A 142,162-nucleotide genomic window follows, 5' to 3' on the forward strand; every position below is an offset into this window, starting at 1 on the left:
CTGCGAGCCATTCCTTGGCTCAGCGATGGCCGGGCAGGCCGGGGGAGCTCCTCGCTGGCTGTTGCGCTGGCCAGCCTTATCCATATTTCAGCGCTTGGGGAGGGCAGGTTATTTCCCGGCTACTTGGCATGGTTGCAAAATTTAGAGGAAAAGCTAAAACAAACAGACTGTGGAGTGTCACATTTTGTTAGTGCTATGTGGAGAAGGGTTGTCAAACCCGCAAACAAGATGTGGGAGAAGTCTGGAATCGACACAAACACTGATGTCTGTCTCCGCTGAAAGCGCTCTGCTGTGAGCGGACGCTGAAGCAGGGGCTGGGACACCTTCGCTTGCTGCCAAACTTAGTGTTGAAGTCTGGAGCACTAACCAAAGCTGATGGAAGTGTATTTATTTAAATTGCCAGGATAAATTAACTTTTAAAGCCACAGTGAAAAAGTCTTAAAAGTCTGTGCCATGAATCAGGGGTATGAATATTCAGGCACATACACTCATTGAATTAGTTTGTTGCAAACATATTTGGAGGCAGCTGTTCATTTAATAATCAGGGATAATCACAGAAATAGACGACCGGTTACTCCATCTAAATTGCATGGTTAAAATTATAATTTTATAACTCTGTCTCAGCAATTAGATTTAATAGCTGTGAAAATCCAGTAAAACCCAGTTGAGGGAAAGCTGTTATTCTTTTAATGCAGAAAAGCCAAGGTCAGACTGGGGCTGCCCCTACGTATAACCAGCAGCAGTGTCTCCAGTGTCTGGGCTGTTTCCGACACCGCCTGAAGTGCAGAGGTGAGACATCTGGGCCAAACAGCCCGATTCTAAAACTGGTCCAGGCAAGGGTTAATTTCCCTGGCATTTCCTGTCTTCATTACAATATTTGTCCCAAGAACAGATTAATTCCTCTCATCCTTTCTGCCTTTCCAGCCTTTTGTCACGGGAATGCATTTCACAGAACTGTAATGTTTGATACTTGCTCTGAGTTATAGCTGTGCCGTACGCTGTAAAAGTTTGACTCTCTCAGTATTGTACATTTTGCTTCTACCCCTGCAGGCTATAAACAACCCAAATTACCTCTTTCTTTAGCTTCCAAGAGGACTAATCCCCTGTCTAGTGCTTTATCAGTCAGTTGAGAAAGAGTGAGACCAGCCTGCCAATCCAAACAGAATATATTGAAAAAATCGTATTACCACAATGCAGAACCTTGCCGTAATTCACCGAACAGCTCAGCCGGTAAAAGCCTGACGCCGCGGCCGCCTCCGTTACTGTAATGAGACCAGCAGCAGATGCACCATCCATCCGCCCATCCATCCTTCATGCACCGTCAGCCTCTCCTAAGGCACTGCACGGAGCAGGGAGGGGCTGTGGATGGCACAGGCGGTTGCAGACTGCCGGCTAGGACCCTTCTTAACATCATAAACCCCGGTTCAATGATGGGCGCTGTGCTGCTGGCGGGCACTCGTGGTCCCTCTGGCCAGCCGGGGTCGAGCCCGCAGTGCGCTGCTGGAGCGGGTGGTGGGGCCGTGCTGGGGATGCGCCGTCCGTGGGGCGGGGAGCTCCCGGCGCTGCTTCCCACTTGTCAGTCCGTCCTGGTCAGGTCTCGCTGGGTGGGTCTGGGGGCTTCTCCTGCATTTCCTCCTTGATGCCTTCTAGCACTCCTTCAGCTCGCAGGTGTCCTGTTTCTGAATGGCATCACGCCATGTTGCCTGCTCAACAGCCCCCTCACTTTTACTCAGGCTGTTTTTACCATCCCTGCCCAGATGACCTGATCACCCTCAGCCCCTCGCTGAGCAGGGGAGGCTGACGGGAGCAGTGCTGTGGGGCCTGGCCTGCTTTTCCCTAAATCGCCACCCCAGCATCCCTGCCAGCCCAGCTGGGGTGCAGTGCTGCTGGGGACGGGCAGGATGCGGCCTCTGCCTGGGGAGGGTGGTCTCCTTGGAAAGGGAATTCATCAGAGCCTCTGCGGGAAGAGCCGTGCTGGCCCGTAATGATGCCCTCCAGCCCGCGGCAGGCGGCTCACCGGCTCAGCTGAAACTCCTCTCCTCTCAAGCACCGAGGCCAGTGCAGGTTGCTCCAAGGTTTAACGTTTTATCAGAAAATGAGAGGTTAGAGCATGTTCCAGAGGAGAAAGAAATTTATTGTTGCCCTGGCCCTGCAGCAAAGCAAAACTCAAATAACCCAGGTACGGGGAGGATTATAAATCCTCCAATGGCAATCACACTGCTAAAAGGATGGTGACAGCCGCAGCAAAGTTTGGCCAGTTAATATTTCTCATATCTGAGTGAGAAAAATAGCAATATTTAAAATTATACCTCTGCTGAATTATGCAAGGGAAAAAAAATAAAGCTGTAAGCCCTTCTCGACGCTCGGCCACAGGAGGTGCAGGTTTGCAGAGGGCTCGGGGGGGTCCCGGGGGTCTCCTCCACATCGCCCTCCTCTGCCACGGGACCCCTTTGCTGCCTGCAGGCAGTCCTGGCAGGTGAAGCCTTTCTGCCCCGCCGACCCTGGTGAGGTTTCCTACCTTGCGCTGGGTGAAGCTGACTCAGCCTGGTCTGATCGTTTTGTGAACGGAAGAGCGAGACGAGGAGAGAGAAACGGGGAAGGAGTGAGTGCTCCAGCAGACACCAGGCAGGCGGTTAAAGCACTCGAGGGGTGCGAGAAGGTGGTGTCACACCGGTGTGACCGGAGCAGCGAATGATTGGATCAGCAACCGCCTGGAGTCTTCATTGCTGCCTGGATCGCCGTCCGCGTGAGCCTGCACCACCACAGCCGGCTCACCGCAGGGACAGATGCGAGGAGAGGTGTGTTTCGGTCCCGCTGTGGCTGGCACCTCTGCAGTGGCATGGAGAGGGTTGTCATCATCCTAAGCGCTCTTTTTTCCATTTGAAGACTTAATTACGAGAAACTTTAACTTTTTCATTTTTATTTCCAGGCAGTTGTTGTTTTGAAGTTATACTTGTCCACAGATTAAAGGTCCTTGGCTGATGGTCCTGGGAACGGCAGGGAACACATAGCGAAGAAGCATTTCAGCTTGATAGACCCTATAAATTTCTAGCCTATGTTTTTGTTTTATGCTCCAGGTGAAGGGAGCAGAAGTCATCAATCCTCCCTCCTGGCTGACCCTGAACTGCTCATGCTGCAGGCAGGCCAGGCAGCATCTCTCTGGGACACCCCTGATGGGGCTGAAGGTCAGTGAAGATCCTGGGCCATTTTGGACTGACAGGTTTGCCTTTAAAAAACGGTTTTCTGCAGGCAGAAAATGCAAGCCACCGAGGGCATGCCAGGAGGGGATATGTGGATCTTTCTGGTCTGATGTCTGAAATAACTCGCCGTTAGCCTTAGAAATGCTCTGGCGCAGGTGTCGGCGTGGGCTCCCCCCACGCGGCTGCCTGTTCTCCCCGCAGCTGTGCGATTCATGAGCTTTCACATCTCTGTCATTAGCCCGTTAATCCAACACCTTGCTCCAGCCTCGCACCATGGTGAGAATTTATGGTTCTTACAGACCAATTTCATTATCCCAGGGGGAAAATCAGCATCTTGTTATGGATAAAATGACAATAAATGAAATGACCATTAATTTACGATCTTGCCACACAGTGGCACTCAAACAGATTCCCATTAATGGCTTGTTATTTTCACCTCCCATGCAGGGCTAATAACTGGGAAAAATGGGAAAAAATGCACCTGAGCCCAGGAAAGGCGCTGGCTGCCGGGGTGTGCGGTACCCCTGGCCCTGTGTGTGGCAGCAGGGCAGCCCCCAGCCCTGCTCCACGGCCGGTGGGAGCTGGGCAGAGGCTGGATGCTCGTCCCACCGGCCTCAGTGGGAAAGCGGCAGCCAGCCCCTGCTTTGGGGCCTGGGGACCCACTGGCTTTCTGGAGGAAGAGACATCTCAGCTGTCCCTCCCCATGGAATTTTTAATTCAGAGCCTTCGTTTGCAAAGGCGAAGCAAAAAGCGAGGCTGGGCTGGCCGCATCCTCCCAGGGACAAAGAGACCAGGGGCACATTCGTACCGGGGCGTGCTGGGCAGCAGGGAACCTTGTCCCACTCTCTGCTCCTTCCCTTCACACTGCAGACAGTCCCAGGGGGTTATCATCTGCTAACGAGTATCTCCGTCAGGCAGAAATTTGATTTTTGATGCATGTTAATCCCACTCATGGCAAATGAATTTGTGGACGATTGCAGACTTAGGTGGGATCCCTGCCTGGCTGGAGGGTGCAGCAGCAGGGTCCCCATGGTCCCCCGGGAGCCCAGCCCTGCCCGTTGGCACCGGGCAGCGGGAGGGGAGCCAGAGCTGCCCCGCAGCAGGCGCAGCACTGGGGAGCTGCGCTAGCGGCGATCGCTCGGCCAGGAATGGAGGCTGCCATACAGAAAGGGGAGGAAACGCTGCCAGCTGGGAGATTGTCCAGGGAGTGGTGTGAAAAGCTGATTTTTCTGTTTGCTTGCAGCTCCAAAAGCCCAGAAACATTGGCTTGACATTAAACAACTCCTCAAAAACTTCAGCAAAGCAAAAAGCACTGCAAAACACAAAACAAAGGCTAACCTTTCTATGTGGTCAAAGTACTTAATTTGGTACCTAGTTTCCTTACTGAATTTGTACTTTTAAAGACCATTAAGTGGCATCAGATGGAAAATCCCCAAAACTTCTGCTTAAAATACTGTCCTTTTTAAAGCCACATAAATTGGCAAAAACGAACTCCATCTGTGAGAAGTTTCAGTGTCATCAAATTTGTTTCTTTGCCACAAAATGTTTCATTTGAAGAACTTCTCCTGGCTGCTTTCTCATGCCTGTGTGGATCCAGGTACCTGGAACTTGCTGGCCACAGCACCGTCCCAAGCCCGGGCGCGATGCTGGAAGAGCCGCACGCCTCCCACCAGGCAGCACGAGCACCTCCTCGCGTGCTGCCTGCGCCCCCTCCAAACTCTTCTGCAACTCCCCCCCCCGGCTGCCGAGAGAGGGGGAGCGGAGGCTGGGAGGGTGCATTGCCAGGGACGGGAGACCCCTGCGCCCGAGCAGAGCGCTGTGCCCGGGGCCGAGGGCAGCCGGCAGCGGGGCTCTGTACTGCCACGCTCTGAACAGCCAAATCCACTGCCTCTGCTCTGGGTAAATCACGTTTAATGTGCGTTTTGCTAAACACATTTTTTGCATGACAAGTAAACATGCTAGGAATTGGTCTTCATAAACACATTTTTGCAGTAATATAACAGTATAAATAAATGCTCTGGCATATCTCCCAGTGTCACTTTTATTTACATTTTAAGTGACCTGTTATTACTGACCCCTCTGCCATAAACACCTAATTGAGAGGAGGCCACTGAGCAAGCAGGGCTGATGTGAAAGTGCATTATGCTAAATAATTCATAACGAGCACTGTGGTTGTTGCCGTGATATATGTAAATAGGGGATCCTTATTTTTTAACTTACAGTCTGTATTGGTTTATGAATTTTAAAAGGAGAAAGTCTTCATTCTCTAGTGCAGAACTGAAGCGGGTTTCTCGTTCCCTGAAGTCCCATCCCCAGTAGTCAACTTCACAGGATTGACTGTGAGATGGAAAAAATATGCTCACGGATCTCTTTCTGCATTAGCACATTTTAAATCTATTTATTCCTGTGTTTTACCTGTGGCTTGGTGACAGTCCCTGTGGGTGCCACCTGCAGATCCAGAGGATGGAAACTGGCACCCGGGAGTGGGAGCGCAGCATCTGCATGTCGGGGCATCAGCAGAGCATCCTTCCCTGGCATCTGGCTGCAGAGACCTCGGCCCTAAGAACCTGAGCTCGAGTTCCTCTACAGCTTGGTGAAGATGCCTCTCCTGCAGGGAGGGAGTCGTAAGTGAGCCAGTTTGCAGTCTGGGCAAAAGCCATGCGAGATTCCCAGGCTCTTCCTCTGCAGCCCTGGCGTTGAAGCACTTTGCACTTGTCAGGCAGCGCAGAGCACCGTGATCCCTGGGGAGCACGCCTGTGCTTGTGTGGCACTGAGACTCACGCACTTGTGACAGCTCACATGAGAAAAGTATTTCCCCTTTATTCCACCTTTTAATTCAACATCATGTTTTCTCTTCCTTTGTTATGAGAGTGGGATAAGAGGAGCTCCCAGACTGTCTCTTCAAGACCATTTATTATTTATTCATTCTGTTTCTACCTTGTTTTTCTGTCTCTCCTTATTTGAGAATTTTTCCAGTCCCTGATATTATTCTTGTCCCTCTCTAGTTCTCATCTATTCCTACAATACCCTCCAGAGACAGGGTAATCACTCCAAGAAAATTGACTTACGTTCAATGGCAAAAAGCTTCATTAAAACCCAGTTAAGGTTCCCAAAGGTACCTTCTGTTCCTCAGAAATATTCAGCAAAACTCATACTTCCAACAACACGAACTGAGGCGCTTCGGTACCACCCAGGCAAGGCTGCAATAGTGAGTGGGCTCCTCTGCCCTCTTGCACCGGTGGGCCCTTGAAGGTAAGCTCTGCACTCGCGCGCTGCTCGGGGAACCACCCTCTGTAACGCACATGGTGGTAACTTTGCTTCCCCAGAATTTAGGGTGCTGCCTACAAGCCTGGCAACTTCTCTCCGGGGCACCTTCTGGGAGTCCTCTGGACCCTTCCCCTGACTTCCAGACCATCTGACGGGGCTTTTAGCAATCCTGCCTGCTGGCCAGAAAGGCTTTGCAGGCTTGGGCACGGTGCTGCTGGGATGCACCTTGCAGTCCTCCATGCGGGACTCACCCTGCCCTGCCCATGCTCGTGTCGTGGTGGGGCGCAGAGGTCCCCACGGGGCGTACTGCCGTCAACCCCGACCACCCCCAGGAGCCGGGGCAGTTTCTTCAGACCTTTGCAGGGGTGTGAGTGGCAGTCAGGCCTCCCTCCACTGTTCAGGGCTTTGCGTTTGCGGTGCCCGTGTGCACCCCGTGCCCGCGGCCGGTGTGGTTGCCCCTGAGGTGCTGCTCTGCTCCTGCTTGCCTAAATGGGTGTCATTGACACGTTTTGTAAATCACTGCTCATCCTCCTTGCCCTTTCCAGCTCATTAACATGTTTGTTAACAAACAGGACCAACTGCGGAGCCTCGACACCGCTGCTGCTAACACATAGTGACAGAGAAATGGATGCTGCTGCCTTCTGCCACCGCCGGTCTGTGGCCTTCCCCGAAGCCTTGGGGCAGGGCAGGGCAGGGCGGGGCGGGGCGGGGCGGGGCAGGGTGGGGCGGGGCAGGGCAGAGCAGGGCAGGGCAGGACTGCCTTCTGCTGGCACCGCTGGCTACTTCCCCAGCTCCAGCTAACCAAGCTGGCAGCATCAGTGGGGTAAGCAATGCTGGTGCATTCGGTGTGGGGAAGCAGTGGTGTGGAGCAACTTGTCCACAGCGGTGCAAGATGTCAGTGGTACCAGCGGGCTCAGAGAGCACGTCTCTGGTGCCTGGCTTTGTGCTTCAACTGTTCAGGCCTGCCTCGTGTCCAGCAAAACCCCTCCAGACTTTCAGGACAGTGCTGTGTGAGGCTGGTGAGGAGGGAGCGAAGGCAGCTCAGGGCTGGGGTTGGGTAGCTCCTGCGTGTCCGTGCACACACGGTCTGTCTCAGGGGGCAATACAGAGCTGCTGTGGGGGGGAAAGGAAGGAGGAACTGGGAAAGGGAATTTCCCCTCTGCTTTACCTGTTCTTAACGGCACCTAAAAGTTTTCCTGGGGTTCAAGTAACACTCAGTCAGGTCTCTGTGCAGGGCTCCCTGCAAGCATGGCAAAGAAATTGTGATGATGATCAGGGCGTGCATCATTTAGATACAGCAAAAGTCTTAAAAATGTCATTAACAGTGTGATCCAAGTGTCCAGCCTGGCCTCTCCAGTTTCTGCTTGGCTTTTTGGAGGCTGCTGGGGGGTGGACAGCAGGCAGAGCAGAGGTGCAGCACTGAAGGAGTCGGGGGCTGCACCATGGGGGGCTGCAGCTGCTGCCCATCAGGTCCCAGGGGAGCAGCTGATGGGCTGCACAGGCGGCTGCTGGGCTCTGCTCATAAAAAGGGGAGCGTGTCCTCCCAGCTGGTGCTGCTGATGGGCTGTTCCCTGCTTGCTCTGGTGGCCAGCGACACTGGGGACTCACTTGCCAGGTAGGGTGCTGTCTGTGTGGGCTCCTGCCAGGCTGTTCCCGGCACAGGATGAAGGGGTCCCACTTGCTGGGGAGGCTCAGTGGGAGCAGTGACCTGCAAGGGCCTCAGGCTGCTCCTGGTGTCACAGGGATGTGCAGCTCGCTTCCTTTGCTCCAAAACAAAGCTAGTAGTGCTTTAAATGGTGTGGGCTCTGCAAGCGGTGCTTCCCAAACCCTGACCTGAAGATACCTTAGGAAGAATAAATTGTGCTTGTGTAGTATTGCCCAAGAAGGGCGAGGCTGGAAAACTTGCCTTAAAATTACATAGAAAGTCAGTCTCTTTCCTCCTGCAGCAGAGGAGTAATTACCACTTTGTAAAGCTTTTAATTTTTTTAACATTTCATATAAATACTGCTGCTCAAGAGTTCAGAGGCAGGGATTTTAAATCTAATCCACATTTAACAAGGCTATTAAAGAAAATGTTTAAGCTGCCAGACTTTAACTGATTACAATATTTAATAAATCTTACCCCAAAAAAGATGTCTTGGAAAAAAAAGAAAAAAAGCAGCAAGGAGCCAAGATCACATGGCTTTTATATATGCACTACTGAGAATGCTTTAATGGGAAATGGAAACCCAAAAGATGCAATAATCCTGCCAAAAAGGCCCAAATGTATTATAGAAATGTTTAAAGCTCCATTTGAGTTTTTCTAATTAACTTGATAATGACACCAGCATTCTCTATCAGTCTCCTGGAAGATCAGATGCTTCTCGATGGTTAGAACAGCCTTAAGAATAGCAGAAAAAGCAAGGGTTTCTTCCCTTTCCCCAGGAGGCCAGGGCATTGCTTTTGAAGGGATCCTGGGGCTGTGCGTGGCTGTAGCGTGCTTGGATCAGGCTGGAAATGCGCGCGCCAGAGAGGGGCTGGCCCCCGATATCTGCAGGCCCCCCGAGTGCAGGACGTGCCTCGCCTGCCCCGTGCCCACCGGCAGCTGGATCTGCTGCTGGCACTCAGAAAAGGCAATGGGAAAAAGCTGCTTCTTCCCAGGGGCTCTGGGCAGGAGCCAGCAGCCCTGGGTGCTGTTCCCTGGCTCCCTGAGAGGCTGCAGTGTGCCAAGAGCTCTGCTGACGTGGGTGTGCGACCACCCTCCCCTCATGCGCAGAAGTGCCTGCTGACACCCGCAGCGGGACTGGGCCGAGGAGCAGCTGGGGCTCTGCGCTCGCTCTGCGGGCGGGGGGCACTCGGAGGGGCTCTTTCTTGGCTCTTCGGTCCCCTGGGTGGTGAGAGGGGTGTCAGGTTGCTGGCACAGAGGTGCCAGTGGAGAGCATCCCGCTGTGAAGCAGTGCGTTGCCCAGCCAAACGTGCCCTTAGAGCTTTCTGACAGCACTCCTGAGCCTGGTCCCTGGGTGCTCAGGCATCCTTGCACAGGGCTCCAGCTCCATTCTTCCTCTTGCTCTGCAACACACCCACTTGGAGATTTTTTGTTAGTTTTAAAAGACGTGAGTCTCTTAAATCCTCTGGAAGAAGGTGGGCAAATGAGGGTGGCAGATTGGGCTCCTGGCAGATGCTCAGCCTGCGTTTGGATGGGTGTCTGCCTGCAGTGCCTGTTTCTGCAGGCACAACGGGAGGAAGAGCCATGTATGGAGCCAGAGGGATGCTGGTGTGAACTGGGAGCAAGGGCAGCTGAGCTTTGGGATCAGCCTCTACTGGAGCCATCTGGGACCGAGTGCATGGTGAGTGCAATGTCTGCAACATCACCTGTGGCTCCTGGTGCAAGCCCCAGGGGATCTCTAAAAGGAGCAGGACTCTACCAGCAGCCCCATGCAAGCTGGAGCTTCTTGTCCCTTTTCTGCAGGTCCTGTCCTCTTCTCACAGACAGCGCAGCGTTCCTCCGGGCAGGCATAGACTTTGACAGAGCATCCATACCTGGATGGGCTGGCGGGGACAATCCCAGCATGCGAATGGGGGCAAGGGGAACCGGGTATCTGCAGGGAGGTGTCAGCCCCATCATGTTCTTCAAACACAAAGGCAGGCAAACAGGCCCTGGTGTTGGGTGCAGGGGGTGACCTTTGTTGGAGCCCTCACTGTAGTGAGCAAGCTTCTTGTCTCAGTGCTGAGGCTTCTGTGACAAGGGGGAAAGGCATCCCAGTGAATTAACAGAGATCCACATTTTGATACTGCATTTCTTGTTGGCTGAGTCAGAGAAATGTCCCTGAGCTGCGGCGTGTATTCTGTAGGAGATATTAACTGTAAGAAATCTGAGGTCAAGGTAGAGTCATATAATTTCATGGCTGAAGACTCTGGGCTGCAGCGGAAACCATGCTGATAAGGTGTTCGGTGTTGGAGGGGAAATGTCACCGAAGGAGGGCTGAATGCATTTGGGGCAGAGGCTCAGCCCCAAAAACGCGGGTGCATGTCCTGAGCTCTGGGAGTGGTAGGAGCTGGGACTGGTGGGGCCGGACCTGCTGCTGCTTCAAGGATCCCATCTGGAGAAATGCTCTGGGGGGCTCACAGCTCTCCATGTCCTGGCTGGCCCATGTGGGGTGCCTGCCTCTCCTGACACCAGCACCTGGGGAGTTCTGCTCTTCCTGCCAGCCTGGGCAGGAGATGACGGTGCTGAAGCAGTACCGAATCTCCAAATGTCCCCCAGAATGGACCCAAGATCGTGAGCTGACTTGCAGGGCTGCTGCTGCAATTTGCTTCTCTTTGCTAATCTGGTCCAGTCTTTGCTGTTCAATAGCAGGTGTCGTCTTGAGCCTTTCAACTGTGTTCTGTGGCTCTTGTTCCCTCTCCACAACTTTCATACCTCATCATAGCATGGGAGGGGAACAGATGTGATATTCCTGCTGTGTCTCCCCAAAGCTTCATGAAGAAGTCCTCTTCCCTGCTCCTAACTGGCACCTCTGTTTGCACATCAGCCCACTTGGCCACCACTGCATGCTGGGCCCTTACGCTGTATTGCTCGTCAGCACATCCTGAGTCCTTAGCAAGGTCAGTGCTGTACAGGAGGCAGCTCCTCCGGCTGTCCCCAGCTCCCAGTGCCCAGGTCCCATGCGGCAGGGCTGCCCAGTGTGTCCATGTCGGTGACATGGCTGAGCAGTGTCCGACCCGCGCTCATCCCCAAGAGGCAACTCCTTGATGGGGATTCCTCATTGACAGACGCTTCAGTTGCTGCTTAATCCGTTTAGCACAGGCTCTGTTGTGGAGCGTGGTATTTCCCTCAGAATGGCATGTGATATGGTGCCAAACACCTCACAGAAACCTGTTACATCAGTGTAATTGCCTTAATCAGCCCAACTTGTAATCTCATCAAAGGAGGAGGTGGGGATTGTTTGACAAGGCCTATTTCCCATTGCTCCATGCCAGCTGCACTTTTCCCTACCTGTAAAATCTTTATGGGTCCCTCCATGAGCGGTCCTGTTGTTTTTTCCTTGAGGCTGCAGTCACTCCCCAGCGGAGTCTCTGCAGTTCCCCTGTGGGTAGCTCTTCTCTTCAGCCTTTCTAAATATCAAGCTCCTCATTTGTTCCCTATAGTTTTCCAGAGCACTGCAATTCCCCCAGGTCTAAGCCTGAATAGGAACGAACAATGGGCTGGATGCTTTTTCCTTCTACCCCTTCCCAGGTTTTATGAATGTGAATTTTTCAGGCATGGGACACAGAATTGTTACAGTCACTGTTGTTGTGATGTCCTCAGCTAGTCACTGATTGAGAGCACTTACCTGTGTGTGACAAATGGGCACAAGGGTTCTGAGTGCAGAACAAAAGTACCTGCTGAGTATGTGTGGAAAAGGTACATACAAATTGGCATCTCTGCTATCCCCCTAGAAATAGGATCTGCTGTTGCTGGGATTGATTTTGTCACCAAAAGTCTGTAACCTCCTTTCTTAACCGTGTCAGAGTATGCTCTGCTGTCCTGTAACTTTTGTCTGCTTCCGAGAGCTCCTGACTGTGCCTAGACAGCTACTGCCTTCCTCCCATCTGTGCAGGCACCTGTATTTCCAGTTTTTTCCTCTGCTTCTCTGGGAGACAGCAGAAGCGTTTTAACCAAAGTTGTTGTTTTCTGCCTCTCCAGTCACACACCAGCTGCTTGAGCGCAGCCGGATCAGGGCTGCGGAGGGTGAAGGGATGCATGTGGGGCATTGGGACCAGATGTCTTCACCGCACTGGCTGTGGTGGCAGCAGCACATCGCTTGCGTACTTCAGCTATTTACATAACGTGCTTGCAGAACGTGATGGATAAGCCTGTAATGGATGTGGGGCATGCCCGGTGTGTGGTCACAGCACAAGTCTTTAGTGACAAGTGTTCAGGCACATTCTTGTACTGTACAAATTGTCTAATGCTTGAAGCTGTCAGACACAAATTCATTAGCCAGGTATATCTTGAAGATATAATCTCCAGGACCCAGCAGTGCTGCCTGCAGTCCCTCTGACAGCGGTGACACTGGCTCCTTGGGACTCTGCTGCCTGCCGTGCCATCGCTCTGTACCCGCTCGCCCGCCTCAGGGCTCCTGTGCAGCAGCAGCCTCCCCAGGCTGGTGCTGTTGCCTCGTGATAGGGTTTTATTTCTCTACTTTCTCCTCCAGCCCAGCGAAATTTGATTTGCTCTGCCGCATCTCTCAGCAGTGTTAATCTGCATTATTAAAACTGAGATTTACCACTACTTAAAGTTTTAATTCAGAAGCTTTTTCTAGGGCTATAGATCCGTTTCCTTGCTATGTTTCAGCACTTCAATCCTACAGCACAGTGTGCCTGGCTTAGGGCTGTTGTAGGAAGACTTTGCAGTGCTGTGCACCCGCTCCTGGGCCGTGGGGCAGGTTTGGTCCTAATCAGACTCTCCTTGCCTGGCATCTTGTTCCTCAAAGAGCAGCTTTGTGTGCACTGCACAGGCTGGCTTGGCTTCACGTCAGGAAGGGTCTGCTGGCCAGGCAGCATGCAGGTGCTGGGTGTTTCTAATGTGGCTCGGGAGGCACCTTTGCAGCACCTCTGCAGCCATTTGACAAGTGCCCCCAAGGAGAGCTCAGGAAAATGGACCTGGGTCTGCAGCATGTGTTGCTGTAGGCTTTGGGTGAGATGCACAGGCAGTGCAGGGTTAGTGCTGAAAGCAGCAGAGAAAAAGACTGCTATTTATGAGCATCTGCTGTCTCTGGTCTGGGCAATGTAAAGCAGCTCTGACAGCACGTGGCTGACTTGACAACCATTGAGGTATTCGCCTAATGCAGCAATTCCACAGCTTCAGTGGAACTGATAAAATGTGCCTCAACAGATGCCCTGAATCATCGCAGCATGATGCCTAACTCCCGTGGAGACCGGGAGCGTGGGTGCACCCCTTACAATAATTGTATTTCTGAAGCGTGTCCCTCCTGCCATGCTGCATGGGGCATAGCGGAGACCGTTTCGAAAGTAAAATCCGTCGAGGAGCGTGCTGCACGCACCGCACTCAGCCAAACCCCGGGGGAGTGGGGCACAGGGGGACCGGGGCCGCCCGTGTTCCTGGAGCAGGACTGTGTGGCGGCAGGGTGACGGGAGGAGGGCAGGAGCCAAGGGGAGCATGGCTCCTGTGTGCAGGGGGGTCCCTGCCCGGCACCCCTTCCTCAGACCACCTGCCGGAGCTGAATGGGTCGGTGCTCCCAGGGAGCAAACGGGCGCTGTGGTGGCATGGGGGAGGACAACGCCCCTGCAACAGGATCTCCTGTGTTGGCTGCTGCGTCCCATCAAGCAGAGAAAAGCCCTGTTAACCGTTTCTCCTGGACGAGAAATAAGCCTTTTTAGAGATCTAGAAAATGCTGTCATTTTGTAAAGAGTGGATGGTGAAGCTGCTGTGTACTGTCTCTCCCTATGCTGGTACCAATGCCCTGGAAGCAGCAAGTCATGGCATGAAAGGGCTTTTTTGCTGGAGGTCAGCACATGAGTTGGGAGATGAATGGACTGTGTTCCTTTCCTGGGGATACGTGAGATCTGCTGCTGATGGTTCTCCTGTCACTGCTGAAGGTTAATCATTCAGCAGAAGCACCTTGCTGCTCTGAGACAAAGATTTGACTTGCGCTGAAAAACAATAAAAGACCAACGGAGGCAAAGAAAAAATGCTAGCAATTTTGCATTTAAATAAAAAAAATAAATCAGTTTTTAACTGAGTTCTGATACCTGTCTGTGGAAAATGGTTGTGGAAGCTGTGTTTCCTTGTTCTGAATTTTGCCTTGAATAAAATCAGGCAAATATTGCAGGAAGTTTAAAAACAACCAACCTTTTCTAAAAAGCAGAGTATCTTTAAACCACACTGTCCCCTCCAGTGCTGCTGCCTATGCAGGGGTGGCTGGGACACGTGGCTACTGTGGCCGGCGGGAGCTCTGCTCCCCGTGCAGGGAGCCGACGGCTGGATGGGAGTCCTGGTCCCTCTGCTACCACACATCTGCACCCGGGGAGACTGGCTGTGTCTCGAGCTCTGTGTCCAGATGAGCGCCGTGGGGCTGGCTTCTCTGCGGGGCTGAGCACCCCCAGGGGTTTCCCTGAGCCGTGGGGGGAGCGGGTGCTCCCCTCGCTGTGACGTGGTCTGCAGGCTCTCCAGCCCACCGGGCCTGGCCGTGAGCTGTTGCCTCCTAGACCTCCTCTGTGGCATTCCCCACCTCAGCATTACCTCCCGGGGGTTTCAAACTGCATTTGCATGTGTTAAAGAGGCTTCAGGTATGGTACAGCGATAGATATTTTGAAAAACAAGATGCCGATGCAAGTGTTGAGCTTTATTGGCTCGTTCACTTATTAGCAGACGTGGCTCCCTTCCTGCTGTTTGCGCTCGGAATGGATTTTTATTGCTTAATTCTCTGTAAGTGAAGTGCTAGCAAATTGTAAAATCCTATTGCTTAACATGTAGCATTAAGTATTGAAGTAGCTAAAGAATCAATTACACGTTTGGTCACTGATTAGCTTGACTTTTTATGGAATTTAACGTCAAGTCTCATTATAATTCTGCTCTTTAATTCGGGAAATAAAGCACGTGTGGGGGGATAATGGCTGTGAGTGGCTCTGTTTCAGCTCTCCTGCTGGTGGGGTGCTCAGCACCGAGCTGCCGGCAGGACCTGCAGAGCCAGCGGCGGGGAGGTGACGGCCAAACGTCGCTGCCTCTGGAGCCTGCTCCCCACCTTCCCATCAGGACAGGGCCAGCCCGGGGGCTCTTTCGGGGTGCCCCAGTCCTGCAGGAGACATGCCTGAGCCTGAGAGTCTGGCTCTTGGTTTCTCTGCCCTCGTTTTCTTGCCTGTGAAGGGACCAGAGGCTGGCTGCACGGCAGGACAGGGGTTGCACAGTGAACCTGATGCACCTTCATGCGTGTCCTTCCTGCTCGCTCGCCTTGTGCTTGCCTGCAGGCTGGTGAGAGGCAGAGCTGCCAGGTTGGCACCTTCCTCGGTGAGGGACCTTGTGACCTGCTCCCCAAGCACAGGGTGCATCCCATCTTGCAACCCGGGGAACACCCCACGTTGGGGGCTTTGCAATCAGACTTTGATTATTCCATTACTACCAAAGCCTGGGTGCAAAGTAACTTACATTTGGCATCTGAAATACTGATGAACCCTCTAAGCCTCCTGCCTTGGAGGAAATGGGGTAGGAAACGGCTGCAAGTGGTTTGCAGGAGCCTTTCAGCAAAGGGCTGAGCCGGAGCTGTGCGGCAGAAGGCTCGAGCTTCAGTCGGATCACTGGAGTCCATCAAGGACCTGAAAAACCTCTGTCTGGCTTCTGGTAAAATATCAATGTAATGACTCTGGGCAAGTGAAATATGAGGAGGTACCTGAGCCCAAGTTAAAAATCCTAGCAGAAACATTTAAATCAATTGTAATCAGTCTGGTCTCTCCTGGAAAACCTCCAAGGAAGGAGGTGTGGGGAAAGCTGTGCTTTTCTCTGGGGGACGGGGTATCGGTGCAGTGCCCCAGCAGACCTGACAGGGATGAGCCGCGCAGGGGTGCGGGGGCAGCCTGCATTTCCCTCCCTGCATCTCCGGGTGCTGCCTGCGAAGGTGAGGAGGGAGGGCTTGAGCTGAGCTGCTTCCCCTCTCCTGCTCCTGCTTCTCCTCTCCAACTCGTGGCAGTGCTTGTCCTGCACATGGCTCCCGTGTCAGTGCCAGTCTGTGTAAAACCCCTCTGGGAAAAGGGCTGTGGACTGTAGCAGGGCAAAGAGGCTCAGCACCATCCTGGGGCTCCTCCTGCCCCGTGCGGGCTGGGGTCCATGGGGCTGCGCCCCCTCCCTCCCCTGCCCCGGTGCTGTGGGCTCAGATCGCCCGCAGCCTCCTGGCTCCCCTTGCCAGTTGCTGCCTTTGCTGATGGACAAGTGCAATTGGATTTCCAAATTACACCAGCTCGGATTAGATTCAATATCCCTTTTCTCGAGCCAGACAACCCTTTAATTCTTTTTCTTTCGATTGCATGGGGACCCTTCCGTGCATCTCAGACCCTTCGGCAGGAAATCTTTGCTGCGCGGAGGCTGCCACGTGCTGCCACTGCAATAAACTGGAGACACAGAGCTCCAGCACAAATAGCAGGAGACCAGCAAGTTTTCCCTTCCAGCACTGAGATTTCTGGAGGCTCCTTCTTGTCTGGCTGAGCTTATCCCCCTTCCAGGAGAAGCTCTGCTAGCATACTAATTTATAGCATACTTGAGCAGTCCCCCTACATCCTGAGCGAGGATGCTTTGGGAAATTAAAGTTTGTAGGAAATGCATCAAAAATCTGATGTCCTCGAGCAAGACATCTGTTTTTCCAGCCACCAAAAGGGAGGCTATAACTAACCGCAGCTACCTGGGGGTCAGCAGAGAGAGGAGGGAGGGACAAGTGCACTGCCTGGGCTGGGGGTGAAGGGGGACACGGTGCTTGCATCTCTGTGAGGGGGAGGTTTGGTCAGTGCCCGTGGTCTGTTGGCACTGGGAGCTCGGTGCCTGCCCAGGAGCCATGTTACACTGTGCCTGTGCTGGGCTGGGCACGTTCCTGGTGCTGGTAAATAATAAATAACGATAATGATTATGAAAGCACTGTGCATGTGCCCCTCGGGCTCTGCAAAAAAACTTTTACATCAAAATCCAACTGGAACATTTTCCCCCTTGTCTAATTCACAAAATATGCCCATAAAAACAATAATTTATCTGTACAAGGGCAATTCCCTAGGTATTTAAACAAAGATTGATAGCTGCTGATTGTATCCCATCCTAGCAGAGAGTGAGACCCAGTGGAATTCTTTGGGACTTTGTGCAAATGCAGAAGCGTTTGGGGGTCGCATATACAAAAATCATTAAATGACATGACAGTTGCTACTTGGGATTAAACCCTGGGGTAGGTCTGGTCCCACCCCCAGCCGTATCTCCTAACTTGCTCATGACATGCCCAGGCTCTGGGCCTGGCTCAGCTCCTGATTTTCAGGAAAGGAGCTGAGAGCAAATGCTTCTCCCTGTCTCCAGGGCTGACTTTCATATCATGGCTTTTCAATGTACTTAAATCTGCGCGGTGTTTAAAATTCAGCTATGTTTGTCAGAATTCAATTACCCCTGAAGATTACACAAAGATTATCAAAGTTGTAAACAGCCGAATATGCTCAGAGATCAATGAAGCGCAACAAAGACCATATTTAACAGGAGAAATAAAAGTAAGAGCACGCTAGCGAACTCTGACAGTGGAGCGTAATGTCGCATCATCGCGCTGAAGGTTGGAAAGTAATTGAAATCTATGTTATAGCACAATGTATCCCTGCACAGATTTGCAGTCATGGAACACAATTTCAGCTCTAATACCTGAGCAATTCATTTGGTTTAAGCAGACCCAGGCTCTGAGGTGTTCTTATTGAGCATCGGTGCAGAGCACCCACAGAGGTGGCACGGCGGCAGCGATGCTGTTGCCCACGCGCGTCCCCTCTGCTGTGCACCCTCTCCTGGCAGCCTGCCAGCAGCAGAAACCCTTCACCAGAGGAAATTCAGGGTTTTGGGGGACATGATGGTTATCCTTAATACAAGAGAAGCATCTTGCCATGTTTATGTGGGTTTTTTTGGTAGGAGGGTATTTTCAGCTCTGCAGCCATGCCCGCGGGGCATTGCTGGGGCAGGTGGTGGGGACAGAGGCATGCCGGCTGCCTTCGCAGTGTGCGGGCACGGCTGATCCCTGTGCCAACAGAGCTGTCCTGCTCCGGGGCAGTGCCCTGTCCTAGGACGGTGCCCTGTCCTGGCAGAGGAGCTGCTGCCTGAAGAGCTTGAGGTGGCTGAGGAGCAGCAGGAGGGACTAAGGATGCCGGGTCCCAACGCCCAGCGCACTGTCCCAGTGCACGACTGTCCTCCCCGCACAGAAGGCCTCCGTTTGCGGCGGGGCAGTGGGCTGTGCCCGGTGGGACATCACGCCCCCTGGGACTCCTTCCCTGCGAGCACCCTTCCCGGCCATCCCGGCTGCCTCCAGTGCCCTGGCAGAGATCTCTGGCCAGCCGCACCTCCATCATGTTTTGTGGCTTGCCATTGTCATTCTGGAGGCAACGCAGTCAGCTGGTTTTTCTTCTCTGTAATATATTGCCACTATAATACCAAGTCTAGCAGAACAATGAACTCTGGAGGGTGGAGATACCTTCCTCCTGTTTTGCAAACTAAACATAATTTTTCTTTCTGCTCAGATTTGTGGCTGATGCAGGGGGAAGCGTGGGGCGGGGAGGGGGAATGACGCTGGGCAGGGGCCGGTGCTCCATCCCTGCGTCCTGCCCTGGGGACTGAGCACTCCTGCTCTTTGTCCCTGCGGGTCCCCAGCAGCATTGAGATTCAGAGGGGGATGCCTCCTTTTGTCAAACACCGCGGGGTTTCAGAAGAAACCCTTCAACCCAGATTAATTACTGTTATCTGTACCCACTGGGGCCCAGTCCACCTGCCTGTCTGCTGCAGCCAGAATACGCTGAAATTCTCATTCCCTTTCTGCTTTTCTTTCTCTCTTTTTTTTTCTTTTCCTATTTACTTCTGCTTTAATCTGCATATTATCATCAGTGCAAAGACCTCTGAAATAACATCTGACAAATGATGCCTATTAAAAAAAACCTCTGCACTGTCCTCTTTCACCGCCTTCCAATTTGGACTAGCACTATAACTATGCATCAATAGACAAGCAATATTATGTTAAGAACATGATAAAATACCAGCAGCTTCATAATGGCAGCAGCCAAATGGTAATTTCTGCTTCAGAAATTGGTCATTTATTTTGCTGGTCTGTTCTTACGTTCAAATTAGATGAAGTTTAATATACTGTAAAATTGAATGTATTCTATCCTTTTCAACAAATATGGCATGTATGAAATGATTTATGGTTCTTACAAACCTTAAAATGTTAAATAATCTCCTTTTTCCTGTGCCTTAAGTCAGTGATGCCAAATAGTTTAAGTACAGAGAAGCAAAACTTTATTAGCTCCCATCCTGATCATCACTTTATTTTGCTGCATTTACAGAGGCAGGAACAGTATTTAACATATTAGACTGAGTTCTAGAAGCAGCCATATTAATTGGTACATTAATTTTACCCTATTAACTGTAATTGGTAGGAAAGCGATTCTTCCCCGGTGAATGTTGTAATTTGTGTTTTAAATTTTTAATGAAGTCATGATGGCACTGCAGATGCCTAAATGAGGGTGCTCCTCTCGGCTTGAACCTCTGGCCACCGCTGGGCTCCACTCGGCTGGTGCATCACAGGGCTGCCCCGTGGCATCTGGGAGCACCAGCCCGCGGCTTCATCTCTGCCCAGCCGCCTCCCCGGCCTCCAGCTCTGTCCCCTTGCCCACGGTACCCCTCGGCATAACCCTCGCAGGGATCTCGTACCAGCTCCGTCTTGTCTGAATCCAAATGTGCCTCCCTCTGTGCTTCCCCTATGAGGAGTCATAGCGACGAGTGTGACGAGCTGGATGGGCATGAAGATGCTACAGGGCTGTGTCCCTTGACCTGCTGCTCGTGGGTCTTTCTGAGGTGTGCACCGGTGGGATGTCGAGGCCGCTAAGGCTCCAGCCCTGACCGAAGGCAGGCACGCCAGCTGCTCCTTGCACATACGCAGCCTTTGCTCTGGCCCCTGTTGTCACCCTTGTGCAGGATCCATCCCAGCATCATAACTCTGCACGCTCTGGGTTGCTCCAAGGGCTGCCAGAGCTTCTTGCAATACCTTCCAGCTTTGCACACACAAGCGTGCCACGCAGCAGAGCAGGCAATGAGATCCTCCTGTAGTGATTTGGATGCAGCAGCCCTTGGAGAAATCCCTGCATTCCCCTGAGGTGGGAAGCTTGTCTGAGTCTGAGCTGAATCTGATCTACAAGTTGCTTCCAGTGCCAACAAGGATATCAGCTCCTTGATGGCATAAGGAGAAGGGAGACAACCGCACCCTGGCTGACATCACCCTTCACAAGCGCTGTCCCTGGGCTCCCTGCTAGCCTGCAGGCAAAACTGGCTTGCACGGTCCGGTGTCTCTGATGCATCTTGGAGCCAGCAGCACGAGGTCCCTCCTTCCCTGTGGAGCCCAAACAATCAGGGCTCTGACCCTCCCAGCTAGTGAGCGAGCTGCTCTGCTCGGGAGGTGCAGAGCAAGGATTAGCATTCTGGATGGGTTCGCTAAAAATTACTGACAATGTGCAAATCCCACCTTGATTTGAAAATAGGCATTTATACCTGTTAAAGTTCTTGAGTGTCTCATGGCAGCCAAAGCTTGCAGCACTGGTTTGTGTATATTCAGCTTCCTACAAGGCTGGTGACAGCAGCTCCTTTAAAGCACAGGGAGGTTGGTTTGATGGAGGCTGCCCTCCCCTGCAGGGGATCTGCTTGGCTACGGGTCAGGAAACAATCCCCCTTCCCCAGCCTGATAGCGCATTAAACCCTCTCCTAAGGTCTGGCCCCAGATCCCAGGGAAATCGCCGGGGCGACTGCCCTGGCTGTGGGGTGGGGTGATGGATGATGCAGAATCAGGCAAGGAGCAGAATGAGGGTGACTCCCTCCTGGCTTGCAGTTATTTAAAAACAACTTGTCTCCTTGCCCTTAGCCCTTTCTCTGTTTCCTGATCAGCAGCTTGTCCCTGAGGATAAGCCTCAGAGCAGCACAATCTCCTGCAGTCCCCTGGAGCTGCAGCCCTGTACACCAGGATAATAGAGAAGCCTTTTATTCTGTTTATTTGCTCTATATAATTTTTCCTGCTCTTGCTGACCCTTCTGGGAAGTGTTCCACCCTTCAATCTCTCTGCTGGGTGCCAGAATTGTTGAGCATAGGCTATATTTGCATTTCGTATCCTAGTTAAACCAACATCATCAAGGTCAGAACACACTGTTGAATTGGAATAGGCTACAAGACAGCATCCCCCTTCATGGCACAGGGGCAGCACAGAAACCAGACCTCCATGCCCGGGGAATGCCCGTCCTTGCCCCAGCCCACTCCCAGCACAGAGGCAGGGGGCTTCTGCCCCGGGCACTGCCCGCCCGGGCCCTGCAGCTAGAAGGGTCCAGGCAGGGGCTGCTTCGCTTTGCATCCTCAGGCTCCGCTCGCAGGCAGGCGCTTGGCAGGGGCAGGGGCTCGGCTCTGGGGTCTGCTGCCCTGGCTCAGGGGTCTAAGGGCAGAGCCCTTCGGTCAGCCCCTCCTCTGGACACGGTGCAGGGGGAATGTGGGGGTTTTAAGGAGGCACCGAGGGACAGACTGCCTGGCTCTCCCCTGTGCAAGGCTGGATGTTCCAGCACCGTTCCCTCTCTCCAGGGCACTCGGTGGCACGGTTGGACGTCACTCCCGGCCAGCTCCGAGCTCCGTTCGAGGCAGCACGCACACCTCACTCCCTCCTCTCCGTCCTGCTGCTGTGCCTCCCCTGTTCCCAGTTCCCATCAGCCGCTCCAGCCAGGGAGGTTTCTCCACTTGGGCTGCCCTCACTCGGACAAACCCATCCTGCAAACCCTCAGCACAGCACAGCCATGGCCACAGGTGACAGTCCCCACAGAGGAGGCACAGGGCCCACGTTTAAACAGTTCTGTAAAAGCGTATGAGGAGAAATAGGCAGAATGAGAGAGAAAATTCAAGAAACATAAGAAGTGACCCTCCTGTTCCCCAAAGGCAGCTGGAATTTATGCCCCATTTCAGAGCATAACCTCAATGCAGAGATGCTAATGTGCATCTCCACGTGTGCATGTGTGTTCATACAAACAGGCTTTAAAAGACAGCAGCTGCCTAGAGCACAGAGCTACACTATAATGATTTTTACATCTGTGCATGCAGTCTGGCTTTCTTTTCATTAAGGAACATTTCTTACGGAAAAGTAGCTGGATTTCTGATGTGAAAGAACAATTCTGCTCAAGACTGAGAGCTGTTTAGAATAAACGCCAGACACTGTGTGATGGAGACATTGCATGGAGACTTAATGCTGGTCACATCTCTCTTCTCTGCCAGTAAGTCAAGGATGTGTCTTTGCTATTGTATTTGGTGACTCATCTTTCAAATAATCATCTCTGGAAGAATTTCATGCCAAGATGAAAAAAATGCCTGGATCCCAGAAGTGTGTGTGTGTCTTTACGTGAGCACAGCCTAGGAGGGAGCTGAGGGGCAGCTCTGCTCATCCTCCCCCACGGGGCCGGGATGGAGGGGGCACAGGCTGGCATGGTCCGCTTGCCGGGGCAGCACCTGCTTTGGGCATGGGATGGGGAGGGAATGAATGCAAATTCTGCCAGGAGGTAGTGCTGCCTCATGCAGGTCCCACTTACTGAGAGTTGGCTGGAGAACAGGGTCAGGCAGGCACCCCCAGGCCACCAGCAAGCCCACGGCGTGGAGCACCAGTGACTTTCTACCACGCCAGCGCGTACACACCTGCCTTGGGGCTGGAGCCGCAACCGCACAAGCATCCTGCCAGCACCTGGAGGTTTCCTTCATCCTCCAGCGAAATATGCAGATTAGCTGAGTAAGTGAAGTGCTGTATGCTAATTAATTCAACAGACTCACTGTTCCATAACATCAAACCTACACAAGGAGGATGTGCTGGAATTAGCTTCCCCTGAAAAACATTTCCTCGACGCTTAACAAAAAGTTACACAAACTTATTAAACACTTAACAAGGAGGTGATACCGGAGAAGCTGTAGGTGCTGCGTGGGCTAAATCCAAGCAGCTGTGCCCACAGAGAGCACAGGATTCCCCAGTGGCACCGGGAAGACTCCAGCATCAGGTGTGTGCCTGGTGATGCTGAAACGTGCCAATGGCATTTTATTTGTAACCCGTAAGAAACCCATAGTGTAAATGGACCAGAAACCAGCATAACCGGGCTCCACGGGCTGCGGGCACCACCTCCATCCGCTCCGTATCTCATCGGGGCAGCAGCCACATGCACAGCACCTTCAGCATGCTTACAGCGGTGGCAGAGCTGCTCTTCTCCAGGAAGCTTTAAAAGCGAGTCCGCAACCTGCTTCTGTTAAAGTACCCACCAGGGATGAAGTACACTCACATCTAAACTGAAACCCAGCCCCAAATCATGTCTCTTGGGGCTGCTCTGTCATTTAGTGGGGATAAAGCAGGCCTTAATGTGAGAGAGGAGGTAATATTGAGACTCTTTGTTAATAGTGGGAGCACACTCAAATGCAGCAGTGTGCAAGCACCATCCCGGGGCACCGCTTCTCTCTGCCGCCTTCCAGCTGTGCAGCTCCTTCTCCTGCTCCTTCTCTGCTGGGATACGGGCTGACACCTCCAGTGCACACAGGTCTGTCTGGACCCAGACTGTCCAGTGCTTGCCAAGGTAATCCAAAGGGAACTGCAAATATCACCCGAGAGCACTATCAAAATGACTGACGGGGCTGTGGGTGCTCTCCAGAACACAGACAGTAAAGCCCCACAGTAGGAGCATTTGCTGTCGCCTGGGCACAGCTGGGAAGGGTGGATGGAAGAGACTGCTTCAAAAGCGGGGAGAAAAAGGCTTTAGCAGAAATGATTTGACAGCTGCAATCAGGCCAGGAACTGAAGGAGCTAAGGAAAGAAAGACACAGTTGTATAGAGGAGGAACGATAGCAGGCAGTGCACAGCTCCTAAGATATCCTCTGCACGAACACACACATTTAAATCTCCAGAAGCCCTACACTCCTGCAGAGATCATGAGGCCAGCATGAGCAGAGGGCTGTGAGTCTATTATTTGGCCTGGCTCTTTGCTTATGTATTCAAAATGCACAAAACCTTTCCCACCTGAAAAGGGGAATTCCACCTGATTGAGGCCAATGGTGCAACTCTGCACAGAGGGGCACTGGAAAGCTGTGGTTCCCAAACTGGCTATGCAGCACATAAGGTGCATGGGCACACAGGAACGTCCTAAAAATGCCTGTGTTATTGCAAGGCACAGGCTTTAATGGGAGAAGGCTGTGTCTCTATGTATAATGCCCTCCAAGAAGATGCAGTTCAGCTGGTTCACTCCATGCCACGCGAGGAAGAGTCTCCTCTGCTGCAGGGTTCACGTCAACACCATGTCTGTCTCTTCTCCAGCACTGTGTGCTGCGCGCACCCTCAGGAATGCCTGACCTGTGCGTGTTACAACCATAACTCCAGCTCATATTGCTGTGTAACTCTTGTTTTCTGTGTTTAAAATAATAAAGTGGATGCTGCAATTTTTGACAGGACCAAAGGCTGACTTTCCGGTTTGAGAGCTCTGCTGCTGCAAACAGAGCAAGACAGATGGACAAGCCAGTGGCATATGCTACTCCCTCTCTGAGTTGCATGAAAAGACATTTTCCCTAATAGAACGGGAATAAAATTCACAGTTCTCAGGGTGTTAGAGTATTTCTAATGTATGTCTCTGGGAACACAGGCTTGGGTTTTGGTTTTTTTTGTTTCCTTTCTGAGAGTAATTCTCATATTGTAAATCTAACAAATGTGCTTTGCCACATAAGTTGTAATACCTGGAAGGAAAACACCAGACTTACTTACGATTTTATTATTAAATCTTGCTAGAATAAAATGTTAGTTAAACTATTTTTCTATCTTACCTTGTAGAGATGGCCCCCGACCAAATGGATGAGCGGAGTATTTGCTGTTGTGTATGCACTCCAGCGCAGGAGCTGTAGCTGTCCAGAAACTGCAAAGCCCCTCTCAGCAGGACCTCCTCTTCTGTGAACTCTGACAGATTGTGTGAACTGGAAAGTGGCCAAACTGCAGCCTGGGTAAAGAGAGCCTTTTTTGCATAGGCACTAATGAAATGTCTTTGTAGACTGGTATCACGCTAGGCAGAGGCTGTTGTGGTGCCAGTGTGTGTGATTAAGAAATTGCCGCAGTTGGCTCAGGAGATGCAGCAGGCTTTTAAGATAAAGCAAACTTCTGCTAGACAAACAGGTCAGCCCACAAAGGGCAGCCAAAATTATCGGTGCTTGGGCAAAACACTGTAAATTGCTCGACCTCCTTCAAGGAGATCATCTGTTGAGGGTGGCTCATCTTCACCTGCCAGGCCTTGTAGTTGCGTTACTCCAGCAGCACCCACTGCCCGCAAGTGCTTTCGAAGACATGGGACAGTGTGGAGCAGATGGTCATAGTGCTGAGAAATTAGATGAAATTAGCAGGAATTAACTGTGATGAGACGCTTCTTCCCAGGTAAACTGGGAACACTGAGGAAACGGAGCACTCCTCCGTCCTCTACCATGGTGCTGGGCCAGGGGAGAGATTTTCTACGCAGGCACATCATCCAGCCCTCCAGCTCGGAGCCAGGCTGGTCTGACCCCTGTCCTGGGTTTCATGCCCCAGCTCACAGCATGCTTAGCAGGGGCAGCTGAGGCAGGGTGCAGCGGGGTGGGATGGGCTGCCCTGGGCTGGGCTGTGCCCTGGTGTTGGGGGCCGAGTGCATGGAAGATGCTGACCCCCCCCTTTCCCTCCCTGCTCTGCACTGGAGGCTGTGTCCTGCTCCTCCTCAGAGAAGGACGTATCGGGGTGCCATCTAGTGCCAGCCCTGCCCAGCCGTGCTGGACGCTGGGGACACCGGCACTGCTGCCCCAGGACATGGCGAGGGCAGAGCACCCACCTGTGCGGGACCCAGGAGCCCTACAGCTGCAGTAGTGAGCTCTCACGGAGGAGATGAGAATCCTTTCGCCACCTCCCATAGCGTGACCGGGATGTGCTGCATGGTCATGGACCACGCTCCCTTCCCTTCGTCATCGAGGAGGAAAATGATGGCAGTCTGTCCTGGGTACAGAAGGCAATGGCTGCTTTGTCTCATGGTCATACACAGGCTCTCACCGCCATGTGGGATCTCTAGCCAGGGTTATCCCTGGCCCGTGTGCCCGGCCCTGTCCAGGGCCCAAGACCCCTCCGCTCCGCTGCAGACAGAGGGGACCGAGCAGTGCCCTGCTCCCGGCAGGAACGAGGTGCCGTAGGAAACCCAGGGTGACTGTGCCCTCAGCGTCCCAGACACACACTGGCCTTGGGGCGTAGCAGAAGGGGAGCGGGCGAGAGTGCCCACGTGCAGCAGAGCCCCTGCTCATTGGGTCCACACACATGGCATAGTTCCTGCTGGGAACAGCCTGTGTCCTCCAGAGCCACAAGCATCACTTCCACAAGCAGGAGATTCCCATAAGAGAGGAAACACAGCTGGGTTCTGCCCAGTGAAACTAAAAGCCGCAGGTCACAGACACAGTGAAAACCTTAAAAATACTGCTCAGCAGGGAATTGTCACATGAATGGAAAGATTCCCTGAAAAAAGCTGAATTTGTCAGAGGACTTGCTCTCAGCTGCTTACTCAGCTCAGACAAAATCCTTCAAGAGGGGAGTGCGGTCACCCTCTGCGACCTGTGGATTCCTCACTTCTTTCACTAACTGCAACTTATTCTGTGAGTCGCTTTCGAAAATAAAGGCAAAAATCATCCATTAGCTTTCCCTTGTTAAACTGGAGCTGAATCCCAGCTGAGTCCAGCTGCTCGGCCAGGCTGGGTGCTGTGCAGGGTCCCTGGGGAGAGGGAAGGATGTCGGTCCCTGGGGAGGGACACTGGAGCACTGGCTGGCCTGCCAGGGGCTGGGCTGGTGGTGGCCGTGGCAGCCGCAGGGAGCACGGCTTTGCCAGCACCTGACAGGGCAATGCAAGCTGCCCTGGCAGTACTGCCCGCTGTGCTTACGGCTTTGCAACCCCTTGTCTCCTCCTGGGAAGTGTCTCCCTCCACCACTGCTGTGCTTCGTTTTGCCTCTGCTTAACGAGGAGCTGCAAGCCTGGCAGCTCTGTTGTATCTGCTGCTCAGGCGCCCAGCCAGAGCACCAGCCCGCTCGCTGTACGCTGGCCCCACAGACTGTCAAGACAAGCTTTGAAGGATGCTTACACTATTAATGGGGTATATTTATAACTGTTTACCTCTGTCAGTTGGGTGGAAAATTGCCAGATGTGTCGTTTGCCTTCATTACACAGACATCGCTCGTGTTATCTGGATCAGTGCTTTTAAGCGGTGTGTCACTACCAGGGAAAAGCTCATTTCTTCTGCGTGGTGGTGATGTTTGTGGGATCTGCCTTAGAGAGCATGGAGAGCAACACCCTGGAGGCAAGTCTGTGTATGGGACAGATCTCTGTCCTCCACTCCTCTGGATATTAGTCTCGTGGAAGGAAAAGGGAGTAGCAGAGCTGAGAGCCTCTAACTGGGGGTCCAGACCAGCCCAGGCTGCCTGGGTTGGGCACTGCAGCCTTGAAAAGCAGTACCCTGCCCCTCAGGCCAGCTCGCCATGGAGAGCTGCGGGCTGGCTCCATGCCGCGGGGCCCGGTTGGCTCTGGGCACAGTCAGGCATGGGGAGAATGGGTCGAGTGGCCAGCACAGAGCGGGGCTGGTGCAGCTGGGGTTGGCTGGCTGGAAGCTGCTGCCCCTTCCCAGGGCAGTGATGTGCTCCGCTGCCATGGTGCCAGCGCCTCCAGGGCAGGGATCACCCTGGGTCTGTGTCCTGTGCTCAAACACAGATTAGAGTGCCCGCCGCTACTTAAGGTTACAGGATTAATTACCCTTCTTGACAGCTATAAGGTCTAAGTGGGCGCGCTACCTCAATAGAGAAGCTTCGGTAACTGTTTCCTGGAATTGCTACCACGTACCCACCCACTGCAGTTTTGGAGGCGTCAGGAAACCCACTGGACGGGGCTGTTCGCCAGCTGTGAGCAGTGCTCAGGAGCGGGAGGGGGCTCCCAGCTGGGCAGGGGCGTCCTGGAGAGCACAGATGCCCCATGTGAGGAGAGGCAACTCAGAGTCATGCAGCTACTCCTTCCAACACAGAACAAGGGAGAAAGATAAGAATGGTTTAAATAGAAAGAAATTGTCTCCAAATAAAATGTTTTTCCTCATTTCCCATGATACAGTGAAATTTCTTCACGGACAGATAGTCAGAGTAGAGTCCATTACACTCCACGCTTTTTGCCTTGAAACATAAATAGCTGCATATCATAAGTGTTTGTTATGAGGAAATGTGAATGCTAGAAAAAGTTAGACATTAAATCATTATTTCATGCAGAAACATACTGCTGAAGGGAGAGGATTACTTACTATATTAATTTTGTCCTTCAGCTACCCGTACATCTCTCTGCACGTAATGACTTTAGTCACAAAATGTGTTGTTGAAACAATCCCAGTTCCTCGCAATTCTGATTTCCTCGGAAACCGTGCATGCAGTGCACCCTCCCTCCTGGCCCCACGCCCAGGTGCCACACAGCGGGCAGCAGGGGCGGGGGGCAGCCCACCTCCCAGGCAGCCCACCTCCCAGGGAGCCCCCCCTGGGACAAAGCGCAGGAGGGATCCGCAGGAGGGCCCTCCATCCCGCCTCTGAGGACAGGGCGAGGGGAGGGGATGCAGCAGCTGCGGACCCCTTCTTCCCTGCACAGCCGCTGGGGGATGGGGGATACCACTTCCATCCAGGGGCTCCTCGTCCGTGCTGAGGCGATGCACACCCTAACCGTGAGCCAACACACCAGTCTTCCTCTGCCAACACAGGAGTCAAGCACAGGCTGCACAGCTTGTCCTGCAGCGTGGTGAGTTAGCAGCAGATAAATGTCGTCTTCACAGTGGCTGAGGTCTCCTAGCTGTGCACAGTCCCCACTGCCCCTGCTGCCCAGGCTCCCAGCCGGGCACGAGGCAAAGCCCCAGCCACGGTCCTCTGAGGGTACTGGATCCCACAGAGCTCCTTTGCTGGGGTGTCTGGCAGAGCCTCTCTGACAAGGGTGAGACCTGTCCTCCCCCACCCAGAGCAGCTGTGGGGCCAGGCAGTGGTGGCATGGGGAGCTGTCTGCATTGTTCTGCAAAGCCCCAACATCCTTCTCCTCTGCCACTCTAGAGCATCACCAGGTTAGAGGAGAAATTCCTGTTAATCTGTAGATAAATCCTTCCACGGAGAAACCTGATCTGGCAGCCTCTATCCTTGCACGGGGTGCATATGGGCAAGTGCTCATATCTATTGGGCTATTAGACCTCACATTACACCTAAAAATTTCCAAAATATCCCTGTTGGTGGGATAAAGTAATAGTGAAGTGATCTTCAAATTATTTCTTCTGATTTCAAATCTTGTACCTGAAATTGGAAGAGCTTCTTAAAAGTCATCAAGAATTTTCTAATCAGATTTTTTTTCCCAGCAAGTGACTCATAGAGGGATAGTTTCTGAGGGCAGCAAAACCAAAAAACCCCAAGCAAAAGGCACCACGAAAGCTGGGGAGGTGAGAGCATCAGTTCGTTTTGACGTTTCTGCCTGGAACGACTGGTATGTCGCAGCCTGTTGGCACAGGGGCAAAAGCCACCGCACTGCACCGTGCGGGGGTCACAGGTACCCAGTGCCATGCCAGGGAGGCAGCAGCAGAGGGCAGGGGGCTGGAAAAAGGAGTTTATTCCTGCTGACGAAGCTATAACAGGTTATGGCGGGTTTGCAACCTGGCCAGCTAAATAATCCCCATGTTGCTCTCCTCCCAAGCTCAGGTGTCAGAGAAAAACTCTTTGTTCCAGTACGTGAAAGCTGATGGCTGGAGCTCTTGTCTGATGCTCTGGTTTCCTGTATTTGCTGATGTAGGTGCAGAAAGCTCAGTGTTACACACAGGATAGGGAAAAGCAGGAAGCAACAGGGTCTTATATCACCATCTAGTATGTCATCCTTATTCAAAGGGCTCTGTTTGAAATCTGGCATCGGCATATAGACAACATGTTGCATCTTTGCTGGTACCTCTTCAATCTGGTTTGCAAGACATCCTAGAGGATGTGACCTTGGAAGGCAGGTGGAATATCGAACCTGCATAATAAGAGCATCTCCGCATCAGTGGCAGCCTATTTGGTACAGGGCAGTTAATAAATAATGAGGATGTCAAAGATAACAGCAGGAAAGTGGGAGCGGGTAACAGCTTTGCAGCCAGCTTTCTGACAGCCGCCTGGCAACGTCCAATTAAGAGGTGCGCGCCGCCGTTCAGCCCAGCGCGGAGCACGTCCGGCGCCAGGATGGGAGTGTTGTGATGCCAGCACCAGGGCAGCCTGCAGAACTGGGCTTGCAGCACATGCTCTCAGAGGCAGAGGGAGCAGGCAAACGTTTTGCAGAGTTGCACAGGTCTTCTAGGGAGCAAATCCCTGGAGGAAGCAAAAGGCGCCTGGCTATGGCACTGGAGAGGCAAAACAGCAGTGGAGCAATGCTCACAGGCCCAACATGAAGGGGTGTGCAAAGAGCAGTGAAGCCCTGCAGAGAGCAGGGGAAGGAGACATTGCAAGAGACAGTTGGATCAGCTAAATGCAGGACTTGCTTTCTCGGGGCTTGCAAGAGAGGAGCACATCAGCCCTGACCCTGTGCCAAGGTGCAGGCGCTGCCAGGAGAGCTCCTCGGGCTTACAGTCCCTGGTCACACAGGTATTTGTTTCAAGGGTTGCATTATACCATGCCACAGTTCAAATACTAAGAATCTGATTACGTTTGAGGTGTAATTGATCTTCTGATGATTTTTTTTAAACATCTGATAAGAGGGGCCTGCTTTCCAAACAGCAAAATCTACACCAAAATGATTTTGATTTGAATAATAAGTATTCCATCCTTGTTTGGTAAATATACCCAGTGTTAATGGTGCTTAATGGTGCCTGTAATTGGTGTCTAAAGTTATTTAAAAGTAAATTTACTAGAAAATAATTAGCAATTTTATAGTTCACTACTTCCTAATTTTGTTGATAAAAGTTTTTCACTGGTTTTTATCAGATGACACAATAGGGCCGTGCTGTGAAATAGCTTTCTTCAAACTAGCAGGAAATTGTGCACACAGAATAAGATAAAAAAATTTTCCCCCTAATTTCTTTGCCTGGCAGCCAGACCTCTCTCTCCTTTTATTATCCACTAATTTACCCTTAATCAGCAGCAAGAAAATGTCCCAGGCATTGCTCGGGGATTTGTTCTTTGTGACCTTGGGTGATGCACCCTGAGCTGCGAGGCCAGCGAGGAAAGCTGTCCCCCACCGCAGGGACAATCCTGCTGTCCCCCACTGCAGGGACAAGCCTACTCTCCCCCATGGCGATGACAAGGCTGCTGTCCCCAGCGCTGGGTCTGGGGGGCTGGTGGCAGGTCCCTGTCTGCAGAGGAAAGCAGAGGTTGTGCTCTCCATGGGTCCATGACCTAATCCCGTGCAGGGCATCTCTGGTGACGCTGCCCATTGGGCTGGAAACCCCCCCTGTGCCTGGGACCCTGCAGGTTGGGTGCTGGTCCTGGTCCTGGTCGTGGTCCCAGCTGCAGCATACACCTTCCCCCGGCCCTTTTGGCATGGGTGGGGCTGCATCCCCGGAGCGGGTCAGGGTGGCCACTCGAGTGCGTCGGGGTGGCCACTCGGAGCGACTGGCTGATGGCAGGTCACGGCCAGTGCCTGCTGCAGGGCTGCTGCTTGCGGGGTGTTGGTGCTGCTGGGGGGGGACCTGGGAGAAACAGAGCAGAGAAATGCGGCTGCTACAATGTTTTATTGTTTAGTGCTGTGGGTTCACATGTTGAGTTCAGGATTTTCGTATTGTTCAGGTACAGAGTGACACCGACAAACAGAGACGCGTTTGGGAGGAGGTGACAGCACAGCAGTTTGGTTTCAGAAAAGACTAACTCTCCATTTCCAGTCTCTGAACCATGAAGTACCAGCTTTTCCAGAACAATGAATCACCCAGTCTGTGTATAAAACTAAATATAATTTATGCCTTGCTAATTGAAATCAAATACAAAATTCAATTTCCTATGTATTCTAATGCTGACATTTGAATAGTTTAAAAAAAAAATGTGTTATTAACCTGACTCCCTCTCGTTTGGCAGGCCACTCTCCGGCCAGATGATAGAAAATAATTCCCCTGTCAAGCCCCTGCATTAGCACAGCAGACGCGGGGTGCATTTCAGAAAAACAGAAAACAGACTAAACCCTCCCAGAGGCCCCTGTGCCGCCCGTGCCCCCAGCTGCGCCCGGGGTGGCTGGCACGTCCCCGTTCTCTCCCCGCACTGCGAAGGGGCCAGCGGCACTGCGGCGGGGCGGCGGGGGGTCCTCTCCCACCGTGCTGGGGTGGTTGGCGTCCGCGGGGCAGCCGCTCAGGGGCGGAGGAGCCGGGCCTCCTCTCCTGCCAGGCGCTCGGTGGCTCCTCCTGAGCTGGAGATTGCAGCTGATATAAAAAATAGACCTCTGAATATATGGCAGAAATGGGAGTGAGAGGCGGGGCCGGCGGGCGAGGCACGGGCAGGCCCAGACCCTCCCGCAGCCGCCCCGCTTCTGTAAACCATGGCGTGGGGCCGGGAGTCCAGGCCCTGCTGCGCCCTGCTCCGGGAGGCCTCCTCGGGGAGCCCTGCTCCGGGAGCCCGGCTCCAGGGCCTTGTTCCAGCTGCGGGGCTGAGCCCCAGGCAGGACTGGGCTTCGTCCCAGTGCAGGACAGACGCTTCTGCCCGGCCCAGCCGCGTGCCGTGACTCCCCTAACCGGGTGCTTCATTGGGTTGTAATTCTCAGGCAGAGACACGTTTTCGGATCGCCTGTCCCTCCGGTGGTGGGCACGATGAGAAGAGTGACAGTGGCTTGACGGTAGTTGGGGACCAGAGGCCCTTCCCGGGAGAAGCTGGCCTGAGCTGCCCAGGGAGACCGGGGCAGCGCTCGGACCAGACCAGGCTAAGGCTGGGGTGTGCAGGGAGACCTGCTGGGTGGGGATGGGGGGTCTCAGGGGCTCTTTCAAGCTCAAGGAGACCTTGCTCAGAGAAAAACTGCTCCTGGGCAGGCTGTGGATGGGGGATGAGAGAGTCCAAGCTTTGGCCATGGAGGCGATGCGTGGCGTCACACTGATGGCCATAACAATTGCGGTCACACGCAGCTGCCAATCTGCCAGGTCCGGGCGATGCCGTGAGCTGGGATCACGTTCTGCTGCAGCCAAGTCCCTCTGGCAGGCCACTGGTCCCACCGTGTCCGCTGGCAGGCTCTGCTCAGCACCGTCAGGGCCAGCCCGCCTTGGCGTCGGGGCTGCAGCATGCTGGGAACAGGGAAAAATTTCTGGATATCCCTTTGGTGAGGAGCCTGGACACCGGGCCTTGGTGAGCCCATCATCCTCCAACTGAATCCATCGAGCAGCTTACACCAAATTGTGTAACAACAGTTTTCACTTAGGAGCTGATCTGACATTTTAATAACGTGGGAAACACTGTAAAATTATTCCTATTACATACTTCCAATTTTCATGTAATAATTTTGGGATTTGTGGGTCTGCGAAAAGCTGTGTTATGTCAGGAGCTGTTTTCAAATCTAATCAGGCTAACAGGAACTGACATGATGTTAGCAGGGACCTTGCGGTGCCCCTCCAGCATGGCCCACAGTGTAAATTTTCCAAATGGCTTCAGCTCTTTTTTCATCCAATCCAAGGCACCAGCACCACTTCATGGTGTAATGAACCACAGGACAGGCCATGAAACCCAAAGCAGGTTCAGCTTGTTACCCAGCGTAACAGCGATTTCATCTGGTTAGCTGGATCAGTAGGGATTTCTTGCCACCTTAATCTAAACCGAGTCTTAGTCCTCCCACAGCGATTCCACACTGCATCTCTGCTTCTTTCCAACAGCCAAGGACCCGGCACCCGAAAGGGGTCGGGGGACTCACACACAGCTACACTCCACCCAGGAGGCATCCTTACCACTCGTTAAAACAAAGCAAGCAGCCAGCAATATTCAAGTGCCCTTAGAAATCACCTGTGCAAAGGGAACATTTCAGCAATGGTAGGTCTGCATTTTTCCTTTTGTTCCCTCTCTTACTGTTTTTCTCTCAGTAATAGAGATAGAAACAGTGCAGCTGTGTCAAAGTGCTGCTGCCCTGCTCTCCACTTGTTCCAGCATGCAGCTCTCATCACATTGCTGGAGGATCCAGTTGGGATAGGGGTTTATGCTACAGTTTCTACCAGGATTTGCAAATTTGATTGACTTGGTCATTCCCACTAGGAAAGACACATTTTTTGTGCAGAGCAGTGCTCACCATGGGAATTAATTGCTTTTTTTGTAATTCTGAAGTGAAGTAAAGTAAAGTAAAGATGAAGGCTGCTTCCCCATTTTGCAAACCCAGCTGTCAACAGCAAGCAGCAGAGATCTCATTTTCAAGGTGCAAATGAAGGGCAGTGCCAGGGGCCCTGCCCAGGCCCTAGGTTGGGGCTGTCCCCCACGCCCCTGCCCTGCAGTCACCCCCTCGGTTCCCACCAGGATGCCCGGCTCCAAACTGCGGAGCAGGGCACAGCACGGCCTTGCCAGGAGGTGCTGCACAGGCACACGCGGCTCTGCACTGCGCCTCGGCAGCCTGGCCAGGCGGCAAGACCCCGTCTCGCTCCGAACGGGTGCCTGGGAGTGGTCTTCAGTACAGCTTCCAGGAGGAGCGGGGGGGCTCTGATCTCACGGAGCGTCCCAGTAAAGCAGGAACAACTCTCTTCCAACAGTGGAGTTACACCCATCCGTCGGAGGAGAATCGGGCCCAGGTGTTTTGTGGCACTTGGTAAATACTAGTTTTAGTGCAACAAGTGAAACGTCTGGTGCAAATGAAGTTTCTGTACATAGTTCCTTTGCAGCATAACTGGCTTTATTCCTTCCACACACAAATACCGGTGTGCATGTGAATGCACGTGTCCTGAATTTACCAGATCTGATGCTGCTGTTTGGGCAAAACTAAAAGCCAGGGCAGGAGAAATCAAATCTATTGGTTTGTCCCAGTGCTGCTGGGTTTTGTGAGCCACCCTCCCGCTCAGCTAGCTGTGGCAGGAGGTGCTGGTCCTGCCTGCCTGGCTGCGAGGGAGACACCAGCAGCGAAATGTCGACATGAAGCATCCCATCACCCTGAGGAGCCCCGCGTCCTCCGCCTTCTCCTCCTCCTACCCACCCCCTGATCCCTCAGCATCATGCGGGGGAGAGCCCAAGTGCAAGCCAAGGTGACGTGCCACTAAGGTTTCAGAGCTGGAAACGCGGGGCAGCTTTGGCTGCAACCCTGACAGCGCATGAGTCTTGCGCTCGCTCGGCTGAGCCTCTAGCCCCGAGTGAGTTTTGGGTCTCTAATGAAGATTTGCATCTCAAAAGAAAAGAGCTTTTTTCCTGATTTCGTGGTTCTACTTATCACTTTCTTCCTGCTCCCACTGGAAATCTTGGCCCGTCATTTGGTAAAACATGACATTGAACGGTTTGTAAAACTTCCGCAGTCTGTGGATGACGTCTGGGTCTATTTTGGGATGAGTTCGACCCTTGGACTTCCCCAAGCACCGGGGAGCACTGCTGTCCTCTGGCTTCTTTAGACAGGGGAACCCCTTGGTTTTATTAAAATAAAAATGTTTCTCTGTCACAATCCTCTTGAGGCCTAAGAAGTCCTGGACCTTGGCCATTTCCCCGGCTGGGTCAGTGATGAGCCTCTCGCCACTGACAAAAAGGATTTGGGAGAGAGGGAAGTACTGGAGCCAGTTCTCCAAGTGCAGGGCATAGATCCCAATGCGGATTGCACTCCAGGAGGCATCAATCAGCCCCAGGGTCCGGTTCTTGAAGGCCAGCACCTCAAAGGTGGGGATCTCTGGCTTCTTGGAGAGCGTCTGTGTGTAGTCCGAGATGGCCCGGGTGACCGGGTTCCTCACTACCACGATCAGCTTCGTGTCCTTGGCCATGGAGTGAATGCGCCGGGGGGCCTCGTTGGTCACGAAGTAGCTGGGGGTCTTCTCCATGGTGATCTGGCCATCCAGAGTCTTGGGCATCACGTTCCTGCACAGAAGCAGAGGAGGGGTGGTTAGCAAGGGGCCAGGCATGGGTGGACACATCAGTGTCCCTCCTGCCCCATGCAGATGTTGGCGGGATGTTCAGGAGGAGGGATGCTGCCACACCTGCAGGCCCTGGAGACCAAAGCACTTCTGGCTTTGTTTTTTCTCAGACCCTGGACATGGTGGGCACCTGAAGTGTTAAATCAGCCTTGGTAACACATTATACAGTCAATTCGCCATAGGCATATGTAGACAAAAGTTAATTGACAATAAACCTGTACAATACCTGTCTGTTCAGCAAGCCATCTGCTTCCATTTGCTCAATTAAGCCTATTCACTTCAGAGCCTTGTACCAGAGTGGTGCAGTTAGGATTACACAAGACCTTTTTGTTATGATGACATGCTTTTAAATGTCTCAGCTAATAAAACTTAATACAGAATAAGATCCCTTGCTTCTAGTACAATAATTAAATTTATTTACTATCTTGTGTGTGAGAAAGAATGACTTTTCTTTTATCTCTAATTCACATGCTCTGTCAATAATTAATTGCTGCTGGGTTTTGAGCTTCCTGTGCAAGCACTTTTATTAGCCAAAAGGAATTTGCCTACTGGATAAATTAGCATGTAGCAAGACTTTCCTGGATAGCATATTACCATACTGTAAAATGAAACTGCAGTGAGATAGCATTTATATCTAAGAAAATGAAGAGGTAAATGCTTGTCCCAGCTGCCCCCAGTTAAAGATTATCATAGCAAGCCAGAAGGTATTAAATGATGTCTCCTGCAAGAGCATTACAGCCTCTTTCACACCTCCTCAGCTGCTGGGTGCTGGAGAGGCTGGAGAGCAGTGCCACAAGCCAGGCACCTACCCACCTCCCACTCCTGCACATGCCGTGGCCACGGCTGCGGGCAGCCCCAGCCCTGCCACCATGCCCCCTGCCCCGCCAGGCTCCGCTCCAGCACCCGCTCTGTCGTCCGCAATAGAGATGCCCAGGTGGGAAACTGGCTGGATCCCGAAAGCCGTGAAACGCCCCAGCTCACCTGCTGGCCAGGACCCACGCGGGCGCTGACCCATGCAGCGCAGAGGGAGCACCGCCGGCCCCCGCCGCCCTTCCCAGCACGGACCGGGTGAGGTGAGACAACGCAGGAGGCTGCGGAGCCGCGGCGCCCACGTGTACAACCATGTCTGCTGGAGCACTCCCGTGCAAGGGTTTCCGTACCCACAGTGTACCTGTTCAAAGGTTTCACAGGCGCAGTATTGACTGCTTCTTAAGTGCGTTTTAACGGTATTTTTATCTTAAGCCTTTCAAATACTCATGCCCAGGCACACCCACACGCGGCATAGTTTGTTTAACCTGTTGTTGGCTAATTTGCCCCGAAAACACAGTGCCTGATGGTGCTGCTGCCTGGGAGGCACGAGGAGGAGTGGTGTCCCAGGAAGTATTTGCTGCACTGGTCAAGTCTCCTGCAGCAGACGCAGAGGATGGCGATGCTCAGGGTCTTGCAGGATTATCCCTTCACATTGCAACTATTTTTAGTACAAACATATGGTGAGGAAACAATGTGAATAGGCTGGAAATGGTTCTGTAAGAGCACCTTGGACACCGGCGACCACAGTGATGCTGACGTCAAACTGCCGAGCCCCAGGAAACAGCCATTTCAGGAATTCCGCAGCTGAAGCCTGCAAGCAGAAGTGGCTGTCAGGCAAGGCCCAGCAAGATTTGCCTGTCAGTGTTGCCTCGAATTTGTGACTGCTAAATGCATCAGCTTGCTTTAAACCTCCCTGTAATTTGTGCATTTATTGCTGGTGTAATCCATCTAACAGGGCTTGTTTTGCCAAGGTGCTGCTGGAGGGGGTGCTGGACCTCTTGTCAAGGCAAGAGCGAAGGTGGGTTTAGTGCTGCCACAGGGCTGCTCGTGCCTTCACCACTTTTGGGTGAGGAGGCCAGCGGGGTCCTGTGGCTCCCCCTCTCCTGCAGTCAGCACCTTTCCCGTTGAAAAGTTTCTGGCTGAGTCCTGGCAATGGGGGTTTGTAGGGGAGCAGGGCTGCAGGACTCCAGCTCACCCATTTCAGGGCCAGCACACCGGTGGCCATGCCCTGCCAGGGAGCTCGTCTCTCCAGCATCGTGTCCCACCAGAGCTGTCTTCCCAATGTGTCAGGGTGTCTGCAGTCCCATCTGCTGCGCAGAGCACTTCAGTGCTTTGACCCTGTCTTCCATCAGCCGTCTGAGTAGCAGTGATGTGCAAGGAGCAAGGATTAGTCAGAATGATGCCTCTTGAGGTATTTCATTTTAAGAAAAGCCTGAACAAATTAAGAGGGATGCAAGCACTTGGGGACTGCAGATGCTGCAGAATTACAGACTGGCTTTCCTGGGGGGGGATCCAGCACTCAGATTTAACAGCTGTGTAGGAAGGAAGCATCTATTATGGCTATCTACAAACAGCAAGGCCCACAGCGCGATCAGGGATTGAGTCCTCAGGTGCTCACTGCTGTACAAATAGGCTGCCCTTCTTGTGAGCGTGAGGTTGTATAAGGGAATGGTGCAAGAAAAGTGCTTAGAAAATGAGACCGAGAGGTTGAACAACATGGGCAGGCAGCACTTGCCCCGAGGAGGAGGACTGGAGCAGAAGTGCTCCCCGCTGCTCTCTGAAAGCATTTGATGGGCAGGAGAGCATCGCTGACGGCTGGAGCAGGACTTCCCCTCCCCAGGGCTGTGTGCAGCACCCATGCTCCAGCTTGCCACCCCAGCTGGGGGCAGTGGCCAGCTGGGCACAGGGACCACCGGCTGCAGGGATCAGCATCTGACAGCCGACCCTGCAAGGGCGTCCCGCCAAACTCCCGGAGCTGCACTGGGGCTCACCCCGCTTCTCAGTGTCTGCATGATTCTGACTGGTGTTTGTATTCCCACGGAAATTGCATTCACTCAGCAGCATGTCTCTGAGAGCGACTGGCGAAAGATAACCCTCAATTTCAGGATGTGACCCACTGTAGAAATCTCCCCGCTGCAGAGTCCCACTCACTGGCCTTGGCGGGCGCTGCCTTTGCATGCACAGCGAGCTTGCAGTGCACCAGTCCTTTCCATGTCGCCTTCAAAATACAAGCGTGGCCGTGTAAAATTTCCCGTTTGATTTTTTTTTTTTTTTAAAAAGTATTGCTTAACAAACTTGGAACTGAAATGCTAAAATTTCTGCATGGAAATTAGGTCTCGGTCTTGATGTGACAGAGCGGTGAAAGGCAGGAGGAGGGGCTGAACGGGAGGAGGGCTGGCGGCTGCTGGGGGCTGCCACAGGCAGCACTGCTCTGTGCAGCTGCTCTCGCAGCCCCAGTGCCAATTGCCGGCAGTGGAAGAGGGGGAGTGATCCACCTCCAGCAAGGACGAGGGCCATGATCATGGGGTGACCATTCCCCTCAGCAGCAGCAGACACCCCGGGCCCAGCCTCGCAGGTGCGACTCGCTGGTGGGACCCGGCGTTGAGCCCACGCCAGCAGCCAATGCGGCAAGCTAAACTATCTTGTAAAAGCTGTTTAGACAAACGGCACCGAAGACCAGGCCAGCAAGGACCTCTGAGCAGTGACTCCATTTCCCTGCTACCAGGATCTCCCTTCGGATCAGGCGTTTTGCTCAGAACATACTCAGCTGCAGGGGCTCAATCACTCCCTGCCGTCACCACCCTCTGCTGCACTCACTCACTTGTCTGGAGAAGCATGAACAGCACAGTGATATTGCTGGCTGCGGTTCTCCCCACCACGTCCTATCTAGCCCCAACCTGGCAGTGCTCCCAGTGTTGCCGTTTCCTTCCCGCTGCTGCATCATCTGTCATGGACCCAGATGCCAGGAGGCAATGCCACTCCTGGCTGTGCTGGCTGAGGTTTAGCCATGGCACTCTTCTGCATGTTGCAACCTGCTCCTCCAGCAAGGATGACTCAGGTGTGGTGCTACATTGATCTCGCCAGGGTCCAGGCTGCAGCCCTTGGGGCAGCATCTGGCACTGGAAACCACTTTGGCAGTGGCTGGAGGCGGTTTCCAGCCCTGTTGGGACGAGCACTGCAGGCAGACTAAGCCACAATCCCTGCCCTGAAGAGCTTCCAGAAGAGTGGGAGCCTGCGAGGAGGAGCAGCAGCCAAACCATGCAGGAGCCAGAACCTATGGCTGTCCTTGGGGCTGTGTGATCAGCCTCAGAGAACATGCAGAGGAGTGAGGCAAAGAACTGAGACCAGGGAATAAAGGCACTTCCAATCCAGTGACTTTGCCCAGGGTGCTCCCAGAACAGGTTTCTATTGAACCATTAATTACCAAAATCAATGTGTTACTCTTTTGTTCCTTGCTCCACAAAACAGTTATTTTAGCATCGGTTATAGATAGTAATTTGTATGCATTTCCTTTTTAATGGATTCTCTCACAAGCTAGCAACAGACCATGTTTTACCCTGCTGCTTGCTGTCCTGTGCTAACACCCAGAGCACCTCCAGAGTACTGGAGCTGCCAGCCCCCAGGGATGGAGGTACCACAGTCTGGATGGTGGCTGGAGTTTTCCTGCCAGGTCACCTGTCTTTGACACCGGTCAGCAATGGGAGCCCCTGAGAAAGGACAGAGAATCTCTCAAACAGCTATGGGATTACTCTGCCCATGCTCCTTTCCTCCTGATTCCTATAACTGAAGATTTAATGAAGTCCTGAAGCAGAAAGTTTTAATATTGCTTCCCAATCTCTGTAGTTAGTGGCAACTCCAGATATGGTTAACATGCACAGAGGTGTCCAGTCTTTCCTGTGTCTTGCTAAATTCTGTGCTCAAAGACATCAAGCAGCAACAGGGTCCGCAACAGGGTCCATGGACTCGTCCCTCAGTGCTCGGGCAGCGTTTAACCTTTGTGCCAGGTCTGTATTCACTGCTGTCCTGCTCTGTGAGGATGGGAGAACAGAGCTCTCCGCCTTCTCCCTTTATCCCAACCTTTATTTTACACCATGGTAAAGCTTGAAAGGGTTGGGCCAGCTCCGATGCTCCCTTTGCCAGCTGTCCACAGGAATACTGAAGGTCTCAGTTCATGGCAGGTTCTCCAGAAGCATCCCTTCCAAGCCAGGGGCATGTTTGATCCCGAGCTGATAACGGGGTGAAGCCCTGGGCGGGCTGACCCGGGGCTGTCGTTAAAGCCTCTGCTGCTGGGAACTTCGATCAGCGCTTTGAGACAAGAGGGCCAAACGCAACCAATGGGATTGCAGTGAACCCGTGGCATGTGGCACTACCGGGAACGGGAAGAGGCAGCTCTGATTTTTGAGTGAAGAGGGCATCAGCAGGGACAGTGGCGGCCTGGATAACAGGAGAAGGAGCAGCATCCCGCTACCTTGCTGGACTACCAGGCAAACACAAAACACCGTTACCCCGTACTGTTCAATTACCCTGACACCCGCACAACAGCACTGCACACTTGTTTGTGCTGTCTCAGACAGGACAAGCTGTTTTCCTATGCAATTGTCTGAGCAGAAGGAGGGACCAGCACAGGCAGAATTGGCTGGTGTATGCTCCTCTGAGTCAGACACCCTGGCAGCATGCAGCAGGCTGTCAAATGTCAAAATGTGGCGATTATGAGATGCTAAAAGCTCTGCTGGACTAGGAGCGATGGAATCCCAGACAATAGGGCTCGAGGGGACCATTGCCATCGTCTGCTCTGACCCTCTGCATCGCACAGGCAGACCTGCCCCGGCCCTCCGGAGCACTGCCTCTACCAGCACATCTGCTCTGCAGCAAAGAGCTCCGGGGAGCGGAGGGGCCAGGCGGCCTCGGGGGAGCTCCCGGGGTTAGTTATCACCACTCACTGCTGCTTAGCACCTCGGCTGCAGTGTGAATTGCTCTAGCCACAGCCTCTAGCTTATTGGTTTTCTTGTAATACATCTTTGTATCTGGAATCTCTCCTAGCTGACAAGATGCTGTTCTGCAAATAAGTGCCTGTGGACTCTCAAACTAAAAGCTAAGAGCAAACGGGGGCTGGCTGGGCCTCTGCCCCCTGTGCCAATGCTTGGGCCGTGCAATCAGACCAGAGGCTGTAACTGATGGTATTTGTGCTGCATTTGCCCCTGCTCCCCCCGACCAGCATCTCCCTGGCACTCTGAGCCACCTGCAGCTGCTGGGACGTTTGGGCAGATTCCCAAGGACCCGGTACTTGCACAAGCCTTCGTTTGCTTTGTATTATGGATTGTGTCTGTGGTTTGTGGCTTTTTAGATGACAATGCTTTAAAGAGATGAAAATCAATCAGAATTCAGAGGAAGTACTGCTGCTCTCCTTCACCCATACTACCAGCTCCTGCCCATCCTGCCGCTGGCAGGGCTGGGTGGCTGCCAGGAGCAGGGTTCCTTCTCCTTCCAGGCACTGCCATGCCATGGCAATAGTCCCTTCACAGACACTTTGTAAACAAAGAGTTTGGTCCCCTCTGCTCTAGGGTCAGGGCAAGATGACTGTCTTGCCTTTAATATTATACTTACTTAGCTTTTACTTTAAATTATGGTTTCAATAAGCTGTTGCAAAAAACCCCGCAAACCTCTAAGCCTTTTCTCTATGGTGGGGATGCTTCAGACTACACTGGAAGCAAGTTGTAGTGGCTGACGTTCAAGTATAAAACAAACACACCAGGGGTTTATAAAAGAAGCACGAACAAACTATTAGTTACAATGGCCCCTTCAGATAATGTTATCACAATAAACAGGAGCCAAGAAATTGCAGAGCTAATAATCTGAAAGTGTCGCCACATTTAAGGACTGTGTTTAATTCCATGCACAATAAAGACAAATGGATAGATAGGTTGGCACTGAGGAGAGACAGCAGGGAAGTAGCGATCAAGGAAAACAGGAGGAAAAGCAGATTCAGCTTTTGCTGTACGGTTTTAAGGATAACACTGGGAGCTGCAGTGTGTCCTCGACACAGCCCTTGCCCTGCAGAGCACCAGAACTACCGCAGCTCCAGGATGCACACACAGAAATGCCTTTTGCTGAACTCTGCCTGGTTTCAGAGTTACTTTCTAGGCGCTGCCTTTCCTGGGCAGGCACATGGACCGCCTTGCTGAGCTCCCACAGTGCAAAGGCAGCTGTGAAGGAGGCTTGAGCCTGCTAGCCCCAAGAACCAGCACATCCTGCACACATCCTGCTCACGCAATAGCTGTTGCCAAGCACACAGCAGAGAACAATACACGGCACCACCAGCTCCTGTTGCTGAGAATAGCAAGGGTATTAAACCTGGAGCAGCTGAGCCTCTGGCTCGGCAGGAATACTCCTCAGAGCAGGTAACCTTCACAGAGCTGCTGCCATGTGCTCTGCCCTAATTGTACACGTGCCGACAGAATGCTAACCGGCTCCGCACACTCGGGCAGGACGCAACGCTCCGGATCACTCTCCTCCCACGGCTGCTGCAGAGCTCTTTGCCATGCTGGGCCCGGGCTTTGCTCCTGGGCAGGACTGCATTGCCTCTTGGACATGCTTTGGCTTTTCTTGCAGTGTTTCTTTCCCTTTCGATGCCAGGCTGGTTGCTGAAGAGACACCGCCATGCTGCTGACCACCTCCGCAGAGCAGCCCAGGAGATGAAGTGCTGGAACGGGACACGTCTGCTCGTGGCTCTGCCACCAGACTCTACTCACCTCCCTCCCCGCCTCTGCCTCCATTGCTACCCACCTGAAAAAGGGGGGCAACGACAACAAGCCACTTCCCCCTGGAAGGAGCTCCACCACCATCCGGCATCAATGTCTCCTTCACTCAGTTATGGGTATGGGCGTTGTCTTCGTGCTTATTGGTAGCAGCATCCCTGTGCTGTGCAATGTCAAAATGAAACTTTTATTGCTGTTCCTGGGCTTGGATCCAGGAATTATCTGGTCCTCACAGCAGATGATCAAATAAGTGTTACTGGGTGCTTGCTTGGGCTTTTGATATTTCTCTCCTTTCCTACTTGTTCCCCAGTGCTGTGCCCTGGAGGCTAAGGAGGGCCGGGCTGCTCCGCACGCCCTCCCGGCACCCCCACCGCTCCTGCAGCTCCCCAGTCAGACCGGGGACTCGCTGCCATCGCTTCTGCGAGTTTTTGCTCTGTGCATAAAAACACCCTCCAGGCGCTGCGTGGCGTTGGGCAGGACATCTGGCTCCGGGTCTCCTCCGGCTTGTGGCAAAGGCCAGCTCTAAGCACTCATTGGGAAAATGTGCTGTAGTAATTGTTCTTAACTGCTGGCTTCAGACAAGCTCTTTATTTTCAAAGGATACATTTTATAAATTTGTGAATTTGCGTGTTGCCAAAATCCCCTTGTGGTTTATTTAAATCCAGATTATCTTGTTTATTCCTTCAGTCACAGCTGTCATTTATCTCTGTGTAGGCAGCTTGTTCACGATGTTGCAGGTTTCCTGCAATCCCACTCAAAAGAAGTCTTTGTTAACTGTATTTTCATGTTCTCAACAAGAGAAAAAAGTTCACAGCAACTCCCAGCGCTTGGAGAACCACAGAGAAGAACACAGATTTGCACGATTGTGGTCTGAAAGAGGCAATGGCCAGGTGTTGCGACAATGTCACCTGCCCGTGGAGCTCATCGCTGCTGCTCCTCAGTGTGGAGCAAACATCTGCTTTTGTCTTCTGAAAAGACAAACATGAAGTAATTTTCCTTTTTATTATTAACACATTCCGGTATAATTGCTTGAGCTGTCAGCTGTGACCTGCCAGTAATTCAGCAGGCGTGGGACTTTCAAGGGGAGAACAGCGTTGCAACTGAAGACTGCAATACGCATTAAAAGCAGAACCTATTTGCTGTAAGCCCCCAAGTCAAATCTCTTGTTGAATTTGTTCAAACATAAATTTACAGCTGAATTTACATAGGTTTAATGTTTTCTAATCTTTTTGGTCTGTGAATCTATATTCAAGACTGAGTGCATTAGCTTAGAAATATTGTGCTTAACGCTGAAAATAATTTTAATCTCTCCAAAGTCCAATCCTTTGCACATCGCTAAACCTCAGAATCCAATCCCTTCTAATAAGAGACACAAAACTTGCATCTGTCGCTGCCTAATAGATTCATACTGCTCTAATTCAAATGGCTTGCACACGTCTGTTAAAAAACATTAAACGCAAATTCTAAAGCACTTTCAGAAAAGTGAGTACCAGTTCAGACTGGGGCTAAAGCAAAACAAATCTCTCCTGGGAGGCTCACTGAAAGAGTTCCGTGGTTTGTAAGCTGGTGTGAGTCTGTCGGCTGTGGGAGAAGGGGGTGAACCACCCTTCTCTGTGACTCGAGCTCTGCTCTTGCAAGACTTAATGCCCAAAATTAAGGGCTGCCTGGGACCATTGGTTTCCCTCTCCAAGACAAACAGCTTTCCTTTGTCCCAGAGTTTGCAAAGCCGTTTGGTGTCCATGCAAAACAATCTCATGAGGGGCAGTTTGAGAGTGCAAGGACACTTCCTTGCTCCGTGCCAGCCATGTCCCTGCTGAGCTTCTCCCCAGCATCTCCCAGGCTGTGCAGGATCAGGAGCCCAGCACACTACAGCCGGAGCAGGGGGTCCACCCCGGCTCCCACTGCAGCCAGGGGAGTAAGGTGCAGCCGGGGAGCATCTCGCTGCCCCGCAACAGGGCCAACCGCGTCCCCTCTGCTGCGCTCCCCTCCGGGGCCACTCGCTCCCTCCGGGGCCGCCCGGAGCAGTCCCTCCCTCAGTAGTGTCAGCCAGGACGCAGAATGGTCCTGTGTTGCCATACCAACGCAGGTGCTAATGCGTGTTGACTAACTGCGAGCTGATCTGATCAGAGAATGGCAGCATCGAGTTGCTACGGTAACTGAAATGCCAAATTGGAAATCGTGTCAATAGCAAAGGTACCCAAGAGGAGGCAAGCGTGTGCAGCGGGGCACTGGGCCTGAGCCTGGCCGCAGGCGGCTCGGCAGCCCCAGCGGGCAGCTGCCTGCCCAGGCCGCCCGGAGCTCCTGCTTGTGGGCCGATGAAACAGCTCAGGACACCGCAGAGGCTCAGCTGCATCCCAGGTGCTGGCCCCGGGACCTCCATTTCATGGGGCACAGCTTCCCTCCTCCCTCCTTCCCTCTCCTGCTCCCCCACCACTGCTTTCCTCGCAGACATGGCCAGAGGGGTTTGTGCCTCTCATTGCAACAAACCCCAAAGGACAGGGCTCCCCTCCGGCGACAGTGCAGGCAGCCTGGGCTCGCGGGGCACGGTCAGCACTGGCTGGGCTCACACCTGTAGGAAGGATGCTGCCTGCAGGCATCATTCGAGCTGCTCTCCCAGACACTGAGGAAAATGCCTTTGTAGTGCAGTCTATTTCTAATGTGATTTTTCATCATCTCACCCAGTCTAGAGTCCAACAATCACAATGAAAGGGATTCTGTGTCTCCACAAAATGCAAAATCTTTAACTGCTCATTGGCATGTGCTTAAGTTGGCCTGGATAAGAAGTTACTCCTGAGAGCCCGCTATTGATTCTGTCAGGGATTCAGAGGTTTTATAGGCATCGCTCAGGATCTCTTTAGTACTTGTACCTTCTTAATGGCTCTCATCGCCAACAGAACTGAAAACATCTCCCTGCGCGCTGGGAAGCAGCTGAATCCATGCCAGGAGACGGCGCCACGCTGCTGCCATGGGAGCGTGGCTGCACTCCACGGCCAGCCAGGCAAGCCTCCCAGGCAGTCCTGGGGGGAGAACCCTTCCATGGTTCCTCCAACGCATTTTAGGAGGTGGGGGAGATACCAGGGCTATGGAAAGAGGTGGGTGAACTTCACCCAGGAAGGCTCCTCTCCTCCTACCACTATGCAACAAAATCAGTGGGCAGCTGGCTGAGTAGCAGACAAAAATATAAATATGCTCTGATTTCACTGGAACCATCTGGCTCATGCATGATAGGCGGGTAAGAATGCTATAATCATGGAGCAGAGAACTAAGCTGATCCATTAAAGTCTTTTAGCAAAAGCAACTATGGAACCTGTATTAATCCAGCAATGCTTTGTGAACAGACATCACAAGGTTAGATCCATTCAGTTGCAATTAAAAATAACCCTCTCTGTTCAGGCTGGCTTGGATAGCTATTACAGCATTGTGTTCCCCAAAGACTCTCATGTATATAGATTGTTGATGCTCACACAATGCAATCTGAAATTATGATCTTAATGCTAAATCTTGCTTTCTTCTGTTCTTTCCTCAAGTGGATCTCCTCTGGGATATGGCTGTTGCCTTGTGCAAAAATCCCTTGTCCATCTGACTGCACAGCTCACAAGCAAATTGGACAGTCTCAGATTAGACAATGCTCCTATGATTTCACTGCCTTCCTAGTGGGGGGTGCCCTTAGCCATCGCCTTCCTCACCAGCAGCCACAGCAAGCACCTAGGGGTGTACTAACTCCTGAGCTGCCTGGCCTGGCCCAGCAACTCACCTAGAAACGGCCACCAGAGCTCTGCAAGCTCCTGGCACAGCTGGAAGTGCTCAGCACATCCGTGCTGCCAGACACCATCTCGGGAGGCTCACAAGCACGGCCCTCAGCACCACTTGGCTTCAACTGTGCGAAGCAATCTCAATCCTGTGGACAGAGATGCACGTTCAGTGTGACATCATTTTATCAGGGATAAATTTGGCCCAGTCTCTCCAATTTTAGTGTAAGGTTTATTGTTGGTCAGCGCTCAGCCACGAAACAGGTTGTGAAAAAGACTGGGAATGCATATTTCTAACCCCACTGCAGTCAAAATTGTTTTGACTAAGCCTCACTACCGTTCTCTACAGAAGCTCTGCAATGCTATTCACTGGGAATGTCTCAGTGTCATCTACCAGATTTAATTACTGTATTAATCACAGTTATAGCAAAGCAGCACCAGTCTGAGTGCCCTGCCTCTCACACACGTCCTGGAACAGGGACTCACTGACAGAGGCAGAGGTGACTCCTGCCTCCTTTGACTGAGGATGTTCAAGTCAAGGTAGTCTGTTCCTCCTTTGACTGAGGATGTTCAAGTCAAGGTAGTCTGTTCCAAGTCCAGGTTTCTCTTCAACATACAGGTACAAATCCCTTGAGTGCTAGCTCATTCATTTTCCACTGTCACAGGAGGAAGAGAAAAGACCTGGATGTCCAAGACATGGTGCAAATCCTAGGGCTGAGAAAGCAAAGAGCCAACCCAGAAGGAAGCATGCCCACCCTGAGGACTGTGTGTAGCCACGGCAAACTCCACACTTGAGGAAGGCTTGGTCTTGCAGAAAGGGTTCAGACAGTTTGGGGGACAAACTCCAGGGGGAAAGAGCAGCTACTTAATGAGCAAATAAATACAAACTAGCTATGAACAACTTGACATGTCCCAATACCTGTGTCTCAGTCATAGGTAACTTGCTCTGCAAAGTGTGGGTCCTTTGAAGAATGGGGGTGCTCCTGTTTCTCCTCACTCCTGTTCCCCCACCCACTCAGAAGATGTGGTCAAGCCGAAGGTGTCACCTGCACCCCCAGGCTCCGGGAATGCACATGCCAATGCTCAGGACGGGGCTGACTGCAGATAGCAGTAGAGCAGAAGGGGAGCAGGGTGCAGCACCTTTCCTACAACTGCTTGGAAAGTACCAATACAGCCGTAGTGGGATGAAAACCTGCCGGGGGGAAAATCCCCAATACAAGCAATCAAACCTCACTGTCGGTCTTTGAGGTCAGCCAAACCTACTGTGCACTGCAGAGCTGTTGCCCCCGGATTGGCCTGGAAAGCTGGCTGCAGTCCCTGCTCCCCCGGCTCGGGCAGGAGCAGGCCCCAACGGGGGTCAGCACTTGGGGCTGGGCAGGGGCACGGGGCTCCCTCCGCCTTCCCCTTGCACGCTGGCGCCCGAGCAGCAGCAAGAGGCCAGCTAAGCTAAGGCACGCACACACATCCCTGGCCGTCCCAGTCCACTCGTCAGTGTCGAGCAAGCCGCAGGACCACAGCCGTGCCTGCCCACGTGCCAGTCCCCAGAACACCTGCAGACAAAATGGGCATGAACTACATAAAATGCCAATACACACGTTGGCCTACGCTTGCAGGACAGAAATACTTTCCTAAACACCAGATCCAGTGCACCTTGTTGGCAGCAGGCCATCGCAGACCTTCCCTTCCCACTTGCTCGGGAAGGCCACTTCCCAAGGTGGGAACTTGCCTGGGACACGCGGCAGGACGAGCCCCAGCACAGCCGGCCGTGTCCTCTGGCTGACAGGCGTCTGTGCGGGACTGTGCAGGCACCCGTGCAGATGTGTTTCCATCCAGCTTTGCCTTGCCGATTGCTAAGTAGTAGCTGTGGAAGCTTCAAGACTGTTAACAATACACACTATTGATATTGCAGGCTACGGTTCCTGGAAAAGCCAGTTTGATATGGAAAAGATACAGCTGAGGAAGAGAGCGAGCTATACACACCAGTTCACTTTAAATACTGACTTGACTCAACTGGGCAGTTCAAACTATTCCTGTTTCCCAAGGATGGGCCTTTCCTGAGAAGGAAGATCGTGAAAATAGAATATTAAAATGCAGTAGTATGGAGCTCTACATTGTGAGGAGTCCTTTTTCATCTTCTGGAAAATTTACTTCTACTAGGAAAAAACCCCTGACAATAATGGCTGCCTAAGTGAAAGCACTGCTGCTGTATCATGCTAAAAGCTTTTCAGGGAAAAACAGTAAATAAATTCTACTCTTCAGATGTATCTGGATGTTATCCTAACACAGTGCCAGAGTAATAGGCGAGCCATCAACAGCTAAAAGGCTGGGAATTGTTACAGAGGGACAACAGAAGAGCGATATCTGCAGAATAGGTTGAACAACAAAAGTAATTGTACACATCCCGCCACTGAGAGCCAGGGGAAAGAAGGACTCTCACCCCACTGGCACAGAAAGGTTTGACACAAAACCGCCAGTAAACACTGCCATAGGAGCTCCTGGCTGGTCAGAGGCAGGCAACCCGGAGCACAGCCCTTCTGCATCTTCAAACCTGTGCAATTATTTGGCTGATTTCTAGTTGTAGGTGAGATGGGTCAGGATGGGCAGAGCAGCTGAACACAGGGGCAGGCGGGGAGGAGGATGGGGCTAAGAAGGACAGGCTCCTGCTAGGAGGTGACAAGCTCTTGGGGGACAGCAGATGCTGGAGGTAGCAAAGCCAGTCCCAAAACCCTCCACATAGACACCGGGTGACCAGATCTTCCCCATTACATTAACCTCTCCGCTGTCCAAAACACGATATCCCACTTTCTAATCTACAGTGGGGCAGTGTTCACCCCTGCAGCCCAGCACAGGCCCTGGGCAGAGCCCCACTGCCCTCCCTCACCATTACAGGGCAGCAAAGAACACCACCATCCCGTGCCCTGCCCTTACTGCCTCTTCCCTCCAGCTCCTGATCCCCCCCACTTAGCACCGGGGCAAGGTGGCTGCACCACTTCCCAAGTCCCCAGGGCACCCTCGAGGCACCAAGAGGTGACACAGCACCATCTTGGTCCCAGCATCAGACCAGCCCATGGTGGCCAAGGCATGCCCCGAGGTGACTGCCAAGGGCTGCACAGATCCAGGACTCCTCCATTCCCATCCAGGAGCTGCTCTTTTGCCCCAGGAGGGAACAATGGCAGCCAGGCTGTTGCTGAGGGCACAGCTATTTATTATATGCTTCTGTCGATTATTTTGGGGTTTAAGTTTATTTATTATGTATGCAAAAATGGTAATACACTGGCATCTGAATGTCTTTTAGGCATACAATATCCTTATTATTCAAAACGGTTTTTCCTCCATAATTGAATGGTTTACCTTATTATTACTTTATGTTAATGACGCAGCATTTCCATTTTACTATAGGATGCTTAATTGTAAGCAAAGTGCAATCAGAATCAGAGATGCCATCTGTAATTGACAGTATCATAATAACAGCCAGCATTGCAGGAACAAAGTACCAAAATAAATGGCAGTGGGGAGAGAGCCGCCTCTGAAAACACCCAGGAAGCTGTTCCAGGCTGGGGCGAGCCCCGTCCACACAGGATCCTCTCCCTGAGCAGTGACAGTTTGGGCATTAACACAGATAGAGTGCTATTTATATCAGTTTGTACATTTAATCAGTTTTTTTGCAGTTTTCAGCGAGATGTGAACTATATCCCTGTCCAAGGCATTTGGTTCAAATCAGCTGAGACAGAGAATAATCAAGATTTATGATTCTCATTCTGACTCAGATCACATAGTCAGTGCAATCGGTACAGCAGAGTTTCCTCTCTGAGCCTGAGCGACATCCCTTCACTCTCCCTCGCAGAAGTGATTTAACATCCATCTCTGGAACGGTCAAAGCACTGCTGCAGCTCCAGATAACAGCAACTCCGGGCTTCCCCAACACCCCACCACTGCACGCAGCTGCACATGGCCCTCTTGGGCAGCAGCACTGGGGCGGCACCACAACTGAGTTAGAGGGTGTTTGGCAGAAATCAATAAAATAGCGCTTTGCAAAGTAAAAGGGGTTTCATCTTGTTCTGCCTCTCAGTACAGCTTAGAGCAGCCAGGAGGAGTAGTCGTCTCTGGTGTGTCTGACCTTCCTTACACAGAGCATCCTTGCTGGGGGAACAACATCACAGGTTCTGCACATGCCACCGGTGTCTGTGTCATACCTGCCCCACTGCAAGGGGAAGGGGCGTGGGAACAGAGCGAGCGTTGGGTCTGCAGTGAGAAAGGACCCTGGGAACAGCTCAGGAGGCAGCTTCCAGCAGCAGAAAGAGTTGTCAGCACCTCCAACAAACAGCTCTATTTCCAGGGGCTCAGCACTGGTCCAGGGAGCCAGAGCTGTGCTCTCTGAGATCTCAGCTGGGAAGCAAATGCTTAGATAAAGATTAAACAATCCAAAAGCAACTCTATTAATAAAGAGCCAGGTGATGGGAACATAGCACTGGCTATGTTTTAAAGGCAGCCATGCCACACGTGCAGGCTGGCCATGGTGTGCTGCCGCTGACGTCAGCTCTTGGGATGCTCCAGTGGGCTCTTCCCCAGACATCTGCTCCCATCAGTGCAAGACAGACGCCAGCCCAGGCCAGGCAGCTCAGCAACAACTGCTGAGGAGGCATCGTGTGGTTTTGCACCCAGGAGAGACCCTGCAGGCTACACCCACACCCCCTGGCAGACCTGGGCAGGTTCCCTCCTTGGGCAGCACAGCAGAGCTGGTCTCTTCATCTCAGCCGATAAACCCTGTCTCCTGTGTCTGGTTCATGAAAACAGAGCGCTACAACCCTGGCAGTGAGGGCTTGGCAGGGTCGGTGGATTCATCCAATAAATGGGGTGACGGGAGCTTTGTCTTGATTGTAGCACGCAGTGAGCTACAAAGGGGAACAAGGGCTTGTCTTCCCTTATGCACACCCTCAAAATGAAGGCAGACATATACACCGGCCATTAAGGGAGAATAAATGCTGTTTACTTGCAATACTGAAGTCTCCACATAGTGACTTTGTCAGTACAGGTGCCTGCTAATGTTTTGGTGTCTTCAGGGTTTGTTTAGCCATCTTTTCCCTATACACATTATGTGCAGCACAGCGTAGATTTAGCCAGGGTTCTGTTAAATTCACACATGCAGTATAACATTCAAGTAAGCAAAAAAACAGACTGATTCCACTCCAGTCAATAGAGTAAACAATTCCTGGTTTGGATAAACAGAATTACTAGTGCTGAAGAGCCCTGGGCAGCACTGCACACTCTGATTAGTGTAAATGCTAAACACAAACCAATTAACACTCTCTAAGTCTGCTTATCTCATGTCACTTAGTGCTAAAATAAAGCCTAACACTAAATACACATATTGATTTAGCCATTAAATCTAGCATCACTCAAAATAGCTCATTATATTACCAAGAAACAAATAAAGTCACCTTAATTTTCAGAACCTACTGTATTATGAACAATGACAATTTCTCCATCCAGCACCAGGGAGTTATTACTGATAGCAAGAACAGACTGATACTACTTAGTCTAAAATTTAAACCTAGTAGGACCACAGGCAAAAGTGGCATCTCTGTGCCATCTCAGGTAGCTTCACTGTGGAAACACTCAGCACCCTGGCCTGGTGCTGAGCCATCAGCTTACAGAGCCAGGATATAAACTTGACCCTTGTTAGGAATGCTGTTGCTCTGCTGGTACCAGATGCACATCCTGGGCATCAATTAGCTCCTCCAAGGAAAAGGACAAGACTTACCACACAGTCCTGGCAAACACCACTGACTGCTGGTGCCCCATTCTGCAGTATAGCTAGGTGCAACCAGAACTGACAAAACACAAATCCTAGTCCTTGAAGAAGCAAAGCTGCTTGTGCTTTGATCTGGTTTTTATAGTGCTGTTAATTTAGAAACTATTGGAAGCTGGTGTGTGGGAAGTTGATGATGGGAAGAGTCGGGCTGGAGGCATCCTGCCCTAACGAGCACCAGGAGAAGGCAGGGATGGGACATGTGGATGTTAGCAGGCGGTGTGTGATGTTTACATTCCTAATTACAAGAGCTAATTCTTCGGTTTGGCCAGGTGTCCCTTCTGCAGGCAAGGTTAATGGGATGTGAGAGGCCACAGCTGCCACAGCACCAAGTGAGGAGGACAGGCAAGGGACAGCAGTATTAATCAGCCAGGAGCGATGCAAAAATGGTTATCTCAAGCTGTTTGGAAGCACGGATTAAAAATAAATCTCCCTGAGTTTAATATTCTGCCAGTCAGCTCCTTTTTGTAGGTGGAATCTATTAAAAAATTATCTTTCTGCTAAAATGCTAAAGTATTTTTGACATTTAACAGCTTGCTTCAAGCAAAAAAGTGCAATAAATACATGGGAGAGCTAATTGGCTCCAGTACACCCAACATCCAGTCCGTCATGAATAAGCAATGCAGTGCCAGCTGACTGATGGCTCCAGCAGACCCTGAACACCTTCTCCTGAGCAATGGTGCATCTGCTCCAGTATCACCCGTTTACCCAGGGTAACTGGGAAGTTCTCACTGTGATCCAGCAGCAGAACAAAACCAGCCGTAAACTGAACGTTTAGACCTGAGGGTGGTGGGGCACGTGCTGTAATTTGGTCTTACCGAAGTCTGTACTTTGAGGTACTTAGTTTGCTGCAAGATGCAGAAGGAGCTGCTTGGCAATGTAGTCTTCTCAATAAAAATTAATGCTTTAACAAGAAGCCAAATAGCTACAGCTAATGTACTTCTGAATGAGATCTAAATTTTATTCATAAGCATCAGTGTCAGGATTAAAATAACAATTTTATGGACACTATGAGCATAAACAGCTCCACTGATTCAAAAACAGAAACTGCACTTCTGAATGAATCAACTCATTCATTTGGAACAAAAGCATCATTTTAAATACATGCCTCAAATAAAAGAGAAAGCCAGAGATGATATTCTTCTTGTGAGCCTGCTTCCAAGAAATGCACTGCAGAGAAGGGAGACTAGTTCCGGGCGAGGGGATGGTGATTGGGGATGTGCTGGGGAAAAGGAGCAGAGATCACTCAGAAGCTGCCTGGGACATGGCTGGAGGTGGGGTGGGATGGCGTTCCCACCTCCTGAATCATCTATGTGTGGAAAAGAATCCCAGACGGGAAAGAAGAGTGCTATGGTCCTGCAGAAACCCCCACTGAGCTCCAGCATTTAAGATGTGCTGGCTCTGGTGCCTGTTGAAATGGCCTTCATTTATTTGGGATGGATTGCACCATGTTTAGATACTTTTCTAGACTCCTGGGTACCAGGTATTGGGAAATCAGAAGGAATTTAAAGACAAAATATGTGTGGGGCTCACTGGGAAGCCGAAGCCCTGAGTCCGCACTGCTCATCCCCTCGCAGTGCCTCTAATGTCTTTATGGAGATGGGGCTCCTCCCGGCCACCTTCACCAAACCCCACCAGGGACCCCGACAGGCATCAGGTCACATCTCCCGACGGTGCCTTTGAGAAGGATGCTGAGAGCACCTGCCCCGCCCCAGCACACGATGTGGCACGCGTGTGCAGGCCATGGCGTGACCACGCCAGCCAGAAAGACTCCAGAGCACAGCCGAAACTGGGTTGAAAAACTCATTGTGTATTCAGTGACAAGTTTGTTAAGTTGTCTGGCTGCTAATGAAACCGCAACAGGCTCTGGACGGTTTGTTCATTTTACAAGGCCAATTAGGGGCCATGCAAGAGGAAAACCGCCAGCTCCCAGCACCCCCCTGCTCTCACATGCTTTCTGCAAGTGGAAACAGGACCAAGCAATTGCAGTCGATATTGAAACACCCCAAGCGAAGCAATCCTCATCCAGCCCTGAGCAGCCAGAGCTCCTGCCTGGGACGAGGCCGAGCCAAACTCTCCTGCACTGGGCAGCCCCTGGTTTCCCGACGGACCCCCTTAGCTCTAGGCGCTGCGGGGCAGCTCTCCCCGCGCCGGGGCTGGGAGCGCAGGCAGCTCTTGCCTCTGCCACATTTCGTGTAACTGGGGTAATATATCTGTGGCCACAAATGAAAGATCAATATTTATTTAACACACACACACTATCCTTTAGAGGCCATTAATTGTAAATTAATCATCATTAACTGACAGTAATTGAACATGCTGAAAGCTACAATCACGGCTTTCCCCCGCAGCGGGAGGCCCTGGTGCGGCCGCTGCAGCGGAGGAGAGCCGGACGGAGGTGGAAGGCTGGAGAGGGACCCGGCAGAAGGCACTGCGGGCCCCGCGCACCCGCCCTGCTCGGGCAGCAGGGATGCTCAGGGGTCTGCTGCCGCTCGGGCGGACGAAGCTTTGTTCAGCTTGCAGCAATCCTGCGCCGGAGGGACAGAGCTCTGTGGGATGGGGGACCCTCACCAGACCGTGACAAAATGAGGTGGTGACCCCAGGAGCAGGCAGGTGCCTCTCACCCTGCTGCAGCCCCAGAGCCCTCGGCAGGACGGACGCGCTTGTGCTTTAGCCCATCTCACCTCCCACGGGGAAAGGCAGTGGCCTGGAGGCTGGACAAACCCCCCACGGCCCATGTCTCCGCGCAGGGCTCTGAGAAGAGACATGCGAGGCGTGAAGGGACCGTGACAGGAGGAGGAGTGCATCGGCTGCGCTCTGCCTGCCAGCCCAGGGCTGCCAACGGTCCCAGGCAGGGGAAGAACTGTTCGGTAGCTCCCGGCTCCCGGCGAGCTGTCTGCAGGAGGCACGGCTAGCGAGAGGCTCTAAGCCCAGGGGGATGCCTTTCCCTTGGGAGGGAGAAGCCGCAGTTTGTTTCTTTCCAGATTTTACAGAAATACAAACCAGAAGTGCAAGTGCCAGCTCTTCCTCCCTTGGCTCCCGGGTAAATCGGGCGTCAGCCTGCCCGCAGGGTAGTGCGGGGGGCAAGGGAGGGAGGCTGGGGGAGATGCAGCGTCACCAGAAGAAGTGTCTTGGAGAGTGCTGCTCTTCAGACAAACCTGCACATTGGAGGGCTTTTGAGATACCGGTGTGCTCTCTAGTCTGGGGGCTTAGAGCAGCTCTAGCCCTGCATTTCTGGTGTTACAGTGATTAAGCAACAAAAAGTAACTGAGTCCTTGGTGGGGAGTGCAGGAGAGTGCGGCTGGTCTCGGGTGCCAACAGGCTGTGCAGAGTGAGCTGGCAGAAAGAAATGCAAGTTCTTCTGTGAGGACGACAGTGGCATGAACGCTGACTTTATTAAAATGCAGAATTATTTCAGGGCCCTTTGTTTAGCTCAGAGCCTGAGGTAATTTATGCGCAAGGATGGAGCAGTGAGGGCTGTGCTCAGCTGCCTGGCGCTGCCAGCATTTCTTGGCTCGTGCTCCTGGTGTGAAGGCTTTCCAGCGCTGGAAGGAAGGTCTGGGAAGCGCACAGTCTCCCTGCTTGTTCTTGCTGAAGAAGTTTTCCTGTCCCCACAGCTCCTACGTACAGCTCCTGGGAACCGGGCCTTTAACATAGAAGCTAATTAAGTGCTCACCTATCAAGTAGGCCGGCCTACTGCTCCTCCGTGCCTGAGCCTTTCCCTCTCAGCCTGCCCTTCTGCTGCTGCCCAGAGAACAGCAGCCTGGCTGCACTCAGGACCTGGAGGCTGCTGCACGGGAGATGCCATCCCTGAATGCTGGTGCATGGCGTCCCCATGTGCCCTCCCTACCCCTCCCTTGGGACAGAGACAGGAGCATTGCCCCCCCCGCCTGGCAAAGGAGCTGTGGGCAGTGAGGAGGAGTCCCGCTCCTGGCCCCGCTGCTGGCTGCGGCTCTGCCACGCTGCGGGGCGTGAGCTGCACCTCTCACGTGGGAAGTGCAGGAGTGTTGATGGCTGCAGCCCCCAGACTCGGTGTCACCGCTGCATCTGCCCCAAGTGCCCACAGGCTGGGCAGTTCATGGACTTGGCAGCCCATGAATTCTCTTTGGATTTGGAGACCTGTAGTTGGCAAGCTGAGCCACTGCAAGCTCTGATCAAAATTTGGGGCTTGGTTGGCTCTTCCGCAGCTTTGGCCTCTATACTGAAGGGAAGCGGGCAGGATTTGGCAGAAGAAATCCCACAACCCGGCACAGAGATGACAATTAGTTTCTTACGATGAAATACTAAAACTCGGAGGGATGCGGTTCATTCGCCCAAGTCAGGACTGCAGCACGGCTCAGAGCAAACATCCTGGTCTGCAGCGGGCAGCTGGGCGGGTTCCCGGAAAGAGACCTGGAGAGCATGGAATGGGGGCTCCCCACAAGCCACATGAGGTGGACAGAAGAGAGAGGAAGATACTGCCCGAGGTCTTTGAAAGCAAGTTTGCTCACAACCACAGTCCTGGGAGAGGGTCCAGCCAAGTCACCGATGGCCTGGGGGAGCTGGCAGAAGGCTCAGGCCAGTGAGTTTCGGAGGAGCAGGAGCTGGGGGTGCCGGGGGTGAAGCAGCACCGCCCGGGAGCACGGAAGGACGCCAGGGCAGAGGCAGGAGCTGGGTGCTGCTGAGGCAGCGCAGCGGAGACGCTCTCGGGCACGGGGACTGATGCCAAGCACTTCCCCTCTGCCTGAACATCATTGCTAAGGCAAACAAAGGCTCCTGGAGCTTGTTGACAGGGAGGTTTATTGAGATGAAATCTTTGCATCAGGTTATGTGTTCTTGTTTTGTGGCGCTTAAACTATGTCCAAGATCAGGCTAGATTAAATCCTTGACTTCCACTGCCGTCCAGGAAGTCTCATCTAGGCCGATTTGCATTTTCATCTGCATACTAATGCTGGGCTTATAATCAGCAGGAAAACCTTCCCAGCTCATTGGTCCAAAGGTAAACGTCTGTAATGGAAAGTAAACAGGGAGGAAGGCTCCTGCTGCTGTGCTGCTTGAACAGAAGCTCCCCCCAGTGCTGCACGTACAGGGTTTGCTGTATCCTGACTGACAGGACATCGGGGGCTCTGCCACCTAATCCCGAGAGCTGCATGTCTGGCATTAGGATGCGCACTGCTGGGGCTGTGTTTCGAGAATATTACAGTGTGTTTGACACAAAGTCTGGCTTCACTGAGACAGGTTTATCCCCTGATAAAAGCTGCTACACCCAGACATAGCAGGCAGAGCAGAGGACCTGTTACAAACAGGGGAAGGAGCTGGTGAATAAACCAGGACTTCTGCTTTCATGCAGGTGGGGTGCAGATTTAGGTTGAAGGAGAAGAACCACGCTCTCCGTGAGACTCCTAAATTACACCAAGGCCCTGCATACATCACCAGCAGCTGGTAACAAGCCGCAGGTTTGCAGGAGTCAGGAGGAGGAATGGGGGTGCTGTGAGCATGTGGAGCGGAAAGGCTGGAACCAGCTGCCCTTCTGGAGAGAGAAACTATTCTTGGGTGGGTATTTGGACGCAGTTCAGAGGAACCTGCCTTGTCACATTTAAATTCCTCTCCCTGTGGTGGCATGGTGACAGAAGCCTTCCCGTATGGCGCCGTGGGAGGGAAAGCTTCCGCCCGCCATTGTCTGTGGCAGATACCAAACGGCGCGCTGGGTGCCTGCCATCAGCAGCGGGCTGGCGGCCGCGCGGGCCAGTACCCCTGAATAGCACTGACTGCTCGGCGATGAGCAAGAAGCCCCGTCCCTGCCTCCCCGCCAGCCAGGAGAGCACAGGGAGGAAGTGTCACACGTGTCGCGGGGACCCTGGCTGCAGACCATCATTTTGAGGCATTTGAACACACCATTCAACTTCCCCAACCACTCTGTTTCGCTAAACCTCTTCACTTCTAGTTTCTCTGCATTCTGATCTCCTCACGACACATGCTGCCAATTACTATGCAAAATAATCATGTTAATTTCCAACTCCGTTAGCAAACAGTCAATAAAATCTCCAGCGCTTGCCAAGAGCGGGGGCCCCGGTGCTGGGAGCACGAGCGCAGCGCTGCCTGCAGAAAGGCTGGGCTGGCAGCGCCGTGGGAGCACAACCGGGAAGGAGCAGGAGAAACCCCGAGTTGCATAGAAGGAAAATGGCCACGGCCTCGGCAGCAAATGGGTTCTGTACCGTGAGCAGCCTCATTCCAACTGGCAGTGCCGTGATGTGCCATGGGAGTGCCTACCTCTGCGCTGTCCTGCCCGAGGTAGCCGTCCCGGCACACCACGTCCCACCGCAGCTCTCATGCTGCCATCGCAGGGCCAACCTGAGCTTCTGCCTGCCCTGGTTCCCCGCTGCCAGAGAGGAGGTCCACGGGTCTGATCCCGAAAGTGGGCACTGCATTCCCACAAACTTTCCAAGAGGAAACATTTCTCCTTCTGTATTTGAAAGTTTCCTGAAATTTTCCAGCAAATTGGGGTTACAGTAATGCAGAGTTGGGGTCAGCCCATCCTGCGCCCAAGGCAGATGTGCAGTCCTGCCACGGCACACAGTGGTACAAGGGAATTAATCACCGTGGCTAAGCTCCTTTCCTCCACTGTCTCACAGCTAATTCTACTTATTAAGTGGAGTGCTTTCCTTGCACTTGGTGGGGTCCGCAGCCATTTCAGATAAGATGGAGCCTGGATCAATGCTGTTTGACAGGCTATGCACTCCCAGCCAGCCTGTTCACGGGGCCTCAGGGCACCGCCGGGTGTTTGCAGCGCCCCGACCCCTGATCAAGGAACACGGCACAGCGTGTGCCCTGGAGAGCACTCCTGCCCAGTGAGGAGGGCATCTTCCCAGAGCCAAATAACCCAAATGTCCCTGGTGCACGGCAGGGAGGGAGGTCTCCAGTGCGGCAGGGCCGGCGCGGCTCTGCACTGCCCTGCTGACACGGCTTACCTGCTCTGCTCTCCCTGCACAGCTCCTGCTGGGAAGGCGCCAGCCTCCCAGGGGAACTTGTTCTCGTTGCCAGGAACAATAAACCCCAACACTGCCCCAGTCCTTCCGGAAAGGCCACTATTTCTGTTTGACTCCCTGCCCTCCGAGAGGCTTTGCCACAGAGGACTCTCGATGGCTCTGCCCTTTTATTGCTGCACTTAGCATGGGACAAAGCCGCCTGCACATTCAACACTTAGGGCATCGCAGGTAATCCCATTAGATGTTTCTGTGTTCTCTGACAGGTCACAAATACTTTGCTCTCAGGAAGAGCTGGCTCTGCTGGCTCCAGCTAGCAATGCTCAGTTCAAATCTGGTCACCGCTGCCTGTGGGCAGGCGCTCACACAGCATCCCAGCCAGCAGTGGACTCAGTAGCAGGGAGAGGGCAGGGGAGCCACGGCCACTCTGAGCACACATGCTGGCCAGCCAGGCCACCAGACACCCAGCGGGGCAGGGGTGCCCTTCCCAAAAGCCACCAAAGCCCCAGGCACTAACGGTGACCCCGCTGCTGACTGGCTGCTGAGCCGCTTGGTCCCAGCAGCAGCTCCCTTACCCAGCAAAGGGCAGCCCTGCCAGACCCGGCTCTCTGCCACCTGCCCCGTGCATGCCCTGCACCCCCGGGGAACGGCAGCCTGCAGGGCTGAGTGGCTCTTCCCGCTGTCACCTGGGGCTTTTCCAGACTCCAAGTATTTGCTGCACCTTCTGCAGCTCACAGGGACAGGCAGTGCTTGCTGGAGGGAGCGGGACAACTTCCCTGCCCGAGATGGAGCTCCAGGGCAGATCACTCCCCATTGGCTCCAACCTGCTCGGCTGCTGGGCACCGTGGGGATGCTCAGCAGCCTCGCCCTGTGCGGACGCGTTTCAGACCAAACGCATCGCCAGTTTGGGAGTGCTTGGGAACCAGTGGTGATGGGTGGTGGTGGTGGCTGCCCTGGGCAACCTCAGGCTCGTATGGAGAGACATCTCCTTCCTGTCAGAGAAGAAAAAAGTCGTAATCCCCGCTACCTGCTGCTGTGACTTTCTTAGCCATCACACTGGCAGCTTATTTCTACCTGCCCAGGACCTGTTACTGCTCCAGCAGTGGAGGAGGAAAAGTGGGGCAGCTGGCAGGAAGGCTGTGGGAGCACCTGACGGCTGTCCCCCACTCCCCATCGCTGCAGCCAGACCAGCAGGACCAGCAGGACGAGTCCTGCGGATCAAAGCCCGAGGCAGGTGCCCATGGGTGAGGCCCCAGCCGCCCTGGGGAGGGGGTGCAGCACCAGCCCTGGGGCTGCAGGAGGCCCAGGTGGGTTCCAAGAGTGGGAGAGTGGATTTGGGGAGTTGTCACGGCCACGGCATCACTGACTGTCGCACTGGGGACAACCTGGAAGGGTATGACAGGGCAGGGTGGGGGCTGCTTGCTCTCCGTGTGTGCCAGGAGCAGTGCAGGGTGCGGGTAGGTATCAGCACAGGGGTCAGGTGAGGCCAAGGCAGGCAAGGGGGTGTCTGCACCACTGTGCGGCCCCACTGCACCCCAGGGCACGTGCACAAAACTCCATCGTGATTCTTAGCTTCTTTGGTAATCAAACCTGGGGACAACACGTGTCTGAATTCAATGCCTTCCTCCGGATTAGGTCCAGAGCGTACCATACCACCTTGGGGAATGTGTAATGTTTTCCTGTAAATCTACTAATTCTTGTTTGTTAGCTAGCGGTGTGACCAGAAATGCCGTGCTCAGTGTGCTCATCTGCTGACAGTGTCTCTGCTTGCTATCTCCATCTCATCTCCTGAGGGGTTAAACTGTAATCTTGAGGCTGGGAAATGGTGCATGTTAGGCAAGGTCTGAGGAGCTGAGCCTGGATCCTGGGATGGCTGAGGGAACTGGGGATGCCAAACAGGCTGTCAGACTCCAAGAGACATGCATGGGGAGACACGTCACCACAAAGGAGCAGTAAATGGTTTCGATATTGTGTTGAAGGTTTAGAATCCTCATTTTACAGTAGGGGAAAGTGTTCCTCAGTGTGTTTGCATATGTCTGTATGTCTCTGTCTCTGACGAGAGAGCAAACAGTCCAGCAGCAGCAGTTCCTAGAAGATGCACGTAGTGAGTGTCCCCAAAGGAGCGTATCCAGCTTTGGGAGGAGTCCCTCCCTGCACCCCTCTTCCTTCCCTTGCCGCTGGCCTGGCGGGTGCGGAGCTGCAGCCTCCCTCTGCTTTTGCCGCTGGCAGTGCGAGGGGTGGCCCTACAGACCCCAGGCAGCAGGACCTTTTGTGCACCAGGTTGCTTTTAAGCACCCAATTAATCCAGCTGGCTCTGACGATTTTCTGGAGAGCGGCTGACCTGCTGGCCTGGGTCTGTGCTGGAGCTGGGGGTCCCTGAGCTCTGTTGCTCCTGGCCCCAGCGGGGCTGGGGACGATCAGCAGCCGGTGGCTCTTCCTTGCCTTGACACCATCCTTCAGCACAGCCCCCCTGGGAAGCTTCACAGCCACAGCTCCACGTAGCCATCCTCAGCTGGGCAGCAACAACCTGTGGCGGATGCCCAGCCGCTGCGAGGAGCAAGCCTTCAGCCTGCAAAGGATCCACCCTTTGCAGCCCAGTTACCAGTTACGCCTCCTACACATCTCCTCTCTATTTACAGACATAAATCCTCGGCGTATCACAAGAAAAGGTTCGGCTTTGCCAGCCAGACTTGTAAACCACTTTACAGTAGCCCACGATTCTGACATAGACATTTTAATGTGGCACCATTTGTGCGCTGAAGCTATGCCTGAGTCAGCAATTGCCACGCGAACCCCTTCAGCTCGGGTGTAGCTCGCTGGCTCCTCACCCTGCCTGCCGAACCCCCAGTGCCCTGGCTCAGGACTCCCAGCCAAGCTCCAGATCTGCCCCGCGCTCCCGGGGAAGCTCAGGCCACGTCAGCAGGAGCAGCCGAGAGAAGCTCCAGGGGCTTTCACCCTGCCCAGGGAGGGGAAAGAGCAACTTTTAAAAAGTCAATTAGCTCTCTGTCAATTAGCTTACACTGACGAAGGTAATTACCTTATCACAGCACTCCCGCACTCCCGGAGAAGGCAAACCTTCCTCCTCCCTGCCTGGCACAAGTGATCCCCGCGCTTCACCGCCAGCCCCACCGTCCCCCTCCCTGCGGGGGCGACAGCAGCGCTGCTGATTTCGGTGCCCCCGGCCACGGGCTGCCCCGGGCACAGCACCAACGTGCCCCAACCCGTGCTGTTCCCCAGCAGATCAGGCTTTCAGCACTTGCAACGACCGGGAAAAGGGTGAAAACCAGAACTGCAGCACGACTCCACGCTCTGCTCCGCGGCGGCAGCACAAACCCTGCCTGCTGCTGGCGAGGGGGGGCTCACGGCAGCTCTGGATCAGGCCTGGACGCAGACTGTGCTGAGCCTCTTGCTCCCACCCCTGGTTCTGCTCCGTGCCGGTGCTCGTTTCTCTCCTGCTTTTCTACAGATGCTTCTCCACGCCCTCCCCAAGGGCTGCTGTCCCACAGCCTGCGGCTTAAGGGGCTCTGGGTGAGGAGAGGGAGGGATACGCTGGGTGCTCCCAGCTCCCAGCGGGATGCAGTGCCTTATGCTGGTCGGCAGTGCCTGGTGAGCTCTTCTTTGGTGTCTGGCAAACGCCGCTGTCTCCCAGGCTGCTCCCTGCAGTGACGGCTTGGCAGACTCACCACAGAAAGAGTCCCAAGTTCAGGAGCTCCATCTCCAGAGGAAGGCGTTCTCCTCGCGGCAGCTTGCCTTGCAACATGTGTGGCCAAGCAGCGTATCGCAGGCATGTCAGGATAGGAAATCTCCATAAAAAACCTCCATAAAAAATAAAACAAAATAAAAAGGTTCCATTATAATCCTGTTAATGCATCTCCATACAGGTTGGTACGTCCTGAAGAACTCTTCCCAATAAAGAAATCAATTTAGTATTCGGCTTTCTTCCTGTGGTGCATATTGAAGTGGGATTTGACAATGATGGAAAACAGATTTGTGTTAAATACTGCCAATAATGTCTCATAGCTCAAGGTTACAGCTTCTTGTGAGCGACAGACGCTCGTAATCCAACGCATTGAAAATACTGCACTCCACTATCAATTATCTGGAGTTATTAGGTTTTAAAATAAACTGCACATCCGGACTTCAGGCCACACGTTTATTTTACATTTTCCTTGCAGTTGCTTCACCCTGTTCTAGGCTTTCTGAGGCCGTCTGCTGCCAGCCCTTGCAAAGCACAGGGCTGCTCTGTGGCGCAGCTGGGTCCGGCTCCTGCTGCAGACCCACCCCAGCCTGTGGCCCCAGAAACCCACTCGGTGCAGAGTCTGCATCCTCGGTGCCCCCGGATTTCAGACTTGGATGGAGCTCCAGACTTCAGAGAGGCTTACAGCAGACAGGTAATTTCTTGAGCCTCTTCTGTTTGGCTAAACACAAACCACAGGTTTCAGATTCACCAGGTTAGTTGGTAATTTCAAACAACTGTTTTTCTTCCTCTGGTTTCTCAGAAGCCCGCAGCAAAGCAGTTTGCTTTGTGTCCTAAATCCCGGCTTTGATGCTTGACAAAAGCTTTCTTTTCCTTGATAAACAGGAATTAAGCTAAACATTAATGGACCCTTTTTTTCTCACTTGAGAAGGCAGGGGAGCCTTGCAGGGGAGTCAGAAGACCTTTCGGAGCATCTTCTTGTTTTGAGGCTGCGGAAGTATCAGCCGAGCTGGCGTCTGCCCCTGTGAGCTCCCCCTACCAAGGAAATGCCCAGACAGAAGCACGAAGCGACACCGGTCTCACAGCAGCCAGGTGACAGCATTGCACATCTGCTGCCAAGGGGTGTGCGGGGAGCTTGGTTTCAGTGTGCTGGTTTTGGCTGGGATGGGGTTAACTTTCTTCATAGCAGCTAGTATGGGGCTGTGTTTTGGATTGTATGGGGCTGTGTTTTGGATTTGGGCTGGAAACAGTGTTGATAAAGCAGGAATGTTTTAGTTACTGCTGAGCAGGGCTCACACAGCACCAAGGCCTTTTCTGCTCCTCACCCCACCCCACCAGCGAGTGGGCTGGGGGTGGACGGGAAGTTGGGAGGGGACACAGCCGGGACAGCTGACCCCAACTGACCAAAGGGATATTCCATACCATATGACATCATGCTCAGTATATAAAGCCGGGGGAGGAAGAAGGAAGGTGGGGACATTCGGAGTAATGGCGTTTGTCTTCCCGAGCAACCGCTACGCGTGATAGAGCCCTGCTTCCCTGCAGAGAGCTGAACACCTGCCTGCCGACGGGAAGTGGTGAATTAATTCCTTCTTTCGCTTTGCTTCTCCGCGCGGTGTTCTTTGCTCTACCTATTAAACTGTTTTTATCTCAGCCCACGAGTTTTCTCACTTTTACTCTTCTGGTTCTCTTCCCCACCCCACCTGGGGGGAGTGAGCGAGCGGCTGTGTGGTGCTTAGTTGCCAGCTGGGCTTAAACCACGACATTCAGCAATGCCACAAGGAAAAACGGGACAATCTGGGAAATGCAGAGCGGGCTGGATTTCAGCCCCTGCTTGGGGATGCACAGCATTACGTGTCTGCAGAGGAGGTACTGCTAAATGCCCGGGAGCAAAATCAACAACCAGAGCTGGGGAAACAGAGACATAACTGACAGGTTCATCTGACAGGTAGGAAGTGCCAAATGCATGCACGCTTGGGTAGTGGGGCCAAGGAATCTGGACCCCTATGCACTCACCGCTAGACATCTTCCCAGTCATTTTGTACCCTAACTTGCAAGTCAATAAAGCCATACAGAAGCCGTGTCCCATTTTTGGATTGCATTTTTGAAACAGAGTTCCCTGGAACAAGGAGTCTGTGGTATGAGTCCTTATGAACATCACTTCACCCATGCAATGGCAGCAAAGTCAACCAGCTGTGGAAGAGATTACAAGGGTGAGCAAAAGGCTTGAGCTAGTCCAGTCTGGCTGTGAGGTGATCACAAACTGAGGCACAGCCAAATCTTTTGCAGACCACAAAGACATTCACTGGTCCTACAAAACCCAGGATAACAGTGAATATTCTTGAGTTCTGTCTATCAGCACTTCATTAAGCAATTACAGATCCACAGACATTTCTCTTCTGTAAAGCATTCTTGCATCAATGGCAACAGCCTGCAAATATTCTAGAAGCGTAAACAGAGTAATTAATCAGGGTGCTGTAATGGCAAGAAATTAACATAAGGAAAACACAGACTGAATATCAGAGAAAGTTTTCTGGCAGCAAACCATGTTAATCAGAGAATTGCCATCCCAGGGAAAGGGGGAAACTCCACGGCATGATACAGGTCAGACATCCTGGCAAATATCCCAGAGGGAATGCACAAATGCTGGCTTGTGAGATGGACAGGATGACCTGATGGATGACTTGCTTTTCCTAATATCAATCACTGAGTGATTTCTAATGATGATTCACTACTCTGGGTAAAGGCGCATTCATTCACGCCTTGCCTGACAAGGCAGCAACATACTCACCGAGGTCTCTCCCGCTTTGTGAGAGCATTTGCTACCCAGGTCTCTCCATGCTCATTCTGCTGCCCTCCCACAGACTGGGCTTTGCAGCAGGTTATTTCTTTGCAGCCGGTTATTTCTTTGCAGCACGCAGTCCCTGTGCACATGCCATCAACCTGCGGACTCCCCAGTGTGCAGGACTGTCCCAGAGCATGTTGGCCGCTGTTTGCCGAACCCAAGAGGAGCGAGGCGCTGCCAGCACTGGTTTCTGGTGGACTGGCCGCTCCCAGGCTGAGCATGGCAAATCCTGTCCGTAGCTGAGCACCAGAGCTTGCACCCACTGCAGCCCCCTTGCCCGGGGATACAGCCCCTGTACAGGTGCAGACTGCAGCACAGGGAGCTGCCTGGGAGGGCACTAGAACTGCCAGTAGTGGGCCCTTGGAATTGCCAGTCCCACAGAAGAAAAACAGTTTAATAGTTTGGATTGCTCTTTGCACATATGTTAATATTTTGGGGCAGAAACAGGGGTAATTGCAATTCCACGGAGGAGTTACAGATGCAGCCTTGCCTGGGAGCGGAAGCTCACAGACAGTGTGGTGGGACAGGACTGGTTCCAGGCAGACCATGTGTCTGCCTGACAGCTACCCAGAGCATCCCGCAGCTCCGCATCAGAGACCCGCTCCTGCATGGCAGCTGTAAGCAGGAACGCTAGGCTCTAGACAGCCTTTGAAAGAGGAGAAACCGCAAGGTGAAGGAATAAAATTACCCCAAGTCATAAATTCTACTTTTACAGCAGCTTTCCCAGAAATTTGAGCACACTGTAGTGAGTGCAAGAGCACTGCTGTCCCTGCACTGACCTCCTCCTAGGAGACCCCTGTAGACACAGTGAATCCCATTGCTGAACTCACAGATCTCAGCTGAGGTTGAAACCCACTGGTCGTGGTACCCCACCTCTTCCCTGCTCATGTCATCTGCACAGCTCTGACCGTGCTGTGCAAAGCCTGCTTGCTACCCGCCATCATGCGCTTAGTGCATTTTTCAAGATAACAAAACATGTCCGATGTTCCTCCCAGCCTTCCTTTAACCAGAGACTCCTCTGTCCTGCGCTGCGGTGCCTGTATGTGGGAGAGCCAGAGCCCCCCGTTTCCAGGTGTGCTCTGCAATCATGGAAACCAAAAAAGCGCTCTATAGCCGTGGCAAAGAAATTAATCGAAAGGGTTGGGACATATTCAGCTGCTGCCACCTGCTCCCTCCACACCTCCAGAAGGCTGTGCCCTACCTGTTGTGATGCTGAGGTCGAAAGCAAAGACGACACCAGCTGATTTTACAGCACAAGCCAGGAACTCAGTGTAGTAACAAGTGTCACTAACACAGTCTTGGACAGCGCCTTGTGCAGCTGCAATGGATGGCAAGGTTACCTTTACCTGCCATCACAGGGGAGGCAGCCGCTTGTAGGACGCGTCCCCTCGAACACTGACAGATCATTTGCTCCGTGCGTCCTGTTGCAAACAGATGTCTCTGTGCAACAGAGCAGCCACCCGAATGCTAAAGCAGTTTGTTCCCGGCGCTCCATAAAGATGTTATATTTGTTCCCAGAAGTTAATCTTTAAAGATTTTTAGAGCGATCAATAACCAGTGGATGTATGCAGAGCACTCTGGAGCGGCATCCAGGAGCACCTCCCAGTGCAACAAGCACCTGTGCTGAGCCCAGTGCTGGCTGGTGGTGGCTGACCCCCGCAGCTCGGGGCTGGGGGGCACCACGGCACTGGAGGGTTCGGGGGACTGGGATGCTGAGTCCCAAGGCACTGGAGGCTCTTGGCACCGAGCCCGGGTGCCATCGGGGGACCACTAAGCCAGACCAGCAGCAGCGGAGGTTCCCAGGGTACACCAAGTCCTGACGGCACGGGACTGTAGCTGGCGGCACACCGAGCCCCAGCTGCACCAGGGTTCCTGCACGCCCATCATGAGCTGCAGGCACTGGCTGCTGCCCGCTTCCTGGGAAGGCTGTGGGCACACAGACATCTGCGAGGAGCAAGGGGAAGTTCAGCTTCAATCTGGCAGGCAGATTAGCAGGGACAGGAGTGTTCAATGCCAAGAAATTGGAAAACCACTTCATTTGCGTTGGGCAAACAGCGTGATGCTGGGCTGTGCTGCTGGCGGGGACGATGCGTGCTGAACGAAACATGCCTGTTTCCGCAGACCGCATGGTGCATCCTGGTCCCACAGTGACTGCTGGAAAACCGGGTGCCTTTGCAGGCACAGGTAATGCCTCATCACCCTCACAGAGCCCCCCCAGGCACTTCCTTGGGCCCCTGCTCTTCTCCTCTTGAGCAGCAACCAGCCCAGCTGCCCCTCGTTCCCCGCTCCAGCCCTGCGCTGGCTCCCCAGGCCCGGGGAGGGCTGGGTGCTGCCGGGGAGGGCTGGGTGCTGCCTGCCCGGGCACTTGCCCCAGGGGCTGTTTCGGACCCAAGCCGCCCCTCGCTTCAGCATGTGGTGCTGGAAGAAAGCCAGGACGTCAGCATCAGCGTTTCAGGAAAACACCCCAGGTCCCAGCAAACCCCCTCCCACTCTCTGAGAATAATTTCCATATTCATGAGTCTTATCACTCCCTTCAAGCTGCTGTGTGAACGCAAGCAATTCAAAAAAGCAGCACCACACAAAGACAGATTTTGAAGCCGTCAGGGAATCAGTAATATAGTTTCTCAAAGACTCACTCACCCCTGCGCCTGTCCTGCCTGATTTAAGCTTGTGCTCCAGCACTGCTAGTCCCAAGGTGATGACTTAGTCCCAGCAAGGCCAGTGCAGGTCTAACATCCCTCGCGGCACTTCGCCTTTAGCAGCTGGCACAGGGATAAGTCCTTGCACTGCCTGCAGAGTGGGGCACTCGGACTTCCCACAGGCACCGTACCCATGAGGGCTGGCTCCGCACTAGAGGGAGGGTGGAAGCAGGCTCCTGGTGAAGTGCTGGAGGTGACCCGTGCCAGGGCGTGCGCCGGCTGAGGCAGAGCTGGAGCAAGCCTCCAGGTTGCCAGATCAATGCTGTGACCAGGTACAAGCTACTGCAACCAGCCAGCCCGTGGCTGGCCTGCTTGGGCAGCACTCCCAGGCCGGGATGGCCACACAGCCTTTGCTGTTTGCTGCTTTCAGCCCTGCTGGAGTGTTGCATTTAGCATTTTATTAAGGAGAGCCATTATCATTTGAAAAAACATTCCAGAGTTTGTCAGTGCTTATCCTTGTCTGACTCCACAAAGCTTGTTCATGCTTTTATCTCCTGCAGACTAGATTACAGTAATGCCTTGCAGCTTGCCGGCTTGCCAGGAGGACTGATTACCAGCCCTCAGCCCCGCAGGGCAGTGTCACAGCTGCACATGGAGCATGGCCACCGTCAACCCAGCGCCTCATCCGGGGCTGGTGCCGGGTGGGTTTCCCTCTTGGAAAGGTCTCCAAAGAAGAGTGCTCCAGGTCACCAGCTTTAATGAGTGCTCTGCACAATTAGTGCTCCTAGTGCCCCCATTGCCCTGGCCATGAAGCGCTGCCAGGGCTCTGCAACCATCACCGCTTTCATTCGGGGTTTGTTCCCCAGCGGAGGAGTCTTTGGTGTTTCATCGGCTGTCTTTCTGCTGTGCCAGGAGGGCTGCTGCTCTTACTGGCATCCTGGTTATTTCACTGCTCGCCCCTCGCTGCAGGCAGCGATTGCACCTGGTGCTGCAGAGGAAAATTGTTCTGGCATTTGTGGGGCCGAGCACGTCTGTTAATGCTCCACTGGACTGGTGTAAAACTGCCTGGGAAGCGACTGCCGGAAACCTCCTCCTCCCAGGAAAGGTCCAAAATGCCACTTACACCTTCAGGCACCAACTGCAGCCAGGCACACTGGGGCTGGCTGCACTGCCTGACTCCTTCCCTGCACATGCCCATGGAGAAAGGAACGTGCCGGGCACTGCACTGCCCCATCGCGCCTGGTCTGCAGAGCCCACTGCCCCTCGTGGGGCTGCCTGCCTGCCACGCACCCGGCACCCGCTGGAGAGCAGGCGGTGGCACAGCTGGAGCAATGCTCCTGGACCATCCCTGCGGGACTGAGCCCTGGGCTCCGCTGGGCTGGCTGGGCAGTGGCAGGGGAGCAGGGGAGACCGGCACTCCCGGGTTCCTCTGCTCGCACTCAGCGCTGCCAGCTTCCCTTCCCCTCACGCTGCCAGCTCCTGCGCAAACAGCCGTGCTGCTCTCCCTGTGCCGTTCTGCTGCAGGCTAAATTAATTATTTCTAATAAACCCATGTTTAAATTACAGAACCAGGCAGGGGCCAGCTGATTTGAAGGCTTTTCACTCCATTAGCCTTACTGCAGTCAGCTGTGGGCCAGGCAAAGCCCTCCAACTGTACCCCTGCGATCGGCTGAGATGGGGCCCCACAGCCCCCCTTCCTCTGCCAGTTGGGCTTTCACACCGGAGGATCTCGGCCACCTCTTTGGGCCTGGGGACAGCCCGAAGGGGCTCACTGCACACCCGATCACACGCCTCAGCTCTGGGAGACCAGGAGCAAACACCTTATCTGGTCAGTGCCAGTGATGGAGAAGATGTCCCAGGCAACAGTAAGATGGAGACGAGCTGGCAGCCCTCTGATCAGGGCTTGCAGCTCCTGTTATGGGGAAAGTGCAGTGATAATACACAGTAAGCAAAGAAAGTGAATTTATAGCCAGTGCTGTTTAATGAGCAGGTGTTTCCAACAGGCAGCCACAGTCAGCGGATTTGCAGAGGCAATGCTGCTTTGCAGAGGCAGATGCTGGGACAGGGGACACACCATGGGGCTGAAGCACCTGGGTAGGATTTACCTTACCCCACCCCGCGGTGTCTCAGCTTTGTCGGCCTGAACCCAGGGAGGCGAAGCAGAAACATTTACAGGCAGCAGGTTCATTTCAGCATGTTGCAGTCAGTGCATTTAAGCTTGTCTGGCTCCCTCCACAACTTATCTGTACTCTTCCCAGATGGCTTTTATCTTTAAACTACTGTACAGCAATACAAAAAAGACAACGATAATTTAAGATCCTCTTTGACTGCAGGCTAATACCAATTCACTCTGTTTGCTGAAGGATAGTACTTTCCCTTCTTTATATAGCCTTTGTGATTTTTTCAGCATATGCAGATAATCTCATGCTCCTCATAAATGCAGCCATAAACTTTCCTCCCTCTGCCCCCTCGGAAGTGCATAAAACCTGTAGGATAACCAGCATCATCCCAGGAGGCCTCTCGGGGGGGGCAACAGCTAAAATGGGGCAGCAGCAGCAGCTGGGCAGGTCCTGGGGGGGAGCTCCCAGAAACTGGTTCCCATCACTCGCCCCCTTCACAACCCTGAGCAAGGGAAGGACAAGCACAAAGCATGGGGCCCTGAATTCCTGTACATTAAGGGTCCTCTCCACAACTGCAGCTGCCATCTGGGAAGGTCTCCATGGGCAATGCTCCTGGCTGGGCATGTGCTGGGGAGCATGGGACCGCCGGATGCAAAGGGCTGTCTGCCTTGAAATCAGCTCCTGCTCTTTCTATCCCAGAGCCCGCCCGGTTCATACGGATGCTTCTCAGGGGCTGTCTGGAAGGAATTCCGGGTTACAGACCAGCCAGGAATGGTTCTCTTCTCCTGAAGAGATTTTGAAACACCAAAAGCTCTTCCTGTATGGATGAAAGATCCATGTCTTGGAAAACATTATGATCTCTCAGTGAATTATTTGGGGTCTATAGAAATGCAGCCTTCCTGCATTTCAGCCCTATTAGTTTTGTCTTTTTTCACATGCTAGGTCTGAATTAATTAAGCCTTCAAATTCTGACTCATTTTCAAACCTGTTCACTAGAGTAGCTGAAAGAAGGTGTTCTGTCAACAATGGAACTTTTCCCCCAAACGCTTTAAAAGCTGAGGGTTCATCAAAATCAACTTTAGTTTGCAAACTGTTTAGATTTTGACTTAGCAGCTTTTTTTTTTGTGGCAAAAAGAATGGTTAAGAAACGCTCCCAGGCATCACTGCTGCAGATTCTGGGAGAGCAAAGGGGGCTGGCACAGATCTCTGATCCTCAGCCAATTTCTTCAGCACCGGATTATAAGCATCCTTCTTCCTCTTGCTGGAGTGCAGACAAAAACTGCATGTTCTTATAAAAGCCTCCAGCCATAAAGAAGACAAAATGGTGTAATGTTTAACAGAGCACAGTCTCCTGGCTATGGCTCTGTGTCCTTGGGGTTACGCATTGGCAGCTTGGGCCACTGCTGGCCCCCATCACTCTCAGATACCCCTGGCATGGAAGTACATCTCCAGCTGAGCAGTGGGAAGATGCCACCATGGGCATCTGGGTGCATCGTCCCCAGACACCAAGTAGACCTTTCCATCTGAGCAAAATAATGAAAGCCCCTTCCCTGACAGCAGAAAACTCCTGTCTCCCCACTGGCTGCTCTTTCTCAATTCTTCATTGAGAGCAAGAATGAAAATGAGCACTTGCGTTTTCCCTTGGCCTCTGATGGTGAAACTCTCAGAAGTACCGACATCTCGCACTGCTGGGAAAGGGTGCTGATACACACAGGACCTGGGCTCCAGGGTGCTTGGTCTGTTTTGACAGTGAGACTTAAGGTTCTTTAGGTTCTCTTGCAAACATCATGCTTGACCGTCCCCATCCCAGGGATCACCCAGGATCTGTAGGTTCAGTGCTGCATGCACAGCTCCTTCAGCAAGCATTTACCAGTTTGCTCCCCTCCAAGAAGCAGCATCTAGTTTTTCCAGGAGTTGTCTTGCTCATTACAGGTGCCTCTGTCCTGCAGATGACAAATCACTCCCTGAATGTACGGGCTGCACAGCATGTCTCTGGTTGAGTTGAGATTTCACCCAGAACCACATCCCCAAGAGTTATTATCGGTTTCATTAGATTAATGATTGCAGAACCACCAGCAGCATAGCAGATGAGGCACTTACTTTTGCATTCGTGTACAGTAGCAACCAGTTGCATGGTTTTGCTTAAATCAGGACAAGAGACTGACTGGAGACTGACACGGTGAGGCGTGATTTCTTGCTGGCTTTAGCAGCAGGAGGACAGATTTATGATGCTTAAAAAATACAGACTGGACTGGGAAACGGACAGCAATCTTCTTGGTCTGTGCATAATGACACACAAAACTTTAACCCATTGCATACTATAAACTTCTTCCCAGTCTATTCTCAGATTAGACTGGTGGTAGAACCCCCCCCCAATACAATGGGGTGAAGAAAGCAAATTAGAAAACATCCTCTTGCTGCCTAGTCTGTCATCTGTGCTGCTAATAGTCATGAGTAGACCACATGGTGGGCATGCTGAGATAAAAGGAAGCTAAGAGATTGTTTGTACCGTTAATACATCTCATGATAAATGATGTGTAAAGTTTTACTGCAAGGTCTTAAGGAGGCTGTGAGCAGGGAACACCAGCTGAGGGAGCACCAATTTGGGGGAAGGACTGAAAGGCAAATCTGGGGAGGCTGGGGAAGGGCTGGGAGCAGCCTGAGCCCAGAGAAGAGAGGCAGGGAAGGTTTATCCCATCTCCTCCAGGTCCGCGAGATACCCCAAAGCCAGATGCAAGGCACTGAGATGCCAGATCTGATGGGGGCCGGGTGAGGGAGGTTGGGCCATCACATCCACACTGGGGTGGTGAAGTTGAAGACTCCTGTGATAGCTGAAACACTGAGGCAGCCAAGGCTAATCCTGGTAGCTAAATGCGCTTGTAGTGGGCTTTCTTGCTTTATATTTTTAAATTTTTTCCTATGCTATGACCCAGTGTTAAATGGACTAAAGTTATTTTTCATCCTGAAACCTTCTCTGAGATCTCTGGGCCCTCCTTCCCTCTGGGAGCACAGAATTCTTAAAGAGGTTGCACTCAGCAAGGTCACGGGGGGCTGTTCAGAGCGTCAGCTGCAGAGGTCCCTAGCACTGGGGCTGTGTCCACAGGAGGCACGGGCACTGGGCAGGGTGGGCTCCCCAGACCACTCGCACTGCGACTCCTGGAGCGCTGTCCTTTGGAAACCACTTAGCTTCTCCTTAGCAAACGTCTGTGAAACTCAGGGCTGTTACCGGTGTCTGCCAAGGTTTCCTTGAAGCAGCAGCTATGTAACAGCAAGAGAGATGCTGGCACACTCTACGCTTTCCATGCTCATTCAGGGTAACTCTTTTGGTGCTTTCTCCTTGGCTCATGGCTGCTGAGAAGCAAATGGTAGGTCACTGTACCCCGGTGCACTGCTGAGCTGGAGTGAGTTGGTCTCTGTGCCTCTGGCTGGAGCCCATGTTTGAGCCACTCAGCACCGCTCCTGGAACAAAGCTGAGGGTCCCTGGGAAGTTGCCACCCACCTACATCTGCTTCTCTGTGCTGCATCTATCGGTACTAGATCCTGCTGTGTGGATCCTGATGCCGGCGGAGAGACCTGTGACTGGTGACACTGTGAGCCCCTCTCCTCAGCTGGGGCTTTGTGAGATTCCCAAAGCAGAGGATTAATGCCATGGCTATCTCATAAATGCCATGCAAAGACGAAGAGAATTGAGCAAATGATAAAATGGAGATGAATTTTTGGGAGTAGAGAGATTGAATAAAGAAACAAGGCATCAAAATATGCAGTTTATGCACAGGAAAGATATATCTTGACAGGGACTAATATTTTATATGGAGCAAATAACTCACTAGTAACAGACATGCACATTTTAAAATGTGGTATTAGGAAGAAAGTCCTGGTTTCCCCTACTTCTTGTCAGAGTCCCTGACAAGTACAACCTCCTCACCCTGCACTCAGCGTTACCTTGTATTTAAGCATCCTCCCCTTCCCTGCCCTTCTCCTTCCCCAGCGCCTCCTCTTCCTGCTGGAGCCTGGCATGCTGAGATGGTATCATTGCTCCAGCTTTCCAACATGGAGGAGCACTTTCTCCCAATGACCGACAGAGACAACGCTGTGTGTAGACTTTAGGTGCAGAAGTCCATGTGCTCCAATCGCCCCATCGCACCTGATGCTGCGTGGTGCCCACTGCTCCCCTCTCTACATAGGGGATGCTCTTCAACTCAGCGGTGTTAATCACACTTGTGTGGTTAACATACGTTGAGACTGTTTGAGTCCACCCCAGAGGAAGACGACATGCTGGCGGACTCGTGAAAACCGTGACCTATGATGGTAGGGCCCAGGCCACAGTATGACTGGGAGTTGGGACTCCTGTTACCCTCACCTTCGTGTCTTTAAAGGACTTTGCCACGAGGCAATCAGGATGCCTTTTAGAAAGTGTGCGTTAGCAGGCTCCCAGCGTGCTTTCTGTGCCAGACCATCTGTCTGTGCTCCCCATCTCTCCTTGCCACAGCCAGAGATTTGCACAATTGAGCAGATTTAACTGTCACTGGAATCTTCCTACCTGGCGTGAGGGCTGTAAGCCTTATCTGCATTTAGGAATTGCGCTAAGCCAGCAGATCTCCTGCATATTTGCTCTTTGAAACCATGCTATGAAAAGCTCTGGCAGGAGGGCCACATAAAGGGAAAGCCCTACATCTCCAGCCTACAGATAAAGCTTTGCACCATACAAGACATTTTGATATTTTATGCTAGAATTTGGCATTGCTCCAGAAGAGCTCTGAGTTATCTTAAGCTTCATAAATGCAGAGCTAAAGCATTAGCAGGGGAATTGCTCCTAAGTCAAGGGTTAGAGGCGCACAGCAAAAAGGGTTCTTATGGGGTACTCTCCCACTGGCTTTGGGGGGATAAGTGCATATTTACACAGCCCCACCCTGGGGAAACCACAACACACTCACCAGCGCTAAGCTGAAGGGCTTACTGAAAAACTACAGCAAACCAATTCGTCCAAGCTCCTAAGTACATAAAAGCATCAAAAAGTAAAAATGTATTTTAAACTACGGTGATCAATTAGGATGATGGATGGGGACACACATCTGGTTACATTGCTTCCTTTGCACAGAGGCAGAAGCTGTTCTGAGGGAGACATCCGAGATGTTCAGAACAAGATGTTGCCCTGGATGGTCGCAGCTTGTGCAGCCGCGGAGAACGGCAGGACGTGAGACCACGGCTGCCGAAAATGTGCAGGAGATCATGTCTGCAATAGGACAGCTGGAAAGGTGCAAGTGAATCAGGTCTGCGTTTGTGCCCACCCTGGGTTGCCCATTTTTGCAGGAGCGGATGGTAGGAGCTGAACAGCTAAAATAGGCGGTCTTGAAATAATCTTGAAGGAGAGGAGCGAGGCAGCTGCTCAAAGGCGTGTGCCAGCCTGGAGCTGAATCTCGCTCAGGGAAAGGTGCTGCAGCAAAGGAGACCCTGCGTCTGATCAGGAAGCTCAGTCAAGAGCTGGAGTGTTTAAACAGCAACAGCAAAGGAACTGGGAAACAGAAAACAGGAAAGAGCAAACGGCTTTTAAACAGTGGAAATGTTCTGCTATGGAGGAGGAGGAGGACTGAAGAGGGAGGATTAGCCATCTATAAATACAAGCAGCACTGAGTTAAAAGGCTAATTAGAATAGCAAAAAGAAATACAGCAGCACATTTCAGAGACTATTTCAACTAACAAAGGGTTTTTCAAATCTGTTTGCAAGAGTGAATATGAAAGAGAAAATTGGATCCTTATGAAATGATTTCAAGAACTGGAGGAGGAAAAGGTAATGGCAGATCTCTTAAACAGCTAGTCAAGCTCCCTGACGTCTTCATCTGTTGCAAAGGTAGAGGGAGAGGTGACAGGCTTCAGTTTTCATGTCTTGGGAGGAAAAAAGAGCTGGTAACAAAGGATGGGTTTGTGAAGAGATGGGGCACAAAGGGAAAGGCCAGGCATTCTTCCCCGGCCGGCCTGGAGAGAAGCAAGCAATCTAATTATTTCAGGCTGAACTGGAAGGGCCTGAACCCTGCCCTCCCTCAGGGGGCTGGGGGTCTGCGACCGCCCCACGACGCTGCGCACAGGGAGGGGCACTGCCTCTCGCCCCAGCCCCGCTGCCATCCCCAGACCCGGCCCGGGCCGCGCCGGGGGAGGGCTGCAAGTCCCAGAGGTCACCCCAGCTGCAGCTGCACAAGAGGCAGCTAACGGGGTGTCAGAGCCAGCACAGAGCAAAACCACCCTCTGTGGAAGCGAATCATTGAGCCCTTGGTGATTTATTACCTACAGCCTCGGCATATGCCAGTAATGGCTTTTAGCTTCCCCAAAAGCTGGAACAGATGGTCCTCAAGTTCCTAACCTATTAAATATATACATACACACACATATATGTACATACATATACATACCGATATAAATACACACACACCCCCAGCTGGAAAACCCCCACCTGCCTCATTCTGCAGACGCACGTGGCTAGGCTGGACTGCTGCAAAGCAGCACCGTGAGCTGCGTCATTCCCCAGCAATGCACACCCTGTTCCCTTTCTCCATGACAGACTGGTTTAAATGCTCCTTGACCTGATGGCACTCTGGCGAGGCAGGCGTGCAGCTGGCCTTACAACAGCCTGGTTTGCAGCTCTTACCCAGCTTAGGTTTTCTGGCAAAAATTGTGATCCACATGTAATATGTCCTGCAGCTCTTCCTGGGCTCAGGGTGATGCCAGAGCGGCTGGGAGGAAGGACGTCTCTCTCCATTGCCCAGTACACTCAGATTTTCCCGTCTTCGGGACTCAGGAGTATTTCAGCCCTACAAAGAGCTTGGATCTAGCCTGCGACAGAGTTTGTCCCACATATCTGCTGGCCAGAGACAGCATGGAAAAAGGAGATTGTCACCGGAGCAGCGGCTAGTTTGGATTCACACCCTTCACCTGGGCTCCCAGCAGTTCGGGCTGTAGTACAAGGGTGTCATCCAGACCCCATCTGCAGCTGGAAAAGAGGGACTGGCATCCCCAGAGTTCACATCGAGGTAAACAGCTGAGGATAAATGGGATGACTTTTATTCTGCCTCTGTTCATGATATCACTGGTGGCTGCTGTGACCAGAGCCACAGGTCATGATGACATCAGGCCATTAATGGGACAAAACGGTGACAACTGGGGATGATTCAAGAACCAGGGACAGGGCAGGGGGGAAGAGGTGGTTGCAAGGAGCAGATGCAGGGTGCTGCTGTCTCCTCCCTGGTAGACAGTGCGAGCTGGCTCTCCGTGAGCATGCACATGGCAGTGTGCAGACAGGGACAGCGCGGTGGCTGGGGAAAGGGCTGGCTGTCCGGGAACTTTCTGAAATTAAACTAATTGGATTGCCTAGCAAATCGTAACAGCAGCTATGATACTTTGCTCTTCTCCAAGGATGCAGAGTGGCTTTATGAGCGTTAATTAACTCAGACTCATACAACACGCCTGTGAGACAGGTACAATTAGATCCATGGAGAGGGGAAGTTGGTAGCGCTAGGTCCCACGGCATGGCAGCGCAGAGGCAGCGCACACAACCCGGAAGGTCTCGCAGTACCCCCAGGACCGGCTCCCTCCCCGGGGTACGATTACAGCCCAGGAGTTCCCACTCCCAGGGCTCCACTCTAATTACCCATCCCAGCTCCCTGCACACTCACATCCATATTCATCATGACTTCCTAGAACAAACATAAGACAAAACCATGAGGAGTAGTTTTGCTAATAAATAGCCACCAGCTGCAGCCCTCTGTCCTGCCTGGGTCCAGCAGAATCCATCTGTCCTCTTCTCCTGACTCCCCCACTGTGTCCATTCCTCTGCTCCTGCCTGGTGCACCCACCCTGAGCAGCCCATGGGGCTCTGCAGCTCCACATCAGACCATTCCAACCGCCCAGTGTGCGCTGGGCGTGGGGCAGCCTTGCAGAGGTAGGAGACAGCACAATGGGTCCTGGATGCTCTATGGACTTGGCTCCATGTCCCCGTCCTCTTCTCTCCCCACTAAGAGCCACGGGACTCCATCCAGCACGGCACCTGCGCTCCAGGCGGTGTTATCTGTGGTATGGAGCAAGGGGGAGAGAAGCAGAAAAATTCACAGACATGCACCTAAATAAAATATTTTTAAGTGAGTTTCCCATGAGGTGTCAGCAGATCTTTAATATTACGCTGCCTTTGCTGGATGATCATGTTGCTCCAGCTGGTGGGGAGAGTGGCTGCCAGCTGCCCACAGGAACAGGAAGATAGAAACGTCTCCTCTTGCCTGGAAGACCTGCGCTGGCTCATCTTTAAGCACCGCTCTTGACGTTACAAAAGAATGGCTTCTTGCAATGGGTAGAAGGATGGCAGCAAGCAGGACAGCAGCAAACGTGTGCAGCCACAGATTGCTGCCCTGTCCCCAACGGGAGTGGAGCGGCAGGTTCCAGCCTCAAGGTACATAGGGTTTTACTCAGAAATGAAGAGCTTTGTTGGTCTCAAAGGGGCGGAACTGGATGTAGCCTTCTGCATCACACCATCTCTCCAGCCCTGCCCAGCTGGTAGGCTGGGACGGCTGCCCTGTCCCTGGAGATCTCTCCCTTCTCCAGCAGCCAGCAGGAAGCAAAGGATAAAGCCACACAGCTGCACACAGCCCTGCGCTGGGTGCCTAGCTGGCTCTGTCCTAATCCTGGAGCTGAGGACATTTGAGATCATTAGGGAGAAATACCATACGTACGTACAGGGATGCCCGGCCTGCATCCCTGGGCACCCACCTGTGGTCACTGCCAGAAGGCAGGATACTGGGCTTGGTGACCTGCCCCCACAATGACCACTTGTAAGGCGTCCTGCCCTCCCCACCGCTCCGGTCACTGCTATCACTCCAGCAGGTGGGAGGCTTTTGTACAGAGCAGGGATGACTGCTACAAATGTCAGCTTTAATAGCAGACTTCACCTTAGCTGGACAAAAAACCTCTTTGCCCTGTGGCAAAGCCAATGCAGCTGAGCTGCATAAACTCACCGGGTCAAATCTGGCCATTTGCAGTTTGCACTTTCTTAGCACAGGGAAGAAATAGTTATTTCCCCTAATTACATGTTAAATGCCAAATAAATGCCCTATCCTGTATGGTAATTGCAATGTCACCGAGTGATTAATGCCTGCTCTACAAGCTGAGAATCTGCACAACATTTGCAAACCATAATAACCCAGCTTCCCCGAGTTACCGAGCCCTGCATGGCCTTTCTGTCACTGGTCATTTGCTGGGCTCTGGTGAGCCAACACAAAGGGTGGTCTCCAGACTTGCCAGAACATGTCTGCAGCAGGACACAAGCTGACAAAGAAAGGCTGTTCTGCACCAGCATCAAGAGCTGTGGCTATGCCTGACTCATGACCTAGCCTCAAACTTACCCTCTGGTCGCGGTGCACTGGGGCGGGCGGCTGAGCTGCTCTGGCTGTCTGCTTTGCACGGCACCGTCTGCCTGGCCCCTGGCCCACCGCAGGATGTGGGAGCTCACGGGGATGGCCCCGCTCCGACACCCCTGCAGAGAGCTCTGGCTGGTTGCCGGGGCTGGAGCAGAGAGCTCTGCGCAGGCTCCCTGTGCGGTGCCAGACCTCAGCCCCAGCCCTGGCAGCTCCGCGTCCCTGGGGCGTGAAAGCGGCCGCGCCCGTCCCAGAGCAGAGGCTCCTTGAAGCGGCTCATGCCACAGCCAGGCGACCCATCACGGCGCTGATCGATACGAGGCTGAACATTAAAATTGATTCTCCAGCTGATCTCACATTCCAGTAGCGAGCAGCGCCCTCCTCCCAATGATTCCTACAGACTTACCATTATTATTTGTACCCAACGACATGGCATGTGAACAGGAGGGGTCTGGCCCCATCACACCCCACCAGCCAGCCACCGAGACTGCTGCCGCAGGAAGCCAGGGCTGAGCCACGCTCCCTCGCCTGCAGCCACTCCTGAGAGGGCAGCTGCCGGGGAGGAGGAAAGGCTTTCAAGTTTAGTTTTATATGTATATGAGGGTCTCAAACGGTGACACTTGCTAATTACATTTCGGAAAATAACAAAAGGAAATTCTAGAGAAAAGCTCAGCGTTTAGTCTTCCTCCATCCCCACACACAGGTTTTTTCCCTTTTTTAAAGAAATAATCTTTTAAGCATTAAAAAACTCCCCAGTACTGCTGGTACAAATGCAGTGTAACCTTGAATTATATGTAGCAGGGCTGGCTTTCATTATTTATTAGCAAGATCAATTAGAATATTCTGTTTGCAGAAGAATATAATCCAATATGTACTTCAAGCACTAACAGCTAAATATATGCTTATTTAAAAATCAATCTAAAAGTCAAGGTTTCCTTTGTAAATCCTTACTACAGATTAAAAAAAAATCTCTGAGTGTTACCACCTGCTGAATTGCTGTATTCTCAAGGAGACAGTTATACATTTGAAAATATCTCAAATGGGAATTGATTGTAAAAGGCAAACAATTGCTGAAACCCCCCAGCAGAGAGGGCTCATGGCTAGCTGGCACGCATGAAGGCTGCGTGGGTTCCATGGGTCGGCACCCCAGGACCCTGGGGGGAGTGGGGCAAGCACCCCCCGCCCGGGCAGCGAGAGCCACCCACCTCCCTGCACACCAGGGAGGGTACCGGCGGCACCCGGCTCCTGCTGGCACCGGGAGCGTGCCAGCCATGCCGAGTGACTCACCACCAACTCACAGCATCCCGGCAGAGGCTTATTTTTCATTGTCTTGACTGGGCTGACATGGAGCCAAAGCATCTGCCTGACAGCCCGGCCCAGGATCCGCAGTGTCCTCTCCTTTCTCCCCCGAGCCGCAGGTTTCTAAGATTAATTGTCATGTATTATTTATTGACCTCAGCCACGACCTTGGCCTGGCGCGGTTTCCTTCGCGAGCGCCTCCGCACCGCAGCAGCGGTGGTGACAGGCAGCCGCTCCGGCAGGGCGGCAGGCAGGGGAGCACCAGCGGTGCGGGGCGGTCGGCGCTCCCGGCCCCAGCCATGCCACGGGGCTGCCTGACAGCCCTGGAGAAGCCCCAGCTGCTCCGTTCCCACCCCACACGTCCGTTCCCCAGGCTGTGCCAGCACTCGCTTTAATCTCTCCCCTGCCGCAAGCCAGGCGCGGGCGTGCTCTGCGAGCTTCCAGGTTCTCCTTCTTTCTTAAGCTCTTTCTCTTTCGTCTTTCGTTTTTAAATCTTATCTCCAGGTAAAGAGCGTATTTGATGGGATCAAAAGGTGACCTTTAACAAGGTTAGCAGAGCCTCAAACAATATCCCTGCAAGTTCATGCACACTCGAGCGTTAAAGGGAATGGTTCTCTGATCTCTTGTTCCTCGGTGGAAAAGTTGTTTCACAAAGATCTCTGTCAAAAGTCCGTGCAGTGGGCTGACAAAACTTTCTTAAAACCCCAACACCTAGAGTGAGTTAGGCACAGGTTGTCCTCCAGCTTCTGAGAAAGCAATCATTAAAAACTTCTGAAGTATTTCTTTCTCTGTTCAAGTTCGCAGTCTCTTGCCAATTCCCTGGCTCTAACAGATTCCCGGCTATCCCCCATCTTTCACTTAGCTAAATAAAATCACTCAAATGCCTCTTAGGAGAAGCATTACTGCTGTGGAGGGAGGTCAGACAGAAGCAATCAGAATGATTAGAGAGTGATTAGTGGGCTGGAAACGCATCCAAACAGAGCGCAGGACGGAGACCCCGCAGATGTCTGCTGGGCAGAGACAACGTGACGGTGCTGCCCAGGGACCCCTCTGGCCCCGAGGGAGCAAACGGCCCCATCACGCTGGAGCTCCCTCCTCGGCAGCACTGTGTCCTGCACGGGCCTGAGGTCCTCTCGGTCATGCCAGGAGAGATGCAGAGAGGGACCAGCAGCATGAGCTGGTGGATGGCACATCCCTTCCCAAGGAGACTGGGCCATTTGACCTAGGAGCCAGGGGTCACTCCAGCCTTGGCCGAGAGAAACACCTGCAGACCTCTTATAAGCACCGTGCGGATAAATTCCAGGCAGAAGAACAGCCCTGGCCTAGGGACGATGTGGGCACATGGTGGCATGGCTCCTGAACTTCCACGGCGCTGTGGGGTCAGCTAGCTGGTCACATCATTCTGGGGCCCCAGCAGACGAGGAGGGGAGCAGGGAGCGCTGGAGGCTGGGCTGTGCTGGATCAAGAGGGCAGTTCTCCACTCTCCAGTGGCAGCCCAGAGCCGGCACTGGAGGTGATGGTACCCCCATGCCACCGGCAGGGCGATGGGCCATGCGTGGGCTCCCCCGTCTGCCGCGGAGCTTGCCAGTGCCTCCGCGCATGGCAGGGCGCCTGAAGTGAAGTGAACAGACGGGAGCGGGTGGGTGGGCAGGGATGATACCAGTGTTAATCATTTCCGTGCCACCATACATGAACGCAGCAGCACACAGACTGCAGCGCTCTGCTGCCAAGCACTGCGCACGGTGGACGAAGGCACAGGCGACTGGCTCTGCGCAAAAGCTGCCCGTTCAGTGCAGCCAACCTGCCACGGCTCTGCTGGATGAGAGCAGGTCCCCCCTGCATCACTACGCCTCTGGGGAGAGGGGCGAAAGGTGCCAGCTCTGGGTGCTCTGGGATGGGACGCAGCGAGCCACGCTCCCACCTCCAGCCTCCTGGTGCACACACATCCCTACAGCACCTCGCCGCAGGGATGGCAAAACCACCCCAGGCAGGCCAGCAGCCAAGGGGTTAAAGTCCCTTGTTATTCCTTTCATACCTGGACTCCACTTATTTGCAGACTGAATTTCCCAGAAGCCAAGGCTTTTTACTAGTGGATCTGCTGTAGAACCATGTTATTATAGATTGCAAGTTCCTTAAAGGTCAGATAACACAATACAATTGAATCATATTAGTGAGCATAGCGACTTGGTATTTTACTAAGAAAACCCATAAAGCAGATTGTTTGTTGCGGAGAAACATACATTGTATAATAAAGTCAGTGTAATTGTCTCCAGAAGCAAACAATCCATTTACAAGAAAAAACTCCCGTAATTGCGGGTCCTCAGTGCAGCCGCCGTCAGGGCCAGGCACTGGGAGGGTATCGAGTGCAGATATTGCAAGTCTGTATTTCACAATTTAGGTTACAGTATCTAAATGCATTGCAGAAGACCTAGTAGGGAAATAAACAATTTCCAAGTGTATTGTTGAGAGACAAATATTCAATATTTCATTTAATGTATGGTTTGCAGTTAGCGGTTAATCTAAGACAATGCAGAGCGAGCCGTGTTTCACACTGCTATTAAGGAAATGCAGAATTGATTGTGAGGATGATTGAGGATTTCTGAAGAGCACAATTCCCAAGTCCGTGATGACCCCTCCTTTTTTTTTCTAATTTGCCTGTAATCTACTCAGACAAATCCTTTTATCACGTTTATTTCCTTTCCAAGTTACAACTGGTGTGATTAATTACTTAACTTTGCAGTCCTGCTTACCCTGCTGTACACTCTAATTTTTCTCCCTTTAAAATGGTTTTCCATCCCAAATAGACATAGTTCCTTTTTAAGCTCCTTTACTCTGTCCCACTGAAACTTGCTGTTAATAACCAATCCTACTGGCGAAAGGTTTCCCCAGGTCCTGCCCAGCAAGCCGCCCATCCCGCCCCTGATTTCACAGTTCCTGCTGGAGGCAGCGGGCACCGTTCATCACCCTGCTTCCCGCTGCGGATGGGCTTGGGCCTTTTCCTTAGGCAGAGGAAAAGCACGGGCCTCTCTCTCCAAAAAGTCATGTGCTTGTCAGACCCAGGGGGGTCTCAGCCACTCCACCAGCGTGGAAATTCTCATTTGGTTCTAGATTTAATCTCTTAATGAAAAAGGAATTGGAACCGGCGCAACTGTTTTAACCTTTCCTAGTCTCAAAAGAGGAGGAAAAGTTATTTTTTTAAAAAAAATTGAATACACAAATCCACATCTCCTCTCATCCACCTTTAACACCCGCATCGGCTGTTTGCCGTCCGGGGGGAGCGGAGGAGGAATGCCGCGCAGCTCCCACCTCCCGCCCCGTGCCAGCTCCTGGCTCCCTCTCCGCAGCGTGCCATTGTGTCCCAGCCAAACAGCGGTGAAACACACATGGAAAAGCAATTAGATTTAAATCTAGTTCCCTCTTTCTACCTTGCCTTTCTCTTTTCTCTACGTAGATGCTCTTCAGTGTTGTAACTAATACGATTTGTGTTTAGCACAGTGTGAAACAAGAATGATTTATGGGTCTGTTAGCACTACACGGCTACCTGACGCCATCTCAGCCCCCCGAAAGGGCACTCCAAGAGCAGATTGACGAGAGAGTTCTGGCATTACATGTAATTATTTGTATACCCTGCCCACATAATCACTGTTATTCTGGCTCTCACGATGCCTGTGTGCTTTCCTTCCACCACGCTGGGCTCTGCTTTGGGAGAAAATAGGACCAGGACCCTCGACCAGCTCCAGCCCCTGACGCCATGCACTGGCCGCTGCCCACACTGTTTCCATGAACCGATCTGCTGGGTTTAAATTGATGTTTCAGCTCAGATTAACTTGTGCTTTAGCTAAAACAAATATGGGCTCAGTCTCTGCATTTCATTACCAACAGCTAATGCAAAGGCTCTGCGTGCTGGGGAACTGATCACACCCAACTCCTTGAACGTGTTCAGAAGCCCAGCATGTTCAAGGCTAGCTCAGTGACTCGCGTGCCAAAGTCCTATTGAAAGTCTCTGGGATCAGTCGAATTTTACCTGTGGCTCCGAGAGCGGCTCTGTCAGTGAGGATCCCGCACCTCTGCGCTAGCAAGTGCCCTTCATTAATTCTTAATGCTGCCCCAAGTACATCCAGCGTCCTCCTCGGCTTGGCAGCCCGCCCTGCGAAGCAGGGCAGACAATAGGCAGACCCCCCTCCCTTCAGCATATAACAAGAAGCCAAATGAAATAATGAAAGAAACTAATTTTAATGCCACAAGGGAATTGTTTTATTGCTAAAGCAGCAAATAGAACTAATTGAATCTGCTGGGAAAGAAAAAGGAGCGAAGGAAAGGAAAGGATAGGTGCAGTGCACAGACAGAAAGGGCGAACTGGGGCCTGAATATTCATGGACCTGGGAACTGCAAATCCTTGAATGCAAAATATCTTCATAACTGATAATACTGCCAACGGCGATGCATGCACAGTGCTCAGAGAGAGGGAGTTGGGAATGTTTGCATTTCCAATATATTTTTTTTGAGTAATATTATGGAACAAATTCTCTGGTTCATTAAGCTTCTTTGCACCTCCCTGGTAAAACAAAACAGCCTGGGAGTGAGCACCGCAGCCGGCACAGATTCCCGTCCGCAGCTGAACGCAGGGCGAGGCTGGGCAGGGCAAGGCGCCCACACTGCCTGCGTCCCGCCCGCGGGCAGGCAGCAGTGCCCAGAGGAGCTCCGCCAGCCCTCGCGGTGCCACGTTCGCAGGCAGCAGGCACCCTTGGGACAGTTTTGCTGCCCACCAGGGACAGGCAGGTGACCAGGCAGCTGCCTGCCAGATTGAGGGGCTGCGAAGGCAGCTGAGATCCCCCATCCCTGCCGCAGGCTGAGCGCAGTCCCGCGTGGCTGGGCTGCAGAGCGGGGGCACTTCATCCCAAATCACTTCCCATTTCACAGGCTGCCAGTTAAACCTGCCACAAGCTTTTAAATTCACTGTTTTCAGTGAACCTTAATTTTCAGTAGCAACATATATATTAATGTAGGAGGTCGCATTTTAATTAAGGCAGCATTCATGTTCTTCATTACAGTACTAAGTCATCCAGCTAGAAACACCAAGGATATAAATCCCGTTAATGAAGAAGGAGCTACATATTCTGCACTGTACATTTAAGCACAGAGGCACCAACGTACAAAATGACTTCAGGGGGGTGCTCCAGGAGAAAAACTGGATTAGAAATGCAGTTTGTACTCTGAAGGGCCACACAACATTCATTCGGCACCACTGCAACTGTAGGCCCCAAATTTGCATCCCGAAGGCATAACAAACAGCCTGTTGTACCTCAATCCACTTTTTTCCCCCTAGAAAAAAACCAAGGCACAACTAGGCTGCATGGGTTTGCTGGTGGGGTTGCACAGTGCCCAGGCTCCTCCCGGACCCTGATGCCCGCGGGTGGGAGGGGAAGATCTGCAGCAGAGACCCTCCGCCGCCAGGAGCCAGCAGAGCCCCAGGAGGAGGGGGGCCTTCCCCCCAACCCCGACCTCCTGCGGAGCGCTGTGCACCCGCGTTAGTGGTAACTCAGGGCTGAGCTCTCCCCCAGCTCACCGGAGAACAGAGCCACAGGACGAAATCCACCTCTCTGCAGAGTCCCCCCCAGTCCCTCCCTATGCCAGCATCCCAAATCCTCGCCCTCTGGGCACAGCAAAGAACTTCACACTCTCCTCTGCCTGCGATGCACTCTAAGCATTAGCAAAAGTTAATAGGGGGCACTGGCAGAGCCGCTCTGGGAGGCGCCTCGCAGCGTTACCCTGGGGAAGGACCTCGAACCGGGCAGCAGAAGACTCACATCCACCGTGGTGCCCTGCGGGGACCTTGACCAGCAGGAATCCCCGCTCCTGAATACATTACCCCGACTGCAGTCAGCAGCTTTGAACTTAAACATTAATAAACGAGCTCCTTAAACACTCCGGCAATGGGAAAGCACTTTCCCACCATTGCCTCCCGCAAAAAATGGCTGAAGAATTTCTGTTCAGGTTTTCCAAATGAACCGGTCCATGGCAGAGACACGGATGGTCTCCCACAGAGACAACTGCATCCCAAGACGAGAGTGTTTCAGAATATTATGTGGGAAGGAGGTAATATTAAAACACCTTGATGCAACTTTACCAGCAGTGGCTCAAGCAGAAAAGCCTGTAATGATCTAATAACACATTTCCCCTGCTGCCACTCCAGCCTTGAGAAATGGAGGGTAGTTTGAGCCTTAAATCCATCCCAGCTCTTCCTTTGTCATTAATTGTTAGGCTATTTGTATTACACGTTTTACATACCAAATAGACTCAAATTTCATGGTGGGCTAGACTGCAGAAATGCCTCTTTTAATCTTTTTAATTCTAAAGTCGTAGAAAACTTTAATATTTTCTAATGGAGTATACATTTACTCACATCTAACAATATCACTACAATTTAGGAGCAATAAAAGTCAAGCTTCCGTCTGTATGATAAGCTTGCAGCTTTATTTCCAAAGTTCAATCAGTTAACCTAGGAGAGCAATAGCTCCTCTACAATGAGTAACGATGCAGAATAATATTTAGATAGAGATAAACCCTTTTTGCATAGGAAATTGCATTACGATTTGCTGGGTCTTAGAAATTCTCAGCGAGATACTTTAGTTTACCAATGAAGTTATTGCCTCAGGCATTTTTCCACAGTGCTTTGATTTTTTCGGGGGCTTCTGGAGGATTTTGAGCTGAGTAAGGAACCTTTATTGTTCCTGATCCAGGCATGTGTAGCAGACCCGAGGGCACCGCCTGCGCACCCTTCTCCCATGCCAATTCAGCCGCAGCGCTGACAGGGCAGCAGCGGGTGGTAGAGCATCCCAAAAAGCAGCGGCAGGAAAGGACCGGACCCCCGTCTCGGGTCGGGGCTGCGCAGCCCCCCCGGGCTCTCTGCCCCTCACGAGGGAGGGGCGGGTGGGCACTGCCCACGCTGCCAGCCGGGGACTTCCAGGTCTCCCCGGCACCCTGGGCCCCCACCGCGTGTTTGCCCCGTCAGGCCCAGCTCCCCAGGGTGGGGGGGAAACGCACCATGGTTACAACAGCAATTGCAGCAGATGCCTGGCTAGCTTGGATTGCTCTGGCTTGGCCAGACATTTAATCTACCTTGGGCAGCCATTAATGACGGCTGGCAAGCAAGAACGCTGCCAAGTGGCTCCCCTCCACTGCCAGGCCCCGGCCAGCACCAGCCACCACACTTACATCTTCCTTCACACCGGCTAAAGCACCTTCCCCATCGCACTGCCCACTCCCCTAGAGCCTCCCGCGTTCACGCCTGGCACTTGACTGCAGCAGTTTCTGCAGTTTTTTAATGGCTCAGGTGAAAAAAGGCAGAGCCCTTTCCCGGGGTACCTCTGTCCCCGCTGTCTATCACCTGGCTCTGCAGACCCCCAGCGCCGCAGAGCAGAGGCGGCGGTCGGTGATTCGGGATTAACACGGTTCAAATAAATAGCCAAGAAATTAGCTGGGAGGTGCGAGCGCTGACGGTGCAGGCGAGCGGCAGCGGGATCAATGCGGGTGCTCCCCGGGGGACAGACCAAGTGGGGATGAACCAAAGTCCAATTAAAGACCTCCAGCAGCAGCGACTTCAGGATCCATGGTCTGCCATCAGCATCTCATGAGTCAGCGCTTCGGATGTAAAAGGGTCGGTTTGTCTCTAAGCAAGTGAGGCTGGAGCCGAGTAATACATAATTAATAACCTGCCCAAGGGATGCAGCCCCTTCCACCCACAGGTGAGCCGGAGGCGACTCCTCCCGCCGCGTCCAGGGGCTCAGGGATGGGTCCTGAACCTGGGGGTGGCAGCTGAGCGCCCAGGGTGCAGGGGCACCTGGAGGTAGCCCCGAAGCCTCTGGAGCTGGTGCCTCCTTGCAGTTGGCGTTACACAGATCGGGTGGTTTTGTCTTTTCCTTGGCTGGGTGATGGCAGCTCGTGCTGTCAGCTGCTGAATCCAAATGCGAATTTAACAGACGCTTCTGATGCTGACGTTAGCTTTCCATGAGCGTGCTCGCTGCTCAGCTTAATTATATGAATGTCCATCAAGAACAAATACAGAAAGGGCAGAGCTGAGGCTGAAATAAAGTTATTTGCAGATGTGGATGAACACTAATAGAAAGTATATTATATTACCGTACCCATCTCAATGCAAGATGAAAGGAAATATGCTCTAAAACAAAGGAGAGCTGCGAATTCAGGCTACCAGAGCAACGTTGCTCCACTCGGATCCAAAATGATTACCCCCTAATAAAGGAGGGGGCCTAGTCCACTCCAGCCTGGCTCTGGAGGGAATGGAAATCAGATTTTGGCTTGAAATGTGTTACAGCAATATCTGTAATACAAAATAAAGTCTGGCAGATGGAGTTATTTTTATCCAAAACCAGTTCTGTTTAGTAGGTCCGTGGCTATAAACGATGTCCCTTTGCTATTTCCTCTTCCCCCCAGTTCCCCTGCCTCAGTTTCTCCAATCACTGACGAGATTGGAGCAGACAACCGCGGGTATATTTTGGGAGGCTCCTACATTACTTAGCTGTAAAAATCAATTGTGAATTTTGCATCCACCCTCAGCATTTGGCCTGTTTATATTGCCAAATAAATTCTTTAAAGAAGTACTGTACTTCACAGGAGAGCTTGTCAAGGTAAATACCTTCATTTACATAAAATGTGACTAGCAATTGAAATGTTAAAGCCATAAAGAGCAAGTTTATGATCCATCCTTGATGCTTGGATGTATAATATGACAAGGGGAAAAATAGTGCGCCTTGCAACATTTACTAAATTGGTGTGTTGACTCTGGGGATGGAAATGGGAGATTTGAAAAAACAGGTTGGAGGGGGTTTTTGAGGTTGGTTGGGTTGTTTTTTTCTTTTTTCCATAAATATGAATCCTTTCCACAGCCTTCAAACAGTTGGCTTTTAAACACTCTCCTTCAGCTTGGAAACAGCAGCTACCTAAATAAACAAACAGACAGCCGGGCTGGGACCTGCGTGGGAAGGAGCTACCTGGCGCGCGGGGCTCCCTGGGGGACGCTCACCTCGGGTCACTGCGGGGGGACAGGACCCCAGCAGGGGAGGGGCACCCCGGCCACACGCTCCCGCGCACCGGTGTCCCCTGAAAAAGTGGAAGCAGAAAGTGGCGCCCACATGCCATTATGTGTACAGCAGAGGTCTGAGCAGCAGCTCCTGCAGCCCCGTCGCTCACGGCCGGCTTTGCCGGCCACGGGGAAGCTGAGCTGCTCTGTACATGGGTCACGGGGACTGATCCTGCCCAGGCCTCTCTACCTCCCACGCCCCAGGAGCAAAGGCAACGCCGTGCCTTTGATCTAAACAGTAATTTCTCACTGTGATTGAAGAGACTCTTATAATTTAGGGTTTTCTTTTAAACTTTTTAAAAGGGAGGGGAAACCAATTTAAACCCCTTCAAATCCTAAATAATACTTTTTAAAAAGTGAATAAAAAGGATAAAATGGACTGCTGCCTACATATATACCACGGTGAAATTATAATATCCACACTTAATGCTCTGGGAAGTTTGATAGCGCACGTTCCTCACCTGAACCCAGTACGAACATTTCAGCCATTCATTCATACTCGTACCCTTCTCAATCCATTGAAACCACTTCAAGCAAAAATAATTTGAAAGAAATTACCTCTGTGTATTACACCACGAGCAGTGAGAAATGTCCCACATGAGCCTCTCCAGCCCCAAAAGCAATAAAATTTCTGCTGAAGTGGATGATATAATGACTCAGGGAAAAGAAGTCCCCATGACAACAAGAGGTAAGAGAAATCCATGAAAAGCAAAAGACTCCGACCTCTCTCGATACAAGGTGTCACCAATTTGTGCTGGAATTTTCACTTTGAAAATCAAAAGCCTTTGTCCATAACTTTCTTTGAGAACCTGTTGTTCCTTCTTTGCTGGTCTGGACTTTGAACAGAGCAGAACGAGCCTTGCTAAATCAGACACTGAGCAGGGGTCAGGCTCATCATTTAAACCCATGAACGCAACCAACTGACTCTTTGCCTTTCTCTTTTCCAAGGGGGCTGGTTTTCCCCAGACCTATTTTTGGGTTTCTTGTAGCATCTACATGCTTGAGCGATACTGCATTCACACACAGAGCGAAGCTCACAAACTTTGACACTACAAATAACACTTAAACCGTCAGCAGCAAAGCACTGTAGTGTTTACTTAGTGGGTTATTGAGCAAAATCCTAGAGAAAGAGTGTTCCTGAAAATACAGTGCAACAGTTGGATTATTTCAGGCCTGGTGACATATGACGGTTCCCTATGTGCTCCAAGGGATGCTCCAAAAGTTGTCGGAAGAGGCATCTCCGCCCCGCTTGCCTGGTTTTCTGAGCCCTGGGTTCATAACCCTCCCAAGTGCTGCTGCTGGGAGGTGCTGGGCTGCTCCCATTCGCGCGGCCCGGGCACACGCCAAGGCTCGGAGGGGAAGCAGGGCAGGACCCAGCTGGGTACGGTGGTGGGACGTGGCGCTGGTCCACCCTCCCTCCGCCCTGCCGAGAGCGCGGCGCCGGCCGTGTCCCTGCCAGGGCTGAGTGGGGTAGGTGCATGGGGGCTGCCAAGGGGCGTTCAGCACACAGCTGGGCTGCCTCCCCCCTCCCACTGGCACTCTCTGCATTATGTGCCCACCATCACCTGCAAACAAATACACGTTACCCGGACGCAGAAGCAGCGACCAGCTCTGCAGGAGCGGGTGCTCCGGAGCTCTCCCCTGCCACCGCGCTGTCCCTCACACTTCTCTCACTCTCTTTGCAAGAAGAGCAAGCACAGTGTGGAGGGGCTGCGGGTGCTGAAAGCAGCTGCCATTCCCATGGCTACAATCGAGTAGCCTGTGGATAACCATCATCAGGTGATAAAACACTGCAAAGAGGCCTGATTAATTCCTGCATCCCATCCCTTGAGCTGAAACTGAGCAGAAAGGCCACGAGAAGACTGCTGTCCAGCAAGGGTGCAGGATAGGCTCCCCGGGCCCAGCACACAGGACAGGGGCAAAGGCCAGGAGACCCCCAGCTCTGGCACATGGTGGGTTCACTCCGGTAGCTCTGGGTGCAGAAGAAAATCCATGCCTGCTGCTGGAGTAGCCTCTCTCCAGCCCCCAGATGGGTGAAGCACAGGGACTGACCGGCGAAGAGCCTGGCCCCCTGCTCACAGCCTCCAGGCTGTAGCCCAGCTCAGCCCAGACCCTCCGCCAGCTTTACTGAGAGCCAGACCCTGGCATTGGCAGGACGTCGGTGCTGTGCGTGTGTGCTTGCCCTGCATACAAGACTTGGGCTAGAAAAAACAATGCACATGTAGGATCTAACACAGACCTAAAGGTTTAGGAAAGGTGAAGGGGACAAGGTATTGCAGGAGCTGTGTTACACGGAAATACTCATACAGTCTTCAACCCAGATTAATCCCGATTAATTAGGGCAGCTGAGTCACTACATTTCAGCAAAAGCCAACTCACAGCATGTCCCAGAAAAAAATCAATACACTTTCCCTAAGTTACCAGAAGTGCAGAGGGCATGGAACACTGGGAAGGCCTTTTGCAGAGAAATACAGCAGTTACCAGGCATCTGCAGCAGTGCCCGTCATTAGCAGAAAACCCCAACCTATCCATCCACCGTAGGTGTTCCTGTAGTGCCCATCAGCACAGACTCACAGTGCTGATGGAAGTGGTTGATTTTCTGAATACCCTGACCTGATCAGAGAGGCACAAGCATTACCCAGCAACGCAATTACAGCTCACAGTGAGGGTCACACTGTGTGGGACCGAGGCTGAAACGGCCCCAAGCCATTGCTGTCCAACAGCTGTTAAGGGATGCAGCAGGGGGTTCTCATCGCACATCCTCGGACATGACCAGCACCGTTTCTGCCGGCAGCCGTGGCGGCGAGAGCCGGGGGCTCTAAGGTAGGATCAGCCCCGGTGCACACAGAGACAGCTCTGCTGCGCCAGCCTCCAGATCAGCACAGCAGGAGGGTAGGTGAGACGGTGAGCAGCCCCGGGGAGGAACAGAGCCCGTTACAGCGATAACAGTGCATGACAGCAGCTTCCCCAATACAGACGAGTTTAATGTCCACAGGGACACAACCGAGAGCATTGGCTCCGCAGCCATAGCCAGCTGCTCCTTGGAACCGCTGGCTCAAGAGCACATGTTTATTACTGGGAGAAGAGCTCCCTGTCATGGTATTATTCATTATTTGTATGAGGGCAGCAGCTCACAGAATAACACACAGGCCTGACTGTTAGGGAGAATGCTCCAAAAAACCCAGACAGGCGGTGAAAATAGCATTAGACATGCAAACCATTTCATTGCCTGTCATAGTGACTGCTCCCTGCAGTGGCTGCAATGGGACTGCTCCACGCATAAAGCTACACCCCTGTATAAGTGCTTAACATGCGGAGGCCTAGGGCAGAGCGAGAGGAACGTGGTCCAATTACAGAGACATTGCTGCAGCTTCTCCATGAACGTGCCACCGAGAGCAATGTCCACGTACACATAGAATTTAACTCCTGGTTATTTGGAATAATCTTCAAATCAGTGAACTTTAGAACTCCACAATTTAAGTCCACCACTATCAGATACTCTCTTTGCATTGTGGAGATCATATTTTTGTTAAAACTTCAGATTTGTTTTCAAAATACTGTTATGAATCCTCACTTTTCTGCTAAACATGGCGTGCTGAGGCAGCCTCGAAAGTGTGAACAGACAAAACTGAACCACCTCACCATGGTGAGCCTGCGGGCAGCTGGGAACGGTGGACTCTGAGCACTGGGCTGTTCCACTCAGCTCGGAGAGCTACCGAGACACCGACGTGCTAAGATCTATTGTGTTGGTCATTCACACAAGCAGAACGACCCAGCTAAACACCATCTGTCCCGGTACTGAGAGCCCCCACTCTCTTTACACAGCCACCTGAAAGCACTTTTCCTCCAACACCTCCAGAGCGGTCACCAGCAGCATCTGAGCATCCGGAGATGTCAGCATCTGCACATGTGGAATCATCCCACCACTGAAACCACTGGCAGTGTGGCAGCTGTACAATGCCAACAGGATCGGCTCCTCTTCTCCTCCAGTCACATAAAGCCACCCGGGACCACATCGAAGCCAGGGCTCTGCTGCAGACCCCAGGTCCAGCCCTCCGGTACGTGGCCTCTCCAACAGCTGTTGCAGGAGACACCAAACTGAGGCCGCCAGCACTGCAAGGTGACAAACCTGTCCAAGGGGCAGATGCTGCGAGCAGTTTGCAGTTCCCATTGTCCACAAAATCCTTTCATGCTCATGCACCCTTTTTTCATGCCCAGGCAAGGAACTTGGGCATATCCCAGATGCTGCTTCTGTTCGTGCTGGTAATGAGCATTTGTAGATGCAAGCCAAACTCCTTCAGTGCTCAGGGGCCTCCAAAGTTTCCCCATCATTCTGCTGTCCTTGCTGCACTCTCAAAAAGGCTCTCACAATTCATTTCCAACTGCAGGATAGCTCGAGGCAGAGCTCACGGCGCAGGCCATGCCCGCTGAGGCATGAGCATCGCGCTGGAGAGAGCACATCGCCTGTGCAAATGCCTCCAGTCCAGCCTGGCCGCAGGGGCCGTGCAGGGGGGTTACCTGTGCCTGGGCTGACTGGGCAGCAAGAGCTGCCCTGGGCATGCGAAGGAGCAGGACATGCGAGCACTGACAAAAAAAATCAACAGCAGTTCCTACAGGGAAGGCTGGTGTATCCTGTGGTTTTGAAGGAATGAGGGGGTGAAAGAGAGCCGCCAGCGACTTCCAAAGGCAAGGCAGATACCTCCTCCTTGCCACAACCTTCATCCACAGTGAGACCAAGTTCTGGCGTATTATAAGGGACGAAGTCAGCAAAGTTCGTCATCAAAGATAATATTTACTGCCAGGTATCAGTGTCCCAGACTTAAGAGATGAAGGTATGCAAGTAATACAGACACCAGAGAGAATTATTACCACGCTGTTAACAAAGACACTTCCCACTCATCCTTTAACACACTGTTTAGTAGTAGTCAAGTTACAATCTGTATTAAGGAAAAAGAAAAAAAGCAAGCTAGGAAATTTATCAACAAACATTCATGTACATGGGAGTATTAAGTGCAGTTGAAGGAAAGCTGTATCATTGAACTTGTCCTTCAGACAGCCCAACATTACGATGTACGGAGTCACAAATTGCAATTACTCAAACAATTCTGGCAGCATAACATGAAGCAACCAAAACAAGCCTTCGACCCAGTTCGCATCCGTACATGTGTAGGAAGACCTCAATTCAGTAATTTCTACATAAACTTTGACTGCAGAGCTAAAGCAATGACAGACAGCGCAGCTTTCCCTAAAGGTTACCAGGAAAACAGCACAGGCTGCAGAGAGCTGGTGTAACAGGCTTGCCACACGGCACCAGCCAACAGGCAGAAAGCTGTATTTGCACTAACTTCAGCCTCTGACTACGGTCCCGATATAGATCCTGGGCACAGTGTTTATGGCTGACTAACCTCGAGGCAGCAAAGACATGAATAACGCAGCATGGGACACACACAAAAGAAATGGTAGCGTTTAGGTACTATCTCCATTTTACAGACGGAGAAACTAAGGTGGGGAAACTGCTGAGAGAGCAGCCCTTAACTGTGTTAGCAGGGTCTGGACCAGATCACGGGCTTCTCGTCCCTACAGCTCTGCCAGACTAGAAGATATTCTCAGTACTGAATGACAAAGCAAGGAATCCTGAGGGTCTGCTGTTTCCTTATTCCACTACATAAGAAAAAACTTGACAGTATTAAAAGCTAACAGTTTATAATGCATAAAAAGAAGTGTTATATGCAAAATATAAACAAGTGATAGAAGTCGCTGTAAGGACATGCTGGTATAAACACTTCAATAGTTGCTTCTTTGCTTAAAGAAAATTGACATTTCTGTGCATAAGAGAAATCTCCAATTACTCTACCTGGGACACAGCTGCAAGCAGTCAGCCTTTTGGTGCACTCAATCAGGTAATCTCAGGGAAGGTCAGGAAGAAATAGCTGCTAGTGTGGATAGCGATTTTCCCCCCCTTCCATTTTTGCTCAGTATTTGTACAGCACCAAGCGCGACAACCTCCTGGTCCATGACAACAGCACGGTACCGGTACAGCAGCAGGGGAAACCTGTCGCTCCCAATGAGGTGCAGATTGCCAGCGCTGTGTGACCTGGTATCCTGTCCCAGCAAGGCTGAAAAACTTGCAAGGAGAAAGGAGAAGCAAGCTGTTTGGGTTGGGCAGGTGTGAAAATGGCTTTAGGTTAAACAATCAGGGCAAATCCTCAGGGCCACGATGGCAGTTAAGCAGTGGTGTAATTTATTTATCCCACGGCCAGAGAATCCATTCACCAGCCTACTCTGCCCAGGACCCTCACAAATCAGCTCTGACCCAACATTTTCTTCTCCCACTTCACCACAGCACCAGTGCTAGAAATCAGCTAAACAAACCCCAGAGCTACTGCAGGCATGAAAATTTTCAAAATGCATTCTGCAAATGAAAACCTGTGTGTGCCTTTTACTCCACGAGAGGAGTTACACTCACTCTCTAGCCCTTTTCTTGTAGCATGACTTTAAAGATGAAAAAGCAGCTGCTTGCTATATTCAGCGCTTGATCTTCTTCTGCCTATTTTGAATAAAACCAAACCTTTTTATATGCCACTTTTTAGCCTCTTCCAGCAAGTTCTAAACCTATTTTTCAAGGCAAGCCTTTCCTGCAGGAAAATTCAGTAAAATAAGATATTGTGTCTGAAATTATATATATAAACACAATAACCACAGTCAATCCTTTAGTCCTTCCCCATGTTGGTACAGCACACTGAAAACACTCTCAGAGACAAATGCCCTTTCTCAGTGCTGATCGCTACTTTATTGAGGTCCCTCAAGAAAATCCCTCAGCATTTTAACAAAGCCAAGTGGATGCTACACCAAATAAGTGTTATGCAGACTTAGCTTCCACAATTGCCACAGAAAATTGCCTGGAGTTCCTCACATTTAAATGCCATTAACACGGAGACTGTGTACTCTATTTTAATAGAGAGTGACTGGATAATCCAAGCAGTAACTAACTGGCTGCCTCTATTTATTTTTTCATTCATTTTCAGAGCAGCTAAACAGCTACTATACTAAGCGCAACAAAAAGACAGAGCTTTATCAGCTTACCCACAGACTATTTCTTATAAAGAAACTACTATGTGTTGCTTTTAACGGTAAACTAAAGAACTACTAGTAATTTGCAATTTCCACTGATGTACTGCATTCTTTTTAGTTGAGAGAGAAAGAGAAACCCTGAGCCACCACAAGTCATTGATTTGCTAAACCTGCCAAGGCACTTAACGCTTCATTACTGCAGTCCAGTATTTTCTAATAATCAGAACTTTTAGCATAAGATTCCCTGAAAATGTTACGCTGTATCAGACAACAACATTTACAGCCTTCTTCACAAATAAAATTAGATCTTGTCAATGGAAAAAACTTTCTGACGTGGGACTTGTTGAATAAAGAGTAAATCTTATTTGTGAAGTGATCGCTGCAGCTTGTAGGAAAGCAGGCATCCTTCTTCACTTCAAAGCCCCTAGCATCACCTGGAACAACTTGCAATCTTGTTTATTTCAGTAATTATTAATTACTGACCTATTTAGACACGTTCTGCACCAAGTGCACCTGAACTGCTACAGTCCACTCAAGCGTTCTGGGCATGGGAGTTACAGAAGAAGGATGTTTTTACACATTTTCTGCCTTCTCCCGTCAGAACACCACGTTTTAAATCACCGCAGCTGTCAGGCGAGGCACCCACGCGATCACCCGGCCTGCCCTGACAGCGCGGTTCGGCTCTCACGCTCCGCACCAGCCGCGGACCCGCGCGGAGGTCCCGGGACCCACCGCGGCCCCCGCCCCGCCGTCGTCCGGAGCCCTCCGCGGGGTCCCCGGGCCCCACTGCCCAGCCGCCTGCCGGGGCCATCCGGGGGGGCCGGGAGACCCCCCGCCCCGGCGCAGACGGACACACATCCCGCCCCGGCCCCCGCGGTGGGGGCGGCCCCGGGGTCGCGCCCGGAGCCCCCGCGCCCTCACCTGTACCACTCCAGCCCCTTCTCGTAGTTCCTGTCGAAGAAGTGGGGCTCGGTGCCCACGGCGCGCACGTCGGGGTGCGCCCGGATTGCCTCCAGCAGCGCCCGCGTCCCGCCCTTCTTCACCCCGATGATGAGGGCTTGCGGCAGCCGCTTCTCCCCGTAGTCCGGCGTTGTGCTGCCGCCGCCGCCGCGGCCCCCCGGGCTGCCGGCCCGGCTCAGCTCCTCGTCCGTGGTGCTCGACTCCTGCGGGTCCCTCTCGAAGGCTCCGCTCTGCGCCGTGATCACCTCGCCGGGGGCCAGGGCCGTCCGCAGCCAGGCGCCCGCCGCCCCTTCCCGGCTGCTGTTGGAGGCCCGCGTCGGAGCCGCGGAGGGGGCCGGGGCGCCGGAGCTGCCCGGCGGGCTGGCGGGGGAGCGCGGGGCCGCCGTGCCGGGGAGCGCGGCCGGGGAGCGCGGGGCCCCGGGGACCGCCATGCCGGGGAGCGCGGCGGGGAAGCGCGGGGCCGCCGTGCCGGGGAGGGCGGCCGGGGAGCGCAGGGCGCCCGGGCCGGTGCCCCCCATGAGGCTGTAGCACAGGTAGGTGAGGCAGAGGGAGAGGCTGCACATGCAGAGGAGCTTCCGCGCCGGGGGCACCTTAGAGCCGCGCCCGCCCGGCACCCCCGGCTGGGCGGGGGGGGACATGGCTGCTCCCCGCTCCTCGCCCCGGGCACCGGGCGCACATGGTGTCAGCCGCCGCCCGGCCGCCCCAGCCGCATGGGGCGCCGCTGCCCTCCCGCCCCGCCGCCGCCGGGGGGGAGCCCCGCATGGCACGGTCGCCGCCGGCCCCCGCCGGCCACCGGGGCGCCTGGGCTCAGCGCGGCCGCGCTCCGGTACCGCCCCAGTGCCGCCGGCTCCGCACTGTTGCCGCCCGAGTTCCTGCTGCTAAACTTTGTGCCGGGTGGGAGGCGGGAGCGCGCTCCCGGCGCGGGGAGGGCCCGCCCCCGCCGCCGCCGCCGCCGCGAGCGCGGGGAGCGCGCCGGGCCCCGCCGAGCGCCGCGCCGGCACCGCCGAGCCGGGCGGGGGCAGCGCCGGGGGCAGCGCCGGGGGCCGTGCCGGGCGGAGCGGGTCAGCACCGCGGACAGCGGCCGGTCAGCACCGCGGACAGCGGCGGGAGGCGCCCGAGCGGCCCCCGGGCGGCGCCGGGGAGAGTTCGGACCCCCGCCGGGGGCCGCGCTGGCCAGGGCAGGCCTCAGCTGGCTGCAGCCCCGCTGACCCCCGGTGTGCTGGCGACAGCTCCCAGCAGCCCCACACCCGGCCCGCCTCATCTGCTCCCCAGATCCACCCGCCGTGCCACATCCACCCCGTGCCAGCACTCACGGCGGCGGGCCCCCAAGGGCAGGAGGCAGTGCCAACTATCCTCTACAAATCCTTCTCCCTTCCCTCAGCAGAACTCACCATGCCACAGCTCCTTGACCGCTTGTCCTGGCCTGCTCCCCTCCACCTCCCCCAAAGTGCATTCTGTATTGTCAACCTCTCGCCCCACTGCCCCCAGCCCAAATCCTCCAGATCCCCAAAGAGGACCAGCCAGACAAGTCCTCTGGGACAGCGCCATGCAGCAGGGCCGAGGTCCCCTGGCTCTGGCCCTCTGAGGATCTGGAGCAGAGTGGGTAGGTTTCATAGGGCAGCCTGCTGTCTCCTGGGAGCTTGAGGAGAGGTGGCAGACCATAGGCAGGGTCAGGCAGTAGCTTCTTTGCTGGTACAGCGGAGCTAAGGGCTATTTGGAGCATGGAGGGTTCATAGTTTAGGTACTGAGAGCTGCACTAGTAGGCCAGGCCAGTTACAACCTTGCACGCTGCTCTTCTAGGAACTCTGTCCCCAGACTTGGTGGAGCAGGCTGGGGCTGAGAGCCTCCCTCTTCACAGTTTTTCTGAAGCAGCCACCACCTCTTCCCAGCTTCACATTTTGGCACTTCCCACCTCCAGTTCCAAGCTTTGGCTTTAGCAAGGATTTTGTGAGGGGAAGAAATGCTTTAGAGTCTCTCTGCTTCCTCCTATCCTTCATTCCTGGGTCTCCTAGGAGTCTCTCCCTCGTAGGTCTTGCCGTGGGGCTCATCACAGCTCTTGTCATCCTGGCCACCACGGTCCCCCTCAGCAGAACAGTGCTGGCATCACCGTGGTACAGAGATGAATCGAGGAACACAGTCATTTGCTAAAGCCCTCACAGGTGAAGAAGCAGCAATCTAACCTTTTGCACCTGAACTGCTACCCCCAAACCACCAGCACCATCTGAATGCTGCAGATCACCCGAAGAGCCAGCACCTAATCCAGGTGGCAGAAGCTGCAGAACAGCTGCATGTTAACACATACGAGGGCCACAGCTGGGCTTCTGAGCAAGCACTGGAAAAGTGCAGAGTACATTTCCAGCCTTGTGTGGCTCTGGATGCTGGGTACCTCATCTTGCCCACGCGCAGGAGGATTATTTGGAGGCAGTGACCCTTCTCCACTAGCCTCCACTTTGGGGAACTGCAGAGCTGTGCATCCCACCATGTAGAGGTGATTTGGGCAAGTGCTGGATGGGACAGAGCTGGCGGAGCTCCCTCATGCTCCCCCAGCTGATGAGCTGTGGCCTAGATTTTACAGGGGAAGTCCAGGGTTTTCTCCAAATCTTGCTGTTACTGTGTGAAGCTCAGCAGGGAACATCTCAGAGCAACATGCCATTGGAGACTCAGCTATGCTTGGTCTTATGGCAAAATCAACATCTGAAAAAAAAAATTAAGTGCTAATATTAACTAGATAACCAGAGCTGAGAAAAATATTCATCGAAAAAGAGGAAGAGCACAGACTTTTCCCATAATGAACAAAAGCTCAATGCTGCTCTCAGCTGGACATGTGATCTCTCTGTGCAGCTCCAATTCTGATAGAGATTATTCCTTCATAATATATTTTTTATGGTACACATGAGACCTCTGAAATGCAGTGTCTTGTGTCCTGTAAATCATTTCCTGTAACTCGTGGATTCCTTTTCAACTGCGTTACGGTAATGTGAATGTTAAGGGACTAACTTGAACTGACAGAAGCAAAGTCTCACATCCCTCACTCTCAGCTTCCTGCCCCAGTGCTCAAAGGAGGCTGTACAGCCCATGCCCAGGCAGCGGGCACTTGGCCTGGGGGTGTCCCCTAGAGCTCTATGGAGCCCACTGGGGAGGCACACGGTCCCTGCCCGGACAGGCTGCGCCCACAGAAAGGTAGCTGCAAATTCAGCAATCAGACTTGAAGCTTAAATGAAAATCCCGCATAGGTGCAGTTTGGGTCATGGTGGGGGAGAGCGCATGCTGCAGGACTGGGGACAGACTAACATTCTTGGGAAGCCTTGAGCAGAGTGGGTTCTCTCTGCTGCTCTGCTTATCTCATATATATGTCCTTTCACATAACTGTTATAATATGTCTAGATCTACCTTGAGAGAGATGAATCCTCCTCATACATGGAGATACATTTATTCCAGATTGGAGAACCCACAGAGAGTCAGCTGGCATCAACAAGCCTGCTCTTGAGTTTCCCAATATCACACCAAAAAAAAAAATTGTTTTCAGTTCCAAAAACGTAAGATAAACCTCAAAATAGACACCATTTAATGAAGAGTCACAGTACTTTGGTCTTTCTTCTACTGAGCACACATCTAAACTGCAGTGCTTAGCAAAATGCCCTGGTTTGACATCCTTGTGTCTCTTCTCCTGTGATGTGCTGCACAGAAGACTAGTAGGATTTGCAGGCAAATCGTACATAATGGAAAGACTATTTCTTCTCGGGCACCAGCTTCCAGCCCAGAGGAAATTTTACAACTAGAATGTAAAGCCCTCTAAAACAAATGGTTTAGCCTTAAATGCCTGCTGCCTGGGCTGTGACTCTTTTTATTCATCATAGAATGTGTGTTTCTCCTGCATGAATGTCAAACGCATCCATGAGCAGATCTGAGTGTTTTCCAAGCGTCTGGTGGTGTTCAGCCAGTGGATGCAATAGGAGCTGATGGAGTGTAACACTTTATTTGACAGTTCTGCTTTTAAAGGCTTATGTATTTACACTGCATACCTGCACACTTCTATTCACATTAATTAGCAATAAGAGTGCTTCCCAAGCATTCAGTAAGTGTCCAGTCTAGCGAGGCCAATTGGTGCTGTTAGCCCTTCAAGGGAATTGCCGGAGTAGGTCAGTCTGGTGGATCATCTAGTCTGTGCCCCAAATTTTGGCAGGGATCAAGACCTGTTGCTTTGGAGAAAGGTGGAGGAGCTCGGTAGTGGACAGCCAGGGAGCAGTCTCCCCTCAGATGCAGTTTCTTCTAAGTCCCCATCATGTAGTGTGACTTGTGGCTGTCCCAGCCTGGGGACATGCCTGTGATGCTCTCATCTCCAAAGGGACAGCAGTGCTGACATTCATGCCAAAATCTTGGTTATGGGGATGTGTGACAATAAATCATGACAGGCAGCTGGGAGCCCTTCCCTGCACCAGCTGGTAGGGCCTGACTCTGCACGTGCTAAAGGCAAGGCTCTAATTAGAGATAATTTTCCCACATAATAGACTGAAAAGCCCTTTCCAAGATGTTGCTGAGCCTCCAAGCAGCACAAGGGTCTCTCACCCCTGGCTGGTACCACGCAAAGGCTGGTGGCCTGGCTCATGAGGGGCAAGCAGAACTCCGCTCCAAGGCAGGGGCAGGTGAGGGTTGCCTTATTCACTGTTTACACATGGGAATGTCCACCATTCTCATCGCCTCTGCTCCAGAAACACAAACTGGGAGAGCAACAGGGGCAGAGCCAGACTCCAAGGACAACGTCCAAGCTGAAGAGCCTGTCTGAGGGGACCTGGCCATATTTAGCCAAGTGAGAGGAGGGCTGGGGAGCGTATCCCTGCTCTCTAAACACACAAGCAGATAAGCACCAAGGAAGGAGGAAAATGGCCTCAGATAACAGGCAGTGCTGGCACAAAATCGAAGAGGTATGAATTGGCACAAATACATTTTGGCTGGAAATCAGACGGTTTCTAACTGTGGGAGAAATGTTGTTCTGGAACAGATTCCTGAGAGGAGTATTGGGGGCAAGGCATGCAATTAGTTTTAAGATTGAGTTTGAAATGGACTTTATAACATGGTTGCCAGCAATTGCAGGGAAATGGGATTTGATGGCCCAAGCTGTCCCTTCCAGTTCTACGCTCCTGTTGTGATTCACAAGCACCAATCTGAGAAGATGACCTCTGACAGGAAAGGGCTCCTTAATCTATCAAAGGCTTAACAAGACCCATTGATGGGAAGCTGGAATTAGACACGTTTGAGTGAAATGAAAAGTGTGTATTTTAACAGGGACAGTAATTTCCTTTTGTAATAATTTGTGAAGGAATATGGCAGGTTACCCCTCTTGGAAGGCTGTATGCTGCGACTGGAAGTCTTTTGAAAGAAGTGGTCCCACTGGACCAAGCTGTAAGCTGGGGATGCAGTCCCTGCAGGAAAGTCTCTGGCCTGTGAATCTCTACGTGCAGCTATCCCAATTACTGCTTCTGCTAAGAAGTAAGCTTCCAGAGAGTATCACCTTTATTTCCCGACTTTTACAAACACTAGAAATAATACATTTTTCAGAAAAATTCAGAGGTTAACCTCCCATAATTCCTCCTCATTATTTACTTGTCGTCAGAAGCACTGAAACACCTTGAAAAGAGGTAGACTAATTCACATGGTGCTCTACCTCCTTCAGGGAATGAATGACGTTTGTAAATATATACTGAATAGAAAACAAACAGTAAAAATGCAATGACATTTAAACTCTAGTACAAGAAGGCACTCAAGATGCTTTGCAGTGGCATTCCACACTGTCAAAGCATTTTTCCATTCATGGAAACAGCTTTAGGTTTAGAATAAGTGTTTGTTCTGATGGCTTTTAGTAGCGGCTCCTGTGATCTAAACTATACAGCCTAGGAACCTACATCCATCTTCCTTGCCTAAAATTAACAAAAGGTGGAAGAAGAGCACCTCTGGGCAAGCTGCTCAGAAACCAAACCCCCTGTTTCACTGAGGCATTGTTCACAGTTGCTATGAAAAAGGGAACAGCTCTTACACTTGGAAAAGTCTATGTGCCACAAATATATTGTGGTACGTGATTTATACAGTGAACAGTCCTGAAAATGTAGCCAGAGGGAAAGCCATTCAGTCTGAGAGGTGCATGCTGGCAGAGGCAATAGAAGAGGTTAGACAAGGGGCAGTCACCAGTGGCACAGGCATAGGAATGAACTAGATGGTCCCTCAAGGTCCCACCGGCCCTTAAAGTCTGTTTCTGTACACTTTGCATGGTCAAAGATCGTTAAGGCCCCTGGCTCCAACCGTATGAGCAATCAGAGAGGTTGTGGCAAACGCTGGGGGAAGCAGGGGCTTCTGGGCTCTGCTGTTTCTGCTGTCACTGTTTTGATAAGCCAGCCCTTAGGAAAGCTGTGAACAGACTGAAGCCAGGAATTTTCCTTCCATTGCTGAACACCTGAATTAGATATCTGCTCCCTCTAATTCTCCCCATGCTTGCAGTGCTGGGGGTCCCCCTCCTCCTGCTCATTTTTCCTACAAGCAGCCTTGCTGCCGACCTGGATCCGTGCAGCACTATGGGGAGAGATGGCCTTGCTTCTCCTCGGGGAGGACCTTGTCCACAGGAGATCCGGATGGAGAAACACGAAGGCTGCGGCCACCACGCTTGCAGCAAGCCCAGCCTGGGGCTGCTGGCACCCCCAGAGACACAGCCCCGAGCAGCGAGGCTACATGGGGCTCAGCCTGACGAGCGTCCCGTTAAGGGGGGCTGCACATCAAGGTCATGCTCTGCCATGGCCAGAGGCTCAGACCTCCCGTTGCTCCTGAGCAACCTGCTCCTGCTCTGCAAGCCCCAGGTATTGCTCAGGACTGAAGCCTCCAGTTCCTCTCACAGCTGCCCTCGGTCTCACTGATAAGCATAAGAGCAGGCTGTTCTCCCTGTAGGAAGGGTATTGCGGGACCTATCCCATCTGTCATGTACTTAGTCAGTGTAAGTGGGTGAGTGGCTCTATCTGCACATTATCAGGAGATAATCTCGTGTTCTAATCTCGGCTCTTGCAGAATGAGGACCAGGGCTTGAAAAGGAAGCCCTTCACTGATCGCATGACAGGATGACATGGCAAAGCCACACTGAACACAGTGTTAGCTGGCTGTCTCCATCCTGTGCTAAAGTAGTGATGATGGTAGGAAAGGGGAAGGCAGCAGTCGCAGAGAAGCCGTCTCATATTTGCAAGGTGGCTGAGTACATTATCACTTGGCTACAGAAGGGGAAACCGAGGCAGGGAGAGAGTAAGAGATCCACCTGTGGTCACAGAGTGACTTTGATCCCAGTCTTGGAAGGCACATTGTCTGCATCCAGCCCCGGTGTGGGCCCAGCGTAATGCTGCTCTATCTTGGCGCTCAGGGCCACAGGCTTGCGGAGGCTGGCAGCAGATCATGCAGACACCTGGCCCCAGCTGCCGACACTGCGGCTGCACACAGGGCTGCCTCCAGGGCAGCTGTGACAAGAGCACGGACATGTCCTGCTGCTGATGTGGACTGCAACACTGCAAGATGCAGTGAGCTCATTCTGAGCCATCATGACATCATCAGTCAGCCAGCCAAGGACGAGAGATTAGCAGGACAGCCAGGATACTGCCTGGCCTCTCCACCTCACCACCTGAGCCCCTCAACTGACGCTGCTGGTGCCCTGCTCACTTGGTGCTGGAAGAGTCTCTACAGCACTGGGGTAAACCCTGAACTGGGAAGGAGTGGGACATACCTACCAAACAGCGCAGAGCCCAGGGCCTTAGATACGGCTCGTCCGTAGCACAGCCTGCTGCCAGCTTTGCATCAGAAGGCTGGATTAGAAGTGTTTTGCCAACATACACTGTGCTTTCTAAAACACCCTTCACCAGCTGCATGGTCCACTCTAGGAGAAGAACACACTGTCTGGGAGGCTGGGTTGCCCAAGGAGTGTGCTGGGCCACTGTGCTGCAGCCTTGCTGAGCATCACCCCCTCTGATGCAGGACATCTCCTGCGCTTGCTCATGGGCTAGGGATGACTGTCTATGGCAAGATGCCATTGAATCAGCACAGTCGTGCCAGCGTCCCAGCTCCACCTCGGGTAGCTGGCTCATGCTGCTCTCTGAAGTGCTCCTCATGTGTTACCATAGCAATTGGATAGGCTGCCTGGAGAGGGAATGGCCAGCCTAGCCTCTGCAGCCATGTGTCCAAGGGGTTGACACCCCCTGAGCCCCAGCCCGGAGCCCTACCAGCTGAGATGCTCTCCCTCTCCATCGCACACTGATGCTTGGGCCATGGACCAAAGACACTGTCACCTCACCCACTTCATCCCTTCTCTGCAGAAGACCTTCTGGTAACCAGCAATCTGCCAGTTTGAACTGTTAAATTAGAGCTGACAAACCTGTACCAGCATCAGAACCTGATTCTGCATCATAACCCACAATTCCCCGGCATTGCCCCGGACACAGCTCAGCACCTGATTTCTTTGATCTCGTATTGAGGGACAGCCACAGAGACCTGCTGCTCATCTGCTGCTCATTGCTGCATGCCTCAGCACTGGTAGTAGTGGGTGCTCAGCCAGGAGGGCTTTCACCCTACTGCCATGGTACAGAGTTGCCCCCCCCAAATCAGCATCAGGTTTTACAGGGACCCAGCAACGAGGCTTCCCAGGACCTGCCCATGATCTACTGCCCTTTGCTGGCAGGAGCAATGTGCAGTGTGGATCTCTGGAAATCATCCGTTCTTACTCGTCCTTTCCTTTCCCCTGCACAGTTCCTCTTCCCTTCCTCACTTGCCACTCAGCCAAGCCCTGCCAATTTCAGTAATTTAATCTCTGCTCATTAGATGGATCCTCCACCTCCCTCATCATTTCTGTAGCTCTTCTGTGAGCTGCCTAATTTATCACTCTCTGCCTGGTAACAAGGTACCCAGCGTGTTCCCACTAAGATTTATTCCTCAGAAACACCCATGCCACCTACTCTGCAGGGCTCTGCTCTCTTGACTACTTAGGGACTCTTTCTTTTAGGATTTTGAATTATTTTACTTGGGATTGATTAATAAGTGATCATGACTATTCATTTACTAGATTTTGATACCACATCTGCCTTCTTTGGTTCTGGTATCTTCTATAGTCTAGAAAAAGAAACCTCTGCTGATGTATCCCTAACCACTGTGACGCAAATAATACCTGAATTTCAAGTGGGGAAATGAACTATGCTCCACGCCTTATACGACCAACTAGACAGCGAGGTCTGAGCAAGACAGCAGTTAATGTAGCCTGGTATGGCATTTAGCAAAGTCTGAAGTAATTTCTTTACCAAAAATGAGAAGTTCTTGTTCTCTCATGTTAGAAATACTGTTGCGATATTAGATTTTACAAACCTGTCTGTTGTTTCGTCATCATCCGGCTATCAGCTAGCTGCCGGCATGGGATCAGACCCTCATCTGGCCAGAAGCACCGCAGACACAGCCCAAGACCTCCCGGGAGCCCACTGCGGTGCAGAGCCAGTTCCTATTACCCTTCCTTCACCGGCTGCAAACCAAGGAATGCCACCGCCTGCCACAGAAGAGTGAGGTGACATTGCCAGTGCTTGCCAAAATTGGTGGTGGGATGCAATCCTCACCACCACCAGAACAGCCCCCAGAGGTGGAAGGGAGAGGCAATCGCTGTACCTCCCCATGGGTGTCTCAGAGCATCTGAGCCTTTGGTAGAGGCAACAGAGAAGAGAGGAAGCAGGAAGGGAGCCAGAGCTTTTTGGACAGTTTAGTTCAAATGAAACCCTTATTGCTCACAAGTACTCAGGACTCCTGCCTCTGAAAGCATTCCTTGGCAATGACAATTCACATCCCATAGCTGCAAGTGATGGAGCAGTCCTGCTGTGAAGTACAGAATATCAAGGGGTTAAGAAAAGGACCAGGAAACAAAATGGGTGTTTGCCACCCATTCACCAATTTGCATGCAACCCTCTCTGATAAAATTTGCAACCTGAGCTTGTCCTCTGCTGTGCTAGAATCCAGTAAATGTATTCAGCCTGCAATTTAGTCCAGCTGTAAGTGCGATTTCTAGGTAGACCTGACTCACGTAAAACATTTGGCTTCAACTGGGAGCAGAAAATCCCTACAGTGTGCCAAAGTGACTGACTTTTGCAAGCTTGTGTCACTGTACGTCAGAACAGGGCATTATCTGCAGCTAAAGCGCACAGTCCACAGGGAAATAGCCCACACTTCCCCAAATCACATCCTCTCGAGGCTGTCAGGAACCACGGCAGGGCTGCACTCTCATCTCCTGGGCTGCTGCACTTCGACTATGCTCTTCTCTGTACCTTATTCTCCCTTGGTACCCACCAGCTTGGAACACTAGGGCTTGGCCTCGCTGGGAGCTGGCAGTCCCCGGGTACCCCCAGGACTGCAGCGGCAGGAGCAGGCTGGCAGCACACACTGCCCACCTCCAGCAGCCCTCGTCACCCATCCGTGCCTCCATCCCTTCCCTCCAACAACTGCTAATGGGATGGCCAGCATGGTCCAGTGCTGTCTTTGCTGTGCCACTAGCTCAGTTCCCAGGACCTCTCAAATCTACAGGGTGGATTTTGGGGCGCTTCTGGGCTGGCTCCAGGCTGGAGGCAGTGACCAAGAAGGAAACGCTGCTGCCTCCTGCCAGGCGCTCAGGAGAAGGCAGGGAAAGGGTGGAGGATGGAGCTGGAAATGCCTATGCAGAGGTCATCAGACCTTTTCGCTGCTCTCCTTGTCCCTGTCCTGTGGATGGCAGGATCTGTGCTGGTGACCAGCGCTTGCTTTCGCATCCACTGCCTTGTTCCCCATTTCCACATTTCCAGCTGTGCAGCTTTCTGTCGCAGCCGAGCAATGCGACCGCTTCTGGCCAGGTTCAGTTTTTCTTCCATGATGTGAGAAGTGACAGCTCATAAACTTGAAAGAGTATCTGAAATGTTTGAGGAAAGGAAAAGCAAAAAGACCCCACAATGCCAAAGCAAGGGGACTGGGTCTGGATATCTGGCATTTTGTGATTCAGAAATCTACCATGCAGTAAACTGAAAACAAAGTGGCTGCCTAACTAGCTGCTTAAACAAACTTCAGATTCATCTGAGCAGAGTTTCTAAAGACTCGGATATAAAGGTCAAATAGTCCTTGCCAGCCCATGAGCCTCTTTTACAGAGAAGAATCAACTATGGCCCTCGTTATGGAAAACAGTCAAAATAATACAGTGATGCTACCTCCAAGAGAAAATAGATAGTGCAAGTTATTCCATCTTCCCTTTCAGCAATATCAGTTTAGAAAAAGCTAGGCTATTTACAGAGAGCATTTTGCTTCCAGTACTTTTGAAGTAAGTGAATTTTGAATTAGTTTAAGTGCAGGATAAATCAGTGAAATAGGAAGATCTTTACACTCCAATAAGATGCTATTACTCATAAGCATATTGCACTCTTGCTTGTGGACTAAAACTATCAGTGCATGACAGGACACCAAGGGCATGAAACACAGGGGATCCATGAAAATTAGCAAAGCACCTTCGGTATGAAGAGGTAATTTGGGATATTGTTTGGTGATGATGGCAGCCCAATACTGAGACAATCTGGCCAGATCCTGTGATCCTGGGTGTTCCAGACAGCCGTGAAAACTCCAAAACCCCTCCAAGAGCAATCTATATTTCTTCAGATTTCACATCAGAGGCTGAAGCAGGAATACAGAATTAAATGTTGTTCTGTTGTTAAGGACACTGTGTCCACCGTGACTCTTGTTTATCACATCCATCACACTGGCATGGAAGAACCACAGGCAGGAGTTCGGCCCCTTGCCAGGCACACCGAAAACACATCTGGTGGTGGGGTCTTTTTAATGAGTTTTTAACCAGGGTTAGACCAGGGTGCGCAGGATGGCAAATGCACGGAGATGAAGAGGAAGGGTGGAGTGGAGGCTGCTGCAGAGAAAGGCGGAGCATCACCACAGGGTGTTTGAGGAAATAAGTTTTCTCTTTTACATCTATGACCTCACTGTGTGGACACCCGCAGCTGGGCACAAGGAGACGTGGGACGGGAAGCCCTGTGCCCTGCTCCCTATGACACAGGTCATTCTGACCATGGAACAACACTGGGGCATGCCCTGCTCCAGGCAGCACAGCATGGAGCTCTTTGTGTCTCCAGTGTCAGTTTGTAGGATGCAAATATGAGACGCAGTCAGACAGGCAGACCTGGAGGGCTCCAGGGGTGGCCAGACATGATATATTGTGCTACATGCACACTATCAGCTGCTGAGCAAGACACACAGCAGAGGCAGTCATTTCTGGCACTTATCTTTGGACATCTCTGCAGGGAAAGAGCCTCCTTGGGTTGCAAGTCCAGACAGAAGCTGGTCAGAGAAGAATGATGCTGAGTCTTCATTTTCCATGGTCCCAGCTGGTCTCAAGCATGAATATAAGAGGGCAAAGAGCAGAAATGGCTTTGCAATTTCCACGAGTTCTCTCCCCCTTCTTGTTACAACAGGGAAGGAGCATCTGAGTCGAAGGCATTTCCATGCCTTGGAACAGCGCTTCCTACCTGTGACCCAGCCATGCCATATCAAAGCAGCATGCTGATTTATTTTGTCCTGAGATATCCAGTGGGTTCCCAGCTGCTTTTCTGTCCCAGCCAGGTGACCTTCCCGTGGGCTTGTGTCTGGCTCTTGTATTTCCAGCTCTACAGCAGAGAAGTTGGAGACCTTTCTGGGAAATGAAACACAGCCATACACAGGATGCAGAGAGGCACGGAGAATATCTCCCTGCTCCCTTGACATCCTTCACCCTACTCCTTACAAGCTGCTTGGATTTTGTGTCAAGAGGGTGATTCTGTAAATTAAATCGGTTCTTGTCTCCTCTTCGTTGGCATAGCAACCCGGGAGGATAGATGGCACAGCCTTGCTAGAGCTCTCATGGCTGGAGTCACAGCCCGGGTCCTTTGTGCCGGTGCTCCCGCTGATCAGATTCCCTCTGGTTGAAAGGCCCAGCCCAGCCCAGGCGAGGCAGGAACAAACCCTGGTGCAGGAAACTGGCGCCCAGGCCAGCAGATGCTCCGGAGCCTCCGGAAAGAACCACAGCAAAAGCTGCACATCAGCACGGTCACATCCCGGCTCTCGGACCTCCCAGTCCTTGGCAGGGATCCTCTTTTCCCTGCTGTCTCAATAAATGAATTTAAGCATTTTCCAGCTCAGCAACTAGATCCTTTGCTAGTCTTGCATTTCTGTTTGATTAATGAGATAGCCAGTAATTTAAACATCTCTTGAGGTCTCTGTCTTTCCTGAGTAATTCTGAAGTTATTGCTGTTTACATAGAAGAAAATCATATTGCCTCACAGAGAGCATTACTGTGGTGGTAAGAGTGGAAATTGATCCTCAAGGAGCAGAGGCAATGGCACTTCCACGGAGTTTCAGTGAATGCTCATCGTTTCCTGGAAGAGAAAAACACCTTCTGCAGTCTGAGAGGTGCCCACGCAAAACCCGGGAGAGGCTGGGGCCATTCCTGCCCCGCGGATCCAAAGTGCCTGAGACTGTTTGACAGCTGCTTCCTTCAGAGGGGCACCAGCAACCCAAGGGGGCCGGGACTCACCATCGTAAAAGCCCCCGTATTGTGGATTCCTCCAGGCTGGGGTTGGGAGGATTAATTTCCACGAGCAGACTGGTTGTCAGACCCATTTGAGATAAATCCATTTGCAAAATTATCATGTTAAAAGGTTTTAATTATTAGGGACACGTTAGGAAGACAGCTGGGATTTGCCTTCTGTTGTTCCCACAAGGCCTGATCAGTCCTGGTTTTTCTCACATCCCAGCATAAATCTGGAATAATCCTCCAGGTCAGAGGAATCAGGCTGCTGTCAAGGCAAACCCCGTCTGGGAAGAGAATGCAGACAGTGATGATTTGGGGGGTACTTTTACAAAACCAGGACTTGTTCCTGAGCAGCAGACGTGGGATTAGTACTGACGCTAAGCTACGCAGATTTCTGCATGTGTAACCTTGAAGCTGCTTTGCCTTTGAGGAGAGAGTGCTGCAGCCAAGCGTCGCACGCAGCACCCCAGTCTGGCTGGTTTTCCACGAGGAACTTGGAGCCAGTTCAGATCCTCAGGTCTGGTTAGCGAGAGCTGTCATCCTGCCTCGGCTGCCATCAATCACAGTCCTTTCCTGGGGCTGCAGAACTGCTCTGGGCGATTTCTGAGCAAACAATTATCTGCAGCTTCTTCTGCTCCTTTGCACAGAGACCCACGTCCTGCCAGCCCCTGCCCGCAGGGTGAGGAGCACCCCGGGCTGCGGAGCTGCGCTGGGACTGGCCCCTGGGTGGGACTGGGCTGAGCAGCGGCCACCCGGACCTGCGGTGGCCGTGTCAGGGGACAGAGTGGGGACACGGAGCCCTGCAGTCCTCCTGCCTGCTCTCCTGCAGGCGTGGGGAGCTCCAGTGTTTTCCTGCTGCTCCTTTTCTTCAGCTGCCTCAGGAAAAACCTACAAGAACGGCTAAATCCAGTTGAGGTTGGGATTGAAACAACAAGTGAAAAAAGGGGGTAAATTAAGGCCCGTATACTCTCAGTGTGTTCTCTACATTTTTGAGTCATCCTGTTACATCTGGCTGCTGCCAGAGGGTCACCCTCCCTCCCACGCCTACCAGTCAGCCCAGCAAGCCCGAATGCTTTACGAACAGTGGGTGACTGGGAGCTGTGTTGCCTGAGGGCAGCAGAGCTTGGCTTTGCTTACACAGCTCGCTCTACTGCTGAACGCAGGGGAGCCCAGCGCCAGGCTGAGCACGGCAGCACAGGGTCCAGCAGCACAGGGTCCGGCAGCGTGGCAGCGACTGTGAGAAGGGGTGGGCAGGAGGCGTCCCCCCAGGTTGTTTATCACAAGGTTCTCTTGGAGTGCCGTGCTGCAACGCTGCCAATCCCCCCACCAGCAGCCCCGCTAAGGACAGCGGGCTGAGCAAGGGCCAGGCAGCCGATCTCCCACCCGTGTCTCCTGCATGGGTGGACTTGAGGCCAAACTTTGACAGCAATGCAGGGTTTGATACCTCCCTGTTCTCTAACACAGCTTCTCGCAGGCACTCTCTTGTGGCCTTGTATGAAATAATTTTAATTTAATGAGCTCAGTTAGCTGGAGATTAATCAAAACCAATTTTGCACAGGTTCCTTCTTCATTATAATAACATTCTGTTCTGTCTTCTCATTTCCCAACCTGTCTCTCTGTGGTCATCTTCCTTCTCTCCCCTCTCCCCTCATGCTCCCTTCCCTACATGGGCTGGCCAGGAGAGCAAAAGCCTCAGAAACTCCTTAACTCCTGCATCTTGCCACGGGAGAGGTATGGGGAGCTCCTCCCTGTGCACATGGCGTGTCCTCAGGACAGACACCTAAAATTACTGCCATGGCACGAGGCCTCATTTGCTGCAAAGCAGCATCTCCCCTGCACGCCCAGAGCGCCTGCAGTGGGGCCAGAGCTGGCAGCAGCTGGGAGAGCCTTGGGCTGGGCTCGCACGGAGAGGGCAGAGCCGCCCCAGCCGGGATGGGCAAGAGAGCTCCCATCTTCCCAGCCCCACCGACAGCCTCTGCCGGCACCGCTTCCTCCCATCAGCCTCCTGCATGCCCAACATCTGGGCAGGTGAGGTGCCTGTAGACCCTTTCATTTCTGTTCTCCTGTACCCAGCAGGCTCTGAACTTTCTCTTTGTCATAGCGCTCACACTGCTGGGTTTCTTCCCCCAGAAAGGCCAGCTGCAGAGATTTGAAGTCTCCTGGTGCTTTTGATGCGCTCATGGGAAGGAGAGCGTCTGTGCAATCCCACCTCAACCAGCCTAGGAGTCCCGCACTCACCAATTTTCATCCAGGCCCCCAAACTGCAGTTTCTTTCTGTTGCCAACCATGTTGCTGGTCCCCAGGAAGCTCCAGCACACGCCGGGCTGACGAAGCTGCAGCCCAAGTGTTTCCAGCGCCGGTACCACAGAGGCTGTGTGGCACACGTTGCAATCAGCTTTTCAGCCCACTGGCTCCCCTCCTCGGAGGCAGAACCAGCTCGCCCAAGTGATCTTCTTTCCCCTGCAGCAGATGAGCTCTTCCCCACGCTCACACACTCAGACAAACCCCTGCCATGCCCTCCCTGCGACGGGAGCTGCCACTCCCTGGGAACCCAGCGTCCCAGGGCTCCTGTCCCCCGCGCAGCGGGGCCACTCCTCAGCCGTGTGTCACTGTGCCAGCTCTTGGCTCCCTGGTCTAATTGCTGTGCCACCCAGGGCAGATGGGAAGGAAGCTGGGGACACGGGGCAGACGGGGCACAGCGTTTTCTGGGGGGATGGATCCCAGCCACTGCCCCAGCATGCGTACACCAGTGGGATGGATGGTGCAGTTTTTATCTCTGGTAACGTCTCCTTCTCTGGTGAAGGGGGCTGGGAATTGCCTTTTGTAAAGCCAAGTCTCTGTCCTAGAGAGGCTGGAGTCCTGCGAGGCTGTGCTGGCTCGCCGTGGGAGCGGGTGAGCAGGTGGAAGCCTCGGGTGTGATTTTCAGCTGCTCCAGGGGAACAGGAGGGGCGATGCCCTGGGGCAGAGCTCTGCAAAGCATCAGCTCTCTCCAGGTGTTGGCTGCTGCCACTTGGAGAAAATTCCCTGGACTTTCCCCTGCAGCTTTGCAGGAATCCCCGTGACAGCATACTTAAGGCTCAGGCATAAAGGAAATATTAATTATAATCTCCATTATCTCCCAAGCAAATTAGCCAGGGCATAACATGAACAACCCTGAGCCCTCCAGCTCCAGACAGGGTGGCTGGAGCCGTGCAAGCAGGGCTGGGTCTCAGCTCCCCCTGTTCTGCGGGGCAGAAGGAGCTGATCCTTGACAGACCCTCCAGCCCCTGCCCGTGCCCTCCCGCAGGGGTGGGTGGGCAGCTATGGCCCCGGGCACCGCCACGTCCCCTGCCCGGGGCTGTCAGAGACCACGTGCCCGCTGCGCTGCCGTTGCAGGCTCCTCACCCGCTGAGAGATGCTGGTCGAGGTGAGTGACCGTCCCCTTCGCCAGCTGGGCCCCGAGCCATCCTCCCAGCCGGGCAAGCTGCAGCCGAAAGGTAATCTATCTCGCAGCCTTATCGCTGCGTGCTGCTTGAACCTGATTTACTGTTATTGGCAGTCAGCAACCTTTGCCATTTATATTCGATGCCAAGCTTCAATTTACAGTATACTTTCTGCTTCAGCTCACCCCAGCCTCTATCTCCACCTTCTACATTAATGCAGGATATGCCTGGAATTCATCTTGGAATTTATTTAAAAAACGTCAGCCACGCTGGCTTTAATATGTTTCCTCAGCAAAGCAGCACAAAGCTCAATTTAAATGAAAATTAGCGAATTACGGCTTGTTACCAGAGCCAGCACCCCATTCAGTCCCGCTGAACTGGCAGTGGCCCCAGCAGCACAGTGGGTGCTCCTCAGCAGCGGCACCACCCCGGGGTGGCTCCAGTCACTTTTGTTGGGAACCCACCTGAAAGAAAGCAGGAGAGGAGCTGTAAGCTTGCAGCCAAATAAAATTCCTCCAGTTGCAGAAGATGACCAGCCACGACCCGTGGCGTGTCCCTCCAGCATGTCCCTCAGCCAGCCTGGTGTCCCCCCACCCCAGCCCACCCGGGGGCTCCCGCAGCCCTCCTGTGCAGGGGGACCCTGCACGTCTGCTCGGGTGCAGTGACCCTGTCCCCGCCGTGCCAACCCAGATACAGGAGTCCCCACCCAGAGCAGCTCGTACAATTCAGGTTCGGGTGATGGGGCAGCTGCGGCTGCACCCGCGCAGCCCCTCACGGATAGTGGGGTGGGTGGGAAGGGAGGGTGTGCACGGGGATTCAGGCAAAGGTGAGAAGGACGAGAGCCCCCCCAAGTCCCCAGCTCAGGTGCCTGCAGGTCACTGGCTGCCTGCTCTGCAGAGGGCTGAGAGGAACACACGACGTATTTTTAACAGCTGTAACAAGTTAAACTGTGCGGCAGCTTTCCCTCCTAGGGGAAGAGCTGTCGCCAGATCAGGGCACGCTGTACAGGGGTGGAGACCCTGCTCCCCAACAGCATTTAATTTCGACTAATGGAAGGAGCAGCAGCTGGGCACACAGGGGAAAGCAGTAACTGTTAATTAGGATAACAGAAAGGGAGAACCATGACTGCCTGTTGCTGCCTGTTCTTCTGCTTGGGATGGGAGAGGGGAGAGTGGCCGTGCTACACCAGGATCTTCATCGGAGTATCTTGTGTTGTTTGAATGAGTGGTTTGCTGCCTTGTGCTCCAGCTGTTTGGAGCATATGGGGGTGTTCTGGATTTGGGGGGTGTCTATTGAGACAACAGCTTCTGCTTTTTGTGGTTCTAACTAACTCCAGGTGTAGATTTGCTCCTGGGGTGGTTTCAGCCCTAATAGGAGGCTCAGTCAAGCCTGCACTAAAAACTTTGATGTGAGTGGAAACAGTTTTGGGAAAGAGAAAAGCTGTAACAGGGGCATTTCATAGGGAGTGCTGCCCTGAGTTTTATCAGGGTGAGGTGAAGAGTCTCCACCTTCACAGTCACCAAAGCCGGCACCTCCTGGTGCAAGGGGCACCCAGCTCCTTCTGCTGCCCTGGCCGTGGGGAGGAACCTGCCCTGCCTTCAGCCTGAACCTGCCAGCAGCAAGTCTGGGAGGGCTGCCGCTTTCCTTGGAAGAGAGTGGAAAATGGGTTAAGAGCAAAAAAAGAAATTAAAATACTGAAGCAATAGCCTGGTGGTGAGTAGCATACAATTCCCCTGCAGGATAAGCAGAGCTAAAAAGCTGAAAGCAAAAATGAGCGTAAACAGAAAATCTGTAATTGTTCTCCAAGCTCTGCTGTCTCAAATCTGTTCTGAAACCCTTGCGAGAAGCGTCCACAGAGGACATCCTGACCATGGGCAAGTTCCCTCCTGCGTGCAGACGCCGGGTGCTAGCGGGGAGCGGGGCAGAGCGGGGCTGGGGGCTCTTCCTGCTGGCCGGCTTGGGTGCTCTGGGTGATGGCAGAGCTGCTGGTTGGCCTCAGGAGATGATGCAGCGTGTTTGTGTGTCTTCTGCAGAGAAACGCTCGGTGTGGCTACACTGACGGAAGGGAGGTCCTGCAGAGGAGGCCCTTGTGCACCAACCCGGGAGGAGGCAGGACTGAGCAGAGCTGGCCAAGCTGGGGATGGCGTGACGGGTGGCAGAGCGGGTCCTTGTCCTGGATTACACAGATCTATCCGTTTCCCCACAATTAAATAAACAGGCGTGATGGGTTATGGTCTGCTCCATGCTGGAGCCAGTGGGACCCAGGGCTGGCTGCAGGGTACTTCGGCACCGGCTGATGCACCTGGGCCTGGACACGAGAGACCTAAGCGGCAGTGCCGGGAGGGGGGGGAGTGCAGAGCTCCTCCCCTGGGGGCAGCTCAGTGAGGGTCTTTTGCTGGAAACTCAATTTGTCGGGGGATGCGAAGGTTCCCGAAGGCGGCCCTAGCTGCTCCCCACCACCTGGGGACAGGGTGGGGATGTGTGTACTCGCTGCTGCGGGGAGAGGTTTCTCTGCAGAAAGTCAGGAGCAAACAACAAATATTGTTGCAGAAAAATGCTGTTTCCCACATTTTGCACCAATTAATATTCTTTTGGAGAGCTAACCATTGCTCCTTTGAGGAAGGGACAAAAGAAATATCATTGACACGTTTTTCAGCCTCATTACAATATTTTGTACATCAAATGCGCCCAGTGTACCAGAAAATACAGATGTTGCAGCTGTCATTTGGGATAACCTGATTATCCTTTTATTTCTAGCTTTGTTCAAAACACATTAGCTGTGGTATTCTGTTCAGAGAGACAATTAGAGTCAGGCTAAACACCAGAATGTAGGAAGCCTTCTCTAGGTCAGGGACTTAACTGAGGCCAAGCCAGGCTGAAGACCCAGCCCTATGCATGAGTCTGCCCATCCTGCCGCATTCAGGACCTTCTCTCCTCCTCCCCTCCTACAGCATTTGAGGATAATGAAGAAATGCCAGTGGGAGATGAAGCTGCTGCAGGCTGGTGCGTGCTGCTGCCTCTGAACCGTGGCAGGGCTGCCAGGCAAGGGCTCGTTTCACCAAGTGGGGCACAAGCACCCAAGAAAAGGGGAGTCCCTGCCTGCAGCTGCCGGTGGGCAGGAGAATGCGGGGAGGTGTGCAGGCAGCGGGGCGGGAGGGCTGCGCAGAGCTGAAGCCTTTGCAGGATGCTCCCTGCCCAGCCCTGCATCGCCAGGGAGTTTCAAGGAGGCGGAGGAGGTCTCTGTGGGAAGATTTTCCCTGCACTAGGACTGGTTTGGGAGAGAGCTGCAGGATGCTGTGGCTGCAGGCGGGCTGGGTCTGGCCAAGGCTCCCTGCAGGTCTCTGAGCCAGTGCCTCAGCTCCGGCTGAATATTTAGGCTGAGAACTGCATTTCTTCTAAGGCCCAATTTGCAGTCTAATAACAAATAGACTCCGTATGCTCTGTGCACCAATTAAATGTTTCCATTCCAGTTATTAACTCTACTCACTTTTTAACAGTAAAAAAAGTGAAGACGTTTTCTTTTTAAGGCTGATGTGATTTTGGCAGCTGTTGAACATGTCAGTCTTAGCAGAAGCTAATTCTTCTGAATTAGGCTATAGTCAAATCTCTGTTTTCTAACTCTAGATATTTAAAGCCCAAATGATTACATAATCCAGAATACAAGTTAATAAAGCCTGAGGAAAAGGAAAAACAAGCCCCTCTAGTGAGGTCCCATCCCATATGTTCTGGCAAAAATAATGCAAATAAATGCAGATGTAGATGTGTGGCAGAAGACCAGTGAGTAACCTTACAGCACTTGGTTCAAATTGTTGGTTTGCCTGTGCTCAGTGTGCTGTTTTTTGGAGTGCTCCCCTTGCCCCCTCTAAAGGGAATCCCTTTCGGTGGTGCCTGCTCCGGACTGATTCGAGGACAAGCTGCTAAGTGGTGAACTGAGTGAAGTTGCATGGAGCTGGCTGCCATTAATTAGTCTCTCCCCTCCGTGCTGGGAGCCCCCGCTGCAGGTTATTAACACGGCTGGCTCTCCCTGCCCGGCTGGTGGGGATCGATCCCGGCCACCCCACGTCTTGCAGCTGGGTCATGGGGAGCTGCGACCGCTTCCTGCTTAATGAAATTACAGTTCATAACATTTTCTGTCTTACAAATCAATAGTCAATACAGGCTGAGCCTTCCCAAGGAGCATGGCTAATGTTCTTGCCGGGGCTGGGGGAACGGAGCAGAGTGGGGTCTCTGCCATGGGCACAGCCGAAGTGAGTTGGGCTCAGCCTCACAGCACCTGGAGACGCCGAGCTGCCCCCTCCTGTTGGGCTTTTCAGGGAGGGTCCCAGCCCAGGGAAGGTGAAACACTTTCTCTGAACCAGCACGGGTCTCTCAGGAGTTTACTGGTGCCGTGGGAAATTGGAGGGGGGGCAGGAGCAGCATCCGAGCTGCCTGCCCAGCATGTTGGCTGCATCCCAAGCCCTGTGCAGTGGCTGCGTCTGTGTGTGCAGAAGAGCTTATGTGTATGTACCTGCTCCAGTGGCCCAGGAAAGGCTGGACATCCCTGCCTGCAAGAGGACACGTGGACTGCACAGGCCTTGCGGTCATCTCCGATGAGCTGGGGTTTTCTCTTTGCCAAGAGCAGATGCTTCCCGGCTCCCTTCTCTGTGCTGCCATGCATCTCGCAGGTCCTGGACGCCTGTGCCAGCCCCACGTGCAGCTGGTGGGATGAGTGCTGACAGGCTTCCCCCGCGGCAGAGGTGAGCAGCCTGAGAGCAGGAGCTGGATGTCGTGTGAAACAGCAATAGTATTCTGGAAAAGCTGCAGGGTTTGATCAGGTAACAGCATTTCTGGGGATGCTCACCCATGCTCTCGGCAGGCAGTGCGGAGCCGTCAAGGCTGAGCAGGCTTCCCCAGCACGGTGGGAACGGGAGGAGGGTTGGTGAGGGAAGTAGCAGGAGCACCCAGCCTCTCAGCAAGCTTCACCGAAGCCGTCGTCCTCCTGCCAGAGCCCATGGTGTCACGCCGGGACTCGCCAGGCCCTGGCTGTCACTGCCCATCCTCTTGGGTGCTGGCACAGGCTGGGGCTGGCACTGTGTTGGCAGAGGAACCTGGTTCTACCCCCACCCCGACTTTCTCTTCCCAAAATTTGGCTGCCCCTTGGGGATGGGGTCTGCTCGTCTGCCCCCCGCTCTGCCCAGGCACCTGGTCAGGGAGAGACCCCACGCCATGGGGCTGCCCGGGGGAAGCTGTGCAATTTGGGGTAAACCCCCAGGGTACGGCTGGGCATTGCAAGCCCCCTGCCCAGCGTCAGGTGCGGGAGGAGGCTTCTGCCAGGCTTCAGGCAGCTGCTTGTGCTGGGGTTGCAATGTCCTGTGCACGGAGGCAGGAGCACCCCAAGACGTGTTCCTCGGAGGAGCCCCAGCTCAGCTGTGGAAGCCCTGGTGTCAGCCCCGTGTGCCGCAATGAGCAGGACGCGCTGTGGATTCACAAAGAACCTTCCTGTTGCCTGCTTAAAATCAGCTTGCTTTAGAAAAGTCAAGAAGGGAAACTGCCTGATGAGAGGCTCAGAAGAGATGGTGGACGTACCAGGGAGTGGAGCGGGACACCCTGCCCAGGCGGCCCCCCCGCGGGTCCAGTGAGCGTGGCTGCAGAGCGGGTGCCAGGCGATGCCCAGGGCTGGGGTGCTCGTTACCGGAGCAGAGCTGGCTGCCTGTATGTTCATAAATATTCTCAATGCTGGCAAGACTGGCTGGGTTTTGATCGCGGTTTTGCTAGAGAGCTTTTGGGAGGATCTTTATCATTCAGTGTCTGTGTAAAACACTTTCCAGAGTCTAAATTCTGCTATAGAAAAACTATTTATCAAGTGCCCCCCCCCGCTGGTACACTGGGCAGGAGTTGCCAGCACGCTCTGACAGCCGTCTGGAAGCAATATGATAGATATGTGGCTAATAATCAATCGATAGTTTTGTTTAGGCCTCTGTCTATCAGTCTGGCATTGTGTGAACTAATTAGATGATAAAATGTGATGAATGTGTATTAAAGTCAGCTTCCTCCTGTTAGCACTCCAGGGACCCTTTCCATTTTCTAGCTGACCTTTTAGATCTCAGCTTTATTGTACGTGAATGCAATTAAATCAATTTGTCAGATATTTGCATTGCTCCTGCTAGTTCAGAATTCAATTAGTCAGTGTCACTTTACCGTCCTTGTCGGCCTCTGCATCAGCTCGGGTGAAAAAACAAAAACAAAAAAAGAGCCTGTTAAAACCAAACCAAATCCTGCCAAGACTCAGCTCCTCTCTCCGTGGCTCATTCCTTCGTGGCTCATTCCTTCGTGGCTCATTCCTTCGTGGCTCACACTATTTACTGCTGCTGCTCCTCCCCGGGCCCCGCACACGGGAGGGTGCATCCCCGCCGGCGCATGCAGCCGTGACACCCGGGGTCCCCCCTGCGCAGGAGGTGGGGGGGACCTGGATGAAGCAGGCGAATCGCTGGGGTCTGATGGGGCAATTAGCAGGCACCCCTCGTTACCTCTGCTCTGGCTGTGCCGAGTAGAAGTCTTGTCTAGCAAAATTATTCACACAAGCAGAATGAAACTGCCACAGCCATCTCCATGCTACAAGGGTTTTAAACAATATTCAAATGAGAGCCAGCCTTGGCAATTATTTTTCTTCCTGCTGTTCTAAAGTGATGGCTCCTTTATCCATATTTTATCAGCCAGCGAGGAGCTATGATAGTTAAGATTCTGTTGCTTGCTTAGATCCGCGAGAGCACATCCTGAAAGTCTGTTTGAAATTAGCATACAGGAATGCGTCTGGCAAGCCAGGACTCAGTCCTCACCCTCTGCACTTGAATTTGGAGTTACTTCTTACGGGTGAAGCAGCTGCTCATGGCTTTGGTCTGGTGTGTGCTGCCCCTCTCCCTCCTGGGCCCGTGCCGGGGCTTTCTCCAGGGCTGTTATTGGGCACGGGCAGCGGCGAGTGGAATGTGTTTGCAAAACCGTTTGCAAAAATGTTTGCAAAGGGTGAGGGAAAAGGACAGCAGTGAAACAGGAGGGGAGAGTGAGTGGCCAGACCTGGCAGGATCAGGCGCTGCAGGGCTGTGCCCCGATGCAAGGCTGGTCAGGGGGCAGTTTCGGGTGCTGGGGGGTCGGTTGGGGCAGGAACAGGCACCGCAGGGCAGGTTGGGGGGCTCCGGATGAGCGGCAGCAGAGCTGGCAGGAGCAAGAGCCAGACTGATGCACCCCACCTGGAAGCATCCCTTGTGCTCTGCTCCTGCAGCCTCAGCACCGTCCCTACTCCCTTCCCCAGCGCTGTGCGCTGTCTCCACCGTTACCCATGGCTGGTGCGTGGTGAGACAGGCGCATTCGTCCTTTGCCTCCTCAGAGGTACAAATTCACGTGTGGGGGTGTGCGAGCACCAAGGCCGCTGCCAGAGTGCTGTGTTAAAGTCTCTGCTCACTCTGTCGGGCTCAGCCTCGTCAGCCCCCAAGCCACAGCCCGAGGTCTGACCTGAACCTCCACCACTCTGGGCTCAGGCTCTGACTCCTGCCCTGGCAAAGGTCTGTCCAAACCCAGCCTCGAAGGGCTTGGAGGGAAGTCGTGTCTGGAAACCACCTACCAAGGGCTCTGCAGCTGCAGGTGTTTCCAGGGAGCAGCTATCGCTGCGCCTGCCCAAACTGGTGAAATGCCAGCGGGAGGGCGCTGGGGAGAGACGCTGCGAGGGGGCTGGAGCTGCAGGGGAAGGGGAGCTGCTGCACTCTTGCGCCCTGCAAGCACGTGGTGCCTTAGAGCTGCAGCCAAGAGAGAGGAGACAGGGGCTTGCTGGATCTAATGTTCGGATGACAAGAGTTTTGCTTGCACAAACTCACCTTCCTCCTATGCGTTCTGGCTGGGGTATGAATATCTGAACCATGGCAGGTATAATTAACAGATGGAACTAGCTAATTATGTCCTTTGCATGTGAGCAGAAAACGCAACTGTTAATTGCTATTTGCACATTTATTATTCCAAGGACTGGGACTGCTGGCATTTACGGTGACATGTGCCCTGTTTGAAAACAAACAAACTGCGCTCCTGTCTGTGCTGTGGTACAATTTAAGGCCTAATTAATATAAGCTGCTATGCTGCCCTGTTGCTTTGAGAGGGTGTGTGGAGGGAGTGTGCTGGCGTCAGTGGCAGCCCGCAGGCCCCGCAGCCGGCTGCGTTGGAGCCCGGCAGCCCAGCTGCATGGCGGGGACAGCACTGCAAGTTGTGCAGGGGAAACGCGTGTGGCCGCTCGTAGAGAAGCAGCAGTTGCTCCATTGCCAGCATTACAGGGCGGTGAGCGTTCCCAATGAGCCACGCTGACCTCCAGAAGCACCTCTTCCCATGGCTATTCTGGAGACTGCTCAGGAGCCAAGCTCTGGACATCAGCAGGAGCACCCTCATTTGCCACTTTGCATCTGCCAGCTTGGCGACCTGAGACCAACTGCAGTTCAGAAGTTTCTTCCAAAATCCCCTTTCCATCAGGAGTTCAAACATCCTTCACACTGAAGCCTCTCCCATTTAGAGCAAGTCCCAGCCCATGCCTCATCCCTACCTCTGCTCTGAAATCAGCAGCAGGAGCAGAACTTCCCATCAGGGAGTTCTCCCTTGGAGCCTCTTCCAGGCTCGGGCAAGGACTGACCTGCACGGCAAGAAGTGACTCTGCACGCTGGCGGCTGATCTGGGTGCTGCAAAGACCGAGGAGGGGTATGTGAGTGCAGCCCCCTGCCCCCCAGCCAGGTGCAGGATGCGCAGCACTGGACTATAACCGCAGCAAACCCAAGTCTGGTCTGAAAAAGCAGCTCTGCCTCTCTCTGTCTCTCTAAAATGTAATAAAAAAAATAACAACTATGTTTTCAAAAGTAATGATTAAATCTCTAGTCTTGAATAAGTATTTGTTTGAGATCAGTGCTCAGAGTGCACCTTAGCTCGGTGGTTAGTTATATAAATATCAGAGATGAATAGCAGAGGAATTTCTACCTTTTCTATTAAAGAGTTGAGATGGATTTCAACAACCACACTTACATCAGGGGGTCTGAGCTAATATTCTCCAGGTGAAGGCTTTCCTTTGTGATTGGAGAGAGCGGTTTCTGAAATGCTGTTATTCCCTAGCGAAGCTGGACAGGTTGCACCAACCTCCGCTCTGCTATTAGCACGAGGTGAGAGAGCATCCCCCCCGCCGGGGCTCTCGCCTGCACAAAAAGGGTCTGAAACAACCATGGGAGAAATGACGGACCCCGAGCCCTCTGCCCTGCGCTCTGCGAGGGGCCAAACGCTGTCCCCTGGGGAGAGCAGGGCTGGGCGTGCGGGGCTCCCTGGCTCGCCCCAGTTGGGCATAGCACCAGCCTGGAGCTGCTGCCCCTCCAAGGGGCTCTGCGGGCGGGGGAGTCCCCAGCCCACTGCCCCGGGGAAGGCAGCTGCCTGGGCACACCAAGGGGCTCTCGCTTGGCCATCTCCTTTCCTTTTTCCCAGGGGGTTAGTCTTTCCTTGATGTTTCCAGGGTAATCGTTCCTTCGAGCCCCTTTCCCCAGAGCAGGGGCCTCGCTGGCCCCCAGCCCTGTGTTCAGCTTTTGCATTGCAGCTCGGAGGGGGAGCTCTGGGTGCAGGTGCCTCTTTCCCCCCTGCTCACAGCCTGCAGCCGGCTCCCGACATCCCTCTGTCAGAGGTGACCCTGCAACTGCAGAGCGAGAGCACATGGCTCCATCAAAATGTGGCCTTAGAGAAAAGCATCCTGTGACCTTGGGACCCTTCCTGGCTGCGTCGAAGAAAGCTCTTTGCAGGTGAATGCCTTTCTGGGCTCATTAGCAGGAGAGAGAAACTGGACTGAATAAGCATCTAGATAATAGACTGCGAAAAAGTGCCCAGTGCTGCCAGACAGCAAGCAGGGCCGTTTCCCCAGCCCTGACACATCTCCCCGGCACGGTTTCACACAATAAAGCCAACATGTGCTTCCTGCCGTGGAAGTGAAGTGGCCAAAGGTGGCTGAACGCGGTGGCATTCCCTTGGAGAGGCAGGAAACAAGGCAGCGGGGAGATCCCCTCTCCAACAATACTGTTGGCGCCTCAAGGCTGTGCTGCCGGGGTCTGAGGGTGCTTCATCTCCAGCAGTGACCAGCCCAGCATAGCTGCCCCCGCAGCGTGCACCCGGGGCCAGGCAGCAGCACTGTCCCCTGTCACGCCACCGGAGCTGTAGTGTCAGAGCACCCCCGCTCCCGGCTTCTGGCAGCAGACACAAATGGCCTTTATTCCCTTTGAGGGCTGAGGAAGCAAAGCCCTCGATGGACTGGTCCAGAGGGATGCTGGGTGTCATGGGTGGGGAGAAAATGCCTTGAGGCAGGGCAGCACTCAGAGGGCGTTGGAAAGAGCCCCCGGAAAACAAGTCTGGGAGGAGTGGAGGGGCAAGGGTAAAAGTTGCAGCTCTGCAGTAGGACCATCACAACCGGAGAGGCAGCTACCTTACAAGACATCCCCCAACACAGGTCTCTTATTGTCAAACATCTGTGTTAAATGACCAGACCTTGCCAGGCATCGTGGGGCTGCAGCGGAGCCGTGGCAGACTGCGGCTGGTGTTGCCGGCTTGCACTGGAGATTTGTGCAGTGGGTTTCAGGGTGCAGCCTGCGGCTCTTGCTGGGCGAGGACGCGAGGTCAGCCCTTTTCTTGGACACACTGGGTCTGCAAGGCTAGTCTGTGGTCAGGGAAGCCAGGCACTGCTCTCCGAACAGGAACGGCGAATCATTGCCCTCTGCCTTCCCCTTCCTTCAGTGTAATGAGCTGTGGTGTTAACATTCGGATGCGTGTGCTGATCATTGAAATATCTGGGAAAGGTCAGGGGATGATCTGCACAAATGCTCACCCAAAGCGCTCCAGCATCTGTGACCGTCCCTCATCAGTGCCCTTGCTCCCTCCTGGCAGAGCTTCTCCCAGGGCCTGCCTGGCGCTGCCAGTCCCCAGGACCTCATCGGGACAGGGCACTGCGGGTGCACACAGGGCAGGCACCCAGGAACCCCCAGCCTGCCAGCTTGAGAGTGGCCACACAAGGCAGAAATTCGAGCGTGATTTCTGATTAGTTAAGCAGCCACCACATACGAATCCCACAGCCTCTATTCCGAGTGCATCCAGCATATTGGGTTAATGGAGAACTACAGACACAGAGCAAAGTCCAGAGCTGCAGGCAAGACGCTTCACATGTGATGAATCCCAGCTGCTGTCGTTCAGCTCGGCACAGTGATGCTCTTGCAGCGCTGCCCTGGCCCTGCCTGGCGCTGGCGCTGGGAATGAGGAGGAGTGCTCCTTCAGCCCCTCTCTGCATCCGTGCACAACAGGCTGTGGGATTTGGTGCTTCTGCATCATGCATGTTGCAGGCACTGTACTCCTGAATGGGGCTGGGTAGTTTAGGTAGTTTAAAAAAATCTGCAGAATATTAACGATCAGTTGAGCAGATGTGTCTAAGTGTTGTCCTCAGCAGACTGGCATTTGGAAACCCTCTGGGATAATAGCAGCCTGGCTACCAGAACAAAGAGGAATAAACGTGGGTATAAATGTATTTCTGCTGGGTACGGACAAGGGTTACAGAGCGGGATGGCTGTGGGTACCTCAGAGCACATTAGCTGTATGTAATGCAATAACCTGTTTGGTGCTAGAGGAGATCTCTTCCTCTTCCTGCCAGCACCCAGCAGCACACAAAGCAAGCAGAGGGACTAGGGTTGGGTGCGTTTTCAAACCCCTCTGCCTCACCTGAGCAGCATTTCAAAGCAGGTATCTCTCGCAAGAGCATGGGGATGGTCTGGGGGACGTGGCACACACAAGCCTCTGTACACACCTGGCACGGGAACAGGGCTTGCACCAGCACCCGCTGGGACCAGTGCGGGCTCAGCCCTGTTCTCCGTAATCTCCGTTACAGGAGGAGAGGAAATGCCCAGCCATGGTATCAGGCCCCTAGGCTGGGGCTGCAGGAGGTGCCTCCGGGTGCAGGGGCTCCAGGAGGTGCCCCCATGTGTGGGGCTGCAGGAGGAGCCCCCGGGTGCAGGGGGCTCGGCCGTGGCCCTGGCTGGGGCTGTGCCCCACGGGGGTGCGGGAGGAGGCTGGCAGGGTGCTGGGCACGCGGCTTACAGGAAACCAGGCTGGGGTGAGCTGAGCAGGATGGGAACGCAGGCAGGGCTCCTCCACACGCAGCACGGGGCAAAGCCCTCGGAGCCTGAGGAGGGGCTGGGGGAAAGAGGCTGTGTGCCTGGGGCCAGCTGCCTCGTGCCCCAGCAGCCGGACAGGTTTCTTGCACAGGGCACCCCTCCGTGTCCAGGGAATGAGCCCCCCTGGGCCGCAGCAGGCATGGCAGCAAGCAGAGTTAATGCTGGTTTGCTTTGGGAAACGGGCTGAGAATGAGGGATCAAGTGAAATATTTAAAAGGATGTGAGAGATTCTCCCATTATACACAAGCCAACAGGCTGCACAGCCTTCGAGCAGAGCTCCCGAGCGAGACACTCTGAAGCGAGCTCTGCAGAGCCGGTGCACGCACAGCTAACAGGCCATGCACGGCTCCTCGCAAACCGTGCCACGCGCTGCCCCTGCGCTGGCCATGCCTGTCCCCGGTGCTCGCGGCTCAGGCACTTTCTGGGGTTACCTGGCTGGTGGATCCCGCCACCAGTCCCCGGCGCTGCCGCGGGCTGGCCAGTGCGCTGGAGGGGCAGCTCCCTGCGGGGAACGCTCTGCAGCTGGGGCGGCAGCACTGCCCCGGAGCCTGGCCCCCCCAGCCCAGAGCCCCCAGAGAGAGGGTGCTCGATGCCTCCAGAGCAGCTCACCCAGCGATGGGGGAGTCGATTTGGCGGAAGAACAAAGTTAGTGGGAAACAAAAACGTGATGCCTCTGCTGAAAAGCATCGAGCAGGGCTGGGGCAGGTTCCCCCCAGCCCCAGGTGGGTCTCTGCCCTCCGTCCCACCCGGCCATCGCTGGGAGCCAGGCAGCACCCCAGCTGCCAAGCAGACCCAAGAGCAGCCCCTTGCTGTCATCAGGTTGCTGCTGTAAGTAAATACCACCGTTTATATTAATTATTTTGTGTTTCCTATAAAGGGCTTGGGCTTTTTGAAACTGCAGCTAACTTCTGTGGGTATCTAATGAATATATTCCATGCCGAATACCAGTGAGCGCTGCTAAGCAGCTGTTTGGGAGCACCACGTGTTTTAGGAAATATATTAAAAGTACCTGCGTGAAGCATGGGGACCCCAGGTATCAAAAGCAATCTCTTCAATCTTACCTCAACAGTGAAATTATGGATTGGAAATTTCAAAAAGCTAGGAAATGCAGAAGTTAAGTTTCTAATACTGGTGTTAACTCAGAGCCAGTTGGATTTAACTTGTCCATTTTACATAATATGTCTTGATATGCACTTCGTCATGAATCTTTCCAAATAGGAAATATTTAATGTGCGCAAGATGATGAATTTTGTGTTCGTGTTAGAAATACATATTTTACATGCTTTTGACTGATGACTTTCGGAGTACAGTTTAAGTGTCGCAATGCTATTTTATATTTTCAGAGCACAAAAAGGGAGGGGCAACATGGAGAACAAGGAACAAAACCAAACGAATTACCTTAGCATTAGAACTGCCTCCAGAGCTCACATTTAATGTCCATTTGGGGGACGTTTCCTGCAGGTGTGGGTTAGCAGCTCAGCAGCAGCACCTGGCCCGGGGCAGCAGTGCGGGGAGCGGCTGGGGCTGACAGGACCATGCTGCAGCGATTTTGGGGGCACTCGAGGGAGGTTCCTGGTTTGGAGCCGCTCACATCCAAAAGTGGGCTCCTGCAGAGAGGGAGGGGCTGTGGAGCAGATGACAGGGAGCAGCGAGTGCCCAGGCCCCGAGCTGGGATGTTGTTCAGACGTGAAATGTTTAAGCTCTTCTCAAGGAATTGCATTAAAATATCTCTTGTCCCAAAGAAGGAGCAAATGCTGTAAATGCTTCGTCAATTGTTTTTTTTGTTATTTCTTTATTTAAAGACTCCAAAGTTGGTCCTGGCTACTTATAAATTGGTCAGGCATCGACCTGCTGATTTGGGTAAAATAACCGTGGAGCAAAGTGGGAGCAGGAGGTTTCTGCTCCCAAGGAGGCCCCGGTGGGCGCGGGGTCTGCGGAGGAAGGCTTTGCCTTAGGGGCAGGGAGGGCTTTGGGGGGTGCTGGAGGGTGGTGGCTGAAGGAGAAGAGGGTGACCCCCCCAGGGCGGTGAGAGGGTCCTGCCGAGGAGGCTGGTGGGGCAACTCCCATCAGGGGGAGGCACCCGACACCCCTGCGCCCGGCACGGTGACACCCTCCCAGCACCCTGGGACAGCCCCCCCATCCCTGGTGGGGGACTGGAGCTGCCTGTGGGCTCTGGCAGCACCTCCCGGCACCACGCAGGACTGTCCATGCGGTTTCATCTCCTGCCTGTCCCCTGCCTGTGCACCTGCCTTCAGACAGCTCCTCTTTATTCCAGCCGGTCCCACCGTGATAAACAAATGTTCTCCTGAGGCCAGGTCTAAATGTCCCTTTGCAGAGCTTGCTCCTGTTCGTCCCTCCCTGCAGCGCTGTGCGCAGCTCTTTACAGCGCCGCGAAGAATTACAATTCTGCACCACAAAAGCAGGAAACAGAGCTATTAATTTCCTTGCGAGTCTGCAGGGCTCTTCCAGGACAGATGCTGCCTTAAGTAAATGTTACCCATTTCAGCAGAGAAGGGGAGACGCACTGCACAGGGCCGGGTCCCCAGCACCACCCTGCACCGCACCCATGAGCGACCTCGTGGGAAGCCACACAAAGTGTGCCTGGGAAGGAGAGGGGCGCAGCAGGGAGAGCTGAGCCCCTGGAGGAGACCCTCCTCCGACCGGGGGTCTGGAGTGGGCATGGGTTACGTGCCAGACAGCCTGGGACGCCAGGCACGGGAACGGTGGCAGGCAGGGTGGGTAGAATTGTCTAAACACCCCAATTCTTATAATTGAAGCAATTGTGAATCATTTGAAATGCCAAAATCTTGACAGGATAACGAGTTAAATCCAAGAGTGTGAATTCAATTACATCTCGGGGTGCCGCTCAGCGGGAGCTGCCGCAGTGCGTGCCCACTCGCCCGGAGTGCCGGCAGCACGGGGGGCAGCTGACTTGCCAGCCTGGGAGGCTTTCCGCTGCTCTTGGGGGGCTGTCTCCCATCCGAGCAGGCTGGTACCTCGGATGCTGGCAGTGATCCCCAGTCCCCTCGTGCTGCAGCCAGAGCAATGCAGAGCCACAGCTCCCCGGGGCCCTGGGCAGCCAGAAACGGTGGGCAGGATCCCCTGAACCCACCCTGCCCCTCGCCCTCTCCACAGGCTGTCGGCTGGCCCTTGCTGGGGTCAGGACCTCACAATGGTCTGCTGGGACCCAGCCTACACCGGTAGCCCATGCCTATAAATGCCGAGGTAGGAGACATTTGTCTTGTTGTCTGCTCCTGCCGCGGCTGGACTGGCTGCTCCCCCAGCTCCTGCCCTCTGGGCCCCATCACGCTGCCCCGGTGCTGCCGGCAGCGGCCGCAGTTTGTATCCGGCTGGTTATTAGCTGTGCAGTGGGAGCTGGGGATGTGCAGGGCATTAGTCATTCAGTCAGTTGCGCTGGCAGAAAATATGTTCACAACTTACCCTCTCCTCCAGCGCTGCCCCTTCCCGCCCGCATACCGGCGGCATCTCTGTAATTGCCTTGGATGGCTGGCTGGAATGAGGGAGAGTGTGCCACTGGAACGGGGATGGATCAGCTGCCGGCATTCACGGGAGGGACCCCGGGTGGATGGAGCCGCCGTTCATCTTCCCTGAGACGCCCGAGCAGCCTCTGGGGTGGCAGAAACCCTGGCTCAAACGTCTCTGAAATCAGGGGGCAGTTTACGTGACAGAGCCGCTGCAGGGTGAGGGGGACGAGCCGGGGCAGCCCCAGGGAAGTGCCCGGGGGGCTACAGGAGGCAGGAGGGGGCTCTGCAGGTGGGGGACAGCGCTGGCCGGTGGCCCCTCCTGCCTGGGGCTGCACAGCTGTCCTCTGCGGTCACAGTGAGCCCTGAGGTTGTCACCTGCAGTGGCGAGACCTGCCATCCCTTTTTGGCACTCTGGAGAAGGTCCCCCCTCTGCACACCCCCCACCCGCACCTGATGCCAGCTTGGCGGGGTCCCCCGCCCCAAAACCACATGGGTCCTTGGGATCGGGCAAAATCTGCCTCTGTTCTGAGGGTGCTTCAGCACCGATATTGCAGGAGCATTTTTAAAGCAAGCCCCCGCGGTCCTCGCTGGTCGTGCTGCAGGGTGGTGGGGGTGTCGTCCCGTCCCGCCACGCTCTGGGCTCCGTCTGGGGGCCGCGGTGCCCGAGCCCTCACAGCCACAGGCAGCACACACTGGCCCTCCCTGGCTGCCTGTCCTGCCCATCCACGCGGTGCAGAGCCACCCCGGAGGCCAGGCCAGGGCTGCAGGGTCACTGCCACCCACCGCCTTCCAGCGAGCTGGAACTGCATGAATTTTCCGTCTTGAAAACTGTCACCCACAGAATCACAGAATCACTACAGTTGGAAAAGACCTGTAAGATCATCAAGTCCAACCACCAACCCAACCCCCCCATGCCCACTAAACCATGTCCCGCAGTGCCATGTCTACATGTTCCTTGAACACCTCCAGTGATGGTGACTCCACCACCTCCCTGGGCAGCCTCTGCCAGTGCTTCACCACTCTCTCAGGAAAGAAATTTTTCCTCATATCCAGTCTAAACCTCCCCTGGCACAACTTGAGGCCATTTCCTCTCATTCTATCGCTAGTTACATGGGAGAAGAGATCAACATCCACCTCTCTGCAACCCCCTTCCAAGTAGTTGTAGAGAGCGGTAAGGTCTCCCCTCAGCCTCCTCTTCTCCAGACTAACCAACCCTTGCTTCCCAGATTTGCCGGATCCAGTGGGCTCTGGCTACTTGAAAACACTGCAAGCTTTAAAATAGAGATGGCTTTGCAGGATGATGGATTTCACTGTCTCTCTGCTCCAGCTTATTGAACAGGGTGAATTTTTATGGACATCTCTTTCCTCTCCTCATCTCTATTCATCCGAGTGTCTCCAGAGCACACGCGCTGGAAGAGCACAAAATCAGGGGACATCAAACCAGGGCTGGCTGAGGGAAGAAGGGAGTTGTCCATCCTTTCCATTGGGGTTAAGTGTGCACACCCCAGCATGCCATTTCCATAGCCCGTGTCCCAGCAGCCCCTCCATGGGAGCGCTTTCCACGGGGAATGGCACAAATAGGATTTGTCATCTCATTAGGAGCATTTTGAGGACATTCTCCCTGCAGTCAGCCAGGGCATGGCTATGGGTCAGCCAGAGCAGGCACACACGGCTGCCTTGGGGCTCAGTGAGCACCGATGGCACTGGGCAGGTCCCACGCAGGGACCCAGCACCAAGTGGCCGTCGGTGGTGCCGGGACAGGACTGGCCTGTGGGACTGGCTGCCTATGAGAAGAAGCAGAGGAGGCCAGCTGCTTGGGGTGGGGGCTCCAGCGGCCCGAGCTCCAGTCCTTCCCCCCGGTATGGGGGGCCAGGGTGTCCCGGGGCGGCAGCGCCAGGCTGGGCTCTGCTACTGCTCAGAGCCAGGAGCCAAATGCCGGTGGCAGGGACGTGGTTCAGCACATCACCATCATGCAGAGGTGGTAGGTTCAGCACATTGCCGCCACTGAGCAGTGGCATTTCCAGGAAGGGACAGCGAGGCCGCCTGCGGGGCACACGGCTATCAGCCAGCGGGTCCCTGTCCCCTGTCCCAAACCTTCCCTCCCATACAACCATGCAAGGCCGTCTGCCAAGCAAGTCAATATGAATCAATCAATGTTTGTGCCCTCTCAATAACTCTGTTACATCCTCAAGGACAGATCTAAACCACCCAAACGGGCCTGAAGCAGATGCTTTGCTGCCAGAAGAGCAGGCGCACAGGAGATTGTAAATCATGCAACATTAATATTGTCACTGACAATGAAAATCTCTGTATCTCCGCATCTGCCTGTGAGTAGTGGCCTTCAGATGTGCTTAATAAGCACCTGAGCTCCTGCGCCCGCAACAGAGGGTGGGTGAGGGAGACATGGAGCAGGCTGGGGCCACGGCGCCATTTGCCAGGCAGCTGAGCCAGGGCAGCATGCCGGGGCCGGGGTCCATGCGGGGCGCACGTGGGGCGAGCCCCCGCCTTGGGGCTATGCAGGGTTTAGGAAGCGCACCCGGCGCTGCTCACCCGGTGCTCCCAGGGCCTTGGAGGCTGAGCTGCAGTCCCCGGGGTTACGTAAACAAAACCTTTTCTGACATACATGAAAGAGCAGAGAGCCTTTTGCCCCATCGCACATCATCCCAGCCCCCTGCTCTGCCCTGGGCTCCCAGCCCTGCCCACAGCGCAGGGAGGCTTTTGCCAGGCCAAAGGAGGGCAGAGCATCCCCGAGATGTCAGGGACCTGCAGAGCAGGCAGAGGCAGACAGGAGGAGGAGGAGGAAAGGGCACGATGGCTGCAGAGAGATGATGGGGACATGCACACGTGTCTCCAGCCTCCATCGGGGAGGAGAGGGCTGGCCTGACGGATGCAGTGCTGAGGCACTCACCAAGCAGGAGGGAGTGATTTCAGGGGCTGGAGAGGCTGGTGCAGGGAGAGCCGGGGCTGCAGGCAGGGCCCTTCGCTCTCCCTCAGATATTATGCAAAGGGCCTGGCTGGGAGATTGATCGGGACATGCAGGGACCTGCTGATGGAGGTGACCAAGCCTGGGCCCGGGGGATGCAGAGACAAGATAAAGCACTTAGGAGGGTGGTGGAGAGGAGGAGCCAGCACTCGGCAGAGGCTGCCCGGCCCGGGGAGCCCTCGCTGCCCACCAGGACAGAGAGCCAGCTGCCTGAGCCCACCACAGCAGAGCTGCTGGCTCTAAGTGCTCCTCTCAGCGGGAGCAAACGCAGCCTCCCACGGTAACGCCAGCCCCTCTTGCCATCGGGATTCAGCCCGGGACAGCATTGCTTTTGGCATTCTTTGGATGTGCAAGACGCTATTAGAGCCACGGCTCTGGAGCGGGCCCGGCGGGACCAAAAGGTCAGAAGACATTCTGTCGCTTGTAAATAAATAATAATAAATTACCATGTTTGAGCACACTCAGGAATGCCTCTGCGTGCAGAAACATCAGGCTGGATTAGCGCACAGCCCTGACACGGGGACAGAAGGGGTGCTGCCGACGCTTCCTCCCTGCCTGCGGTGAAGGGCACGTCCTGCTGCAGTGGCAGCTCCGCCGTGGCTGAGATGTCACTGTCACACGATGCGCCAACATGGGAGGGCCCTGCTTCTCCCAAATGTGCCTGAGACACAAACTGAGACCGACGGCGGAAACCATGTCCCTGGCAGCGCTGGGTGCCAGCCAGCTGTGGGCAGGCGAGCCATCCCGGGGCTGCACAAGGCCCGCTCAAGCAAGGCGGCTCCGCAGCCCCTATCCCCCGGGACAGTCCCTCGCCCTTGCTGGCACCACAGCCCTGTCCCCAACAGCCGCCAGGCCCCGTGATGGGCTCTACATCCAACTGCAGCACTGTGGTGGGTTGACCCTGGCTGGGCACCAGGTGCCCACCAAAGCCGCTCTATCACTCCCTTCCTCAGCTGGACAGGGGAGAGAAAATATAACCAAAGGCTCATGGGTCGAGACGAGGACAGGGAGATCCCTCACCATTACCATCACGGGCAAAACAGACTTGACTTGGGGAAGTTAGTTTAATTTATTACCAATCAAAATCAGAGTAGGATAATGAGAAATAAAACCAAATCTTAAAGCAATTTCCCCCCACCCCTCCCTTCTTCCCGGGCTCAACTTCACTCCCAATTTTCTCTACCTCCTCCCCCCAAACAGCACGGGGGGACGGGGAATGGGGGTTGTGGTCAGTTCTCCATGAACTTCTCCAATGTGGGTCCTTCCCACGGGCTGCAGTTCTTCACAAGCTGCTTCCACAGGGTGCAGTCCTTCAGGAACAGACTGCTCCAGCGTGGGTCCCCCATGGGGTCACAGGTCCTGCCCCCAAAACTGCTCCAGCGTGGGCTCCTCTCTCCACGGGTCCACAGCTCCTGCCAGCAGCCCGCTCCAGCGCAGGCTTCCCATGGGGTCACAGTCTCCTTTGGGCATCCATCTGCTCCTGCGTGGGGTCCTCCACGGGCTGCAGGGGCACAGCCTGCCTCACCACGGTCTTCACCAGGGGCTGCCGGGGAATCTCTGCTCCGGCGCCTGGAGCACCTCCTCCCCTCCTTCTCCACTGACCTTGGTGTCTGCAGAGTGGTTTCACATAGTCTCACTCCTCTCTTCTCCAGCTGCCGTTGCACAGTTGTTTTTCCCCTTCTTAACTATGTTATCCCAGAGGCGCTACCACCGTTGCTGATGGGCTCAGCTTTGGCCCGTTGAGGGTCCGTCTTGGAGCTGGCTGCATCGACTCTGTTGGAAATGGGGGAAGCTTTGAGCAGCTTCTCACAGAAGCCACCCCAGTAGCCGCCCCACACTACCAAAACCTTGCCACGCAAACCCAATACAAGCACCAAGCTCCTCTGGTACGCTCAGGTCGTGCCATTCTCATTGTTCCCGAGCCCCCGGCCGGCTGCCAGGAGGGATGCGGCATCTCGGGTCAGTCAGGACCAGACCCCATCAGCTGGTGGCAGGATGGGGCTGTGCCGGCCGGCGCTTGGCTGCCTTGATGGTCTTCGCTTGTGAGGAGCTGCTGGCGGAGGGGGGAGCGGGGGGAGCAGTGCTGCTGACGCAGGGGTGCAAGGAGAGCCAGAGGCAGCACTTCCCAGCCCGGGAGAGCAGAGTCCGGCCCTGAGGAGCAGAGATGACTGCAGCCGAGACCCGCTCCCTGCGGGGCAAGGTCGGAGGCAGCTTTGCAGCAGATCCTGAGGGGACAGCGGTGCCCCAAGGAGAGGTGAGGGGCTCCTCCCGCTGCGTCCTCCGGGAGAGGGGCCTGGCAGGGACATAAGCCCTCTGCTCCTGCAAGTTTTAGAGCAAGCTAAAACTCAGTTTATTTTTTCCTTCAGCCCATAGCTTGCCTCAGCCCTGGCAGCTGCTCCATCTATCGAGTCTGTCTGTTCGGGGTCTATACGAGCATTCATATGGAAAAGATCTGTTCCTTTGAGTCATTTTTCATTAGTTGCAATACTACTGAGCAAAGCAGAGCTGGTTTTGTAAATTAAAATGGGTTGCAGTTCAATACAGAATACTTCATTTGCAGCCAAGTTAAATAAGAGAATTGACATAAATATAATGCAATTACTTTTGCTACTTTCATAATGCCTTTATGAGGAAGATAACCATCCACATGAATACATTATCCCACAGTATCTCTGCATCATTTCTGGACTTAACTCTTTTGAGTAGTATCAGAAGAATGGATACATTTAATTAAGTATCTTATTTTAGAAGTCAATTTTACGATGATCAGGAAGCAGTATCTTTAATTTTCAGTCATAGAAGAGGCTTTCTTTTCGTCTCTAGACTGCTGTAATTTTAAGGATGCAATCTTGAACAGAGCCACTACACGTGTGTGTCTTGCAGGAGAAGCTGTAAGGTCTGAGTGTCCCCTCGCAGCCCCAGACAGGACAGGGCTCATGGGGTCCCCCCGCATGCAGACCACGTCTCGGTTCCCAGCCCGGCTGCAGCCCTGCGATGGCAGAGGCTGCCCTGCCCGCTCTGCGGGGTTATCCCTTTTGATGGCCAACAATGGGGCTTCAGCAACGGGGAGTAACGCCCCTGCGGGCAAGGGGCAGCGCCGAAGCCGGGGTGCTGTGCCCAGAGTGGCCAGACAAGCAGAGCCCTTTGCTGAGCTGGGTGTAAGGTAAGTCCCCCTTGTTTGGGGTCCTCGGTGCCCACCGGTGAGTCCCGGCGAGCTCGGAGGGCTGGTGGGCTGGGATGCAGTAACAAGGCTGTAGGGCAGCACAAGGGAGCTGGCACTTTGCTTTGCTGACTCGTTACGCTTACTGCAGCTTTTTTACCTTTCTGCTGCCGTTACAATTAATTCTCAAGTGCTCCAGTGCGGTTATTACCTGCAGCGCCCCAGCCCACCTCCACCAGCTTCCTTCATTAGCAGGGACTTCTAATCAGCACAGAATTAATTGCAGGTTTGCTGGGAGAAAGGTGAGTTTGATGAAGCACATTTCTAAAACGGGACTGTTGTATTTATGTTGCTCTCAGCAAACGTTTCTTGCGGGGACCAGGAGAGACACAGAGGGACAGGGAGGTGCAATGGTGACACAGGGAGACAAGGGATGGGGAGACAAGGGACAGGGAGCAAGGGGACCCCTCAAGCTGTATCTTGTGTACAGGCAGGGAGGGGGAGAGGTGCGGGGCCAGCCCCAGCCCCAGCCCCAGCCGCTCGGGGCTCCCCCCAGCTCCTCTGCATCCCCGTCCCCGCAGGGCCAGCGCCGAGGCGCGGCAGCCTGGGCACCGTCTCGGGAGCCCAACTCCACCACGAGGGAAACCACGGAGCTGCTCTGGCTGGAAACAGTGTTCCAGGGGCAGGGGGGGGTTCAGTGAGGAAAATAAGGTATATATTGAAAAAAAAAAATCCTTGAAGAGCATAAATCTTAGTTAAATTAAGAACATGTAGGTCTTACTTAAGGGCAACAACCTCTCATAATTCTGTTGAAAGCAAATCAACTTTTTTGCTAAAAAAAGAGGCATCTTTATGAAACACCATTTTTTGGTCAAATCACTATTTCATTAAAAGATGTTTGCCTGTGCTCCCAAAATAACCCTCAGAAGCCGCTGCCTGATGCCTAGCCTGGCACCGCGTGCACCCTCTCTGCCTGCAGCGCTGGAGCCAGCGGCGTGGCCGCGTTGGCTGCCCGAGGCCAGTGGGCACCGAAGCCCTGGCCCCGCCATCGCTTTCCGCATGAACGCCATGGCAACAGCCGATCCCTGCCACGGAACCGGGCTCAGCCGAAGCCATCCGCCTCCTGCGAGCCAGGATTACTGTTCCCCACTTCTTAGTGGATCCTTGGCTCCGAACAGATCCTATCCATTGGAAGGCAGGGCTCAGCCCTGCGCTGCCTGCCCTGCTGCCTCTCGCCCCGGGGTGAACGCCTCGCTGATGCTGCTTCTGCAGCTGGATCCGAGAGATTCGCGTCTCTGGTGCTCTGAGGGCAGGGACGAGTCTGCTGGGCACGGGAGCTGCTGCCTGTGCTGCCAGATCCAGGGCACACGGCTGCAGCAGCACTCCTGCCCGCTCTGCCTGCACCCCTGCCAGCGCAGCCTCTGCCCCCGCAGCAGGAGCTCACAAAGCCTCAGAGGGCACCCGACAGCAGGAAGAGGCTTCTCCCATCCTGGCTCCATTTTGTGATAGCCCTCACGACTTCTGTCTCCAGCAAAAAGCCCCCGAGGGCTGAAAGCCCCAGGAAGGTCCCTGCCTGCCCAGAGGGACCCGCTGCAGCTGCCCTGGCTGAGGCTGCTCCAGGCTCCCTTGTGCCAGGCTCCACTCGTGAGAGGGGGTTTGCTGTGTGCATGATAAACCCCCGCTCACGTCACCCTATCTCACTTCAGTCTTAAAATACAGAGTACAAAGAGAGAGAACAAAATCCCTGAAACTGGACTAAAACCCTTTTGAAATGTGCTTGGTGCTGGAGCAGATGGAATCTGTTTCCGTCGGGAGGGGCCTATGCAGGCACATTCCCTATATTTGCTTTTACATCAGTAGCTATTTCAGACTTGCAATGCTACTTCTGTGCGAGCGACCAATAAAAATATCCTCCTGGAAGCGATGGGATTCTTACCTCTGTACTTAGAGCAAAGCTGCTTGTCTTGAGTGCAAAGTGCCTTCAGCTCCTTGGGGCGAGCAGCATCTCCCATGGCCGCAGGACAAGCCCCCGATGCTGGGGATGGCCGTGGCACCTCCACAAAGGCTGCTCAGCCTTCATTGCCTGCCGTCCCTGCTCGCCTCGGCGTTTCTGGCCAGGCTCCCCCCAGCCCTGGCTGGGTGCGGTGCCCCACGGAGACACCCCCTTGGCACCGCAGTGCAGGCAGGGTGCTGGCTTGCCTTTCATCCTGTGCACTAACCAGCTGAGAGGCAAGGCATCCCCAGAGCACCTCGCGGGTGTTGCATGGGAGCAGCTCTGTCTCACGGTGCAGCACAGGGAGAGCGACTCCTGCCCAGCTCCGGCTGCGGGACCACTGGGGGACAAGGACCCCGTGGGGATGGAGACGTGAAGCAGCCCCACAGCCCAGGTGTGGGTCACGGTGTGAGCGGGGCTTGGGGCTGGCTCGGCCCAGCAGCACAGGAGGGCAATGCGCCCATCTCCTGGGGTGGGAATCGCCTGGCGCTCGCTGGCTGCAGCTGCCCTCCGTGGCATTCTAATGCCACAGCTTTTCATCTCAAGGCTGAGCAGCTATGTTTTTAAATATAGAATATTAGGGTTTTATGACAAAATCAAACAACACTTGCTGGAGAATTGATTCTGCCCCTTGTTTCCCTCCTAGCTGGTGCCACGGTATTACTCCTCGGTGAGCGATATATCAGCCCTGCAGCAGCACAGGGTTTGGTTTTCAGGACACTGTTATGGCTGGCTTTTCAGCGTGAGGAATAGCAGCCCAGCTGCAGATGGGAGGATAAAAAGTCCCTCTAAAATTCCCCCGGCAGATCCATACTCCATTTCTGGTGGTGTGAAAACAGCTGCACAATTGATTGGCTCTTAAGTCCAAATTTGTGATTTGCAGAAAGTCGCTGGCTCCAAAGTCACTTAAATTCCCCGCGTGTCCCAGAGGTGCTGTTAGTTCTCTGGAAGCTGAAACCGCAGAGCCGAGCCCCTGTCCTGTGCACCCACCTGCCTGGAAATCATCTGAGCCTCGGACTGCTCACGTCATCCAATTGCCGGGGAATGGATCCCTACCCTGCACAGGGCAGCTTCTGCATTTGGTTATGCAAGAGCAGATGAAGAATCCCAATCTTCCCCTTAGTTATTCCTTCCCTACTTTCTCCCTGATTGCTCAGTACAAAAGCTTCGAGCCATCTTTAAACCAAATTGCTTCACAAATGACAAATAACATGAAAATAGGCTTCATAACCAGGAATAATGAAAGAAATCATTCACTTTGATATCAGGAGATGGTCTGTGTTAAAGGAGCCCTTCAGCCTGAATAGCAGAAAAGCACATTGCAATTTTCATGTACTTACTGGGATAAAACATGTGACTCCATGGAAGCTGCAGCTGTCATTTCGCGCTGGTCTTTGCACTTTGATTCTGAATTGCATAGGTTATCTTGACACTTGCTGATAAATTTTAAATCACCTCTTTTGCTGTATGTGAGAAGGGGCAGGGAGAGCACATCTGAATACAAACGTTAGTGATATTTTTAAGTCCTTGCCAGAGAGTGGGAACAGCCCTGGGGATGGTGTTCAGCAATGTGTCCCCATCCCTGAGACCCGCGTGCCACAGTGGCCGTCCCATGCCCTGGGCTTGCACCAGAGCACAGTTGTCTGCACAGGCTCTGCAGGGACAGGGCAGCCAGGCTCGCACCGTTCCCATCGCTCACGGGGACAGTCTCCAGGCTCACCCTCCCACACGGCGCAGAGGCTGCTGACCCACTGCTGACGCTGCTACGCTGCAGCTGCAGGAGCAATGCCCTCCGCACGCCCTGGCACCGGGAGCTGGGAGCACCGTGGGTGCCCACAAGGCCAGCTGACGGGGTGATGGCCGAGTCTCCATGAAGCTGGTGGGACTGCGCGGTGTCTTGGTTCCTC

At 53.3% G+C, this 142,162-nt stretch overlaps 1 protein-coding gene across 1 annotated transcript; it reads right to left on the minus strand.

Moving 5' to 3' along the window:
- Nucleotides 1-35,550: 35,550 nt before the first annotated feature.
- On the minus strand, nucleotides 35,551-100,086 carry HS3ST4 (heparan sulfate-glucosamine 3-sulfotransferase 4). Its single transcript, XM_059826500.1, has 2 exons — nucleotides 99,410-100,086; nucleotides 35,551-36,187 (listed from the first exon to the last, which is right to left on the minus strand). The coding sequence occupies exons 1-2, from the start codon at nucleotides 100,084-100,086 to the stop codon at nucleotides 35,551-35,553; spliced, it is 1,314 nt and encodes a 437-aa protein (XP_059682483.1).
- Nucleotides 100,087-142,162: the final 42,076 nt, after the last annotated feature.

This window comes from Gavia stellata, chromosome 18, assembly GCF_030936135.1.
Source record: "Gavia stellata isolate bGavSte3 chromosome 18, bGavSte3.hap2, whole genome shotgun sequence".
Classification (NCBI taxonomy): domain Eukaryota; kingdom Metazoa; phylum Chordata; class Aves; order Gaviiformes; family Gaviidae; genus Gavia; species Gavia stellata.

Bases quoted from the DNA above. Each gene is read 5' to 3' on its own strand.
- HS3ST4 (XM_059826500.1), bottom strand. From the start codon at position 100,086: ATGTCCCCCCCCGCCCAGCCGGGGGTGCCGGGCGGGCGCGGCTCTAAG. The intron at 36,188-99,409 runs GTGAGGGCGCGG...GCTTCTGTGCAG, and splicing joins AAGGGGCTGGAGTGGTACAG to GAACGTGATGCCCAAGACTC.